The 144179-nt window shown below is 40.3% G+C and overlaps 35 non-coding genes across 35 annotated transcripts; 25 read left to right on the forward strand and 10 right to left on the reverse strand.

Moving 5' to 3' along the window:
- Window positions 1-52952: 52952 nt before the first annotated feature.
- On the reverse strand, window positions 52953-53025 carry trnav-uac (transfer RNA valine (anticodon UAC)). The gene has a single exon. It is a non-coding gene; the product is annotated as a tRNA-Val (tRNA).
- Window positions 53026-53572: 547 nt separating this feature from the next.
- Window positions 53573-53645, reverse strand: trnav-uac (transfer RNA valine (anticodon UAC)). Its single transcript has one exon. It is a non-coding gene; the product is annotated as a tRNA-Val (tRNA).
- Window positions 53646-53993: 348 nt separating this feature from the next.
- trnav-uac (transfer RNA valine (anticodon UAC)) lies at window positions 53994-54066 on the reverse strand. The gene has a single exon. It is a non-coding gene; the product is annotated as a tRNA-Val (tRNA).
- Window positions 54067-54397: 331 nt separating this feature from the next.
- trnav-cac (transfer RNA valine (anticodon CAC)) lies at window positions 54398-54470 on the reverse strand. The gene has a single exon. It is a non-coding gene; the product is annotated as a tRNA-Val (tRNA).
- A 141-nt stretch (window positions 54471-54611) lies between these two features.
- Window positions 54612-54684, reverse strand: trnav-uac (transfer RNA valine (anticodon UAC)). The gene has a single exon. It is a non-coding gene; the product is annotated as a tRNA-Val (tRNA).
- A 134-nt stretch (window positions 54685-54818) lies between these two features.
- trnav-cac (transfer RNA valine (anticodon CAC)) lies at window positions 54819-54891 on the reverse strand. The gene has a single exon. It is a non-coding gene; the product is annotated as a tRNA-Val (tRNA).
- A 134-nt stretch (window positions 54892-55025) lies between these two features.
- Window positions 55026-55098, reverse strand: trnav-cac (transfer RNA valine (anticodon CAC)). The gene has a single exon. It is a non-coding gene; the product is annotated as a tRNA-Val (tRNA).
- Window positions 55099-57139: 2041 nt separating this feature from the next.
- On the reverse strand, window positions 57140-57212 carry trnav-cac (transfer RNA valine (anticodon CAC)). Its single transcript has one exon. It is a non-coding gene; the product is annotated as a tRNA-Val (tRNA).
- A 991-nt stretch (window positions 57213-58203) lies between these two features.
- trnav-aac (transfer RNA valine (anticodon AAC)) lies at window positions 58204-58276 on the reverse strand. Its single transcript has one exon. It is a non-coding gene; the product is annotated as a tRNA-Val (tRNA).
- A 770-nt stretch (window positions 58277-59046) lies between these two features.
- trnav-aac (transfer RNA valine (anticodon AAC)) lies at window positions 59047-59119 on the reverse strand. Its single transcript has one exon. It is a non-coding gene; the product is annotated as a tRNA-Val (tRNA).
- A 10579-nt stretch (window positions 59120-69698) lies between these two features.
- On the forward strand, window positions 69699-69771 carry trnav-aac (transfer RNA valine (anticodon AAC)). The gene has a single exon. It is a non-coding gene; the product is annotated as a tRNA-Val (tRNA).
- A 770-nt stretch (window positions 69772-70541) lies between these two features.
- Window positions 70542-70614, forward strand: trnav-aac (transfer RNA valine (anticodon AAC)). The gene has a single exon. It is a non-coding gene; the product is annotated as a tRNA-Val (tRNA).
- A 349-nt stretch (window positions 70615-70963) lies between these two features.
- On the forward strand, window positions 70964-71036 carry trnav-uac (transfer RNA valine (anticodon UAC)). Its single transcript has one exon. It is a non-coding gene; the product is annotated as a tRNA-Val (tRNA).
- A 978-nt stretch (window positions 71037-72014) lies between these two features.
- trnav-cac (transfer RNA valine (anticodon CAC)) lies at window positions 72015-72087 on the forward strand. The gene has a single exon. It is a non-coding gene; the product is annotated as a tRNA-Val (tRNA).
- Window positions 72088-81514: 9427 nt separating this feature from the next.
- trnav-gac (transfer RNA valine (anticodon GAC)) lies at window positions 81515-81587 on the forward strand. The gene has a single exon. It is a non-coding gene; the product is annotated as a tRNA-Val (tRNA).
- Window positions 81588-81935: 348 nt separating this feature from the next.
- trnav-aac (transfer RNA valine (anticodon AAC)) lies at window positions 81936-82008 on the forward strand. Its single transcript has one exon. It is a non-coding gene; the product is annotated as a tRNA-Val (tRNA).
- A 965-nt stretch (window positions 82009-82973) lies between these two features.
- On the forward strand, window positions 82974-83046 carry trnav-uac (transfer RNA valine (anticodon UAC)). The gene has a single exon. It is a non-coding gene; the product is annotated as a tRNA-Val (tRNA).
- Window positions 83047-84237: 1191 nt separating this feature from the next.
- trnav-uac (transfer RNA valine (anticodon UAC)) lies at window positions 84238-84310 on the forward strand. Its single transcript has one exon. It is a non-coding gene; the product is annotated as a tRNA-Val (tRNA).
- Window positions 84311-88874: 4564 nt separating this feature from the next.
- Window positions 88875-88947, forward strand: trnav-aac (transfer RNA valine (anticodon AAC)). The gene has a single exon. It is a non-coding gene; the product is annotated as a tRNA-Val (tRNA).
- Window positions 88948-89081: 134 nt separating this feature from the next.
- trnav-cac (transfer RNA valine (anticodon CAC)) lies at window positions 89082-89154 on the forward strand. The gene has a single exon. It is a non-coding gene; the product is annotated as a tRNA-Val (tRNA).
- Window positions 89155-97079: 7925 nt separating this feature from the next.
- On the forward strand, window positions 97080-97152 carry trnav-uac (transfer RNA valine (anticodon UAC)). Its single transcript has one exon. It is a non-coding gene; the product is annotated as a tRNA-Val (tRNA).
- A 777-nt stretch (window positions 97153-97929) lies between these two features.
- trnaf-aaa (transfer RNA phenylalanine (anticodon AAA)) lies at window positions 97930-98002 on the forward strand. The gene has a single exon. It is a non-coding gene; the product is annotated as a tRNA-Phe (tRNA).
- Window positions 98003-100042: 2040 nt separating this feature from the next.
- trnav-uac (transfer RNA valine (anticodon UAC)) lies at window positions 100043-100115 on the forward strand. Its single transcript has one exon. It is a non-coding gene; the product is annotated as a tRNA-Val (tRNA).
- Window positions 100116-101099: 984 nt separating this feature from the next.
- trnav-aac (transfer RNA valine (anticodon AAC)) lies at window positions 101100-101172 on the forward strand. Its single transcript has one exon. It is a non-coding gene; the product is annotated as a tRNA-Val (tRNA).
- A 977-nt stretch (window positions 101173-102149) lies between these two features.
- On the forward strand, window positions 102150-102222 carry trnav-aac (transfer RNA valine (anticodon AAC)). The gene has a single exon. It is a non-coding gene; the product is annotated as a tRNA-Val (tRNA).
- Window positions 102223-102999: 777 nt separating this feature from the next.
- Window positions 103000-103072, forward strand: trnav-cac (transfer RNA valine (anticodon CAC)). Its single transcript has one exon. It is a non-coding gene; the product is annotated as a tRNA-Val (tRNA).
- A 556-nt stretch (window positions 103073-103628) lies between these two features.
- Window positions 103629-103701, forward strand: trnav-uac (transfer RNA valine (anticodon UAC)). The gene has a single exon. It is a non-coding gene; the product is annotated as a tRNA-Val (tRNA).
- Window positions 103702-105741: 2040 nt separating this feature from the next.
- trnav-cac (transfer RNA valine (anticodon CAC)) lies at window positions 105742-105814 on the forward strand. Its single transcript has one exon. It is a non-coding gene; the product is annotated as a tRNA-Val (tRNA).
- A 556-nt stretch (window positions 105815-106370) lies between these two features.
- trnav-aac (transfer RNA valine (anticodon AAC)) lies at window positions 106371-106443 on the forward strand. Its single transcript has one exon. It is a non-coding gene; the product is annotated as a tRNA-Val (tRNA).
- Window positions 106444-106792: 349 nt separating this feature from the next.
- On the forward strand, window positions 106793-106865 carry trnav-uac (transfer RNA valine (anticodon UAC)). Its single transcript has one exon. It is a non-coding gene; the product is annotated as a tRNA-Val (tRNA).
- A 1612-nt stretch (window positions 106866-108477) lies between these two features.
- On the forward strand, window positions 108478-108550 carry trnav-uac (transfer RNA valine (anticodon UAC)). Its single transcript has one exon. It is a non-coding gene; the product is annotated as a tRNA-Val (tRNA).
- A 1406-nt stretch (window positions 108551-109956) lies between these two features.
- On the forward strand, window positions 109957-110029 carry trnav-aac (transfer RNA valine (anticodon AAC)). Its single transcript has one exon. It is a non-coding gene; the product is annotated as a tRNA-Val (tRNA).
- Window positions 110030-110800: 771 nt separating this feature from the next.
- Window positions 110801-110873, forward strand: trnav-uac (transfer RNA valine (anticodon UAC)). Its single transcript has one exon. It is a non-coding gene; the product is annotated as a tRNA-Val (tRNA).
- A 340-nt stretch (window positions 110874-111213) lies between these two features.
- On the forward strand, window positions 111214-111286 carry trnav-uac (transfer RNA valine (anticodon UAC)). Its single transcript has one exon. It is a non-coding gene; the product is annotated as a tRNA-Val (tRNA).
- Window positions 111287-111420: 134 nt separating this feature from the next.
- On the forward strand, window positions 111421-111493 carry trnav-uac (transfer RNA valine (anticodon UAC)). The gene has a single exon. It is a non-coding gene; the product is annotated as a tRNA-Val (tRNA).
- The last annotated feature ends 32686 nt before the right edge of the window (window positions 111494-144179 follow it).

Raw genomic sequence — 144179 nt, forward strand, 5'->3', positions numbered from 1 at the left:
TTTACATTTACATTTTAGTTATTTAGCAGAAGCTCTTATCCAGAGCAACTTACAGTAGTGAATGCATACATTTCATGCATTATTTGTTTTTGTACTGGCCCCCCGTGGGAATCTAACCCACAACCCTGGCGTTGCACACACCATGCTCTACCAACTGAGCCACAGGGAAGGCCAACTTAGACAACAGTTAAAATAAAGAAAAAACATTGAATTTGTAGGTGTGTCCAAACAATTGACCGGTACTGAATATGCATTGTGGAGGAGAACTGATCTTAGATCTGTACAAAGGCATAACATCTACAGCAGAAACAACTGTCTGTGTTTAAAAGGCCCAGCTGGATTGAATTGAGCTATTTAAAATGACATATTTGAATGTCAAATGATTTGTTCTGTTTGTCAATACAAGCCAGGGTCTGTGGAGGCTTGGCCTATTAGTGGTAGATTTGGGGGAGAGTTTGAGTTGGAATAGTGATAGATTTTTGGAGGGACCCTTGTCACTACAGCCAATCAGTGAGCAGCGTCCCTTCCCCCACATCTCAGGCAGTTCTGTTACTCACAACACTTCCCCTGCTTTCCTCAACAATAGAAAAGCCCACTGAACTAAAGCCTTGCCATTTCAGATCTTTTTTAAAAGATTGGGGAATTTTTTACAATTAGGAAATAATATTTCATGTTTTACTCGTACCTCAGCCAGCAATGTGAATGGTTAGGAAATAATATGTCATGTTTTACTCGTACCTCAGCCAGCATTGTGAATGGTTAGGAAATAATATTTAATGTTTTACTAGTACCTCAGCCAGCATTGTGACTGGTGTCTGATGCAGTGACATACTAGACCATGGCAGTAAATCTAATACTTAGGTGTTTTTAGTCATGCATGAAAGGTCTGGGGTGGTTCTGTGGTTATAAGTTACTGACCTTGGAATACATTTCTGGCCATGCTGGCAGGGTCTGAATCAAACCCAATGTCCACCTGGTACACTGGCAGGGTCTGAATCAACCCCAATGTCCACCTGGTACACTGACAGGGTCTGAATCAAACCTGATGTCCACCTGGCACACTGGCAGGGTCTGAATCAAACCCAATGTCCACCTGGTACACTGACAGGGTCTGAATCAAACCCAATGTCCACCTGGTACACTGGCAGGCTCTGAATCAAACCCAATGTCCACCTGGTACACTGGCAGGGTCTGAATCAACCCAATGTCCACCTTGCACACTGGCAGGGTCTGAATCAAACCCAATGTCCACCTAGCACACTGACAGGGTCTGAATCAAACCCAATGTCCACCTGGTACACTGGCAGGCTCTGAATCAAACCCAATGACCACCTGGTACACTGGCAGGGTCTGAATCAAACCCAATGTCCACCTGGTACACTGGCAGGGTCTGAATCAAACCCAATGTCCACCTTGCACACTGGCAGGGTCTGAATCAAACCCAATGTCCACCTGGTACACTGGCAGGCTCTGAATCAAACCCAATGACCACCTGGTACACTGGCAGGGTCTGAATCAAACCCAATGACAACCTGGTACACTGACAGGGTCTGAATCAAACCCAATGACCACCTGGTACACTGGCAGGGTCTGAATCAAACCCAATGTCCACCTGGTACACTGGCAGGGTCTGAATCAAACCCAATGTCCACCTTGCACACTGGCAGGGTCTGAATCAAACCCAATGTCCACCTGGTACACTGGCAGGGTCTGAATCAAACCCAATGTCCACCTGGTACACTGGCAGGGTCTGAATCAAACCCAATGTCCACCTGGTACACTGGCAGGGTCTGAATCAAACCCAATGTCCACCTGGTACACTGACAGGGTCTGAATCAACCCAATGTTAAGGGGAGGGAAGATTGGTCAAGAGGGTGATGATTATTGTTGTTCTACTGCCTGATTGTTATGCAACAACACTGTTTACAAAAGCTTTGTTAAATCAGCACAACAGTTTTCAGCTGTGCTAACATAATTGCAAAAGGGTTTTCTAATGATCAATTAGCCTTTTAAAATGATAAACTTGGATTAGCTAACACAACGTGGCATTGGAACACAGGAGTGATGGTTGCTGATAACGGGCCTCTGTACCCCTATGTAGATATTCCATAAACAATCAGCTGTTTCCAGCTACAATAGTCATTTACAACATTAACAATGTCTACACTGTGTTTCAGATCAATTTGATGTTATTTTAATGGACAAAAAAAGTATTTTTCTTTCAAAAACAAGAACATTTCTAAGTGACTCCAACCTTTTGAACGGTAGTGTTAATCATTTTAGAATAAGGTTGTAATGTAACAAAATGTGGAAAAAGTGAAGGGGTCTGAATACTTTCCGAATGCACTGTATTGTTACACCATGTAGGAGCAGGATAGACCTAGTCTGTTCATTATATACATCAACATGATGTATTGTTACACCATGTAGCAGCAGTATAGACCTAGTCTGTTCATTATATACATCTACATGATGTATTGTTACACCATGTAGGAGCAGTATAGACCTAGTCTGTTCATTATATACATCTACATGATGTATTGTTACACCATGTAGGAGCAGTATAGACCTAGTCTGTTCATTATATACATCTACATGATGTATTGTTACACCATGTAGGAGCAGTATAGACCTAGTCTGTTCATTATATACATCTACATGATGTATTGTTACACCATGTAGGAGCAGTATAGACCTAGTCTGTTCATTATATACATCTACATGATGTATTGTTACACCATGTAGGAGCAGTATAGACCTAGTCTGTTCATTATATATATCTACATGATGTATTGTTACACCATGTAGGAGCAGTATAGACCTACAGTAGCTGGCTACTTATTTATATGTTGTTTGACTGAATGAAACTGCCTTAAATGTGCTGTAGTAAAAAAAATGTATTCGCACTAATCAATCAACACATTCAGGTCTTTGTATGTCTAAATATAATAGTAATATTTAATTATTAAATCCATGTAAAATAATCTTTGTCTGAAAATAAAATGTGATCCTCAACTGCGTTTCCCTCCAGTCAGCAGACGGCGATGTGCGTCTTTCAGGCGATGCTGCAGCGTGACGTATAATCTAGTGGACGGTTCTTCATAAACAGCTCGTCAACCACCTCGGTAGCTTGCTAGCCAACATAGCCGAAAGATTCAAGCTATTTATACGCTTTCGGTGTATATTAGCTACTGTGTTTTAGACACACTTCTGTCGTATCTACTTGTTAACCTATTTAATTTAATATTACGTTATTGTTTATTAGTAAGATATAGTAGCTGGCTGGTTAAGTTAGCATTAGCCTAGTCGCTAATGATAGCTAGCTAGCTAACATCCCCGAACATGAGCTCCCTAAACTACTCCCCTCCTGTTAAAGAAGAGGAGGTCTGCTGGACGGAGAAAGAAGCTCTGGGGCTGAACATTGTCGTGAAAGAGGAGAAGGAAGAGGAGGATGTCACAGTAAAACAAGAATTAGAGGGTGAGGCTGTTACAGTGAAAGATGAAGAGAAAGACGTTTCAGTTAAACAAGAGGAAGAAGAGGATGATGCTGTTTTTGGAGTGAAGAAGGAAGGAGAGATTACTGTCACATTGGAAGATGAAGAGGAGGAGACAGGAGATCTGATTAACACCAGTAAGTACCGCCTTCAATTAGTTTTTAACTTTGGATATTCAGAGTTGGCTCGTCAATACCTCTTCAACGGAGGGTCCTGGGATGATGACTGATATGTCTAGAATCAGACGACGTAGAGAACAAGCTACCCCTTGTTTTCTCCGTTCCGTTTCCAAAAAGTGACTTAACATATATATTTGAGGAGGGTCTATCTGCTGACCGCAGACTGGGGGCCACGGCATGTGGTGATTTTAATGTAGTGATGTTTTACTACACACCGTGACCCCCAATAGAGCCATGTGAGAGTTGGGTTGGCTACACCAAACATTATGGATATACTGACAAGATGTCTCTCTGTCCTAACAAGGGGAGTCGTTGTCCACAAAGCTGCACTGTGGGTTGTCTATCTCCCACCTATCCTGTCTTTGGATTGGTGGATTCATCTTATTATTGTAATCTATTGTTTATATTCTATGAGGGTTGTTGTCGTCAACCGCCTGTATTCAATGGAGAGAGATGCTAAGCTACTAGCATGAATATGCATAGCGATCTGGAGACAACTCCTATAGTGTTTTTATCAAAGTTGTCGGTATGTCACGTGTCCACATAACAACTTAATCATTACGAAACTTCTGTTAGATCAAGTAAACCTCACGTAGCAAATAAGCCATTCATTTTGTTGTTGACCAAATTCAACCTTTTCACTTGGATACAACCTACTGTAGTCTACTGGCATGACCTAGAGAGTTACAACCTACTGTAACCTACTGGCATGACCTAGAGAGTTACAACCTACTGTAATCTACTGGCATGACCTAGAGAGATACAACCTACTGTAACCTACTGGCATGACCTAGAGAGTTACAACCTACTGTAACCTACTGGCATGACCTAGAGAGATACAACCTACTGTAGCCTACTGGCATGACCTAGAGAGTTACAACCTACTGTAACCTACTGGCATGACCTAGAGAGTTACAACCTACTGTAACCTACTGGCATGACCTAGAGAGATACAGCCTACTGTAACCTACTGGCATGACCTACAGAGATAAAATCTACTGTAACCTACTGGCATGACCTAGAGAGTTACAACCTACTGTAGCTTACTGGCATGACCTAGAGAGTTACAACCTGCTGTAACTTACTGGCATGACCTACAGCGATAAAACCTACTGTAACCTACTGGCATGACCTAGAGAGATACAACCTACTGTAGCCTACTGGCATGACCTAGAGAGATACAACCTACTCTAGCCTACTGGCATGACCTAGAGAGATACAACCACTGGTATGCATGCATTTCTATGCATGCAACAACAACCAAAGTGCTTCTTCATTCATTACTCTGGTAAAGACAGTTATGCCGTGCTCCATGTTGGATCCATCATCCCAAACAAATCGATGTTTATAATGTGTTATTGTCTACTTGATTTACTGTAGGGTCTTGTTAGTCTGTTTGGACACAGAGATACTTAGCTCATAATGTGTAGAGAATTGTTCCTTGATGGATAGGCTATTGTACAACACACAGAGCTATTTTCCTTTATTCATTACATTTAGAATGACAACTCATTACAGAGTAGCCTAGTGGGATTATTCACAAAATTATCAGGTTATGAAATGTCATGACAAAGACATTTTAGTTTCCTTGTTTCACCTGAAATATTAAATATATAGTCCTAGGTCTATGTTGTTGTTAGGTGAAGCTATGGGCCAATTTGTTAAACACTTAGTGTACAAACCCTCATTGTCAGGCTGATGGCAAAGCTAGCTAAAGAGCATTTTACTGGTTGAAGTGTTTTTTTAAGGATAAAGCAGCTGATTTGAGACAATAACACAAACATATTAAGCAGGTGATTCAAGCGAGCCTTACAATTATAATCCAAAGGTAGTTTTGAAATGCACTCATAAGCAACCTGGAAATGGAGGCTATTTTTGCTGTCAGCCTATGAGAACTCCCCTGAGTTTTCCCCCACGGTGGTGAATTAGTGAATAGACACAGAGCTTAATGTGAGTTTCCTTGAGTAACACTCCTGATCTTGTGCTGTAATATTCAGAATACATTGTGAAAAACTAAAATCTTCGTTCACCAGTTTTTCTCCAGGCAGATATACTACATCCATAACTAGTGGTTTCCTCATTAGCAGATATACTACATCCATAACTAGTGGTTTCCTCATTACCAGATATACTACATCCATAACTAGTGGTTTCCTCATTACCAGATATACTACATCCATAACTAGTGGTTTCCTCATTGCCAGATATACTACATCCATAACTAGTGGTTTCCTCATTACCAGATATACTACATCCATAACTAGTGGTTTACTCATTACCAGATATACTACATCCATAACTACTGGTTTCCTCATTACCAAATATACTACATCCATAACTACTGGTTTCCTCATTACCAGATATACTACATCCATAACTAGTGGTTTCTTTGTTACCAGATATACTACATCCATAACTAGTGGTTTACTCATTACCAGATATACTACATCCATAACTACTGGTTTCCTCATTACCAGATATACTACATCCATAACTACTGGTTTCCTCATTACCAGATATACTACATCCATAACTAGTGGTTTCCTCATTACCAGATATACTACATCCATAACTACTGGTTTCCTCATTACCAGATATACTACATCTATAACTAGTGGTTTCCTCATTACCAGATATACTACATCCATAACTAGTGGTTTCCTCATTACCAGATATACTACATCCATAACTAGTGGTTTACTCATTACCAGATATACTACATCCATAACTAGTGGTTTCCTCATTAGCAGGGAGGTGTTTCTGCAATCAAATTGTGAGTGCATCGCCCTCGCCCCCAAAATTTTAGCAAACACAGAAAGGGGCCTGTATTGGATAGCAAAAATCACAATGCTTAGGATTTCACCAACTTTAATAACTTATCTCTAGCTACCGCTAATGTGAAAACAAGACAAAATATGATTGTTGCTAACTTGACTGTCTTAATTGCCAAATAATTTAACAGTCAATTGTTTACAACTTCATGGGTACACTCTTGGCATCACCTTTCACCTCAAATAAACAGTGGATCTTTGCTGTTGTGGGCCTTTAACCATCTGTTTATAACTTTGTTATTCACACAGGAGAGAGAGGTGACTATCGTGGATCCTCTGGGGAGTCTCAACAACATCATGAAGCTGACAAGGCAGAGAAGAGTCTCTCCAGATCAGAACACCTCAAGAAACAGCAGCAGAGACCCACATGGAAGAAATCTTACTGCAAATCTTCATCGGAACTTAAAATACACCAGCGAGTACACACAGGAGAGAAATCTCACCACTGTTTTGATTGTGGGAAGAGTTACTTAAGATCAAAATCACTAAAAGTACACATGATGATTCACACAGGAGAAAAACCTTATAGCTGTGATCAATGTGGGAAGAGTTTTACTACATCTAGCTATCTGACTATACACCAGAGAACACATACAGGAGAGAAACCATATAGCTGTACTCAATGTGGGAAGAGTTTTACTCATTCAAGCAACCTGTTATCACACCAGAGAAAACACACAGGAGATAAATCTTATAGCTGTGATCAATGTGGGAAGAGTTTTACTCAGTCAAGCAACCTGGTATCACACCAGAGAACACACACAGGAGAGAAACCTTATAGCTGTGATCAATGTGGGAAGAGTTTTACTACATCTAGCCATCTGATTGTACACCAGAGAACACACACAGGAGAGAAATCTTATAGCTGTACTCAATGTGGGAAGAGTTTTACTCACTTAAGCAGCCTGGTATCACACCAGAGAAAACACACTGGAGAGAAACCTTGTAGCTGTGATCAATGTGGGAAGAGTTTTACTACATCTAGCCATCTGATTGTACACCAGAGAACACACACAGGAGAGAAATCTTATAGCTGTACTCAATGTGGAAAGAGTTTTACTCACTTAAGCAGCCAGTTATCACACCAGAGAACACACACAGGAGAGAAACCTCATAGCTGTGATCAATGTGACAAGAGATACTCTGATAAAAGATCTCTGATCAAACATCAGAAAATACATACATGAAGAAGTTGTTTCATGATATCAATGAAATAATGTCACAATGTAGAATGTTTTAACATTGTAGAAGGAGTATTTTAATGATGTCACAATGTAGAACCCTAAATGTTTTCCCCTGTTCTATTGATTTCAACATGATATGGATATTAGCCTCATCTGTGGAAATTGTTTTGTTCTTTGCTCCGTTCATCTTTCCCTCAATCTTGACTAGTCTGCCAGTCCCTGCCACTGAAAAACTTCCCCACTGCATGATGCTGCCATGCTTCACCGTAGGGATGGTGCCTGGTTTCCTCCAGACGTGACACTTGGCATTCAGGCCAAGAGTTCAATCTTGGTTTCATCAGAACATAGAATCTTGTTTCTCATGGTCTGAGAGGCCTTTTGGTGAACTCCAAGTGGGCCGTCATGTGACTTTTATTGAGAAGTGGCTTCTGTCTGGCCACTCTACCATAAAGGCCTGATTTGTGGAGTGCTGTATAGATGGTTGTCCTTCTGGAAGGTTCTCCCATCTCCACAGAGGAACTCTGGAGCTCTGTCATAGTGAACAGCGGGTTCTTGGTCACATCCTTGAACAAGGCCCTTCTCCCCCGATTGCTCTGTTTGAAGAGTCTTGGTGGTTCCAAATGTCTTCCATTTAATAATGATGGAGGCCACTGTGTTCTTGTGGACCTTCAATACTTCAGCCATTTTTTGGTACCCTTCCCCAGATCCTGTCTCGGAGCTCTACGGACAATTCCTTCAACCTCATGGCTTGGTTTTTGTTCTGACATGCACTGTCAACTGTGGGACCTTATATAGACAGGTGTGTGCCCAAATCATGTCCAATGAATTGAATTTACCGCAGGTGGACTCCAATCAAGTTGTAGAAACATCTCAAGGATGATCAATGGAAACAGGATGCACCTGAAAGCAGTTTCGAGTCTCATAGCAATGGGTCTGCATACTTATGTAAATAAGGTATTTCTGTTTTTCTCTTTGTCATTATGGGGTAGATTAATGAGGAAAACAATATTATTTAATCCATTTTAGAATAAGGCTGTAACGTAACAAAATGTGTGAAAAGTCAAGGGGTCTGAATACTTTCTAAATGCTCTGAATATGCTATTGGTTTACTGTTAGAATAAGTTGTATGACTACACCAATACTGTTAAAGCAACGATGCAGAGACCTAGAAAATGCATGGCCAACCTTGCTGCTAGAGATCTAGCTACTGGGTGTGCAGGTTTCTGTTCCAGCCCTGCACTAACACCTGACATTGTGCTGATTATTTGGATTAGACACTATTGAACTATTCAGTCATGTCTTGTTGTGGAGTCAGATGGACGTCTAAATCCACGGCCCATTTCCACAGCTGTTCTTTATGATAGGAAATAAAGTGGATTCACACAATCAACTATAGTGTCTTTTTGGGTCAGTGAACATTCCCTGTTTGTCTGTTTTATTTGGTTGTTTCTCTAATTTAGTCTGATGATATTGATGCACAATCACTGTCTGGCTGACAGTCTGTGAACTGAGTCAATCTAGTTCCCACAGAATGAATGTTGTGGGTATTTAATTCTGCTACATTTAAACATTATTTTAAGCTTTATTTAACTAGGCAAGACAGTTGAGAACAAATTCTTATTTACAATGATGGCCTACCTGGGAACAGTGGGTTAACTGCCTTGTTCAGAGGCAGAACGACAGATTTTTACCTTGTCAGCTCAGGATTTGATCCACCAACCTTTTGGTTTCTGGCCCAATGCTCTAACCACTAGGCTACCTGCCGGCCTATAGGCATGTCCAATGCAGACATGATGGGATTAGTATTGGCTTCATAGGCGTGTCCAATGCAGACATGATGGGATTAGTATTGGCTTCATAGGCGTGTCCAATGCAGACATGATGGGATTAGTATTGGCTTCATAGACGTATCCAATGCAGACATGATGGGATTAGTATTGGCTTCATAGACGTGTCCAATGCAGACATGATGGGATTAGTATTGGCTTCATAGGCGTGTCCAATGCAGACATGATGGGATTAGTATTGGCTTCATAGACGTGTCCAATGCAGACATGATGGGATTAGTATTGGCTTCATAGACGTGTCCAATGCAGACATGATGGGATTAGTATTGGCTTCATAGACGTGTCCAATGCAGACATGATGGGATTAGTATTGGCTTCATAGACGTGTCCAATGCAGACATGATGGGATTAGTATTGGCTTCATAGGCGTGTCCAATGCAGACATGATGGGATTAGTATTGGCTTCATAGACGTGTCCAATGCAGACATGATGGGATTAGTATTGGCTTCATAGGCGTGTCCAATGCAGACATGATGGGATTAGTATTGGCTTCATAGGCGTGTCCAATGCAGACATGATGGGATTAGTATTGGCTTCATAGACGTGTCCAATGCAGACATGATGGGATTAGTATTGGCTTCATAGGCGTGTCCAAGGCAGACATGATGGGATTAGTATTGGCTTCATAGGCGTGTCCAATGCAGACATGATGGGATTAGTATTGGCTTCATAGGCGTATCCAATGCAGACATGATGGGATTAGTATTGGCTTCATAGGCGTGTCCAATGCACTTGTGCATGGGGTTTGTAATTTCGATAGTGAAACAGGATTTGCTAATCCTCCCACACTGTTTCCATTTTGCTGAGATGTTTTCTCCATTTGAAATGATACTGTTAGAAATAGGTAAAGCACTCACACATCTGAGAACTTGTGTGTGTTAATCATTAGTTAATAACTTGAAAGAAAACAAAAGGCTGATTGATACTGATCAGTGTGTGGGTTTCTTTTTCATCAGACAATTAATGAGGCTCGCCATGTCGATGGAGACCAGATCAGACTCATAATGAGGCTCACCGTGTTGAAGGAGACCAGATTAGACTCATAATGAGGCTCACCATGTTGAAGGAGACCAGATCAGACTCATAATGAGGCTCACCGTGTTGAAGGAGACCAGATTAGACTCATAATGAGGCTCACCATGTTGAAGGAGACCAGATTAGACTCATAATGAGGCTCACCATGTTGAGGGAGACCAGATTAGACTCATAATGAGGATCACCATGTTGAAGGAGACCAGATTAGACTCATAATGAGGATCACCATGTTGAAGGAGACCAGATTAGACTCATAAGGAGGCTCACCATGTTGAAGGAGACCAGATTAGACTCATAAAGACCCAGTGAGGGTGGAGCTCAGTCAGAGAGCTGTTGAGGGACTGGTTAGGAAGAACACTTCTACAGCCAGAGAGGTGAGAGGTCACACATGGTTTAGATGGTAAATATTTGTTCCCTTAGCGGTTCATCACGTCAGCTAAAGGGAATATGTTCCATCATCTATGTTTATTTACATTAGTGCAAATTGTCCACTGATATTGGTGTAATTTCTCACCCCTTCTGGCTGTATGAAAGTTAATTTCCCCTCAGACACACACATTTGTTCTTTGATATTATGGTAATTTGTGTGGAATGTACTTGTCCCCACACATTCACCCCATCTCTTTACATTGCTGATGCATATTCAGTGGCCTGACTGTGTCCAGACTTTGTCAAAGGCCCATCCTGGTAGATCTGAACCTAATGCAGCTTGGAGTGATCAGATGACAGAAGTCACATTTAAGTGCCAGGTGTAACTGAGGCCGTAGATGCTCCATATCCATTACTTTGAGTGTTTTATATATGACTAAATGTGTTTCTGTGTTGCAGGGGCAGTCAGAAATGGAACAGCAAGGCCACAGAACATGACATAAGCAGAGCTGTGAGAGACCACCTCAAGCCCCTGGTAGATCCGGGGGTGGTGTTTACCACTCCACCACGCCTTCAGCAGGCTGGAAAAGTGGGATTGATACTGTTTTCATACTAAGATGGACCAGGAGTCTGTTGATTGGTCGGTCATTGGGTTAATTTGTTTTACAATATGTTCAAATCAAATCAAGCTTTATTTATACAGCACATGTCAGACATGGATGCAACACAATGGCATCACAGGAAAAAACAATGAAAATAAAGAAATATTTAGTACACAAACATAAGAGGATAAAAAACAATAACTGAAAGACTAATGAGCATTCTGATGAAATGCCATTGATTAAAATACTAAGAATTGGATGCAACATCCAACCCAAAATATCAGCTTGTTTTACTACATTGTTTCTTGCTAAGATCCACAGCAAATATCACTAAAATAGAAGAGGGGAACAAACAAAGAGTCACTGACAACAACCACAACTAAACATGTGGGGTTTTAGGAGGGGCTCTGAAAGAAACTATGGGGGTGTCCACTGAAAGTTGACTAGTAACAACAACTGGGACCTAAAAGACACCCACCATGAGACCCACTAAATCTGCCCAAGAAGAGGAAAACAAAAGAAAAACCCACACCAAACTTAAAGACAGGAAGCAAACCAAAAAGGTGGAGCAACTAAAGGTGTTGACTCTCCACATGTATCAAGACAACTGGAGCACTGGGCCAGACACTCTTAAGTAGAACCTGGACCAGCTCAGGTGAAACACCTTCCCACTAACGAGATGGACAAGCCAGCACAGGTGTAACACATACTGACTAACGAGGTGACACCAATCAGTGCGTCCTACGTGCTAACGGGCTAGACGCGCTAACGGGCTAGACGCGCTAACGGGCTAGACGCGCTAACGGGCTAGACGCGCTAACGGGCTAGACGCGCTAACGAGCTAGACGTGCTGGCGTCCAACCTCAAAACATAAAATGGAAAAACCAAAGCCTGTAACACCTTTCCCCCTTCAAGACAACAAGTATATCCTATATTTTTGTTGGAAACGTTTGCTCACCAACAGAAAACAACTTCCATTTCACATTATAATCAACTAGAATGATTCACCTTCACCAATATAAACATGGTGTCTACTGGATGTCAACAATTAAAAACACGTATTTTTAAACAATATACAATAGTATATTTTCTTCTTTTTCTTTCTATTGAATCCTAAAACTCACTAGCTTCTAGAACTCTTGTCTTCCTAAAACCCACTAGCTTCTAGAACTCTTGTCTTCCAAAAACTCACTAGCTTCTAGAACTCTCGGCTTCCTAAAACCCACTAGCTTCTAGAACTCTCGTCTTCCTAAAACTCACTAGATTCTAGAACTCTCGTCTTCCTAAAACTAACTAGCTTCTAGAACTCTCGACTTCCTAAAACTCAATAGCTTCTAGAACTCTCGTCTTCCTAAAACTCACTAGCTTCTAGAACTCTCCTCCCCTTGGAACGAGCCCAAACAAAACTCATCTCCAATATGGAAAAACGTGCAGTCAAAATAAATAAAGATCCATAGCAACGCACTAGCTAAACACAAATCTAATATCCATTTGGGGGGAAATCAGGTTGAATCTGCTCCTGAAACTAACACAACAAAAAAAAACACATGGAAATGGAGATATCTTTTACCTCACTGGTTAGAGGACAACCTGCAGAAGAAAGTCAGCTACATTTTGGAGTGATGCATTTCAATTTAGGGGTCACTAAACAAAGGAACACAACACTTATTTGTCATAACTCATCGATATCATGTTGAAATCAATTGTGCCGAGAGGAGGGAGATGAGATTGCACGTCCTGTTAAAACTAACAGCTCAAAAACCACATGGAATCTGGGAATAATGTGTACATCACTGGTTAGAGGACAATTTGTAGAAAACAGTCAGATACATTTGGATTAAAGTGCGTCACCAACGTGGCAAGTGTAACACAACTCTTTTTTGTTAAATCACATAAATAGTAACTTTTCCATTTCAGAGCCTGGATTTTCCCCCTGAGGCTAATATCCATATCATGTTGAAATCAATAGAACAGGGGACAAACGTTTAGGGTTCTACATTGTGACATCATTAAAATACTCCTACTACAATGTTTAAACATTCTACATTGTGACATTAATTCATTGATATCATCAAACAACCCCTTCATGTATTTTCTGATGTTTGATCAGATGTCTTTTATCGGAGTATCTCTTGTTACATTGACCACAGCTATAAGGTTTTTCTCCCGTGTGTGTTCTTTGGTGTGATGTCAGCTGGCCAGAAGTAGTAAAACTCTTCCCACATTGATCACAGCTATAAGATTTCTCTCCTGTGTGTGTTCTCTGGTGTGATACCAGATGGTCAGATCGACCAAAACTCATCCCACATTGAACACAGCTATAAGGTTTCTCTCCTGTGTGTGTTCTCTGGTGTACAGTCAGATCTCTAGATGCATTAAAACTTTTCCCACATTGATCACAGCAATAAGGTTTCTCTCCTGTGTGTGTTCTCTGGTGTGATACCAGATGGTCAGATCGACCAAAACTCATCCCACATTGAACACAGCTATAAGATTTCTCTCCTGTGTGTATTCTCTGGTGTAGAGTCAGAGAGCCAGATGTAGTAAAACTCTTCCCACATTGATCACAGCTATAAGATTTATCTCCTGTGTGTGTTCTCTGGTGTGATATCAGGCTGCCTGACTGAGTGAAACACCTCCCACATTGACCACAGCTATAAGGTTTCTCTCCTGTGTGTGTTCTCTGGTGTAGAGTCAGAGAGCCAGATGTAGTAAAACTCTTCCCACATTGATCACAGCTATAAGATTTCTCTCCTGTCTTGATTCTCTGATGAATTTTAATGCCTGCTGGGGAGGTGAATCTCTTCCCACAGTCAGAGCAGCAGTGAGTTCTCTTCCCTGTGCATCTCTGCAGGTGTTTCTTGAGGTGTTCTGATGTGGAGGGACTCTTCTCTGCCTCTTCAGCTTCACGAGGTTGTTAAGGCTCCCCAGAGGATCCACAATAGTTAAGTATCTCTCCTGTGTGAACAACAAAGTCAGACAGATGATTAAAGGCCCACAACAGCGGTAATCCACTGTAAAAGGTGATGCCAACAGCGTAGCCATGATGTTGTACAACAATTGACGTCTGTAATGAATGTTTAAATTATTTGACAATTGTCTTAAAATGACTTCTTTTCACATTAGTAGTAACATCGATGATTGTAGGCTATAAATAAGATATTCATGTTGTTGAAATCCTAAGCAGTGTGCCAGACAACTTTTGGTCTCCAATATAGGCCCCTTTCTGTGTTTGCTAAAATTGCGGCACGAGGGCAATTTGATTGCAGAAACTCCTCCCTGCTAATGAGGAAACCTCTAGTTATGGATGTAGTGTATCTGCTAATGAGGAAACCTCTAGTTATGGATGTAGTATATCTGCCTGGAGCAAAAATGGTGAGCAAAGATTTTAGTTTTTCACAATGTATTCTGAATGTGAATGGGGGAAACTCAGGGGAGTAACCTCCATTTCCAGGTTGCTTATGAGTGCATTTCACACTACTTTGGATTATAATTGTAAGGCTCGTTTGAATGTCCTGTTTAATATAATGTTTGCGACAGTATTATGAATTATGTGTAATTGTTGAAGAACCGTGTTAATGACAGTATCCATTTGGGTGTTGTCAATAAAGTTAAGATTTCACCTTTATTTAACCAGGTAGGCCAGTTGAGAACAAGTTCTCATTTACAACTGCGACCTGGCCAAGATAAAGCAAAGCAGTTCGACACATATAACAACACAGAGTTACAAGTGGGATAAACAAACGTACAGTCAATAACACAACAGAAAAATCTATATACAGTGTGTGCAAATGGATTAACCTGTTGGGGATAGGGGGCAGTATTTGCACGGCCGGATAGAAAACATACCCGATTTAATCTGGTTACTACTCCTGCCCAGTAACTAGAATATGCCTATAATTGTTTGATTTGGATAGAAAACACCCTAAAGTTTCTAAAACTGTTTGAATGGTGTCTGTGAGTATAACAGAACTCATTTGGCAGGCCAAAACCTGAGAAGATTCCAAACAGGAAGCGCTCTCTCTGACCATTTCATGGCCTTCTTGATCATCTCTAACCAAAACAGGGGATCTCTGGCATGACGTGACATTTTCTAACGCTCCCATAGGCTCTCAGAAGGCGCCAGAATGATGAATGGTGGCTTTGCCGGCCATGGCTGAAAAACATTAGCGCATTTGGATTGTGGTCGATCAGAGAACAATGAGACTGGAGGCACGTGCACGAGCCGACACCATGTTTACTTTCTCTCTCTTTGATCGAAAACAACGACTCCCGGTCGGAATATTATTGCTTTTTTTACGAGAAAAATAGCATAAAAATTGATTTTAAACAGCGGTTGACATGCTTCGAAGTACGGTAATGGAATATTTTGAATTTCTTTGTCACGAAACGCGTCGGGTGCATCACCCTTCTTTACCCATCGGATAGTGTCTTGAACGCACGAACAAAACGCCACTATTTGGATATAACTATGGATTATTTGGAACCAAACCAACATTTGTTATTGAAGTAGAAGTCCTGGGAGTGCATTCTGACGAAGACAGCAAAGGTAATAACATTTTTCTTACAGTAAATCTGACTTTGGTGAGTGCTAAACTTGCTGGGTGTCTAAATAGCTAGCCCTGTGATGCCGGGCGATCTACTTAGAATATTGCAAAATGTGCTTTCACCGAAAAGCTATTTTAAAATCGGACATATCGAGTGCATAGAGGAGTTCTGTATCTATAATTCTTAAAATAATTGTTATGTTTTTTGTGAACGTTTATCGTGAGCAATTTAGTAAATTCACCGGCAGTGTTCGGTCGGAATGCTAGTCACATGCTAATGTAAAAAGCTGGTTTTTGATATAAATATGAACTTTATTGAACAAAACATGCATGTATTGTATAACATAATGTCCTAGGGTTGTCATCTGATGAAGATCATCAAAGGTTAGTGCTGCATTTAGCTGTGGTTTGGGTTTATGTGACATTATATGCTAGCTTGAAAAATGGGTGTCTGATTATTTCTGGCTGGGTACTCTGCTGACATAATCTAATGTTAGCCCATAGAGGTTAACTGACTTGTCTAGTTAAATAAAGGTTACATTTAAATACATTTAAAAATTAGAGTTTCATGACAAACCATTTTTTACAAATCTGTCAAGGCACCAATTTTGAGAAGGGTTTAAAACAAAGGTTTCAAACCAATTCATGAATGTAATTGAATCTAGGTATGTCTTGCCTTTAATGTAATGGCATGAAAAACAATTGGCTGAATATTATACAATGACTTATCAACAGCTCTAATAATTTGCCTCCACAGGAAATCTACACTGGCAGTTATAGAATATACTATATATCCTAGAAACCTGGTTAAACTATCATTATGACATCATGGATGAATTCTAGAATATACTATATATCCTAGAAACCTGGTTAAACTATCAGTATGACATCATGGATGAATTCTGGAATATACTATATATCCTAGAAACCTGGTTAAACTATCATTATGACCTCATGGATGAATTCTAGAATATACTATATATCCTAGAAACCTGGTTAAACTATCATTATGACATCCTGGATGAATACATTTGAGTGGTTACACTCCTCCTTCCCCCATCCCTCAGCTGTTTACCAAACCAAGCCCCTGGGCAGCCATTCTGTTACTGTTGAAAAAACCCACACAACCCAGCAATCTGCAGTTCATACAACAAATCTGTCATTCCACCACTGTTTTGGTAATAAGAGGATGATGAGGCTGGAGAAAAGTCACAATATGGATGTAGCTATTGCAGATTTCCCCTTTAACACCACACATCAGTTCAACAACTGCAGAGTTTGTGCCTCTGTTTTTAAGACAGTACTTACTAGTGTTAATCAGGGAACGGTTTCTCAAAACCATCTTACTGCTAAGTTCACCGTTAGAACCATTGGATGCCTTAAGATGCGTTTGGGAAACCGGGTCCAGATATCCAGTTTCCTCCTCTTCTTCCTCCTCCTTTATCAATGTAACAGTCATCTCCTCCTCCTCCTCTTTCACTCCATAAACTGCATCCTCCTCCTCTTCTTTTACTGTAACATCCTCCTCCTCTTTCACTCTGAACGCGTCTTTTTCTTCTTTCACAGTAACGGCCTCACCCTCTACTTCTTGTTTTACTGTGATGTTCTCTTCTTTAGCAGGAGAGTAGCTCAGTGACCGCATGGTCGGGGATGTTAGCTAGCTAGGCTAAAGCTAACTTAACCAGCCCGCTAGCTGACTAATAACAACACCGTAAATATGAAATTAAATCGGATAACTAACTAGACGACAGTAGTGCGTTTAAAACACAGTGGCTAATATACACTAAAGCATCTAAAGAACTTTATCGGTTCGGCTATTTTGTCTAGCAAGCTACCGAGGAGGCTGACGAACTGTTGCTGCTGTTGAAAGAAGCTTTCCGTCCACTACATTACACGTCACACCAACAGCATTGCGCTAAATTCCCAGACCGCCATCTGCTGACTGGAGTGGGTAACGCAGTTGAGTAAAATGTTAATTTTGTCAGACAAAAAGTTAAAGGGTAGGAATAAGGGACGTCGCTAGGCCTAAAATATTCATTAGCCCCCCTAAATAAATCAATATCAGTCAATATATTTTTTCTGTGATTTCTTTTTTTCGTCAACCGTTCCATCGCATCTTAAACTTCTTACCGGGCCGGTACTAGGACCGGGGAAGGCTGCTGCACTAGTGACTGTTAGACTTTCTTCAGCAAAGATGGAGGACAGAAATACTAGGAGAGAGGGGTACCCCTACACAGAATTGAACTGGATCAAAGATGGAGGACAGAAATACTAGGAGAGAGGGGTACCCCAACACAGAACTGAACTGGATCAAAGATGGAGGACAGAAATACTAGGAGAGAGGGGTACCTCTACACAGAACTGAACTGGATCAAAGATGGTGGACAGAAATACTAGGAGAGAGGGGTACCCCTACACAGAACTGAACTGGATCAAAGATGGTGGACAGAAATACTAGGAGAGAGGGATACCCCTACACAGAACTGAACTGGATCAAAGATGGCAGACAGAAATACTAGGAGAGAGGGGTACCTCTACACAGAACTGAACTGGATCAAAGATGGTGGACAGAAATACTAGGAGAGAGGGGTACCCCTACACAGAACTGAACTGGATCAAAGATGGTGGACAGAAATACTTGGATGGAAGCAAATGTAAGGGATTATAACATCATAACGAATCATGCAGAAACATGTACAGTTGACAGGAATGTTAGTTAATGTAGAGACAAACGATTATGCATTTTTTTATCGTAAAGTTCATTTACGAAAATCGCGATTTAGCAAGCTAGCTGACTAGCTAACATTAGCCAGCTAGCTGACTAGCTAACATTAGCCAGCTAGCTGACTAGCTAACATTAGCCAGCTAGCTGTCTAGCTAACATTAGCCAGCTAGCTGACTAGCTAACATTAACCAGCTAGCTGGCTAGCTTTATGGGTGTTGTGACATGAGTATGAAATTGTCATTCTGGTTGTTTTAGGGACTCCTGAAACAACCAGCAAACCAGGCTGTCGTTTTGTGAAACAGTGGATGTATAGAATCTAGCTAGTTGAAGAATTTACTGCAAATTGAATGTACAATTGTGTAAGCTTGTCTTGCTGATATTTGCCATGCAGATAGATGAAATAACGTAGCTAGCTATGTTCTTGCTTATTGTGCAGTGGATGATTATAATACCTGTATGCCTATGGATGTGTAGCTAGCTATCTAGCCGATCTGTGTATGGACCCAAACGTTTGGTATACATATTAGTTCAGAACCTATGAACCTCAGCTATCATAGCCAGTTGTATCAACTTCAAAACAGCCTGAATGACATTAATGAAGCCTATGGATTGAGTAGAATATAATATCATGTTGTGCCAAGGATGCAGGTCGTATATACATGTAGTTATTACCATGCGTGAGATCCCCACATTGTAGCCTGTACATTTAATATATTCACTGATCATGTACTCTACCTTGGCAAATAAAGGTGCAGTTTAGGTATGAATGTCTTTGAGATAATTTTTCAGTCATATCCAATACCAGGAGTGAAAAATTCCAGTCTTTGAATGACGCTGTGTCTGCATGTATGTATTACAATTATACACTTCAACAGTGTTTACCAATCTTGGTCCTGGGACATCAATGGTTACACATTGTAACTAATAGACTAGAAACAGGATTTAACTTGTTAATTCATATATACAGAAATATAATGTTAAAAAACAGAACACTACACTTCCTATGCATCATGTAAATACTCTAACACTGGTTCATCTCAACATCTAATGTCCTTCATCTGCATTGATCTGATAAACACAGGATAGGTGGAGTATTTCATGAAATTACACTTTATTTCAACCAGTAGAGAATGTGAAACGCTTTATTGAAAAGCTCATTATCCAAGTGTTATAAATACAAGTTCAATCTGTCCTTCAATGCACATCTGTTGTGCATTATAAAAACAGAGGAAGAAAGAGGAGGTGGTGAGAGAGGTGTAAAAGACAGAAAGGGAAAGAGGTAAGCACATAGGAGCAGGGAAGGCAGCACATGATTAATGAATCACAGTGCTACATAAATATTCTCTCAGTTCATCACAATTACATAATAGTGTCTCTCGTTGGCCCAAAGGTTCTTAAAAGCAGGTGAGGTGGCGATGATGGGACTGGGGGTTGGCATCCTCTCACATCAAAACATACAGTCGTATGAAAAAGTTTGGGCACCCCTGACAATTTCCATGATTTCCATTTATAAATAATTGTGTGTTTGGATCAGCAATTTCATTTTGATCTATCAAATAACTGATGGACACAGTAATATTTCAGTAGTGAAATGAGGTTTATTGGATTAACAGAAAATGTGCAATATGCATCAAAACAAAATTAGACGGGTGCATAAATTTGGGCACCCCAATAGAGAAATCACATCAATATTTAGTAGAGCCTCCTTTTGCTAAAATAACAGCCTCTAGACGCTTCCTATAGCCTCTAATGAGTGTGTGGATTCTGGATAAAGGTATTTTGGACCATTCCTCCTTCCAAAACATCTCCAGTTCAGTTAGGTTTGATGGTTTCCGAGCATGGACAGCCCGCTTCAAATCATCCCACAGATTCTCAATGATATTCAGGTCTGGGGACTGGGATGGCCATTCCAGAACATTGTACTTGTTCCTCTGCATAAATTCCCAGGTAGATTTTGAGCAGTGTTTTGGGTCGTTGTCTTGTTGAAATATCCAGCCCCGGCTTAACTTCAACTTTGTGACTGATTCTTCAACATTATTCCCAAGAATCTGCTGATATTGAGTGGAATCCATGCGACCCTCAACTTTAACAAGATTCCCAGTACCGGCACTGGCCACACAGCCCCACAGCATGATGGAACCCCCACCAAATTTTACTGTGGGTAGCAAGTGTTTTTCTTGGAACGCTGTGTTTTTTTGCCGCCATGCATAACATCCCTTGTTATGACCAAATAACTCAATCTTTGTTTCATCAGTCCACAGCACCTTATTCCAAAATGAAGCTGGCTTGTCCAAATGTGCGTTTGCACATCTCAAGCGACTGTTTGTGGCGTGTGTGCAGAAAAGGCTTCTTCCGCATCACTCTCCCATACAGCTTCTCCTTGTGCAAAGTGCGCTGAATTGTTGAACGATGCACAGTGACACCATCTGCAGCAAGATGATGTTTTAGGTCTTTGGAGGTGGGCTGTTTTTGACCGTTCTCACCATCCTTCGCCTTTGCCTCACCGATATTTTACTTGGCCTGCCACTTCTGGCCTTAACAAGAACTGTGCCTGTGGTCTTCCATTTCCTCACTATGTTTCTCACAGTGGACACTGACAGCTTACATCTCTGCGATAGCTTTTTATAGCCTTCCTCTAAACCATAATGTTGATCAATCTTTGTTTTCAGGTCATTTGAGAGTTGTTTTGAGGCCCCCATGTTGCCACTCTTCAGAGGAGAGTCAAAGAGAACAACGACTTGCAATTGGCCACCTTAAATACCTTTTCTCATGATTGGATGCACTTTTCTATGAAGTTCAAGGTTTAATGAGCTCACCAAACCAATTGTGTGTTCCAATTAATCAGTGCTAAGTAGTTACAGGTATTCAAATCAACAGAATGACAAGAGTGCCCACATTTTTGCATAGCCTATTTTTCACATCTGATTTAATTTCATACAACTTAATATTGCTACACTAAAAATCTTTGTCTGGACAATACCCCAGGACTCAGCTTTTATTAGAAAATGAATGTCATGCCACTGTGATCATTTTCTGTGACGACAGAGTAAATGATTATGCAGCCTCAGAGGGGTGCCCAAACTTTTTCATACGACTGTATCTGCAGACGAGAGACAGATGGAGAGAGAGAGCATGTTTAAACCTTGTGTTTTTATTTTTTATTCTAACATTGTTAGTCATCAATCAGGAGGTGAAATGTAAAACTGACCTGGGATCATTAACTCTGGGACTACTGCATCTCTATCTGTATTTCAATGTAAAGCATCTCTTTAATAATACTTCCTGTATAATATAAACTGACCTGGGATCATTAACTCTGGGACTACTGCATTTCAATCTGTATTTCAATGTAAAGCATCTCTTTAATAATACTTCCTGTATAATATAAACTGACCTGGGATCATTAACTCTGGGAGTACTGCATCTCTATCTGTATTTCAATGTAAAGCATCTCTTTAATAATACTTCCTGTACAATATAAACTGACCTGGGATCATTAACTCTGGGACTACTGCATCTCTATCTGTATTTCAATGTAAAGCATCTCTTGAATAATACTTCCTGTTGACCTGACCAAGTGACCTCTCACCTCTGATCATGCTGTGCCCTCTATGTAGCCAGTTCAGATGCAGGAGGAGTTCACCGACACAGCTGATATAACCTAGAGGATTTAGGGAGAAGAGGAGAGAGGGATGAAGTGAAGGAGAGAGACAGTTATTGAGAAAATAAGGTAGTTAAAGCGACAGTGTTCAACAGGAATCTGTGTGTGGCCTCACCTGGTGTCCACACCACACTAAGTGGCTGCAGAGTACTTTATGCTGAAAAACATGAACGGCCCCACAAGGACAAACAATACAGCGTAGTTATAGAAATAATGAAGTGTCTCACTATTCTCCATGGTTGGCCCTCTTGCCTATTCTTTGAAGGTGGAAGGAGCCACAGTTATACACCTGAACCTGCTTACTGCACAACACAATCCATCAATCAGATTGATACATCACTGTGTAGGTGAGGGTTAAAGGGTGTCTAATTGTTCTACATTTTTTCAATATGGGTGATTTAAAATAGCCTGTTTTGTTTTTGCACAGACATCACACCCTTACCTACACAGCACCCTCACCTGAGAAGTAGAAATCAAAGGGAGAGAAACTGTGAATTGAATAACTCCAGTTGACATAGCTCAGTAAATGGAAGAATACTCTTATTGCAATGTGAATGGCTCTTAAAAGAGCCTTTGGTTGTGCATAGTGACGTCTATGGTGTTGCCAGGGAACAGCACCCTCTTTGAAGAAGTAGGAGGTGAAGATCTCCTGCACACGGATTGCCTCTCTTGCTGCGTTGTTGGACCCCATCCTTGAAACATCCTGCAGAGCAGCAGACTCCTCCTCTGGTCCACGGCGGCGAGCTGCAGATCCCCTCCTGGTCCTCGTGTCCATCCTCATGAAGTTACGCAGGACACAGGTAGCCTTCACACACCTGAATTCCTCCAGGAGGCAGTCCCAGATGACCCTGGTCACCCAACCTTGCAGTGCCCTACACGGTAACTGTAGGCAATTGTTATGAAGGAATCTCCAGTTACAAGGTATCTGTAGGAATATGGAAGACAATGTAATTATTAGACTGTTACATCACCAGGTCATTGTGGATTACTAAAGTATAATATCCCTGATAACAAATCATGATAACATTGGATTGATAAATGCATGGGCACACATATGTACATGTGTAGCATGTGACAATAACAGGATCATATCAAGGATCGCATCACAAATGAATACATAAATACCACTTGAAGCTTGATGATGAGTTGATCATTTGAATCAGCTGTGCAGTGTGAAGGCAAAAACAACAATGTGCCCCTCTGAGTCCCCAGGACTGAGAACCACTGCTCTTCATTGGGACCTCTTCATATGTAGACTGGCTTTCATAGAGCTCTTTATCTGAGGACAGAAAACCTCACAAGAAACAGACTTCATTATAGTCAAATTACACCACACTGAATATTATGTTACTATTATCTCCGTCCTCACTTCTAGGGACAGGAACTACACAAAAGTACCTGCCCTATCCTTTCACCCTCCTCCATGGCTGTTCTACATTTGGAGTTTGTTTTTTACAGTGATAAATAGATAGCTGGTCTGATGTGAAGGAGGAGGTTGATCATCAGGAGTCAGATGTGAAGAAGGAGGTTGATCATCAGGAGTCAGATGTGAAGGAGGAGGTTGATCATCAGTGAACCTCTAGGATTGTGGCTGGGCTGGTGTTTACACTTCCAGCTTGGTCATATATTTTGATACATTGAATGTTGATATTGTGAACCTATGTTATATATTTGCACCTCCTGTTTCAGGAAGTGATGTCACTAAGTACTGCCCCAATATATACAGTGCTGTCGGAAAGTATTCAGACCCCTTCACTTTTTACACATTTTGTTACATTATTCAAACATTTATGAGGAAAACATTGATTTAATCCATCTACACACAATACCCCATAATGACTTCACAATACCCCATAATGACATCACAATACCCCATAATGACAAAGCAAAAACCGTTTTTTAGAAATGTTTGCAAATGTAACAAAAACAACAACTGAAATATGACATTTACATACAGTACCAGTCAAAAGTTTATACACATCTACTCATTCAATGGTTTTTCTTTATTTTGACTATTTTCTACATTGTAGAATAACATTGAAGACATCAAAACTATGAAATAACACATGGAATCATGTAGTAACCAAAAAAGGTGTCACGTCCTGACCAGCAGGTGGAGTAGGTGTATAGTTTTGGTCAGGGCGTGGCAGAAGAAGTTGTGTTTTCTATGTTCTGTTTAGGTTGGGTGTTTCTATGTAGAGTTAATTGGGGTGGACTTCCAATTGAAGGCAGCTGTGTGGTGTTGCCTTTGATTGGAAGTCCTATATTAGTTGGGTGTGTTTGTCTGTGTGTTTGTGGGGAATTGTTTTTGCACTGCGTTAGTATAGCCTGCAAAACTGTTGGTGTCGTGAGTATCGTTTATTCTGTGGATGCTTTACTCTTGTTTTTGTGAATTAAAAGAATGAGTATCCACAACTCTGCTGCATTTTGGTCTTCCCTGCAACACCACGACATTATTTGTGACAAAAGGGTTAAACAAATCAAAATACATTTTATATTTGAGATATTTCAAAGCAGTCACTCCTTGCCTTGATGACAGCTTTGCACACTCTTGGCATTCTCTCAACCAGTTTCATGAGGTAGTCACCTGGAATTAATTTCAGTTAACAGGTGTGCCTAGTGAAATGTTAATTTGAGGAATTTCTTTCCTTCTTAATGCGTTTGAGCCAATCAGTTGTGTTGTGACAAGGTATGGGTGGCTCTCATGAGGATTGCCACAGGAAATGAAGACCCAGAGTTACCTCTGCTGCAGAAGATATGTTCCTTAGAGTTAACTGCACCTCAGATTGCAGCCCAAATAAATGCTTCACAGAGTTCAAGTAACAGACACATATCAACATCAACTGTTCAGAGGAGACTGTGTGAATCAGGCCTTCATGGTCGTATTGCTGCAAAGAAACCACTACTAAAGGACACCAATAATAAGAAGAGACTTTCTTGGGCCAAGAAACATAAGAAATAGACATTAGACCAGGGAAATTTGTCCTTTGGTCTGATGAGTCCAAATTCTAACCGCCGTGTCTTTGTGAGATGCAGAGTATGTGAACGGATGATCTCCGCGTGTGCGGTTCCCACCGTGAAACATGGAGGAGATGTGATGGTGTGGGGGTGCTTTGCTGGTGACACTGTCTGTGATTTAGTCAGAGACTGCGTGAATCAGGCCTTCATGGTTGAATTGCTGCATGCAAAAACACTGTTTACAAATAATGTGCTTTAATTTAAAAAAAAGGACATTTCTAAGTGACCCCAAACTTTTGAACGGTAGTGGTGTATTATTACACCATGTAGGAGCAGTATAGACCGAGTCTGTTCATTATATACATCTACATGATGTATTGTTACACCATGTAGGAGCAGTATAGACCTAGTCTGTTTATTATATACATCTACATGATGTATTGTTACACCATGTAGGAGCAGTATAGACCTAGTCTGTTCATTATATACATCTACATGATGTATTGTTACACCATGTAGCAGCAGTATGGAGGTACAGTGGGGGACAAAATTGTTGACACACTTGATAAAGATGAGCAAAAACGACTCTAAAATCAAGAATTAAAATACTGAGCTATATTGTATGTAAAACATTTTTGGGGGGAAGTTATATTATTTTATACTAATACAATTGCTCAGAGAAAGAGATTTAGTTTAACATGTAATTCTCAAAAGGTAGGGGTCTGAATTATTGACACCCTTGTTTTCAATACTCCAGCACCCTCCCCTTGGAAGGATAACGACACTGAAATGTTTTATGAGATTAGAGAACACATTGGGTGGTATCTTAGACCCTTCCTCCATACAGAATCTCTCCAGGTCCTTGTTTTATTTAGTCTGTTTTATGGACTGCCCTGTTCAATTCAAACCACAGGTTTTCAATGGAGTTCAAGTCTGAAGACTGAGATGGCCATTGAAAATGTTAATTTTGTGCCCAATTAACCATTTCTTTGTGGATGTTGATGTGTCTTGCTGGAAGATCCACTTATGGCCAAGTTTCAGCCTCCTAGCAGAGATGTAACCAGGTTTTGGGCTGAAATATCCTGGTAATGGGTAAAGTTTATTTATTTATTTTATACAGTAATTTTTGCTCATCTTTATCAAGGATATCAATAACTAGGTGCTTATTTTGATATATAGTTATTTGACTGAATCAGAAATACAGATGTGAAGTAGAGGTTAAGTTTGTTTTACATTTTCATAAAAAATCTGAACTAATCAAACAACACTTGTTACTCCTTTTATGTGTTGATATAATATTCATATTTAATGGAGAGGAAAAAAACGTTTCCCTAAACTGCTTTATAATATTATAATTCAATGAAGAAGAAAAAAAGTTGTCCCTCCTCAACTGCGTTTCCTCCCTCCAGACAGCAGATCGCGATATGTGTCGTTCAGGCGATGTTTCTAGTGTGACGTATAATCTAGTGGACGGAACTCTTCTTCAACAACTGCAGCCACCTCGGTAGCTCGCTAGCCAACAAAGTCGGAACATTCAAGTTCTTTAGACAATTTCGTGGTTTATTTACCACTTTGCTTTAAACATACTTATGTGGAAACAACTAGCTACCCCATTAAATGTAATATTTACGTTGTAAGTCAACTAGCTGGCTGGTTAAGTTAGCACTAGTCTAGTCGCTAATGCTAACTAGCTATTAACCCCGACCATGAGTTCACTAAGCTACTCTCCTCCTGTTAAAGAAGAGGAGGTCTGCTGGACGGAGAAAGAAGCTCTGGTGAAAGAGGAGGAGGAAGAGAAAGATGTTACAATACAAAAACAAGTAGAGGGTGAAGCTGTTACCGTGAAAGAAGAAGAGAAAGACGCCTTCAGAGAGGAGGAGGATGTTACTGTGAAAGAAGATGAAGAGGTGGAAGATGCAGTTTTTGGGGTGGAGGATGAAGAGGGGGAGATTACTGTCACATTAGAGGAGGACGAAGAAGAGAAGACTGTAGATCTGATTAACACCAGTAAATACAGTGAGTACTATCTAATAAAACAGGGACATTGATCTGATTAACACCAGTAAATACAGTGAGTACTTTCTATAAAACAGGGACATTGATATTTTATTTTAATTTTTTTTCACCTTTTTTAACCAGGTAGGCAAGTTGAGAACAAGTTCTCATTTACAACTGCGACCTGGCCAAGATAAAGCAAAGCAGTTCGACGACATACAACAACACAGAGTTACACATGGAGTAAAACAAACATACAGTCAATAATACAGTAGAAAAACAAGTCTATATACAATGTGAGCAAATGAGGTGAGATAAGGGAGGTAAAGGCAAAAAGGCCATGGTGGCAAAGTAAATACAATATAGCAAGTAAAACACTGGAATGGTAGATTTGCAGTGGAAGAAAGTGCAAAGTAGAAATAGAAATAATGGGGTGCAAAGGAGCAAAATAAATAAATAAATACAGTAGGTGAAGAGGTAGTTGTTTGGGCTAAATTATAGATGGGCTATGTACAGGTGCAGTGATCTGTGAGCTGCTCTAACAGCTGGTGCTTAAAGCTAGTGAGGGAGAAAAGTGTTTACAGTTTCAGAGATTTTTGTAGTTCGTTCCAGTCACTGGCAGCAGAGAACTGGAAGGAGAGGCGGCCGAAGGGGGAATTGGCTTTGGGGGTGACCAGAGATATACCTGCTGGAGCGCGTGCTACAGATGGGTGCTGCTATGGTGACCAGCAAGCTGAGGTAAGGGGGAACTTTACCTAGCAGGGTCTTGTAGATGACCTGGAGCCAGTGGGTTTGGCGACGAGTATGAAGCGAGGGCCAGCCAACGAGAGCGTACAGGTCGCCGTGGTGGGTAGTATATGGGGCTTTGGTGACAAAACGGATGGCACTGTGACAGACTGCATCCAATTTATTGAGTAGGGTAATGGAGGCTATTTTGTAAATGACATCGCCGAAGTCGAGGATCGGTAGGATGGTCAGTTTTATGAAGGTATGTTTGGCAGCATGAGTGAAAGATGCTTTGTTGCGAAATAGGAAGCCAATTCTAGATTTAACTTTGGATTGGAGATGTTTGACAGTCTAACCAGACACCTAGGTATTTGTAGTTGTGGCAGCATGAGTGAAAGATGCTTTGTTGCGAAATAGGAAGCCAATTCTAGATTTAACTTTGGATTGGAGATGTTTGACAGTCTAACCAGACACCTAGGTATTTGTAGTTGTCCACATATTCTAAGTCAGAACCGTCCAGAGTAGTGATGCTGGACGGGCGGGCAGGTGCAGGCAGCGATCGTTTGAAGACCATGCATTTAGTTTTACTTGTATTTAAGAGCAGTTGGTGGCCACGGAAGGAGAGTTGTATGGCATTGAAGCTTGTCTGGAGGGTTGTTAACACAGTGTCCAAAGAAGGGCCAGAAATATACAGAATGGTGTCCTCTGCGTAGAGGTGGATCAGAGACTCACCAGCAGCAAGAGCGACATCATTGATGTATACAGAGAAGAGAGTTGGCCCAAGAATTGAACCCTGTGGCACCCCCATAGAAACTGCCAGAGGTCCGGACAACAGGCCCTCCGATTTCACACACTGAACTCTATCAGAGAAGTAGTTGTTGAACCAGGTGAGGCAATCATTTGAGAAACCAAGGCTATTGAGTCTGCCGATGAGGATGTGGTGATTGACAGTCGAAAGCCTTGGCCAGGTCAATGAATACGGCTGCACAGTATTGTTTGTTATCGATGGCGGTTAAGATATCGTTTAGGACCTTGAGCGTCACTGAGGTGCAGTTGCTGTTTGAGGTGAAGAAACATTTGTTTTCAGAAGCTCCACAACTCATTAGTGGTGGTGCATTAAGACAATCAGAAATACTATCAGACATCCCCAAATGGGCACATTTTATAGGCCTACATTTGTGTGCAGGCCAGGTAGACTAGTCCTACTTCTATATGGGTAACCAGGTAGAATAGTCCTACTTCTATATGTGTAACCAGGTAGACTAGTCCTACTTCTATATGGGTAACCAGGTAGACTAGTCCTACTTCTATATGTGTAACCAGGTAGACTAGTCCTACTTCTATATGGGTAACCAGGTAGACTAGTCCTACTTCTATATGGGTAACCAGGTAGACTAGTCCTACTTCTATATGGGTAACCAGGTAGACTAGTCCTACTTCTATATGGGTAACCAGGTAGACTAGTCCTACTTCTATATGTGTAACCAGGTAGACTAGTCCTACTTCTATATGCGTAACCAGGTAGACTCGTCCTACTTCTATATGTGTAACCAGGTAGACTCGTCCTACTTCTATATGTGTAACCAGGTAGACTAGTCCTACTTCTATATGGGTAACCAGGTAGACTAGTCCTACTTCTATATGGGTAACCAGGTAGACTAGTCCTACTTCTATATGTGTAACCAGGTAGACTAGTCCTACTTCTATATGGGTAACCAGGTAGACTAGTCCTACTTCTATATGGGTAACCAGGTAGACTAGTCCTACTTCTATATGGGTAACCAGGTAGACTAGTCCTACTTCTATATGGGTAACCAGGTAGACTAGTCCTACTTCTATATGGGTAACCAGGTAGACTAGTCCTACTTCTATATGTGTAACCAGGTAGACTAGTCCTACTTCTATATGCGTAACCAGGTAGACTCGTCCTACTTCTATATGTGTAACCAGGTAGACTCGTCCTACTTCTATATGTGTAACCAGGTAGACTAGTCCTACTTCTATATGGGTAACCAGGTAGACTAGTCCTACTTCTATATGGGTAACCAGGTAGACTAGTCCTACTTCTATATGTGTAACCAGGTAGACTAGTCCTACTTCTATATGGGTAACCAGGTAGACTAGTCCTACTTCTATATGGGTAACCTGGTAGACTAGTCCTACTTCTATATGTGTAACCAGGTAGACTAGTCCTACTTCTATATGGGTAACCAGGTAGACTAGTCCTACTTCTATATGTGTAACCAGGTAGACTAGTCCTACTTCTATATGTGTAACCAGGTAGACTAGTCCTACTTCTATATGGGTAATTAGGTAGACTAGTCCTACTTCTATATGCGTAACCAGGTAGACTAGTCCTACTTCTATATGTGTAACCAGGTAGACTAGTCCTACTTCTATATGGGTAACCAGGTAGACTAGTCCTACTTCTATATGTGTAACCAGGTAGACTAGTCCTACTTCTATATGTGTAACCAGGTAGACTAGTCCTACTTCTATATGTGTAACCAGGTAGACTAGTCCTACTTCTATATGGGTAACCAGGTAGACTAGTCCTACTTCTATATGGGTAACCAGGTAGACTAGTCCTACTTCTATATGGGTAACCAGGTAGACTAGTCCTACTTCTATATGGGTAACCAGGTAGACTAGTCCTACTTCTATATGTGTAACCAGGAAGACTAGTCCTACTTCTATATGGGTAATTAGGTGTGCGTCCTTACTCAACATTGACAGGAGTGTTTCAAACAAAAGACAACTAATAAATTGACAAAACTGTTGCATCTTGCGGGGTCAGATCTGGGTGGTCTGCCAGGGGCCGTTTCATTTAGTATCCGTTTGGGTCGGCATGGGGAATGATTGTATTTTCCCAAAGTATGTTGTACCGAAGTTGAAAGGGAGTGTAACTTTATGACTATTGTTGGATTCGGGCTAAACTTTGAACATTGAGATATTAACCTGTTACATCTAGATGTTCCACTAGTGGAACACCGCTCCAATATCCAATGATAGGGCGTGGCGCGAATTACAAATTCCTCGGAAATCCGAAAACTTCCATTTTTCAAACATATGACTATTTTACACCATTTTAAAGACAAGACTCTCCTTTATCTAACCACACTGTCCGATTTCAAAAAGGCTTTACAACGAAAGCAAAACATTAGATTGTCAGGAGAGTACCCAGCCAGAAATAATCAGACACCCATTTTTCACCTGACCCCGCAAGATGCGTCAGTTTTGTCAATTTTAGCAAACATAGAAAGGGGCCTATATTGGAGACCAAAAGTCGTCTGGCACACTGCTTAGAGTTTCAACAACATGAATAACTTATTTCTAGCCTACAATCATCGATGTTACTACTAATGTGAAAACAAGACAAAATATGACTATTCTTGCTCATTTTAAGACAAATGCCAAGTAATCATTACATTCATTACAGACGTCAATTGTTGTACAACATCATGGCTACGCTGTTGGCATCACCTTTTACAGTGGATTTTCGCTGTTGTGGGCCTTTAACCATCTGTCTGACTTTGTTGTTCACACAGGAGAGAGACGTGACTACCGTGGATTCTCTGGGGAGCCTCAACAACCTCATGATGCTGACAGGGCAGAGAAGAGTCTCTCCAGATCAGAACACCTCAAGAAACGCCAGCGGAGAACCACAGGGATAAGATCTCACCGCTGCTTTGACTGTGGGAAAAGATGCACCTCAACAGGCATTAAACTACACCGGAGAATTCACACAAGTGATAATTCTCACTGCTGCTCTGATTGTGGGACATTTTTTAAATCTTCATCAGAACTCAAAATACACCTGAGAAATCACACAAAAGAGAAACCTTACTTCTGCTCTGACTGTGGGAAGAGTTTTCCTCTGTCAACCAGCCTGATATCACACCAGAGAACACACACAGGAGAGAAACCTTATAGCTGTGATCAATGTGGGAGGAGTTTTCCTATTTTAATCGCCCTGATAGCACACCAGAGAATACACACAGGAAAGAAACCGTGTAGCTGTGATAAATGTGGGAAGAGTTTTGCTTCACCTGGCGGCCTGACAGCACACCAGAGAACACACACAGGAGAGAAACCTTTTGGCTGTGCTCAATGTGGGAAGAGTTTTACTTACTTTAGCATGTGTACCAGACACCAAAGAACACACACAGGAGAGAAACCTCATAGCTGTGATCAATGTGGGAAGAGATACTCTGATAAAAGATCTCTGATTAAACATCAGAAAATACATGAAGGAGTTGTTTCATGATATCAATGAATATAATGTCACAATGTAGAATGTTTAAACATTGTAGTAGCAGTATATTAATGATGTCACAATGTAGAATCCTAAACGTTTGTCCCCTGTTCTATTGATTTCAACATGATGTGGATATTATCCTCAGGGGGAAAATCCAGGCTCTGAAATGGAAGAGTACTATTTATGTGATTTAACAAAAAATTACTAACAAAAAAAGAGTTGTTACACTTACCACGTTGGTGACCCACTGGAATCAAAATGCAACACTTCAAAATGTAGCCAGCTGTTTTCTACAAATTGTCCTCTAACCAGTGATGTACACATTATTCCCAGATTCCATGTGGTTTTTGAGCTGTTAGTTTTAACAGGACGTGCAACCTCATGTCCCTCCTCTTGCACAATTGATTTCAACATGATATCGATGAGTGATGACAAATAAGTTTGTTTGTTTAGCGACCCCTACATTTAAATGCATCACTCCAAAATGTAGCTGACTTTCTTCTGCTGGTTGTCCTCTAACCAGTGAGGTAAAATATATCTCCCATTTCCATGTGTGTTTTTTAGTTGTGTTAGTTTCAACAGCATGTACAACCTGATTTTCCCCCTAATCGATATCAGTGATTTATTGCTACTTGTCAAAACTACAGCGTTTCTGGTGCAGTTTATAAGGTGCTTGTTTTTAAAATTACAAGTAATATGATTATTGTGGCAGATGTTAGTGTCTATAGCACATTTTATGTTTAGGTTTTCAATTCATCACAAACTGTTTCTGCATATTGGTTATTGATTTGGACACGTTAAAACTGTGTTTTGACATTAGGGCTATCCCATTTAGCAAAATGTCATTGAAAAGAAGACTATGCCCGACAGCCAATAATAAATTGGTCTATAATAATTTTATTAACAATCTGACATCCCTCCAGTATTTATTTACAACATTCAAGTGCTAATTGTCTTTATTCCACTACTGAAGAATCATGACTCAAATCACCTCATATTTAAAAAAAATTAAAATAAAAAAAATGAAATGTAAACATTTTTTTTAAATGAAATATATGTATTCACTACTGTAAGTCACTCTGGATAAGAGCGTCTGCTAAATGACTAAAATGTAAAATGTAACAAATTTCAAACATTCAGCCTGACAAAATCAGATTTTTTTTATTATTCCTTTGCATTGACAAAACATTACACACAGCTATAAAGGCACTGCATCTCAGTGCTAGAGACGTCACTACAGACATTTTATTATTACATGCCTCACAATTAAGTTAATTATTGCCAACAAATATTAACAAAGGGGTGTACATTTGGTTTTGATATTTCATATTTACAATTCATTTAACATTTAGTAATAATTATTAATTATGCAACCGACTGACAATTTTTGGGTACAATTATATTGACATTGTTGCCCTGCTTTTAGAATATCTGGGTTCATTCTCAGATGTGCCAAACCAAATGTACTAGAGCATGACATTGGGGACTGGGCCCTGATCCAACAACATGCCTATCTAGTGAACCCTGAAAAGAGAGAGAAGCTCTGCAGTGAGGTGGAAAGTTACTACGGATATTGCAGGAGTTTCCTCTTGAAATCAGACATGTCCGTGGTAAGGACAACTTGGTTGCTGATTGTCTCAAGGGTGGGCAGTTAAAAAGATTTGTGTTTTGTCAGTGCATTACAATTTATTTTGACTGCACGTTTTTCCGTATTGGAGATGAGTTTTGTTTGGGTTCCAAGGGGATGAGAGTTCTAGAAGCTAGTGAGTTTTAGGAAGACGAGAGTTCTAGAAGCTAGTGAGTTTTAGGAAGACGAGAGTTCTAGAAGCTAGTGAGTTTTAGGAAGACGAGAGTTCTAGAAGCTAGTGAGTTTTAGGAAGACGAGAGTTCTAGAAGCTAGTGAGTTTTAGGATTCTATAGTAAGAAAAAGGATACAAAAATATTTTGATTGTATATTATTATTTAGAAATGTGTTTTTCTTGTTTTTAATTGTTGACACTTCTCGCTCGTTAGCACGTATAGCCCGTTAGCACGTTTAGCTCGTTAGCCCGTCTAGCTCGTTAGCCCGTCTAGCTCGTTAGCGCGTATAGCTCGTCTAGCTCGTTAGCCCGTCTAGCTCGTTAGCCCGTCTAGCTCGTTAGCACGTATAGCTCGTCTAGCTCGTTAGCACGTCTAGCTCGTTAGCCCGTCTAGCTCGTTAGCCCGTCTAGCTCCGTCAGCACGTCTAGCTCATTAGCCCGTCTAGCTCGTTAGCCCGCGTAGGACGCACTGATTGGTGTCACCTCGTTAGTCAGTATGTGTTACACCTGTGCTGGCTTGTCCATCTCGTTAGTGGGAAGGTGTTTCACCTGAGCTGGTCCAGGTTCTATTTAAGAGTGTCTGGCCCAGTGCTCCAGTTGTCTTGATACATGTGGAGAGTCAACACCTTTAGTTGCTCCACCTTTTTGGTTTGCTTACTGTCTTTGAGTTTGGTGTGGGTTTTTCTTTTGTTTGCCTCTTCTTGGGCAGATTTAGTGGGTCTCATGGTGGGTGTCTTTTAGGTGCCAGTTGTTGTTACTAGTCAACTTCTAGTGGACACCCCCATAGTGTCTTTCAGAGGCCCTCCTAAAAAACAAGTTATATTTTGGGTTGGATATTGCATCATATTGTTAATATTTTAATCAATGGCATTTCCTTACAATGCTCATTAGTCTTTCAGTTGTTATTGTTTTTTATCCTCATATTTGTGTACTAAATATTTCTGATTATTTTCATAGTTTTTTCCTGTGAAGCCATTGTGTTGCATCCATGTCTGACATGTGCTGTATAAATAAAGCTTGATTTGATTTGAACATATTGTAAAACAAATTAACCCAATGACTGACCAATCAAGGTGTAGCGAAATGCTTGTCCTTCTAGTTCCCACAGTGCAGTAATATCTAACAAGTAATATCTAACAATTTCACAACAAATACCTAATACACACAAATCTAAGTAAAGGAATGGAATTAGGAATATATAAATATATGGATAAACAATGTCAGAGCAGCATAGACTGAGATACAGTGGGGGAAAAAGTATTTGATCCCCTGCTGATTTTGTACGTTTGCCCACTTACACTTTCACTGACAAAGAAATGATCAGTCTATCATTTTAATTGTAGGTTTATTTGAACAGTGAGAGACAGAATAACAACAACAAAAAATCCTGAAAAACGCATGTCAAAAATGTTATAAATTGATTTGCATTTTATTGAGTGAAATAAGTATTTGACCCCTTTAACTTGTTGTCTGAAGATAAAATGTACATTTTACTGAACTGCGTCCAGTCAGCAGATGGACTAGATGCCTCTTAGGCCGCCCATTGTGACTCCATCAAGAATTCAGCAGAGCAAGTTTGTATGAAGGTCTGGTTATTAAATGGGTACATAGTTCAATAGTAATATCCTCTAAAACGCTCTGGTGACAAACTTTACTGCGTTGTTTCCAGTTGTCCACATGGCTGGGAGAACCTATTCAAGTAAGTAAATAGATTTTGAAAATGTAAAAAAAACCCGATGTATTATTAGCTAACTAGCTACAGTGCAGGCTAACTCAAATGCGCTGCTAAATGAGCTATCTAGCCAACTTCAAATACTGTATAGATAGATAGGTAGCTAACTCAAATGAGCTGCTAAATGAGTTAGCTATCTAGCCAACTTCACATACTGTATAGATAGATAGATAGCTGGTGATATTTAATTCACTTAGCTAGCTAACGTCATATTAGCTACCTAACTTCATTTTAGCTAGCTATCTTGATGTATTTATCACTGTAAAAAACAAACTCCAAATGCATTTGTAGGTAGCTAGCTAACAGCCATGGAGGAGGGTGAAAGGATAGCAGCCCCAACTGTCAGTGAGAGAGGAGGCTATTCTGGATAGGGCAGGTACTTTTGTGTAGTTCCTGTCCCTAGAAGTGAGGACGGAGATAATAGTAACATAATGTAATGACCTGACTAGATCATGAAGGAACAATTGTCCAGACAGAGGATGGAGTTAACGAATGGACGGTTTATTAACACAACTTAACACAGGCTACTGTTTGGCCGTAGCCCACGCCAAATAAATGAAAGGTACCCTACAAACGAACCGTGACCTTCTCTTGTGAAGGCCAGACGTAAGAGAGAGAACAATGGCTAAAACCCGGTCTTAACTTCCAATGCTCCATCCCCCTGCCCAACCCCCCTTCACGCCACTCCGCCAACCACCAGGCTGCCCGGTATCTGAACATTCCAGGCATTCCCGTGATTGGCAGATAGCAGGTTGATTGGCATGACCCCGCGAACACTGGTAAGTACGACACAACCCACTAATAGCCTAACACATAACCCACACTGTCTGTGCGGGTCGCTACACAGCCCCCCCACCACAAAAAAAAAAAAAGTCCCTCGTCCCCGAGGGAACAAACAAAGTCTCTGAAGCGACCCGGAGGTCTCCTTTGCCTGTGTGGCCGTGATGGTCGCAGAGTGTCCAGATGTGAAACAGGGGGCTCCACCCGTGGCAGGGTGCTGCCCCTCTGGGACCCAGGGGATGAAGGAAGGGATATGGGAGACAAGGAAGCGGGAACGGGGGATACAGTCCGTGGCACCGGGGAACCACGCGGTGACACAGGGAGGGAGACTGGGGGAGTGGGCCGTCTGGAGCCTTGTCGACGGCACCTGGGGGTGGGTGCCTGGAGAATGTCCTTGCCAGAGAGGGGAATTGTGGGGGTCCCTGGGGTTTGGGGAGAAGCGGCCCCTCTGTATGGGGCTAACCTGTCCCGGTGCAGTGCCACCTTTCTCCCCCTGGAAGGAAGCTGCACCCGGTACACAACCTCCCCTACCCTCTCCAGGATGCTGCAGGGCCCCACCCAGTGACTGTCCAACTTGGGGCATCTGCCTTTTTTCCTTAGGGGGCTGTAGACCCAGACCAGCTCCCCAGCCACAAAGTGCCTTCCTCGGGTGTGCACGTCATAGTTCCTCTTCTGCCTCACACCTGCATTCACCAGCTGCTCTCTGGCGAAGTTGTGGGCTGTCTCCAGGCGGTCCTGGAGTCTCCGGGCATACTCCGGCCCCGGGGGAACATGAGGGCTATCCAGGGGACGACCAAACGCCATCTCCGCAGGGGTGCGGATCTCTCTCCCCAGCATGAGGAGGGCAGGCGTGCAGGAGGTGGAGTCTTGGACAGCGGAACGGCATGCCATGAGGACCATAGGCAGGTGCTTGTCCCAGTCACGCTGGTGTTTGGCAGAGACGATGGCCAGCTGCTGTCCAAGCGTTTTGTTGAAGCGCTCCACAAGGCCATCACTTTGAGGATGGAGAGGAGTAGTGCGGGTCTTGTGCATACCCAGCCTCTCACACATGGTGGCGAACACACGGGACTCAAAGTTTCTGCCTTGGTCGCTGTGGATGGACTCCGCAGCTCCAAACCTGCTGAACATCCCCGCTGTCAGGGCGTCGACGATGGTCTCTGCCTCCTGGTCAGGCAGAGCATAGGCCTCAGGCCATTTTGTGAAATAGTCCATAGCCGTGAGCACCCAGCGGTTTCCACTGTCTGTGGTGGGGAACGGCCCAACTACATCCACTCCCACCCTCTCCATGGGAGCCCCCACTGGGAACTGTTGGAGCTGAGCATGAGAGCGGCCTGGGGGGCCCTTTCTCGCTGTGCAGTTGTCACAGCGGCGGCAAAAGTCCTCCACATCCCTCTTGTGCTGCCCCCAGTAAAAGCCCTGACGGAGGCGGCGGAGTGTTTTTGTGACCCCAAAGTGTCCAGTCACCACCCCCCCATGAGTACCTTGGAGCACAGCCTACCGCAATGCTTTTGGGACCACCACCTGCCACCTCTCCTCTCCCGTAGCTGACTCCTTCCATGCCCGCTGTAGCACGCCATCAGCCAGCCGCAGTCTCTCAAACTTTGACCACAACCCTTTGGTCGCGAGTGAGAGCGCTGTCACCTCTTCCCATGGTGGCCTCACCTGTGCCTCTACCCACTGTAGCACTGGCTGTAGGTCTGTGTCCCGTCCCTGCTGCTGCCCCCATTCAGCCACGTCGACAGTCTGCAGCTCACAGCAGACAGGGCCGCTCACCCGACACACTGTGGCACAGACCCCCTCCTCTGCACTCAGCGCTCTCTCCCGTCCCTCTCTCTGTTCACAGTGGCGGCAGCCATCTGCAGTACAGGGCCGACGGGACATGGCGTCGGCGTTGGAGTGGCGTGCCCCTGCCCTGTGCACCACTGTGAAGTCATACGGCTGAAGCTCCTCCAACCAGCGTGCCACCTGCCCCTCTGGTTCCCTGAACGACATGAGCCACTGGAGAGCAGAGTGGTCAGTCCTCACAGTAAATGGCAGGCCACCCAGGTAGTACTTGAAGTGTTTGATGGAAGCCACAACAGCCAAGAGCTCCCGCCGGGTGACACAGTAGCGGCGCTCATGTTTGTTAAATGTTCTGCTGAAGTACGCCACCACTCTCTCCCCCTCTGGCCCCACCTGGGCCAGCACCCCACCCATGCCCACATTGCTCGCGTCTGTGTCCAGGATAAAGGGCAAGGTGAGGTCAGGGGGGGCGAGCACAGGGGCCTCGATGAGTGCACATTTGAGGGTGTTGAAGGCCTCCTCACACTCCCCTGTCCAAGTGAAGGCCTTGTCCTTCGGCAGCAGGCGGTTCAGGGGAGCAGCGACGCTTGAGAAGCCCCGTACAAACCTCCTGTAGTACGAGGCCAGGCCCAGGAAGCTCTTCAGCTGACGCTGGTCGGTGGGGGTGGGCCAGTCTCGGACAGCCCCCACCTTGTCCTCCATGGTGCTGATCCCCTCCTTCCCCACTCGGTGGCCCAGGAAGGACACCTCTCTCCTCATGAAGTGGCACTTCTCGGGGTGGAGCTTCAGACCTGCGGCAGCCACCCGCTCCAGCACACTCCGTAGCGCCACCAGAGCTGACTGGAAGGAGCTGCCATGGGCCAGGATGTCATCGAGGTATACCAGACACTGCTGTCGGGGGATGCCATCCAGCACCCTGTCCATCAAATGCTCAAAAGTAGCTGGAGCGTTGCACAGGCCGAAGCACAGGACCTTGAACTGCCAGTGTCCTCTGTTAGTGGAGAACGCAGTTTTGGCTCTGGCCTCTGGGGAGAGGGGCACCTGCCAGTAGCCACTGCGGAGGTCTAGTGAGGAGAACCAGGAGGACCCCCTAACCAGGTCCAGCGACTCATCGATACGTGGTATGGGGTATGAGTCCTTCCTGGTTACCTCATTCAGCCGCCTGTAGTCCGCACAGAACCTCAGCTTGCCCCCCTTCTTAGGAACCATGACAACCGGCGCCGCCCAGGGGCTGTCTGAGGGCTCGATGAAGTCTGCCCGCTGCATCTCCAACACAGCCTTGTCTGCTGCCTCCTGGCGTGCCAGCGGGATGCGGCGGGGACGCATCTTGATGGGTCGAGCATCACCTGTGTCGATCTCATGCTGCACCAGATGAGTCTGACCCACCTCTTCCTCACTCAGCGCAAAGCTCTCTCTGAATTCAAACAGCAACTGCCATAACCATTCCTGCTGCTCAGGGTCAAGACCAACACAGTTCCTCCCCCATATCTCCCTCACTGCAGACAGTGTCCTCTCCTCTCCCATCTGGGGTAGCTGGGCTGGGGGGGTGCGGCCCGGGCCCAGGGAGGGCTGTGTCGTGGGGGTAGCTGGGGGAATGTAACACACAGCCGTAGGTGACAGGGGGGCTGGGGAAAAGTCACACACAGATGTGGGGGAGGGGGGGCAGCCATGAGTCTCTGCTGCTTTAACTGTTGGAGTAAAGGGTTTGTTGGGTTGAGTGTATGTGATATTAGGGGGAGCCATGATGACTGCAGGCCCTCCCTGGAAGCTCAGTGTGCCCCCATTTAGGTCTAACTGGCAGCCTGTGCTCCTAAGAAAGTCCAACCCCAGGATACAAGGGTCCTGCACAGCCGCCACCCACACGGGATGACGCACAGTCCTGCCCCCTACTGTCAGAGTCATTATTCCCTTCCCTTTCATGGGTGCCAGCTCACCTGTGACTGTGCGGAGCTGCACAGTTGTGGGCTCACACTGAATCCAACCTGGTACAATATCTGGCCTCACCAGGGTTACTGTGGACCCAGTGTCCACCAGGGCAGAGCAGGGCACCCCCTCCACAGTGACAGGGACATGACAAAAGTCCCCAACACAGGTCCGGCCCACCACGACAACAGGCTCCGTCCTCTTGCCCACGTCTGCTTCTGGGGGAAGTGGAGCCTTGCTTCCCCGTCTGGGCCGGTGGGCTCCTCCTGAAGAAGATGGTGGTGGTTGGGATAGAAAGCCAGGGGTCCGCACTACCCGGTCAATGCGGACCCCGAGCCGTTTCCCTGAGCTCCGGGGGACTTGGGGCAATCTCGGCGCAGATGGCCTGTCTGGCCACAACCCCAGCAGACCCGGGGACCACGGCGTGTGTTTCGTTCCACCTGTAGCGACACAGCACGAATGAGTTCTGTCATATCAGCCACGCATGCAGGCTTTTCTGGCTCTGGGCTGCTCTGCCCCCCAGCTCTCCCAGAGGGTCTGCCTCCCTGCGCCCCCACCAAAGACCCAGCTGAAGCCCCAGCCCACACCAGCTCCCTCTCCAAAGCCATCTCCAAGGCTATCTGCAATGACTCAGGATGAGCCAGCTGGGTCTGTATGCGCAGCTCCGTAGGAGAAAGCGCCTGTATGAACTGGTCCCGTGCTAGCTCGCTCTGCACGTAGGGGGGCATGTGAGCATATGCCCGCCGAGAGAGGCTCTCAATGTCATTAGCTAGCACCCGTAGAGGCTCTCCAGGTTGCCTGCGTCTATTACTCAGTTCGGAGCGCAGCAGCCCGGGCTGTACACACTGTCCATAGCGCCTCCTCAGTGCTCCCACTAAGGCACCATAATCGCGTCTGTCCTCGGGGCTAATCAATATCAAACAGGCCAGAGCATCATCCGTCAGGCATAAAGCCAAATGCAGTGCCCTATCTTCATTCGACCACCCCCTAAAATGAGCTAACAGTTCAAACTGAGCATGAAAAGCTTCCCAATCCGCCTTACCGGAATACTTTGGGGTCTTAACGGATACGGACGCAGCCGGGGGCTGGGCGCCGCCATGTTTGTTTACATCCTGAGCCCCAGATTCCTCGTCCCGCCGCGTCGACGTCACCCCTTCGGTCCGCCCACCAGAATCCGCGCGAAACACGTTAGACGAAGCACTCATGCCCGCTTCAGCCGCCATCACTCTAACGTCCTCCCTCAAGCGGCCTCTGGGATCCGACGCCCTGGCGATCTCCTCAGCCAGATCCTCCGACGTCCATGCACACGCACCTCCTTGGCCATAATCGTCCCCTACCTCCACCTTCACTTTTGGATTCCCTTGAAGCATTTTCAACCCCGTTCTCACCAATGTTAGCTAGCCACCGAAGTCAGCTAGCTGGCTAACTTTTATACACGTTTTTACTTCTGACACCAGTGTAATGACCTGACTAGATCATGAAGGAACAATTGTCCAGACAGAGGATGGAGTTAACGAATGGACGGTTTATTAACACAACTTAACACAGGCTACTGTTTGGCCGTAGCCCACGCCAAATAAATGAAAGGTACCCTACAAACGAACCGTGACCTTCTCTTGTGAAGCCCAGACGTAAGAGAGAGAACAATGGCTAAAACCCGGTCTTAACTTCCAATGCTCCATCCCCCTGCCCAACCCCCCTTCACGCCACTCCGCCAACCACCAGGCTGCCCGGTATCTGAACATTCCAGGCATTCCCGTGATTGGCAGATAGCAGGTTGATTGGCATGACCCCGCGAACACTGGTAAGTACGACACAACCCACTAATAGCCTAACACATAACCCACACTGTCTGTGCGGGTCGCTACAATAATATTCAGTGTGGTGTAATTTGACTATAATGAAGTCTGTTTCTTGTGAGGTTTTCTGTCCTCAGATAAAGAGCTCTATGAAAGCCAGTCTACATATGAAGAGGTCCCAATGAAGAGCAGTGGTTCTCAGTCCTGGGGACTCAGAGGGGCACATTTTGGTTTTTGCCTTCACACTGCACAGCTGATTCAAATGATCAACTCATCATCAAGCTTCAAGTGGTATTTATGTATTCATTTGTGATGCCCTCCTTGATATGATTCTGTTATTGTCACATGCTACACATGTACATATGTGTGCCCATGCATCTAACAATCCAATGTTATCATGATTTGTTATCAGGGATATTATACTTTAGTAATCCACAATGACCTGGTGATGTAACAGTCTAATAATTACATTGTCTTCCATATTTCTACAGATACCTTGTAACTGGAGATTCCTTCAAAACGATTGCCTACAGTTACCGTGTAGGGCACTGCAAGGTTGGGTGACCAGGGTCATCTGGGACTGCCTCCTGGAGGAATTCAGGTGTGTGAAGGCTACCTGTGTCCTGTGTAACTTCATGAGGATGGACACGAGGACCAGGAGGGAATCTGCAGTTCACCGCCGTGTGCCAGAGGAGGAGTCTGCTGCTCTGCAGGATGTTTCAAGGATGGGGTCCAACAACGCAGCAAGAGAGGCAATCCGTGTGCAGGAGATCTTCACCTCCTACTTCTTCAAAGAGGGTGTTGTTCCCTGGCAACACCATAGACGTCACTATGCACAACCAAAGGCTCTTTTAAGAGCCATTCACATTGCAATAAGAGTATTCTTCCATTTACTTAGCTATGTCAACTGCAGTTATTCAATTCACAGTTTCTTTCCTTTGATTTTTACTTCTCAGGTGAGGGTGCTGTTTAGGTAAGGGTGTGATGTCTGTGCAAAAACAAAACAGGCTATTTTAAATCACCCATATTGAAAAAATGTAGAACAATTAGACACCCTTATAACCCACACCTACACACTCATGTATCAATCTGATTGATTGATTGTGTTGTGCAGTAAACAGGCTCAGGTGTATAACTGTGGCTCCTTCCACCTTCAAAGAATAGGCAAGAGGGCCAACCATGGAGAATAGTAAGACACTTCATTATTTCTATAACTACGCTATATTGTTTGTCCTTGTGGGTCTGTTCATGTTTTTCAGCATAAAGTCCTCTGCAGCCACTTAGTGTGGTTTGGACACCAGGTTAGGCCACACACAGATTCCTGTTGAACACTGTCGCTTTAACTACCTTATTTTCTCAATAACAGTCTCTCTCCTTCACTTCATCCCTCTCTCCTCTTCTCCCTAAATCCTCTAGGTTAAATCAGCTGTGTCGGTGAACCCCTCCTGCATCTGAACTGGCTACCAAGAGGGCACAGCATGATTAGAGGTGAGAGGTCACTTGGTCAACAGGAAGTATTATTAAAGAGATGCTTTACATTGAAATACAGATAGAGATGCAGTAGTCCCAGAGTTAATGATCCCAGGTCAGTTTATATTATACAGGAAGTATTATTAAAGAGATGCTTTACATTGAAATACAGATAGAGATGCAGTAGTTCCAGAGTTAATGATCCCAGGTCAGTTTATATTATACAGGAAGTATTATTAAAGAGATGCTTTACATTGAAATACAGATAGAGATGCAGTAGTCCCAGAGTTAATGATCCCAGGTCAGTTTATATTATACAGGAAGTATTATTAAAGAGATGCTTTACATTGAAATACAGATAGAGATGCAGTAGTCCCAGAGTTAATGATCCCAGGTCAGTTTATATTATACAGGAAGTATTATTAAAGAGATGCTTTACATTGAAATACAGATAGAGATGCAGTAGTCCCAGAGTTAATGATCCCAGGTCAGTTTATATTATACAGGAAGTATTAGTAAAGAGATGCTTTACATTGAAATACAGATAGAGATGCAGTAGTCCCAGAGTTAATGATCCCAGGTCAGTTTATATTATACAGGAAGTATTATTAAAGAGATGCTTTACATTGAAATACAGATAGAGATGCAGTAGTCCCAGAGTTAATGATCCCAGGTCAGTTTTTTATTTCACCTCCTGATTGATGACTAACAATGTTAGAATAAAAAACACAAGGTTTAAACATGCTCTCTCTCCATCTGTCTCTCGTCTGCAGGTATGTTTTGATGTGAGAGGAGGCCAACCCCCAGTCCCATCATCGCCACCTCACCTGCTTTTAAGAACCTTTGGGCCGACGAGAGACACTATTATGTAATTGTGATGAACTGAGAGAATATTTATGTAGCACTGTGATTCATTAATCATGTGCTGCCTTCTCTGCTCCTATGTGCTTACCTCTTTCCCTTTCTGTCTTTTAGACCCTCCTCTTTCTTCCTCTGTTTTTATAATGCACAACAGATGTGCATTGAAGTACAGATTGAACTTGTATTTATAACACTTGGATAATGAGCTTTTCAATAAAGCGTTTCACATTCTCTACTGGTTGAAATGAAGTGTAATGTGATGAAATACTCCACCTATCCTGTGTTTATCAGATCAATGCAGATGAAGGACATTAGATGTTGAGATGAACCAGTGTTAGAGTATTTACATGATGCATAGGAAGTGTAGTGTTCTGTTTTTTAACATTATATTTCTGTATATATGAATTAACTAGTTAAATCCATTTTCTAGTCTATTAGTTACAATGTGTAACCATTGATGTCCCAGGACCAAGATTGATAAACACTGTTGAAGTGTATAATTGTAATCCATACATGCAGACACAGCGTCATTCAAATACTGGAATTTGATACTCCTGGTATTGGATATGACTGAAAAATAATCTCAAAGACATTCATACCTAAACTGCACCTTTATTTGCCAAGGTTGAGTACATGATCAGTGAATATATTAAATGTACAGGCTACAATGTGGGGATCTCATGCATGGTAATAACTACATGTATATACGACTTGCATCCTTGGTACAACATGATATTATATTCTACTCAATCCATAGGCTTCATTAATGTCATTCAGGCTGTTTTGAAGTTGATACAACTGGCTATGATAGCTGAGGTTCATAGGCTCTGAACTAATATGTATACCAAACGTTTGGGTTCATACACAGATCGGCTAGATAGCTAGCTACACATCCATAGGCATACAGGTATTATAATCATCCACTGCACAATAAGCAAGAACATAGCTAGCTACGTTATTTCATCTATCTGCATGGCAAATATCAGCAAGGCAAGCTAACACAATTGTACATTCAATTTGCAGTAAATTCTTCAGCTAGCTAGATTCTATACATCCACTGTTTCACAAAACGACAGCCTGGTTTGAAGGTTGTTTCAGGAGTCCCTAAAACAACCAGAATTACAGTTTCATACTCATGTCACAACACCCATAAAGCTAGTCAGCTAGCTGGCTAATGTTAGCTAGTCAGCTAGCTGGTTAATGTTAGCTAGTCAGCTAGCTGGTTAATGTTAGCTAGCTGGCTATTGTTAGCTAGTCAGCTAGCTGGTTAATGTTATCTAGTCAGTTAGTTGGTTAATGTTAGCTAGTCAGCTAGCTGGTTAATGTTAGCTAGTCAGCTAGCTGGCTAATGTTAGCTAGTCAGCTAGTTGGTTAATGTTAGCTAGTCAGCTAGCTTGCTAAATCGCGATTTTCGTAAATGAACTTTACGATTAAAAAAAGCATAATCGTTTGTCTCTACATTAACTAACATTCCTGTAAACTGTACATGTTTCTGCATGATTCGTTATGACGTTATAATCCCTTACATTTGCTTCCATCCTAGTATATCTGTCCGCCATCTTTGATCCGGTTCAGTTCTGTGTAGGGGTACCCCTCTCTCCTAGTATTTCTGTCCTCCATCTTTGATCCAGTTCAGTTCTGTGTAGCGGTACCCCTCTCTCCTAGTATATCTGTCCGCCATCTTTGATCCGGTTCAGTTCTGTGTAGGGGTACCCCTCTCTCCTAGTATTTCTGTCCGCTGTAATAAATATATCGCATAAGCTGGTCTATTGCGCAACACTTATCTGCTGATACAAAAGACACATTCTGTGTTGAACGGATACTAGCTATACACGCACACCCAGAAACAGATGGCCGACTTAGACCTTACACAGCACTGATAAAACAGGAAATGCCCTGATCACAGGGGCCAGCGGCCAGTCTCGCAATAACATCTTGTGACTACAGAGACACACAGACAATGACTCAGCACAAAACACACACGTACACACACACACACAAACCCATCCCTGAGGGCTGGGTTAGAGGAACAGAGAACACACTCATGGACCAATGGGGAGTCGACACCGACCCGAGACCGGATCAACCCTCCACTCAACGACCAGTCAGGAGGACGAATCTACAAGACTCAACCTACGTCATAGCATTACAATCATGTTGTATAAAACAGATGCACACTATGTTTTGGGGCTCTCTTCTGCTAGTTCCCTAAGAGCTAAACGAACGAGTCCGTGCACGCTTTGCCAAATATCTTTGTCTCTTAATAAAACTGCCTTACTATAATTGAATCCACCCTGTCCAGCATCTTGACTTGGTCTCCTTCTCAAGTAACTGATCATCAACAAAACTTGGTAGCAGAGGATGGTTTCATACTTCTGAATTCGGTCCATAAATGGTTGATGTGAGAGGAGACAAGTCCAGGACAATCTCGTGAGGACGGGTGACCTGTCCGCAGGAGCCATCGGCGATTCTACTTGCCCCGGGAAACTGATCAACGAGCTCGACTAAAAAAAGGTAAGCAGAGCCTGTTAAAACAAAATCTGCATATTATATTATAGTCTTTATCCAAATTTTGATCAGTAGTACTGGGCGTGAGTATGAATTGTTGTTAAATTGTATGTAAATTGTGTTAACAAATGTTAAGGCTGAATACAAAGATATTTGACTGAATAGAGAGCCTGTGTGGCGATCCTGTGTGGATCTGTGAGCCTGTGTGGCGATCCTGTGTGGGTCAAAGTCTGTGTGACTCCCCGTGTAGACTGTGAGCCTGTGTGGCACGTCATTGATATAATATATCCGTTAACTTGGGAGGGCTACTGGAATGGCAACCAGATGAGACCACCCATGTACATGTGGAGGAATTAAAGTAAATATAACTCATTGTAACTATATAACCCTGATGACTGCATGATTTGGGGGTTCGTTCCATGAGGCCTCCAATACCAAGGTGATATTTAAACAATTTGAGGGCCGCCGTGCTGTTGGGGTTGTGGGGAACAAATAAAATATAACCACATAACACTTTGTTTACGAGGGTGGGACACCAGAGATAAGTCGGTGTCCGCGCCGTGAATACATCGCTGGTCTTTACCAGCGACGGGCTAAGTATACAAAGATAGAGAGACACTTATACAGATAATAAGATGGCAACTACTCCACCAACCAAGCTCAAATTTAGTGAATATTTGGAACAAAAAATACAGGATAGAGCTGGGGGAAAGGAACAGTATAAAGCAATTGGTGGGAGAGATTCGGGATTGTACACAAATTTGGGTCGGTGTGCAGGCCCCAATCTCAGGGCCTCGTGGAATGCGCCAATCAATCCCTTAAGGCTAAAATAGCTAAGGTATGTGCAGGATCGAAGTTGACTTGGGTGGAAGCCCTGCCCCTGGCGTTGATGGCTATGAGAGCCTCTCCAGGTGCAGGCACCCATCTCTCTCCTCATGAGATAATGACTGGTAGAGTCATGCCTGGTCCACCAAGGGAGGGAGGTCATATGCCCGCCCTTGATGTACAACAAATTGCAATGTCTGACTATGTGAGAAAACTGACGGAACTTTCTGCAGCTCTCTCCACACAGATCCGCAAGGTCCAAGAGGGGGAGCTGTCGGGAGATTCGCCACCACTGAAGGTAAAAGTTGGGGACTGGGTGAGGGTCAAAGTCCACAAGAGAAAGTGGCTAGAACCCAGGTGGACTGGACCGTACGAAGTGAAGGAAGTTACTTCACACTCTGTCCAGGTCAAAGGTAAATCAGGCGCGCCTTGGCACCACCTTACACACTGCACTCCGGCCCCAACCCCTTCCAGAACTTTGACTGAAACCAGGGCCGATTTGCGCGCCCTAAAATTCGATTCCAACCACTGAAACCTTAGTTGGGGAAAATGGGACCACAGCTCCCGTTTCCACGACCTAAGGCGCCACGCCCAGGGTTGGGTTATCTCCCTCCCTGGGAGAGGCTGGGGATATCAGCTCCCCTGTTTGTTATTTTCATAATCATTGCCGGAGTATCCTTAGGAACTCTCACTGGTGGGGATTTGAACATTGCATGGAAAAATATTAAGTTAGTAAAGTGAATTGCAGGTGGAGTTAATTGTATTTTTACAGGGACGGTGCACATTAAACACAGTTGTGTATAATGGCAGGGTATTCTTAGCAAACAGAATGGGCCGGTTTGCAGACAAACTGAAGGGGTTTAAGGTTTTAAGCAATCTTGGGTTAAATTAGTCAAGTAGTATGTTAAAGTAGGGGAGTTTAATAGGTTTGAAGTACAGTATTGTATCCAAGGGTAGCGCATGTTCAATTAAGTTTAAAACTAATGATTGGGGGGAGTATAATGGAATTATAAAGTATTTTTAGGTTTGGTTTGTAGTTAACGTTTGGGTTTTTGAATCGGTGTAGTATGAGGAAATGCTGACAAAGTGGTTATTTTATGGAAAAAGGAGCGCTTAACTATCTTTGGGAAAAATACCTAGGGACAGGATATCTTAAAGGGGTATACACACATGGCATTTTGAAGTTTTGGTTTCTGAGTTTTAATAAACACACGAAATTCTTTTGATAAGGGATGTTCTGGGAACTTGAGATACAAAATGTAGATAAAGTTCTTAGCCTTCATTTGTCTAAATGTAGTAAGAAACACGGTTCTGAAAGGGTGGTAGGACTTTCGACCCCTCTGGTGACTTTTCCTTTTGTGGTCTGATCAGCCGCAATGAAAAGCCATTTGGATGGTGAATTTAAGGTCATTTGTGATACTGACTTTAAGGAAATTTGTAGAACTGGTAATTATGATGGAATTAAAGTTCTTACACACAATTGGATAATTTGAACCAATGAGAATGACGATAAGGGTACAATAATTTTTCTTTGTGGAGTAGTTCAGATTAGTCATTTTGATCTGATTATGTTATGTGAATATCGTTTGATAATTAGGGGTACTTTTTACATTATCTAGATAAGTTTATTTTCCCTTAGAAAGTCAGCGGTGGTTGTATTCAGTGTAAGAGATTTAACACAACAAGGCTATGGAATCGACATAATAGTATTATTATATTTTGTTGTGAATAAGTTTAATAATGGTAGACTTCTGTCAAGTATCAGGATATATTCTAAGCCAACGGGACAGGAATATATGACATCAGTAGGTAATCCAGGATCATTGAGGGTATCGAGATAAATTTAAGTAGCTATGGAATAAGACAATGAGACCTCTAGTACTCCCCTGCACTGCTGAGACCTTGATGGGTTGGAAGTAGCAGGAGGAGAGCATAAGAAAGGAAGAGAAGATAAAAGGGACACAGAAGAATTAGATAACGGTTAGTGAGTGGAGACCAGCATAGTTAAATTATAAACAGGTGAGGACAGAAATAACACTGGGAGAGACAGAAAAGACATAAGAATAGAAGATAGAAGGATAATTTAGTTAGGTTAATTTAGTTAGGATATTAATACATGGAGAGACTATCGGCTCCATACGCATGTATTATAGTTTGGATTTTAAGTTATGTTTGGTAAAATTCGCTAGGAAAAGATATGATAATTTAGTTGAAAGTAGTTGTTAAATCTTAAAGAAGATAAGACACTTGATAGAGAAATGCACAGGGTAGCTAAGGATGAATGCCCCAGGGAGAATTGGACATGTGGTAAATGGAAGGGGGCAATCCTAAAAGAGAAGGGCTGACATAAGGATAATTTACTGATCTTACCAAAGACATTGTTAAGAAATGCAGCAGAATTGATACATGGCTTGAGCCATGTATAAAAAGGGGGAGTATAGTAGAGCAGGCGATAGAACAGGATAGGATGCTACTAGAACAAAAACATTTTTTGTAGAATGTCCATTCCAACATTTGGAAATGGACTTATTGAACTATTCCGAATTGAGGGGAAGAAGGGGTGTTTAACAATAACAGATGAGTATAGCAAATGGGTAGAAGCGTTACCAACTTACTTGGTGGACATGATTATGGTAGCTAGAATATTAAGTCAAGATATTATCCCTAGAGTTGGTTTACTAAGAGCCATCTCTTTAAATGATGGATGACAGTTTAGCTAATCAGGTAGAGCCTATAGAATGCCAGAGTTAGGGAGAATAGAAATACCAGAACAGGTAGACATATAAGTTAAAGATATACTAGCAGAGCACATGAGAAGACTGTTAACCAAACCCGTATGTCCAAGATTTTGTGTCCAACAGGTGAATTACAGGAGAAGGTGATTCACTCAATCCAACTAGGAGACTGGGTGTGGATCCAGTCCCTGAGGAGAAAAAACTGGAAGCAGTCCCGTTCGGAAGGCCCATACCAGGTGCTATTAAACCATTGCCTTTGCCAGTAGGAAAGCTGAGAGAGTCACATGGGTCCACGTTACCCACTGCAAGAAGGTATGTACACATATGAGCACTGATGATCACACACAGAGTTAGGAGAAGAACCGAGAACCAATAAGGTCCGGGGGTTACCTCCTTAACGAAGATTTCCTATCCCGACCGTTCATCACTGTGTGTGCTCCTAGAGGTGTGAGTATGGGGTGGTACCTAGCAGATCGACTAAGGGCAGGGGAGGGTTGACGGTTTTTGGGAAGAGTAGAGGCTCTGAGCTGCATCATAATCTAATCTTTCTGATACATTCAGATCCAACACCTTCGGGTACTAATCATACGATACCGTTGTCATTGAGAAGAAGTAGAAGATAAACTATATAATACACTGATGAGTGACGTACAGAATAAGGAATCAAAGAAGATCAAGATGTAGAATTTTAGGTGAGCATTAAACAATTCCTTGGGGAAGCAGACAACTGTACAGGAATTGGGGTTGGCCAGATTGAAGTACTCAGCCAACCCACCTCGGTTCACCTGGATTCCTGATGAGCACCAGTGTTATAGATACAAGAATGGCGCCGAGAATTGAGATGATTTTAACGGCTGGAAAGGTAATCGTTAATGTGACTGACTTAGGTTTGAAAGCACAGGAGAAAATGTGTAACCTCATAGCACCTATGGCTGATGAAGGGTGGGCTAGTACCAGCAAAGGACGCATACGACAAGAATTACCACAAAGGGTGGTTAGGAACTTGCGCCCTGGGGTTATTGGTCCAACCAGTTTGAATTAGTGATAAGAGACCAGTTATAGGAGGCTAAAGTAGGTACAGGAGGAGTTTTGATAAGGATGGGAATGGCTTTGTCTAGATGGATGCTATTGGCATCCTCAGGGAGGTTCCAGATGAATACAAAGTTATGAATCAAATATGTGAAGGCTTTAACACTACATTATGTTGGTTGTTGACAATAAATAATAATGTGGATTGAATTAATGACATCATTTAATCAACAGAGATTCATGAATGAAACAGGGGATGCAGTAAAGAGGTTCTCTGACCAATTATCCGCCACCTCCCTCATGACCTGGTAAAATAGACTGACTCTCGATAGGTTACGGGCAAAGAGGATGGTGTAGGTAGAATGATTAGGTTCATTGCTGTACGTACATTTTTGATAACACAGCTCATGTTTGGGAAATGGAAAAGTGTTGCAAGAACTGTATTATGGGCTGCTTTAACCTGTATGAGTGTGTTTGGGTTGTGTGGTTGTTGTTTGGTCCCGTGTGCAAGAGGTTTAATAACCAGAACTTTAGAGAGATGATAACGGAGCAGATGGTGAGCTACGGACCGAGTGAAAGTTCAGATCAATGAGACGACAAGTACCTACCGCCGAGCAAGCCTGTTCCCCTTTTTCTTTGTCACGTCTTGCAGACGTGAAGAGGGGGATTTGTAATAAAGATAATCTAACGTTTTACCTAATGATCTATAAGGAGGGCATTTGCACAACATGCTTCACAACAGCACACAACAAAATTCCAGAGACATATTGAGCAACCAACTGATACCAATCACGACCACACCCAGAGACAGATGGCTGACTTAAGCACTCACACAAAAATGTCAAGACATGAAAGCGCCCTAGCCACACGAACTGACCACTGGTGTAAAAAACAACATTCCATGAATATCGTAACCAACCAGACACGAATTAGCAGAAAAACACACTTAGGGGTGTTGGACTCCGAGGACAAAGGACACTGCCCAGGGCCAATGGGAAGTCGACACCACCTGGAGAATGGACCGTCCCTCCACTCATCGACCAGTCAGGAGAGCGGACCTACTAGACTCAACCTATGTCAACACACTGTTATTTCATTGTATAAATTGGATGCACACCATGTTTCGGGGCTCTCTTCCGCTAGTTCCCTATGAGCTAAACGAAGGAGTCCGTGCACGCTTTGCCAATTATCTTTGTCTCATAATAAAATGCCTTACTATAATTGAATCCACCCGGTCCAGCGTCCTGACTTGGTCTCCTTCTCAAGTAACTGATCATCAACACGTGTCAAAGAGCACTGTTTCCGCCCGGTTTCGAACCGAGGACCTTTCGCGTGTAAAGCGAACGTGATAACCACTACACTACAGAAACCGCTGCTCGATCTTTCTGCAAGTGGTAAACCGAATTTTACCGATATTCATGGCACGTTTTCGAATTTCCAAAATAAGGCATTAATGAATTTCTCTGTTACCACTATGATACTTCTTGAATGTGTCAATGAGCGTTGTCCCCGCCCGGCTTCGAACCGAGGACCTTTCGCGTGTAAAGCAACCGTGATAACCAATACACTACAGAAACTGCTGCTACATTTAGCTGCAAGGAGTAAACCGAATTTTACAGATATTCATGGCACGTATTCAAATTTCCAAAATAATGATTTTCTCTGTTACCACTATGGTACTTCTTGAATGTGTCAATGAGCGTTGTCCCCGCCCGGCTTCGAACCGTGGACTTTTCGCGTGTGAAGCAAACGTGATAACCACTACACTACAGAAACTGCTGCTACATTTAGCTACAAGGAGTAAACCGAATTTTACAGATATTCATGGCACGTATTCGAATTTCCAAAATACAGAATTTATGAAAATAACTATTCTCTGTTAAAAGTACAGTACCTACTGCACTTGTCAAAGAGCACTGTTTCTGCCCGGTTTCAAACCGAGGACCTTTCGCGTGTAAAGCAAACGTGATAACCACTACACTACAGAAACTGCTATTTAATTTTTCTGCAAGGAGTAAACCGAATTTTACAGATATTCATGGCACGTATTCAAATTTCCAAAATAAAGAATTATTGAAATTCTCTGTTACCACTATGGTACTTCTTGAATGTGTCAATGAGCGTTGTTCCCGCCCGGTTTCGAACCAGGGACTTTTCGCGTGTGAAGCAAACATGATAACCACTACACTACAGAAACTGCTGCTACATTTAGCTACAAGGAGTAAACCGAATTTTACAGATATTCATGGCACGTATTCGAATTTCCAAAATTAGGGATTTATGAAAATAATTATTCTCTGTTAAAAGTACAGTACCTACTGCACATGTCAAAGAGCACTGTTTCCGCCCGGTTTTGAAACGAAGACCTTTCGCGTGTAAAGCGAACGTGATAACCACTACACTACAGAAACCACTGCTCGATAGTTTTGCAAGGAGTAAACCGAATTTTACCGATATTCATGGCACGTATTCGAATTTCCAAAATAAGTCATTGATGAATTTCTCTGTTATCACTATGATACTTCTTGAACGTGTCAATGAGCGTTGTTTCCACTGGTTTCGAACCAGGGACCTTTCGTGTGTGAAGCGAACGTGATAAATACTACACCACAGAAACTACTGCTACAATTAGCTGCAAGGAGTAAACCAAATTTTAAAGATTTTCATGGAACGTATTCGAATTTCCAAAATAAGGGATTAATGAAATTCTCTGTGGTACTAATTGAATGTGTTAATGAGCGTTGTTTCCGCCTGGTTTCAAACCAGGGACCATTCGCGTGTGAAGCGAACGTGATAACCACTACACTACAGAAACTGCTGCTTGATTTTTCTGCAAGGAGTAAACCGAATTTTACAGATATTCATGGCACGTATTCGAATTTCCAAAATTAGGGATTTATGAAAATAATTATTCTCTTTTAAAAGTACAGTACCTACTGCACATGTCAAAGAGCACTGTTTCCGCCCGGTTTTGAAACGAAGACCTTTCGCGTGTAAAGCGAACGTGATAACCACTACACTACAGAAACCGCTGCTCGATCGTTTTGCAAGGAGTAAACCGAATTTTAACGATATTCATGGCACGTATTCGAATTTCCAAAATAAGTCATTGATGAATTTCTCTGTTATCACTATGATACTTCTTGAACGTGTCAATGAGCGTTGTTTCCGCCTGGTTTCAAACCAGGGACCTTTCGCGTGTGAAGCGAACGTGATAACCACTACACTACAGAAACTACTGCTTGACTTTTCAGCAAGGAGTAAACCGAATTTTGCTGATATTCATGGCACGTATTCAAATTTCCAAAATAAGGCATTAATGAAATTATCTGTTAACGCTACAGTACTTCTTGAATGTGTCAATGAGCATTGTTTTCGCCCGGTTTCGAACCAGGGACCTTTCGCGTGTGAAGCGAACGTGATAACCACTACACCACAGAAACTGCTGCTACATTTAGCTACAAGGAGTAAACCGAATTTTAAAGATATTTATGGCACGTATTCGAATTTCCAAAATAAGGGATTAATGAAATTCTCTGTTACCACTATGGTACTTCTTCAATGTGTCAATGAGCGTTGTTTCCGCCTGGTTTCGAACCAGGGACCTTTCGCGTGTGAAGCAAACATGATAACCACTACAATACAGAAACTGCTGCTACATTTAGCTACAAGGAGTAAACCGAATTTTACTGATATTCATGGCGCGTATTCGAACTTCCAAAATACAGAATTTATGAAAATAACTATTCTCCAGTAAACGTACAGTGCCTACTGCACGTGTCAAAGTGCACTGTTTCCGCCCAGTTTCGAACCGAGGACCTTTCGCGTGTTAAGCGAACCTGATAACCACTACACTACAGAAACTGCTGCTACATTCAGCTACAAGGAGTAAACCGAATTTTACTGATATTCATGGCGCGTACTCGAACTTCCAAAATACAGAATTTATAAAAATAACTTTTCTCTGTTACCGTTATAGTACTTCTTGAATGTGTCAATGAGCATTGTTTCCGCCCGGTTTCGAACCAGGGACCTTTCGCGTGTGAAGCAAACGTGATAATTACTACACTACAGAAACTGCTGTTACAGTTTGCTACAAGGAGTAAACGGAATTATACAGATATTCATGGCACGCGTTCAAATTTCCAAAATTAGGTAGTTATGAAAATAACTATTCTCTGTTAAAAGTATAGTACCTACTGCACATGTCAAAGAGAACTGTTTCCACCCAGTTTCGAACCAAGGACCTTTTGCGTCTTCGGTTCGACGTGATAACCACTAGAATACAGAAACTGCTGCTTCAATTAGCTACAAGGAGTAAACCGAATTTTACCGATATTCATGGCACGTATTCGAATTTCCAAAATAAGTCATTAATGAATTTCTCTGTTATCACTGTGATTCTTCTTGAACGTGTCAATTAGAGTTGTTTCCGCCTGGTTTCGAACCAGGGACCTTTGTGTGTTAAGCGAATGTGATAACCACTACACTACAGAAACTGCTGCTACATTTAGCTACAAGGAGTAAACCGAATTTTAAAGATATTCATGGCACGTATTCGAATTTCCAAAATACAGAATTTATGAAAATAACTTTTCTCTGTTAAAAGTACAGTACCTTACTGGACGTGTCAAAGAGCACTGTTTCCACCCGGTTTCGAACCGAAGACCTTTCGCGTGTTAAGCGAATGTGATAACCACTACACTACAGAAACTGCTTCTACAATTAGCTACAAGGAGTAAACCGAATTTTACCGATATTCATGGGACGTATTAAAATTTCCAAAATAAGGCATTAACGAATTTCTCTGTTACCACTATGATACTTCTTGAATGTGTCAATGAGCGTTGTTTCCGCCCGGTTTCGTACCAAGGACTTTTCTGATGTGAAGCAAACGTGATAACAACTACACTACAGAAACTGCTGCTACATTTAGCTACAAGGAGTAAACCGAATTTTACAGATATTCATGGCACGTATTCGAATTTCCAAAATACAGAATTTACGAAATTAACTATTCTCTGTTTAAAGTATAGTACCTACTGCACGTGTTAAAGAGCACTGTTTCCACCCGTTTTTCAAACCGAGGACATTTCGCGTGTAAAGCGAACGTGATAACCACTAGACTACAGAAACTGCTTCTTGATTTTTCTGCAAGAAGTAAACCGAATTTTACAGATATTCATGGCACGTATTCGAATTTCCAAAATAAGGCATTTATGAAAATAACGATTCTTTGTTTAAAGTACGTTACCTACTGCATGTGTCAAAGAGCACTGTTTCTGCCCGGTTTCAAACCGAGGACCTTTCTCGTGTAAAGCAAATATGATAACCACTACAGTACAGAAACTGCTGGTACAATTAGCTGCAAGTAGTAAACCGAATTTTAAAGATATTCATGGCAGGTATTCGAATTTCCAAAATAAGGAATTATTGAAATTCTCTGTAACCACTACGATACTCCTTGAATTTGTCAATGAGCGTTGTTTCCGCCTGGTTTCGAACCAGGGACCTTTCGCGTGTGAAGCAAACGTGATAACCACTACACTACAGAAACTGCTGCTACATTATGCTACAAGGAGTAAACCGAATTTTACAGATATTCATGGCACGCGTTCTAATTTCCAAAATAAGGTATTTATGAAAATAACTATTCCCTGTTAAAAGTACAGTGCCTACTGCACGTGTCAAAGAGCACTGTTTCCGTCCGGTTTCGAACCGAGGACATTTCGCGTGTTAAGCGAAAGTGATAACCACTACACTACAGACACTGCTGCTACAGTTTGCTACAAGGAGTAAACCGAATTTTACTGATATTCATGGCACGTATTCGAATTTCCAAAATACAGAATTTATGAAAAGAACTATTCTCTGTTAAAAGTACAGTACCTACTGCACGTGTCAAAGAGCACTGTTTCTACCCGGTTTTGATCCGAGGACCTTTTGCGTGTTAAGCGAACGTGATAACCACTACACTACAGAAACTGCTGCTACCATTATCTTGCAAGGAGTAAACTGAATTTTACTGATATACATGGCACGTGTTCAAATTTCCAAAATTTGGTATTTATGAAAATAACTATTCTCTGTTAAAAGTAAAGTACCTACTGCACGTGTTAAAGAGCACTGTTTCTGCCTGGTTTCGATCTGAGGACCTTTCGCTTGTTAAGCAAACGTGATAACCACTACACTACAGAAACTGCTTCTACAATTAGCTGCAAGGAGTAAAACAAATTTTACCGATATTCATGGCACGTATTCGAATTTGCAAAATAAGGCATTAACGAATTTCTCTGTTACCACTATGATACTTCTTGAATGTGTCATTGAGCGTTGTTTCCGACCGGTTTTGAACCAAAGACTTTTCGCATGTGAAGCAAACGTGATAACCACTACATTACAGAAACTGCTGCTACATTTATCTACAAGGAGTAAACCGAATTTTATAGATATTCATGGCACGTATTCGAATTTCCAAAATAAAGAATTTATGAAAATAACTATTCTCTGTTAAAAGTATAGTGCCTACTGCACGTGTCAAAGAGCACTGTTTCCGCCCGGTTTCGAACCGAGGACTTTTCGCGTGTTAAGCGAACGTGATAACCACTACACTACAGAAACTGCTGCTACAGTTAGCTACGAGGAGGAAACCGAATTTTACTGATATTCATGGCACGTATTCTTATTTCCAAAATACAGAATTTATCAAAATAACTTTTATCTGTTAAAAGTACAGTACCTTACTGGACGTGTCAAAGAGCACTGTTTCCAACCGGTTTCGAACAGAGGACCTTTCGCGTGTTAAGCAAACGTGATAACCACTACACTACAGAAACTGCTGCTACATTTTGCTACAAGGAGTAAACCGAATTTTAAAGATATTCATGGCACGTATTCGAATTTCCAAAATAAGGCATTAATGAAATTCTCTGTTACCGCTATAGTACTACTTGAATGTGTCAATGAGCATTGTTTCCGCTCGGTTTCGAACCAGGGACCTTTCGCGTGTGATGCAAACGTGATAACCACTACGCTACAGAAACTGCTGCTACAATTATCTGCAAGCAGTAAACCGAATTTTACAGATATTCATGGCACGTATTCGAATTTACAAAATAAGTCATTAATAAATTTCTCTGTTATCACTATGATACTTCTTGAATGTGTCATTGAGCATTGTTTCCGACCGGTTTCGAACCAGGGACCTTTCGCGTGTGAAGCAAACGTGATTCCCACTACACTACAGAAACTGCTGCTACCAATATCTGCAAGGAGTAAACCGAATTTTACAGATATTCATGGCACGTATTCGAATTTCCAAAATACAGAATTTATGAAAATAACTTTTCTCTGTTAAAAGTACAGTACCTACTGCACGTGTCAAATAGCACTGTTTCCACCCGGTTTCGAACCGAGGACCTTTCGCGTGTTAAGCGAACGTGATAACCACTACACTACAGAAACTGCTGCTACAATTATCTTGCAAGGAGTAAACCGAATTTTACTGATATTCATGGCACGTATTCGAATTTCCAAAATAAGGCATTAACGAATTTCTCTGTTACCACTATGATACTTCTTGAACGTGTCATTGAGCGTTGCTTCCGACCGGTTTCGAACCAAAGACATTTTGCATGTGAAGCAAACGTGATAACCACTACACTACAGAAACTGCTGCTACATTTATCTACAAGGAGTAAACCGAATTTTACAGATATTCATGGCACGTATTCGAATTTCCAAAATACAGAATTTATGAAAATAACTATTCTCTGTTAAAAGTATAGTGCCTACTGCACGTGTCAACGAGCACTGTTTCGGCCATGTTTCGAACCGAGGACTTTTCGCGTGTTAAGCGAACGTGATAACCACTACACTACAGAAACTGCTGCTACATTTAGCTACGAGGAGGAAACAGAATTTTACTGATATTCATGGCACGTATTGGAATTTCCAAAATACAAATTAAGCAAACGTGATAATTTTCATAAATTCTGTATTTTGGAAACTAGGTGGAAACAAACGCTCATTGACACAATGAAGAAGAACCATAGTGGTAACAGAGAATTTCATTAATCCCTTAATTCGGAAATTCTAACACGTGCCATGAATATCTTTAAAATTCGGTTTACTCCTTGCAGCTAATTGTAGTACTAGTTTCTGTGGTGTAGTGGTTATCACGGTTACTTCACACGCAAAAGGTCCCTGGTTCGAAACCAATCGAAAACAACGCTCATTGATATATTCAAGAAGTACTTTTGCGGTAAAAGAAAATTTCATTAATGCCTTATTTTTGAAATTCTAATACGTGCCATGAATATCTGTAAAATTCGGTTTACTCTTTGCAGAAAAAGCAAGCAGCAGTTTCTGTAGTGTAGTGTTTATCACGTTCGCTTCACACGCGAAAGGTCCCCGGTTCGAAACCAGGCGGAAACAACGCTCATTGATACATTCAAGAAGTACTATAGCGGTAACAGAGAATTTCATTAATGCCTTATTTTGGAAATTCGAATACGTGCCATGAATATCTGTAAAATTCGGTTTACTCCTTGCGGAAATTGTAGCAGCAGTTTCTATAGTGTAGTGGTTATCACGTTCGCTTAACACGCGAAAAGTCCTCGGTTCGAAACCGGGCGGAAACAGTGCTCTTTGACACGTGCAGTAGGCACTATACTTTTAACAGAGAATAGTTATTTTCATAAATTCTGTATTTTTGGAAATTCGAATACGTGCCATGAATATCAGTAAAATTCGGTTTACTCCTTGTAGCAAACTGTAGCAGCAGTTTCTGTAGTGTAGTGGTCATCACATTCGCTTTACACGTGAAAGGTCCTTGGTTCAAAACCGGCGGAAACAGTGCTCTTTGACACGTGCAGTAGGTACTTTACTTTTAACAGAGAATAGTTATTTTCATAAATTCTGTATTTTGGAAATTTGAATACGTGCCATGAATATCTGTAAAATTCGGTTTACTCCTTGTGGCTAAATGTAGCAGCAATTTCTGTAGTATAGTGGTTATCACATTCGCTTAACACGCGAAAGTTCATCGGTTCGAAACCGGGTGGAAACAATGCTCTTTGAGACGTGCAGTAGGTACTGTACTTTTAACAGAGAATAGTTATTTTCATAATGAAAATTTTGGAAATTCAAACGCGTGCCATGAATATCTTTAAATTTCGGTTTACTCCTCGCAGCAAATTGTAGCAGTAGTTTCTGGTGTAGTGTTTATCACGTTCGCTTCACACACGAAAGGTCCCTGGTTCGAAACCTGTGGAAACAACGTTCATTGACACCTTCAAGAAGTATCATAGTGGTAACAGAGAATTTCATTAATTCTCAATTTTGGAAATTCGAAAGAGTGCCATGAATATCTGTAAAATTCGGTTTACTCCTTGTGGATAAATGTAGCAGCAGTTTCTGTAGTGTAGTGGTTATCACGTTTGCTTCACATGTGAAAAGTCTTTGGTTCAAAACCGGTCAGAAACGATGCTCATTGACACATTCAAGAAGTACTGTAGCGGTAACAGAGAATTTCATTAATGCCTTATTTTGGAAATTTGAATACGTGCCATGAATTTCTGTAAAATTCGGTTTACTCCTTGCAGAAAAATCAAGCAGCAGTTTCTGTATTGTAGTGGTTATCATGTGCGCTTCACAAGCGAAGGTCCCTGGTTCGAAACCAGGCGGAAACAATGCTCATTAACACATTTAATTAGTACCACAGAGAATATCATGAATCCCTTATTTTGGAAATTCGAATACGTTCCATGAATATCTTTAAAATTCGGTTTACTCCTTGCAGCTAATTGTAGCAGTAGTTTCTGTGGTGTAGTGTTTATCACGTTCGCTTCACACGTGAAAAGTCCCTGGTTTGAAACCGGGCGGAAACAAAGCTCATTGACACATTCATGAAGTACTATAGCGGTAACAGAGAATTTCATTAATGCCTTATTTTGGAAATTCGAGTACGTGCCATGTATATCTGTAAAATTCGGTTTACTCCTTGCAGCTAATTGTAGAAGCAGTTTCTGTAGTGTAGTGGTAATCACGTTTGCTTAACACGCAAAAGGTCCTCGGATCGAAACCGGGCGGAAACAGTGCTCTTTGACACGTGCAGTAGGCACTGTACTTTTAACAGAGAATAGTTATTTTCATAAATTCTGTATTTTGGAAATTCGAATACGTGCCATGAATATCTGTAAAATTCGGTTTACTCCTTGTAGCTAAATGTAGCAGCAGTTTCTGTAGTGTAGTTGTTATCACGTTTGCTTCACATCCGAAAAGTCCTTGGTTCGAAACCGGGCGGAAACAACGCTCATTGACACATTCAAGAAGTATCATAGTGGTAACAGAGAAATTCGTTAATGCCTTATTTTGGAAATTTGAATACGTGCCATGAATATCGGTAAAATTCGGTTTACTCCTTGCAGCTAATTGTAGAAGCAGTTTCTGTAGTGTAGTGGTAATCACGTTTGCTTAACACGCAAAAGGTCCTCGGATCGAAACCGGGCGGAAACAGTGCTCTTTAACACGTGCATTAGGTACTTTACTTTTAACAGAGAATAGTTATTTTCATAAATACCTAATTTTGGAAATTTGAACACGTGCCATGAATATCAGTAAAATTCGGTTTACCCCTTGCAAAAATTGTAGCAGCAGTTTCTGTACTGTAGTGGTTATCACGTTTGCTTAACAAGCGAAAGGTCCCTGGTTCGAAACCGGGCGGGAACAATGCTCATTGACACATTCAAGAAGTACTATAGCGGTTACAGAGAATTTCATTAATGCCTTATTTTGGAAATTCGAATACGTGCCATGAATATCTGTAAAATTTGGTTTACTCCTTGTAGCCAAATGTAGTACCAGTTTCTGTAGTGTAGTGGTTATCACATTTGCTTAACACGCGCAAGGTCCTCGGTTCAAAACCGGGTGGAAACAGTGCTCTTTGACACGTGCAGTAGGCACTGTACTTTTAACAGAGAAAAGTTATTTTCATAAATTCTGTATTTTGGAAATTCCAATACGTGCCATGAAAATCAGTAAAATTCGGTTTCCTCCTCGTAGCTAAATGTAGCAGCAGTTTCTGTAGTGTAGTGGTTATCACGTTTGCTTAACACGCGAAAAGTCTTTGGTTCAAAACCGGTCGGAAACAACGCTCATTGACACATTCAAGAAGTACTATAGCGGTAACAGAGAATTTCATTGATGCCTTATTTTGGAAATTCGAATACGTGCCATGAATATCTGTAAAATTCGGTTTACTCCTTGTAGCTAAATGTAGAAGCAGTTTCTGTAGTGTAGTGGTTATCACGTTTGCTTCACACGCCCCTTTTTGGAGTTTCAGAAGTGGAAGAGAAGCAGGTGTCTGAGTGCTTGAGAGAGAATATCGTTGTTTTTGGAGGTCTATTTGCTTTATAAGTTTGAAAGTTTGTGAGTGACTGTAGTGAAGTTTCTGTGAAACTTTTTTGCTATTGTCCCTTATCAGCGTGAGCTGTTTGGGGGATATTGCTTAAAATAACCGGACAGACAACATGGCTTCGACATCAAGAATACAAACGACGACGAGAAAGGACAACAGTGAAATCAGAATGTTAAACGAAGAACTGAAAAAAAGAACATATGAGAAGGAACTGACGGTGAACGTGGAAATAAGTGGAGAAGGGAAAATAACAACGATGGAATTGCTGAGAGGAATAAAGGAAGTTTGCGGAGCAATACTGGGATGTCGAATGAAAGACGGAAATAAGTATGAAATAACAATGTCTCATGTAAATGGAAAAGAAAGACTAATAGACGGGCTAAAGATAAAGAACTGTCAAATCATGGCTAAAGAATTAGGGAACGATGAGCTGGTGGTGTCCTTTTTGAACTTGCCCGCATACATTACGGATGAGGAGATAGAAGAGAAACTAAAAGGCTGGAATGTGAAGGCGACCACGCCAATCAAGAGGAGGATGTGGCCAGGAACGGACATTGTAGATGGGACGAGATTTTGCAAGGTACAGTTTACAGACAATGTGCAATCCTTGTCATATTCTACTAAATTTAACACTGTCGAGGGATTTGAATATTTTCGTGTAATCCACGACAATCAAGTGAAGGTATGTAGATTATGTATTCAGCCGGGGCACATACTAAAGGAATGTCCGGAATTCACATGCCACAAATGTAGTGAACAAGGGCATTATGCCAGAGAATGTCGGAACATAGGAAATGTGTGCAAAATGTGTGACAGACCCAAAGTTAGATGTAGCTGTAATAAGGGAGAAGATCACTTACTTTTGCAAACAATGGACCTCACGTCTGAGGAAGGGGAGGGGAGTGTGCCGATGGAGAGAGAGGATGAGAGTGACATGGAGAGTGTGACTCCAGAGACAATGGCAGATAAGCTTGAAGAGCCTGTAATGTCTTATGGCAAAGCACGAGACGGGGTTTTAGTCTCTGCTGCTGACAAGGTGGAACAGCAGCACATGATGGGTGAAATACATACACAGGTGGAGATGGTGCAAGGTGCTTCTCAGGTGCCTGAGCCAGCTTTAAGCCTGTGTGAGAATTACACCAAAGAGTGGGTTGGGTCCACTGAAGTCACGGGCACTGTTAAAGCGCACTTTTCAAAAGGCTTCACAGCCGCTCCCCCCAAAAAATCCAAATAAAGAGACGGATGATGAAATAGATGGTGAGGATCTTCAGTTGTTTGTAAAAAATAAGAGGTCATTGTCGAAAACCAGGGAGATGATGGGATTTGGAAAAAAGAAAAAGTAGGATTTGAAAGGACTTGTTTGACTCTGATTATACTTCTGCAAACATTAATAATGATTACAGTCACATCCCTAAACGGTAACAGTTTGAGAAACATGAGAAAATTTGAGCAGGTATTAGTGTCTGTTAAGGCAGACATGTTGTGTTTTCAAGAGACCAATTGGACAGAATCCAAAATGCAGGAGATTAAGAGTAAATGGTCTGATTTAATTTTTTGTAGTCATGGAGGAGATAAAACATGTGGTGTGGCTATTTTGATGAAAAATGATGTGGTGCAGAATGTAAAACAAATATATGCTGACAATGATGGTAGACTTATTGTAATTGAATTTGAAGTTCAAAATGTAGTTTTTCGTTTAATTAATGTTTATGCTTCAAATATTGAATCTGAAAGGAGAGAAATGTTTCACAAATTAAAAACACTGTGCTCAGAAAACTGTATACTGATAGGAGATTTTAATGTGAGGTGTAGTAGAATGGATGCCTCTAGTTGTGCTAAATTCAGACATGACTCTTCTAGAAATGCATTATGGAAACTTATGAATGAGGAGAATCTAGTAGATATATGGAGGGCTGAAAATCCAAACAGAAGAGTATTCTCTAGAAGGCAGGTGGTTCTAAAGGAATTAAAACAAAGCAGAATTGATTTATGTCTAGCAAAACAAGAATTGGTGCAGAATGTTAAGAAGGTGTCATATACCTTTACAGCATATAGTGATCATGCAGTAATGTCATTTGAAATGGGTTTTGGTGTGGAGAGGAGAGGGGGAGGTGTATGGTGTTTAAATGCCAGTCTGTTAAAGGAGGAAGGATATAGAAATGAAATTGTTGAATGTATTAATGATGAAATGTCTAATGTACTGTTAAAAGAGAATGTGTGTTTATGGTGGGAGGAAGTGAAAGTAAAAGTAAAAAATAGGAGTATTAGGTACGCAAAAAATCATAACCGGTTAGATAAGCAGAAAGAAATAATGCTTAGGAATAGGATGTTGCATGAACTTGAAAAGGCTGATACGGATCCAGACTATGATGTTGTGAATTATTTGAAAATCCATGCAGAGCTGGGTAGTTATGAAAAAAAGAAATGTTTGGGTGCTATTGTTAGGAGCAGGGCACAGTACGCTTTGGAGGGAGAGAAATGTACATCCTTTTTTTGGGGTCTGGAAAAAAGAAAACAAACTAAGAGTTACATTGTAGAGTTGGAAGATGAAAGAGGTGTAAAGGTAAACGATTTTGTTGGGATCTTAGAGACAGTTGAAAACTTTTACAGAAATCTTTACAAAAAGAATGATGTAGATAAAGTGTGTGTTGTAAAAGTGTTGGATACAATTAGTGCCAAAGTATCGCAGGCAGAGAGAATGATGTGTGATGAAGAGATTTCGATTATGGAAATCAAGGAAGCAATTGTTAGCACGCAAGGTAATAAAAGTCCGGGTTTGGACGGTTTAACAAATGAGTTCTATAAAGTCTTTGTAGATATTTTGGCACCCATTTTAGTGAGGGTGTTTCATTATATGGAAGAGAATAAGGAAATCCCTGAGTCTATGTCAACTGGAATGTTAACGATCTTATTCAAAAATAGGGGCAGTAGATTAAAGTTAGAAAATTATAGGCCTATTAGCCTTCTAAATTCGGACTATAAGATACTGACTAAAGTGTTAGCGAATAGGATGAAAAAGGTGATTGGGAGTATTATTGAATCAACACAAGCCTACGGCATACCTGGAAGAGATATTGCAGATGTAATTTGTACAATTAGGGATGTTGTTAATCAAATGAAAAATGAAGGTGGTATAGTTTTAAGTTTGGATTTTAACAAAGCTTTTGATAGAGTGGAGCACAGCTTTTTATTACAAACTATGGAGAGGTTTGGGTTTGGGCCAAAGTTTGTATCTTGGATCAACCTGTTGTATAGTGGGGCTAAAAGTTGTGTGAAATGTAACGGAGTGTTAACAGATACTTTCCCTGTGGAGAGGTCAGTAAGGCAGGGCTGTCCTTTGTCAGCTCTGCTGTACAGTGTTTCTACAGAACCGTTAGCTACATTGATAAATAGTAATAAAGAAGTAAGGGGTGTTGGAATCCCAGGTGGTGGTGTCAGTGTTGTACATCAGTACGCTGATGACACTACTTGTACTGTGAAGGATATAGAAAGTATTGGAAGCATTATGGAAATCATAGATATATATGGCAAGGCATCGGGTGCTAAAGTTAATATAGAGAAGACTGAAATAATGTTTGTTGGGGATATCAATGTAAAAGGGTGTGAGATTCCATTCAAGAGCGCAAAGGATTTTATTAAAGTGCTGGGAGTAAACATTGGTGTAAAGGAGAAAGAGGCAAAAGATATAACTTGGACTGGGATCCTTAATGAAGTCAAGCTAACGTTGAATTTCTGGAAAAATAGAAAACTTAAGTTACAAGGGAAAGTAATTGTTGCAAATGCTTTGGTATTATCCAAATTTGTGTATGTTTTGGGAGTCCTGGACATGCCGGAGTGGGTCCTAAATGAATTGAATAATGTGGTGTCAAATTTTATATGGGATGGTAAAGGAGTGAGAATAGCTCAGAAAACATTGATTGCTGACTATGTGGATGGAGGTTTAAAACTTGTAGATTTAGATGTCAAAAGAAAAGCTATTAGGATAAAAACAGTAAAGAAATATTTGTATGACAGTGAAGATTATGGCTGGAAACACTTCTTTAAAGTCTACTTAGAGGAGAGTGGTGGTTGTGAGGATAATGGTTTATTGATGGGGCTTAAAAGGGCAATGTTTGAAAAGGTACCAGATTTTTATAAAGAGGTGCTAAATGCATGGGCAGAGTTGTTGCCTAATGTATATTATGAATGTGGACATATTGACCTGATTATGAATCAACCTATATTTCTGAATGAGAAAATCAAGAACAAAGAAAAAGTTTTGTATAATAAAGTATTTATGAGTGCAGGTCTACGGCAAATAAAAGATTATACATATGAGGTAATTCCAGGGTTTTTACCTGGGGAAGCTATTTTTGACATAATCAATGAATGGGATGAAGAGGTGGGAAGGGGAACAGTGAATAATATGTATAACAAGATAAAGAATAGTATACCAAGAGAATGGGTTGATTTAATAAATAGTGAAGTTGAAAGAGAAGATTTATTTGTATTTCCTAATTTGTTCATTGGCAGCAGTAAGAAGAAAGTACATTTATCTAGTATACCAGTGAAAAGATTGTATAGAATAATGGTAGGAAAAGTGTGTAGAAGGCCGGCTGCTGAGAAATTTTGGAAAGTAGTTTTTCCGGAATTAGATGAAAAAAAGATATGGGAAAATTTAAATGTAAAATATAATAGTAAGGAGTGTGAAAATAATGATTTCAAATTAAGACATAATAGAATATTTACAAAGGTGGTGTTAAAGCAAATTAATGGTGAGATAGAAAGGGAATGCGATGTATGTGGACGTTTCCCGGAAACTCTAATGCATTTGTTTATAGAATGTGAGGATTTAAAATATTTTTTTTGTAAAGTTAAGGAAATGTTATGTAGAAACTGGGGGGGAGATTTCGTGAAAAAGTATGCGTGGGAGGAACTTTTGTTATTTGGAGTGTCTGGTAAATGTGAGGGTGTTAATGTGTGTTTGTTGAATATGGTTTTGAGTTTTGTGAGGTATGCTATTTTTTGTAGGAGGAATTATGTTTCTTTTGACAGAAAGAGGGTTCAGGTGTGGAGTATCTTTATAGCACTGTTCAGTAAACACATAGATATGTTGTTTAATTATGGGATGGAACATTTTGATGAATCTTTTTTTGAAGGGAGTGGGTTAATTTCACGAGAGGAGAGTGGAGGTATCACTTATAATTTTTGAAAGCACTGTTTTGATATTTACTTTGTTTTTCATTGGGTCCCTTGAATTTGATAGGGGGTGAATTGTTCACCAGCTTCTGTTAGTCTAGTGTCTTCTGTATTGTTCTCTGTGGATTGTACTGTAAACAGTAGATTGTACTGTAAATATTGTAAAAAAACATTTTTGATAATAAAAAAAAAAAAATAAAAAATCACGTTCGCTTTACACGCGAAAGGTCCTCGGTTCGAAACCGGGTGGAAACAGCGCTATTTGACACGTGCGGTAGGTACTGTACTTTTAACAGAGAAAAGTTATTTTCATAAATTCTGTGTTTTTGAAATTCGAATACGTACCATGAATATCTGTAAAATTCGGTTTACTCCTTGTAGCTAAATGTAGCAGCAGTTTCTGTAGTGTAGTTGTTATCACGTTTGCTTCACATCCGAAAAGTCCTTGGTTCGAAACCGGGCGGAAACAACGCTCATTGACACATTCAAGAAGTATCATAGTGGTAACAGAGAAATTCGTTAATGCCTTATTTTGGAAATTTGAATACGTGCCATGAATATCGGTAAAATTCGGTTTACTCCTTGCAGCTAATTGTAGAAGCAGTTTCTGTAGTGTAGTGGTAATCACGTTTGCTTAACACGCAAAAGGTCCTCGGATCGAAACCGGGCGGAACCTGTCCTCTTTAACACGTGCAGTAGGTACTTTACTTTTAACAGAGAATAGTTATTTTCATAAATACCTAATTTTGGAAATTTGAACACGTGCCATGAATATCAGTAAAATTCGGTTTACTCCTTGCAAGACAATTGTAGCAGCAGTTTTTGTAGTGTAGTGGTTATCACGTTTGCTTCACACGCGAAAGGTCCCTGTTTCGAAACCGGGCGGAAACAACGCTCATTAACACATTCAAGAAGTACTATAGCGGTTCCAGAGAATTTCATTAATGCCTTATTTTGGAAATTCGAATACGTGCCATGAATATCTGTAAAATTCGGTTTACTCCTTGTAGCAAAATGTAGCAGCAGTTTCTGTAGTGTAGTGGTAATCACATTTGCTTAACACGTGAAAGGTCCTCGGTTCGAAACCGGGTGGAAACAGCGCTCTTTGTCACGTGCAGTAGGCACTGTACTTTTAACAGAGAATAGTTATTTTCATAAATTCTGTATTGTGGAAATTCGAATACGTGCCATGAATATCTGTAAAATTCGGTTTACTCCTTGTAGCAAACTGTAGCAGCAGATTCTGTAGTGTAGTGGTTATCATGTTCGCTTAACACGCGAAAGGTCCTCGGTTTGAAACCGGTCGGAATCAACCCTCAATGACACATTCAAGAAGTATAATAGTGGTAACAGAGAAATTCGTTCATGCCTTATTTTGGAAATTCGAATACGTGCCATGAATATCGGTAAAATTCGGTTTACTCCTTGCAGCTAATTGCAGAAGCAGTTTCTGTAGTGTAGTGGTTATCACGTTCGCTTAACATGCGAAAGGTCCTCGGATCGAAACCGGGCGGAAACAGTGCTCTTTAGCACGTGCAGTAGGTACTTTACTTTTAACAGAGAATAGTTATTTTCATAAATACCTAATTTTGGAAATTTGAACACGTGCCATGTATATCAGTAAAATTCGGTTTACTCCTTGCAAGATAATTGTAGCAGCAGTTTCTGTAGTGTAGTGGTTATCTCGTTTGCTTCACACGCGAAAGGTCCCTGGTTCGAAACCGGGCGGAAACAATGCTCATTGACAAATTCAAGAAGTACTATAGCGGTAACAGAGAATTTCATTGATGCCTTATTTTGGAAATTCGAATACGTGCCATAAATATCTGTAAAATTCGGTTTACTCCTTGTAGCAAACTGTAGCAGCAGTTTCTGTAGTGTAGTGGTTATCACGTTTGCTTAACACGCGAAATGGCCTCGGTTCGAATCCGGGTGGAAACAGTGCTCTTTGACACGTGCAGTAGGCACTATACTTTTAACAGAGAACAGTTATTTTCATAAATTCTGTATTTTGGATATTCGAATACGTGCCATGAATATCTGTAAAATTCGGTTTACTCCTTGTAGATAAATGTAGCAGCAGTTTCTGTAGTGTAGTGGTTATCATGTTTGCTTCACAAGCGAAAAGTGTTTGGTTCGAAACCGGTCGGAAACAAAGCTCAATGACACATTCAAGAAGTATCATAGTGGTAACAGAGAAATTCGTTCATGCCTTATTTTGGAAATTCGAATACGTGCCATGAATATCGGTAAAATTCGGTTTACTCCTTGCAGCTAATTGCAGAAGCAGTTTCTGTAGTGTAGTGGTTATCACGTTCGCTTAACACGCGAAAGGTCCTCGGATCGAAACCGGGCGGAAACAGTGCTCTTTAACACGTGCAGTAGGTACTTTACTTTTAACAGAGAATAGTTATTTTCATAAATACCTAATTTTGGAAATTTGATCACGTGCCATGTATATCAGTAAAATTCGGTTTACTCCTTGCAAGATAATTGTAGCAGCAGTTTCTGTAGTGTAGTGGTTATCACATTTGCTTCACACGCGAAAGGTCCCTGGTTTGAAACCGGGTGGAAACAACGCTCATTGACACATTCAAGAAGTACTATAGCGGTAACAGAGAATTTCATTGATGCCTTATTTTGGAAATTCGAATACGTGCCATGAATATCTGTAAAATTCGGTTTACTCCTTGCAGAAAAATCAAGCAGCAGTTTCTGTAGTGTAGTGTTTATCACGTTCGCTTTACACGCGAAAGGTCCTCGGTTCGAAACCGGGTGGAAACAGTGCTATTTGACACGTGCAGTAGGTACTGTACTTTTAACAGAGAAAAGGTATTTTCATAAAATCTGTATTTTGGAAATTTGATCACGTGCCATGTATATCAGTAAAATTCGGTTTACTCCTTGCAAGATAATTGTAGCAGCAGTTTCTGTTATGTAGTGGTTATCACGTTTGATTCACACGCGAAAGGTCCCTGGTTCGAATCCGGGTGGAAACAATGCTCATTGACACATGTATCATAGTGGTAACAGAGAAATTCGTTCATGCCTTATTTTGGAATTTAGAATACGTGCCATGAATTTCAGTAAAATTCGGTTTCCTCCTCGTAGCTAAATGTAGCAGCAGTTTCTGTAGTGTAGTGGTTATCACGTTCGCTTAACACGCGAAAAGTCCTTGGTTCGAAACCGGGTGTAGACAATGCTCTTTGACACGTGCAGTAGGCACTAAACTTTTAACAGAGAATAGTTATTTTCATAAATTCTGTATTTTTGGAAATTCGAATACGTGCCATGAATATCTGTAAAATTCGGTTTACTCCTTGTAGATAAATGTAGCAGCAGTTTCTGTAGTGTAGTGGTTATCACGTTTGCTTCACATGCGAAAAGTCTTTGGTTCGAAACCGGTCGGAAACAACGCTCAATGACACATTCAAGAAGTATCATAGTGGTAACAGAAAAATTCGTTAATGCCTTATTTTGGAAATTCGAATACGTGCCATGAATATCGGTAAAATTCGGTTTACTCCTTGCAGCTAATTGTAGAAGCAGTTTCTGTAGTGTAGGTGTTATCACGTTCGCTTAACACTTGAAAGGTCCTCGGATCGAAACCGGGCGGAAACAGTGCTCTTTAACACGTGCAGTAGGTACTTTACTTTTAACAGAGAATAGTTATTTTCATAAATACCTAATTTTGGAAATTTGAACACCTGCCATGTATATCAGTAAAATTTGGTTTACTCCTTGCAGAAAAATCAAGCAGCAGTTTCTGTAGTGTAGTGGTTATCACGTTTGCTTCACACGCGAAAGGTCCCTGGTTCGAAACCGGGCGGAAACAATGCTCATTGATACATTCAATTAGTACCACAGAGAATTTCATGAATCACTTATTTTGGAAATTCGAATACGTTCCATGAATATCTTTAAAATTCGGTTTACTCCTTGCAGATAATTGTAGCAGCAGTTTCTGTGGTGTAGTGTTTATCACGTTTGCTTCACACACGAAAGGTCCCTGGTTCGAAACCAGCGGAAACAATGCTAATTGACACATTCAAGAAGTATCATATTGATAACAGAGAAATTCATTAATGACTTATTTTGGAAATTCGAATACGTGCCATGAATATCGGTAAAATTCGGTTTACTCCTTGCAGCTAATTGTAGCAGCAGTTTCTGTAGTGTAGTGGTTATCACATTCGCTTAACATGCGAAAAGTCCTCGGTTCGAAACCGGGTGGAAACAGTGCTCTTTGACATGTGCAGTAGGCACTATACTTTCAACAGAGAATAGTTATTTTCATAAATTCTGTATTTTGGAAATTCCAATACGTGCCATGAATATCTGTAAAATTCGGTTTACTCCTTGTAGATAAATGTAGCAGCAGTTTCTGTAGTGTAGTGGTTATCACGTTTGAATCACATGCGAAAAGTCTTTGGTCCGAAACCGGTCGGAAACCACGCTCAATGACACATTCAAGAAGTATCATAGTGGTAACAGAGTAATTCGTTAATGCCTTATTTTGGAAATTCGAAAACGTGCCTTGAATATCTGTAAAATCCAGTTTACTCCTTGCAGAAAAATCAAGCAGCAGTTTCGGTAGTGTTGTGGTTATCACATTAGCTTTACACGCGAAAGGTCCTCGGTTCGAAACTGGGTGGAAACAGTGCTATTTGACACATGCAGTCGGTACTGTACTTTTAACAGAGAAAAGTTATTTTCATAAATTCTGTATTTTGGAAATTCAAATACGTGCCATGAATATCTGTAAAATTCGGTTTACTCCTTGTAGCAAAATGTAGCAGCAGTTTCTGTAGTGTGGTGGTAATCACGTTTGCTTAACACAAGAAAGGTCCTCGGTTCGAAACCGGGTGGAAACAGTGCTCTTTGACACGTCCAATAAGGTACTGTACTCTTAACAGAGAAAAGTTATTTTCATAAATTCTGTATTTTCGAAATTCGAACACATGCCATGAATATCGGTAAAATTCGGTTTACTACTTGCAGCTAATTGTAGCAGCAGTTTCTGTAGTGTAGTGGTTATCAAGTTAGCTAAACACACGAAAGGTGCTTGGTTCGAAACCGGGCAGAAACAGTGCTCTTTGACACGTGCAGTAGGCACTGTACTTTTAACTTAGAATAGTTATTTTCATAAATACCTTATTTTGGAAATTCGAACGCGTGCCATGAATATCTGTAAAATTCGGTTTACTCCTTGTAGCAAAATGTAGAAGCAGTTTCTGTAGTGTAGTGGTTATCACGTGTGCTTCACACGCGAAAGGTCCCTGGTTCGAAACCAGTCGGAAACAACGCTAATTGACAAATTCATGAAATACCGTAGAGGTAACAGAGAATTTCATTAGTGCCTTATTTTTGAAATTCGAATACCTGCCATGAATATCATTAAAATTCGGATTACTCCTTGCAGCTAATTGTACCAGCAGTTTCTGTACTGTAGTGGTTATCACATTCGCTTTACACGCGAAAGGTCCTCGGATTGAAACCGGGCAGAAACAGTGCTCTTTGACACATGCAGTAGGTACTGTACTTTAAACAGAGAATAATTATTTTCATAAATGCCTTATTTTGGAAATTTGAATACGTGCCATGAATATCTGTAAAATTCGGTTTACTCCTTGCAGGTAATTGTAGCAGCAGTTTCTGTAGTGTAGTGGTTATCATGTGTGCTTCACACGTGAAAAGTCCCTGGTTCGAAACCCGGCGGAAACAACGCTAATAGACACATTCAAGAAGTATCATTGTGATAACAGAGAAATTCATAAATGACTTATTTTGGAAATTCGAATACGTGCCATGAATATCGGTAAAATTCGGTTTACTCCTTGTAGCTAATTGTAGCAGCAGTTTCTGTAGTCTAGTGGTTATCACGTCGAACCGAGGACGCGAAAGGTCCTCTGTTCGAAACCGGGTGGAAACAGTGCTCTTTGACACGTGCAGTAGGTACTGTACTTTTAACAGAGAATAGTTATTTTCATAAATTCTGTATTTTGGAAATTCGAATACGTGCCATGAATATCTGTAAAATTCGGTTTACCCCTTGCAGGTAATTGTAGCAGCAGTTTCTGTAGTGTAGTGGTTATCATGTGTGCTTCACACGTGAAAAGTCCCTGGTTCGAAACCCGACGGAAACAACGCTAATAGACACATTCAAGAAGTATCATAGTGATAATAGAGAAATTCATAAATGACTTATTTTGGAAATTCGAATACGTGCCATGAATATCGGTAAAATTCGGTTTACTCCTTGTAGCTAATTGTAGCAGCAGTTTCTGTAGTCTAGTGGTTATCACGTCGAACCGAGGATGCGAAAGGTCCTCGGTTCGAAACCGGGTGGAAACAGTGCTCTTTGACAAGTGCAGTAGGTACTGTACTTTTAACAGAGAATAGTTATTTTCATAAATTCTGTATTTTGGAAATTCGAATACGTGCCATGTATATCAGTAAAATTCGGTTTACTCCTTGTAGCTAAATGTAGCAGCAGTTTCTGTAGTGTAGTGGTTATCACGTTCGCTTCACACGCCCCTTTTTGGAGTTTCAGAAGTGGAAGAGAAGCAGGTGTCTGAGTGCTTGAGAGAGAATATCGTTGTTTTTGGAGGTCTATTTGCTTTATAAGTTTGAAAGTTTGTGAGTGACTGTAGTGAAGTTTCTGTGAAACTTTTTTGCTATTGTCCCCCATCAGCGTGAGCTGTTTGTGGGATATTGCTTAAAATAACCGGACAGACAACATGTCTTCGACATCAAGAATACAAACGACGACGAGAAAGGACAACAGTGAAATCAGAATGTTAAACGAAGAACTGAAAAAAAGAACATATGAGAAGGAACTGACGGTGAACGTGGAAATAAGTGGAGAAGGGAAAATAACAACGATGGAATTGCTGAGAGGAATAAAGGAAGTTTGCGGAGCAATACTGGGATGTCGAATGAAAGACGGAAATAAGTATGAAATAACAATGTCTCATGTAAATGGAAAAGAAAGACTAATAGACGGGCTAAAGATAAAGAACTGTCAAATAATGGCTAAAGAATTAGGGAACGATGAGCTGGTGGTGTCCTTTTTGAACTTGCCCGCATACATTACGGATGAGGAGATAGAAGAGAAACTAAAAGGCTGGAATGTGAAGGCGACCACGCCAATCAAGAGGAGGATGTGGCCAGGAACGGACATTGTAGATGGGACGAGATTTTGCAAGGTAAAGTTTACAGACAATGTGCAATCCTTGCCATATTCTACTAAATTTAACACTGTCGAGGGATTTGAATATTTTCGTGTAATCCACGACAATCAAGTGAAGGTATGTAGATTATGTATTCAGCCGGGGCACATACTAAAGGAATGTCCGGAATTCACATGCCACAAATGTAGTGAACAAGGGCATTATGCCAGAGAATGTCGGAACATAGGAAATGTGTGCAAAATGTGTGACAGACCCAAAGTTAGATGTAGCTGTAATAAGGGAGAAGATCACTTACTTTTGCAAACAATGGACCTCACGTCTGAGGAAGGGGAGGGGAGTGTGCCGATGGAGAGAGAGGATGAGAGTGACATGGAGAGTGTGACTCCAGAGACAATGGCAGATAAGCTTGAAGAGCCTGTAATGTCTTATGGCAAAGCACGAGACGGGGTTTTAGTCTCTGCTGCTGACAAGGTGGAACAGCAGCACATGATGGGTGAAATACATACACAGGTGGAGATGGTGCAAGGTGCTTCTCAGGTGCCTGAGCCAGCTTTAAGCCTGTGTGAGAATTACACCAAAGAGTGGGTTGGGTCCACTGAAGTCACGGGCACTGTTAAAGCGCACTTTTCAAAAGGCTTCACAGCCGCTCCCCCCAAAAATCCAAATAAAGAGACGGATGATGAAATAGATGGTGAGGATCTTCAGTTGTTTGTAAAAAATAAGAGGTCATTGTCGAAAACCAGGGAGATGATGGGATTTGGAAAAAAGAAAAAGTAGGATTTGAAAGGACTTGTTTGACTCTGATTATACTTCTGCAAACATTAATAATGATTACAGTCGCATCCCTAAACGGTAACAGTTTGAGAAACATGAGAAAATTTGAGCAGGTATTAGTGTCTGTTAAGGCAGACATGTTGTGTTTTCAAGAGACCAATTGGACAGAATCCAAAATGCAGGAGATTAAGAGTAAATGGTCTGATTTAATTTTTTGTAGTCATGGAGGAGATAAAACATGTGGTGTGGCTATTTTGATAAAAAATGATGTGGTGCAGAATGTAAAACAAATATATGCTGACAATGATGGTAGACTTATTGTGATTGAATTTGAAGTTCAAAATGTAGTTTTTCGTTTAATTAATGTTTATGCTTCAAATATTGAATCTGAAAGGAGAGAAATGTTTCACAAATTAAAAACACTGTGCTCAGAAAACTGTATACTGATAGGAGATTTTAATGTGAGGTGTAGTAGAATGGATGCCTCTAGTTGTGCTAAATTCAGATATGACTCTTCTAGAAATGCATTATGGAAACTTATGAATGAGGAGAATCTAGTAGATATATGGAGGGCTGAAAATCCAAACAGAAGAGTATTCTCTAGAAGGCAGGTGGTTCTAAAGGAATTAAAACAAAGCAGAATTGATTTATGTCTAGCAAAACAAGAATTGGTGCAGAATGTTAAGAAGGTGTCATATACCTTTACAGCATATAGTGATCATGCAGTAATGTCATTTGAAATGGGTTTTGGTGTGGAGAGGAGAGGGGGAGGTGTATGGTGTTTAAATGCCAGTCTGTTAAAGGAAGAAGAATATAGAAATGAAATTGTTGAATGTATTAATGATGAAATGTCTAATGTACTGTTAAAAGAGAATGTGTGTTTATGGTGGGAGGAAGTGAAAGCAAAAGTAAAAAATAGGAGTATTAGGTACGCAAAAAATCATAACCGGTTAGATAAGCAGAAAGAAATAATGCTTAGGAATAGGATGTTGCATGAACTTGAAAAGGCTGATACGGATCCAGACTATGATGTTGTGAATTATTTGAAAATCCATGCAGAGCTGGGTAGTTATGAAAAAAAGAAATGTTTGGGTGCTATTGTTAGGAGCAGGGCACAGTACGCTTTGGAGGGAGAGAAATGTACATCCTTTTTTTTGGGTCTGGAAAAAAGAAAACAAACTAAGAGTTACATTGTAGAGTTGGAAGATGAAAGAGGTGTAAAGGTAAACGATTTTGTTGGGATCTTAGAGACAGTTGAAAACTTTTACAGAAATCTTTACAAAAAGAATGATGTAGAGAAAGTGTGTGTTGTAAAAGTGTTGGATACAATTAGTGCCAAAGTATCGCAGGCAGAGAGAATGATGTGTGATGAAGAGATTTCGATTATGGAAATCAAGGAAGCAATTGTTAGCACGCAAGGTAATAAAAGTCCGGGTTTGGACGGTTTAACAAATGAGTTCTATAAAGTCTTTGTAGATATTTTGGCACCCATTTTAGTGAGGGTGTTTCATTATATGGAAGAGAATAAGGAAATCCCTGAGTCTATGTCAACTGGAATGTTAACGATCTTATTCAAAAATAGGGGCAGTAGATTAAAGTTAGAAAATTATAGGCCTATTAGCCTTCTAAATTCGGACTATAAGATACTGACTAAAGTGTTAGCGAATAGGATGAAAAAGGTGATTGGGAGTATTATTGAATCAACACAAGCCTACGGCATACCTGGAAGAGATATTGCAGATGTAATTTGTACAATTAGGGATGTTGTTAATCAAATGAAAAATGAAGGTGGTATAGTTTTAAGTTTGGATTTTAACAAAGCTTTTGATAGAGTGGAGCACAGCTTTTTATTACAAACTATGGAGAGGTTTGGGTTTGGGCCAAAGTTTGTATCTTGGATCAACCTGTTGTATAGTGGGGCTAAAAGTTGTGTGAAATGTAACGGAGTGTTAACAGATACTTTCCCTGTGGAGAGGTCAGTAAGGCAGGGCTGTCCTTTGTCAGCTCTGCTGTACAGTGTTTCTACAGAACCGTTAGCTACATTGATAAATAGTAATAAAGAAGTAAGGGGTGTTGGAATCCCAGGTGGTGGTGTCAGTGTTGTACATCAGTACGCTGATGACACTACTTGTACTGTGAAGGATATAGAAAGTATTGGAAGCATTATGGAAATCATAGATATATATGGCAAGGCATCGGGTGCTAAAGTTAATATAGAGAAGACTGAAATAATGTTTGTTGGGGATATCAATGTAAAAGGGTGTGAGATTCCATTCAAGAGCGCAAAGGATTTTATTAAAGTGCTGGGAGTAAACATTGGTGTAAAGGAGAAAGAGGCAAAAGATATAACTTGGACTGGGATCCTTAATAAAGTCAAGCTAACGTTGAATTTCTGGAAAAATAGAAAACTTAAGTTACAAGGGAAAGTAATTGTTGCAAATGCTTTGGTATTATCCAAATTTGTGTATGTTTTGGGAGTCCTGGACATGCCGGAGTGGGTCCTAAATGAATTGAATAATGTGGTGTCAAATTTTATATGGGATGGTAAAGGAGTGAGAATAGCTCAGAAAACATTGATTGCTGACTATGTGGATGGAGGTTTAAAACTTGTAGATTTAGATGTCAAAAGAAAAGCTATTAGGATAAAAACAGTAAAGAAATATTTGTATGACAGTGAAGATTATGGCTGGAAACACTTCTTTAAAGTCTACTTAGAGGAGAGTGGTGGTTGTGAGGATAATGGTTTATTGATGGGGCTTAAAAGGGCAATGTTTGAAAAGGTACCAGATTTTTATAAAGAGGTGCTAAATGCATGGGCAGAGTTGTTGCCAAATGTATATTATGAATGTGGACATATTGACCTGATTATGAATCAACCTATATTTCTGAATGAGAAAATCAAGAACAAAGAAAAAGTTTTGTATAATAAAGTATTTATGAGTGCAGGTCTACGGCAAATAAAAGATTATACATATGAGGTAATTCCAGGGTTTTTACCTGGGGAAGCTATTTTTGACATAATCAATGAATGGGATGAAGAGGTGGGAAGGGGAACAGTGAATAATATGTATAACAAGATAAAGAATAGTATACCAAGAGAATGGGTTGATTTAATAAATAGTGAAGTTGAAAGAGAAGATTTATTTGTATTTCCTAATTTGTTCATTGGTAGCAGTAAGAAGAAAGTACATTTATCTAGTATACCAGTGAAAAGATTGTATAGAATAATGGTAGGAAAAGTGTGTAGAAGGCCGGCTGCTGAGAAATTTTGGAAAGTAGTTTTTCCGGAATTAGATGAAAAAAAGATATGGGAAAATTTAAATGTAAAATATAATAGTAAGGAGTGTGAAAATAATGATTTCAAATTAAGACATAATAGAATATTTACAAAGGTGGTGTTAAAGCAAATTAATGGTGAGATAGAAAGAGAATGCGATGTATGTGGACGTTTCCCGGAAACTCTAATGCATTTGTTTATAGAATGTGAGGATTTAAAATATTTTTTTTGTAAAGTTAAGGAAATGTTATGTAGAAACTGGGGGGGAGATTTCGTGAAAAAGTATGCGTGGGAGGAACTTTTGTTATTTGGAGTGTCTGGTAAATGTGAGGGTGTAAATGTGTGTTTGTTGAATATGGTTTTGAGTTTTGTGAGGTATGCTATTTTTTGTAGGAGGAATTATGTTTCTTTTGACAGAAAGAGGGTTCAGGTATGGAGTATCTTTATAGCACTGTTCAGTAAACACATAGATATGTTGTTTAATTATGGGATGGAACATTTTGATGAATCTTTTGTTGAAGGGAGTGGGTTAATTTCACGAGAGGAGAGTGGAGGTATCACTTATAATTTTTGAAAGCACTGTTTTGATATTTACTTTGTTTTTCATTGGGTCCCTTGAATTTGATAGGGGGTGAATTGTTCACCAGCTTCTGTTAGTCTAGTGTCTTCTGTATTGTTCTCTGTTGATTGTAATGTAAACAGTAGATTGTACTGTAAATATTGTAAACAAACATTTTTGATAATAAAAAAAAAAAAAAAAAAAAAAAAAAAAAATCACGTTGGCGTCACACGCGAAAGGTCCCTGGTTCGAAACCGGGTGGAAACAACGCTCATTGACACATTCAAGAAGTACTATAGCGGTAACAGAGAATTTCATTACTGCCTTATTTTGGAAATTCGAATACGTGCCATGAATATCTGTAAAATTTGTTTTACTCCTTGTAGCAAACTGTAGCAGCAGTTTCTGTAGTGTAGTGGTTATCATGTTAGCTTTACACGCGAAAGGTCCTCGGTTCGAAACCCGGGTGGAAACAGTGCTATTTGACACGTGCAGTAGGTACTGCACTTTTAACAGAGAAAAGTTATTTTCATAAATTCTGTATTTTGGAAATTCGAATACGTGCCATGAATATCTGTAAAATTCGGTTTACTCCTTGCAGATAATTGTAGCAGCAGTTTCTGTAGTGTAGTGGTGATCACGTTTGATTCACACGCGAAAGGTCCCTGGTTTGAAACCGGGCGGAAACAATGCTCATTGACATATTCAAGAAGTACTATAGCGGTAAAAGAGAATTTCATTAATTCCTTATTTTGGAAATTCGAATACGTGCCATGAATATCTGTAAAATTCGGTTTACTCCTTGTAGCAAACTGTTGCAGCAGTTTCTGTAGTGTAGTGGTCATGATGTTTGCTTAACATGCGAAAGGTCCTCGGTTCGAAACCGGTCGGAAACAACGCTCAATGACACATTCAAGAAGTATCATAGTGGTAACAGAGAAATTCGTTAATGCCTTATTTTGGAAATTAGAATACGTGTCATGAATATCGGTAAAATTCGGTTTACTCCTTGCAGCTAATTGTACCAGCAGTTTCTGTACTGTAGTGGCTATCACATTCGCTTTACACGCGAAAGGTCCTTGGTTTGAAACTGGGCAGAAACAGTGCTCTTTGACACATGCAGTAGGTACTGTACTTTAAACAGAGAATAATTATTTTCATAAATGCCTTATTTTGGAAATTCGAATACGTGCCATGAATATCTGTAAAATTCGGTTTACTTCTTGCAGAAAAATCAAGCAGCAGTTACTGTAGTCTAGTGGTTATCACGTTCGCTTTACACGCGAAATGTTCTCGGTTCGAAAATCGGGTGGAAACAGTGCCCTTTAACACGTGCAGTAGGTACTATACTTTTAACAGAGAATAATTATTTTCATAAATACCTAATTTTGGAAATTTGAACACATGCCATGAATATCTGTAAAATTCGGTTTACTGCTTGTAGAAAAATCAAGCAGCTGTTTCAATAGTGTAGTGGTTATCACGTTTGCTTGACACGCGAAAGGTCCCTGGTTCGAAACCGGGTGGAAACAACGCTCATTGACAAATTCAAGAAGTACTATAGCGGTTACAGAGAATTTCATTGATGCCTTATTTTGGAAATTCAAATACGTGCCATGAATATCTGTAAAATTCGGTTTACTCCTTGTAGCAAACTGTAGCAGCAGTTTCTGTAGTGTAGTGGTTATCACGTTTGCTTAACACGCGAAAGGTCCTCGGTTCGAAACCGGGTGGAAACATTGCTCTTTGACACGTGCAGTAGGTACTGTACTTTTAACAGAGAAAAGTTATTTTCATAAATTCTGTATTTTGGAAATTCCAATACGTGCCATGAATATCTGTAAAATTCGGTTTCCTCCTCGTAGCTAAATGTAGCAGCAGTTTCTGTAGTGTAGTGGTTATCACGTTCGCTTAACACGCGAAAAGTCCTCGGTTCGAAACCGGGCGGAAACAGTGCTCTTTGACACGTGCAGTAGGCACTATACTTTTAACAGAGAATAGTTATTTTCATAAATTCTGTATTTTGGAAATTCGAATACGTGCCATGAATATCTGTAAAATTCGGTTTACTCCTTGCAGCTAATTGTAGCAGTAGTTTCTTTGGTGTAGTGTTTATCACGTTCGCTTCACACACGAAAGGTCCCTGGTTCGAAACCAGCAGAAACAATGCTCATTGACACATTCAAGAAGTATCATAGTGGTAACAGAGAAATTCATTAATGCCTTATTTTGGAAATTCGAATACGTGCCATGAATATCTGTAAAATTTGGTTTACTCCTTGCAGAAAAATCAAGCAGCAGTTTCTGTACTGTAGTGGTTATCACGTTCGCTTAACATGCGAAAGTTCCTCGGTTCGAAACCGGCGGAAACAGTGCTCTTTGACACGTGCAGTAGGTACTGTTCTTTTAATAGAGAATAGTTATTTTCATAAATGCCTAATTTTGGAAATTCGAATACGTGCCATGAATATCTGTAAAATTCGGTTTACTCCTTGCAGCTAATTCTAGCAGCAGTTTCTGTAGTGTAGTTGTTATCACGTTAGCTTCACACACGAAAGGTCCCTGGTTCGAAACCGGGTGGAAACAACTCTCATTGACACATTCAATTAGTACCACAGAGAATTTCATGAATCCCTTATTTTGGAAATTCGAATACGTTCCGTGAATATCTTTAAAATTCGATTTACTCCTTGCAGCTAATTGTAGCAGTAGTTTCTGTGATGTAGTGGTTATCACGTTGGCGTCACACGCGAAAGGTCCCTGGTTCGAAACCGGGTGGAAACAACGCTCATTGACACATTCAAGAAGTACTATAGCGGTAACAGAGAATTTCATTACTGACTTATTTTGGAAATTCGAATACGTGCCATGAATATCTGTAAAATTCGGTTTACTCCTTGCAGCTAATTCTAGCAGCAGTTTCTGTAGTGTAGTGGTTATCACGTTCGCTTTACACGCGAAAGGTCATCGGTTCGAAACCGGGTGGAAACAGTGCTCTTTGACACGTGCAGTAGGTACTGCACTTTTAACAGAGAAAAGTTATTTTCATAAATTCTGTATTTAGGAAATTCGAATACGTGCCATGAATATCTGTAAAATTCGGTTTACTCCTTGTAGCAAACTGTAGCAGCAGTTTCTGTAGTGTAGTGGTTATCATGTTTGCTTAACACGCGAAAGGTCCTCGGTTCGAAACCGGTCGGAAACAACGCTCAATGACACATTCAAGAAGTATCATAGTGTTAACAGAGAAATTCGTTAATGCCTTATTTTGGAAATTCGAATACGTGCCATGAATATCTGTAAAATTCAGTTTACTCCTTGCAGCTAATTGTAGAAGCAGTTTCTGTAGTGTAGTGGTTTTCACATTTGCTTAACACGCGAAAGGTCCTCGGATCGAAACCGGGAGGAAACAGTGCTTTTTAACACGTGCAGTAGGTACTTTACTTTTAACAGAGAATAGTTATTTTCATAAATACCTAATTTTGGACATTTGAACACGTGCCATGTATATCAGTAAAATTCGGTTTACTCCTTGAAAGATAATTGTAGCAGCAGTTTCTGTACTGTAGTGGTTATCACGTTCGCTTAACACGCAAAAGGTCCTCGGATCAAAACCGGTTAGAAACAGTGCTCTTTGACACGTGCAGTAGGTACTGTACTTTTAACAGAGAATAGTTATTTTCATAAATTCTGTATTTTGGAAATTCGAATACGTGCCATGAATATCTGTAAAATTCGGTTTACTCCTTGTAGCAAACTGTAGCAGCAGTTTCTGTAGTGTAGTGGTTATCATGTTTGCTTAACACGCGAAAGGTCCTCGGTTCGAAACCGGTCGGAAACAACGCTCAATGACACATTCAAGAAGTATCATAGTGTTAACAGAGAAATTCGTTAATGCCTTATTTTGGAAATTCGAATACGTGCCATGAATATCTGTAAAATTCAGTTTACTCCTTGCAGCTAATTGTAGCAGTAGTTTCTGTGATGTAGTGGTTATCACGTTGGCGTCACACGCGAAAGGTCCCTGGTTCGAAACCGGGTGGAAACAACGCTCATTGACACATTCAAGAAGTACTATAGCGGTAACAGAGAATTTCATTACTGACTTATTTTGGAAATTCGAATACGTGCCATGAATATCTGTAAAATTCGGTTTACTCCTTGCAGCTAATTCTAGCAGCAGTTTCTGTAGTGTAGTGGTTATCACGTTCGCTTTACACGCGAAAGGTCATCGGTTCGAAACCGGGTGGAAACAGTGCTCTTTGACACGTGCAGTAGGTACTGCACTTTTAACAGAGAAAAGTTATTTTCATAAATTCTGTATTTAGGAAATTCGAATACGTGCCATGAATATCTGTAAAATTCGGTTTACTCCTTGTAGCAAACTGTAGCAGCAGTTTCTGTAGTGTAGTGGTTATCATGTTTGCTTAACACGCGAAAGGTCCTCGGTTCGAAACCGGTCGGAAACAACGCTCAATGACACATTCAAGAAGTATCATAGTGTTAACAGAGAAATTCGTTAATGCCTTATTTTGGAAATTCGAATACGTGCCATGAATATCTGTAAAATTCAGTTTACTCCTTGCAGCTAATTGTAGAAGCAGTTTCTGTAGTGTAGTGGTTTTCACATTTGCTTAACACGCGAAAGGTCCTCGGATCGAAACCGGGAGGAAACAGTGCTTTTTAACACGTGCAGTAGGTACTTTACTTTTAACAGAGAATATTTATTTTCATAAATACCTAATTTTGGACATTTGAACACGTGCCATGTATATCAGTAAAATTCGGTTTACTCCTTGAAAGATAATTGTAGCAGCAGTTTCTGTACTGTAGTGGTTATCACGTTCGCTTAACACGCAAAAGGTCCTCGGATCAAAACCGGGTAGAAACAGTGCTCTTTGACACGTGCAGTAGGTACTGTACTTTTAACAGAGAATAGTTATTTTCATAAATTCTGTATTTTGGAAATTCGAATACGTGCCATGAATATCTGTAAAATTCGGTTTACTCCTTGTAGCAAACTGTAGCAGCAGTTTCTGTAGTGTAGTGGTTATCATGTTTGCTTAACACGCGAAAGGTCCTCGGTTCGAAACCGGTCGGAAACAACGCTCAATGACACATTCAAGAAGTATCATAGTGTTAACAGAGAAATTCGTTAATGCCTTATTTTGGAAATTCGAATACGTGCCATGAATATCTGTAAAATTCAGTTTACTCCTTGCAGCTAATTGTAGAAGCAGTTTCTGTAGTGTAGTGGTTTTCACGTTTGCTTAACACGCGAAAGGTCCTCGGATCGAAACCGGGAGGAAACAGTGCTTTTTAAAACGTGCAGTAGGTACTTTACTTTTAACAGAGAATAGTTATTTTCATAAATACCTAATTTTGGAAATTTGAACACGTGCCATGTATATCAGTAAAATTCGGTTTACTCCTTGAAAGATAATTGTAGCAGCAGTTTCTGTACTGTAGTAGTTATCACGTTCGCTTAACACGCAAAAGGTCCTCGGATCAAAACCGGGTAGAAACAGTGCTCTTTGACACGTGCAGTAGGTACTGTACTTTTAACAGAGAATAGTTATTTTCATAAATTTTGTATTTTGGAAATTCGTATACGTGCCATGAATATCAGTAAAATTCGGTTTACTCCTTGTAGCTAAATGTAGCAGCAGTTTCTGTACTGTAGTGGTTATCACGTTCGCTTAACACGCAAAAGGTCCTCGGATCAAAACCGGGTAGAAACAGTGCTCTTTGACATGTGCAGTAGGTACTGTACTTTTAACAGAGAATAGTTATTTTCATAAATTCTGTATTTTGGAAATTCGAATACGTGCCATGAATATCTGTAAAATTCGGTTTACTCCTTGTAGCAAACTGTAGCAGCAGTTTCTGTAGTGTAGTGGTTATCATGTTTGCTTAACACGCGAAAGGTCCTCGGTTCGAAACCGGTCGGAAACAACGCTCAATGACACATTCAAGAAGTATCATAGTGTTAACAGAGAAATTCGTTAATGCCTTATTTTGGAAATTCGAATACGTGCCATGAATATCTGTAAAATTCAGTTTACTCCTTGCAGCTAATTGTAGAAGCAGTTTCTGTAGTGTAGTGGTTTTCACGTTTGCTTAACACGCGAAAGGTCCTCGGATCGAAACCGGGAGGAAACAGTGCTTTTTAACACGTGCAGTAGGTAATGTACTTTAAACAGAGAATCGTTATTTTCATAAATGCCTTATTTTGGAAATTCGAATACGTGCCATGAATATCTGTAAAATTCGGTTTACTTCTTGCAGAAAAATCAAGAAGCAGTTTCTGTAGTCTAGTGGTTATCACGTTCGCTTTACATGCGAAATGTCCTCGGTTTGAAAAACGGGTGGAAACAGTGCTCTTTAACACGTGCAGTAGGTACTATACTTTAAACAGAGAATAGTTAATTTCGTAAATTCTGTATTTTGGAAATTCGAATACGTGCCATGAATATCTGTAAAATTCGGTTTACTCCTTGTAGCTAAATGTAGCAGCAGTTTCTGTAGTGTAGTTGTTTTCACGTTTGCTTCACATCCGAAAAGTCCTTGGTTCGAAACCGGGCGGAAACAACGCTCATTGACACATTCAAGAAGTATCATAGTGGTAACAGAGAAATTCGTTAATGCCTTATTTTGGAAATTTGAATAAGTGCCATGAATATCTTTAAAATTCGGTTTACTCCTTGAAGCTAATTGTAGCAGCAGTTTCTGTAGTCTAGTGGTTATCACGTTTGCTTCACATGCGAAAAGTCTTTGGTTCGAAACCGGTCGGAAACCACGCTCAATGACACATTCAAGAAGTATCATAGTGGTAACAGAGTAATTTGTTAATGCCTTATTTTGGAAATTCGAATACGTGCCATGAATATCTGTAAAATTCGGTTTACTCCTTGTAGCTAAATGTAGCAGCAGTTTCTGTAGTGTAGTTGTTATCACGTTTGCTTCACATCCGAAAAGTCCTTGGTTCGAAACCGGGCGGAAACAACGCTCATTGACACATTCAAGAAGTATCATAGTGGTAACAGAGAAATTCGTTAATGCCTTATTTTGGAAATTTGAATAAGTGCCATGAATATCTTTAAAATTCGGTTTACTCCTTGAAGCTAATTGTAGCAGCAGTTTCTGTAGTCTAGTGGTTATCACGTCGGACCGAGGACGCGAAAAGTCCTCGGTTCGCAACCGGGTGGAAACAGTGCTCTTTGACACGTGCAGTAGGTACTGTACTTTTAACAGAGAAAAGTTATTTTCATAAATTCTGTATTTTGGAAATTTGAACGCATGCCATGAATATCGGTAAAATTCGGTTTACTCCTTGAAGATAATTGTAGAAGCGGTTTCTGTAGTCTAGTGGTTATCACGTTCGCTTTACATGCGAAATGTCCTCGGTTTGAAAAACGGGTGGAAACAGTGCTCTTTAACACGTGCAGTAGGTACTATACTTTAAACAGAGAATAGTTAATTTCGTAAATTCTGTATTTTGGAAATTCGAATACGTGCCATGAATATCTGTAAAATTCGGTTTACTCCTTGTAGCTAAATGTAGCAGCAGTTTCTGTAGTGTAGTTGTTATCACGTTTGCTTCACATCCGAAAAGTCCTTGGTTTGAAACCGGGCGGAAACAACGCTCATTGACACATTCAAGAAGTATCATAGTGGTAACAGAGAAATTCGTTAATGCCTTATTTTGGAAATTTGAATAAGTGCCATGAATATCTTTAAAATTCGGTTTACACCTTGAAGCTAATTGTAGCAGCAGTTTCTGTAGTCTAGTGGTTATCACGTTTGCTTCACATGCGAAAAGTCTTTGGTTCGAAACCGGTCGGAAACCACGCTCAATGACACATTCAAGAAGTATCATAGTGGTAACAGAGAAATTAGTTAATGCCCCATTTTGGAAATTCGAATACGTGCCATGAATATCTGTAAAATTTGGTTTACTCCTTGTAGCAAAATGTAACAGCAGTTTCTGTAGTGTAGTAATTATCACGTTTGCTTCACACGCGAAAGGTCCTTGGTTCGAAACCAGGCGGAAACAACGCTCATTGACAAATTCAAGAAGTACCGTAGTGGTAACAGAGAATTTCATTAGTGCCTTATTTTGGAAATTCGAATACCTGCCATGAATATCTTTAAAATTCGGTTTACTCCTTGTAGCTAATTGTAGCAGCAGTTTCTGTAGTCTAGTGGTTATCACGTTTGCTTCACATGCGAAAAGTCTTTGGTTCGAAACCGGTCGGAAACCACGCTCAATGACACATTCAAGAAGTATCATAGTGGTAACAGAGTAATTTGTTAATGCCTTATTTTGGAAATTCGAATACGTGCCATGAATATCTGTAAAATTCGGTTTACTCCTTGTAGCTAAATGTAGCAGCAGTTTCTGTAGTGTAGTTGTTATCACGTTTGCTTCACATCCTAAAAGTCCTTGGTTCGAAACCGGGCGGAAACAACGCTCATTGACACATTCAAGAAGTATCATAGTGGTAACAGAGAAATTCGTTAATGCCTTATTTTGGAAATTTGAATAAGTGCCATGAATATCTTTAAAATTCGGTTTACTCCTTGAAGCTAATTGTAGCAGCAGTTTCTGTAGTCTAGTGGTTATCACGTCGGACCGAGGACGCGAAAAGTCCTCGGTTCGCAACCGGGTGGAAACAGTGCTCTTTGACACGTGCAGTAGGTACTGTACTTTTAACAGAGAAAAGTTATTTTCATAAATTCTGTATTTTGGAAATTTGAACGCATGCCATGAATATCGGTAAAATTCGGTTTACTCCTTGCAGATGATTGTAGAAGCGGTTTCTGTAGTCTAGTGGTTATCACGTTCGCTTAACACGCGAAAGGTCCCAGGTTCGAAACCGGGCGGAAACAATGCTCATTGACACATTCAAGAAGTACTATAACGGTAACAGAGAATTTCATTAATGCCTAATTTTGGAAATTCGAATACGTGCCATGAATATCTGTAAAATTCGGTTTACTCCTTGCAGATAATTGTAGCAGCAGTTTCTGTAGTGTAGTGGTTATCACGTTCGCTTCACACGCGAAAGGTCCCTGGTTCGAAACCAGGCGGAAACAACGCTAATTGACACATTCAAGAAGTATCATAGTGATAACAGAGAAATTCATTAATGACTTAATTTGGAAATTCGAATACGTGCCATGAATATCTGTAAAATTCGGTTTACTCATTGCAGATAATTGTAGCAGCAGTTTCTGTAGTGTAGTGGTTATCATGTTTGCTTCACACGCGAAAGGTCCCTGGTTCGAAACCGTGTGGAAACAATGGTCATTGACACATTCAAGAAGTATCATAGTGATAACAGAGAATTTCATTAATACCTTATTTTGGAAATTCGAACACTTGCCATGAATATCTGTAAAATTCGGTTTACTCCTTGTAGCAAAATGTAAAAGCAGTTTCTGTAGTGTAGTAATTATCACGTTTGCTTCACATGCGAAAGGTCCCTGGTTCGAAACCAGGCGGAAAAATCGCTCATTGACAAATTCAAGAAGTACCGTAGTGGTAACAGAGAATTTCATTAGTGCCTTATTTTGGAAATTTGAATACCTGCCATGAATATCTTTAAAATTCGGTTTACTCCTTGTAGCTAATTGTAGCAGCAGTTTCTGTAGTCTAGTGGTTATCACGTTCGCTTTACATGCGAAATGTCCTCGGTTCGAAACCGGGTGGAAACAGTGCTCTTTGACATGTGCAGTCGGTACTATACTTTTAACAGAGAATAGTTATTTTCATAAATACCTAATTTTGGAAATTTGAACGCGCGCCATGAATATCTGTAAAATTCGGTTTACTCCTTGTAGCAAAATGTAACAGCAGTTTCTGTAGTGTAGAAATTATCACGTTTGCTTCACACGCGAAAGGTCCCTGGTTCGAAACCAGGCGGAAACAACGCTCATTGACAAATTCAAGAAGTACCGTAGTGGTAACAGAGAATTTCATTAGTGCCTTATTTTGGAAATTTGAATACCTGCCATGAATATCTTTAAAATTCGGTTTACTCCTTGTAGCTAATTGTAGCAGCAGTTTCTGTAGTCTAGTGGTTATCACGTTCGCTTTACATGCGAAATGTCCTCGGTTCGAAACTGGGTGGAAACAGTGCTCTTTAACACGTGCAGTAGGTACTATACTTTTAACAGAGAATAGTTATTTTCATAAATACCTAATTTTGGAAATTTGAACACGTGCCATGAATATCAGTAAAATTCGGTTTACTCCTTGCAGATAAGTGTTGCAGCAGTTTCTGTAGTGTAGTGGTCATCACGTTAGCTTCACATGCGAAAGGTCCCTGGTTCGAATCCGGGTGGAAACAACGCACATTGAAGAAGTACTATTGCGGTAACAGAGAATTTCATTAATGCTGTATTTTGGAAATTCGAATTCGTGTCATGAATATCTGTAAAATTCGGTTTACTCCTTGCAGAAAAATCATGCATCAGTTTCTGTAGTGTAGTGGTTATCACGTTCGCTTCACACGCCCCTTTTTGGAGTTTCAGAAGTGGAAGAGAAGCAGGTGTCTGAGTGCTTGAGAGAGAATATCGTTGTTTTTGGAGGTCTATTTGCTTTATAAGTTTGAAAGTTTGTGAGTGACTGTAGTGAAGTTTCTGTGAAACTTTTTTGCTATTGTCCCCCATCAGCGTGAGCTGTTTGGGGGATATTGCTTAAAATAACCGGACAGACAACATGGCTTCGACATCAAGAATACAAACGACGACGAGAAAGGACAACAGTGAAATCAGAATGTTAAACGAAGAACTGAAAAAAAGAACATATGAGAAGGAACTGACGGTGAACGTGGAAATAAGTGGAGAAGGGAAAATAACAACGATGGAATTGCTGAGAGGAATAAAGGAAGTTTGCGGAGCAATACTGGGATGTCGAATGAAAGACGGAAATAAGTATGAAATAACAATGTCTCATGTAAATGGAAAAGAAAGACTAATAGACGGGCTAAAGATAAAGAACTGTCAAATCATGGCTAAAGAATTAGGGAACGATGAGCTGGTGGTGTCCTTTTTGAACTTGCCCGCATACATTACGGATGAGGAGATAGAAGAGAAACTAAAAGGCTGGAATGTGAAGGCGACCACGCCAATCAAGAGGAGGATGTGGCCAGGAACGGACATTGTAGATGGGACGAGATTTTGCAAGGTAAAGTTTACAGACAATGTGCAATCCTTGCCATATTCTACCAAATTTAACACTGTCGAGGGATTTGAATATTTTCGTGTAATCCACGACAATCAAGTGAAGGTATGTAGATTATGTATTCAGCCGGGGCACATACTAAAGGAATGTCCGGAATTCACATGCCACAAATGTAGTGAACAAGGGCATTATGCCAGAGAATGTCGGAACATAGGAAATGTGTGCAAAATGTGTGACAGACCCAAAGTTAGATGTAGCTGTAATAAGGGAGAAGATCACTTACTTTTGCAAACAATGGACCTCACGTCTGAGGAAGGGGAGGGGAGTGTGCCGATGGAGAGAGAGGATGAGAGTGACATGGAGAGTGTGACTCCAGAGACAATGGCAGATAAGCTTGAAGAGCCTGTAATGTCTTATGGCAAAGCACGAGACGGGGTTTTAGTCTCTGCTGCTGACAAGGTGGAACAGCAGCACATGATGGGTGAAATACATACACAGGTGGAGATGGTGCAAGGTGCTTCTCAGGTGCCTGAGCCAGCTTTAAGCCTGTGTGAGAATTACACCAAAGAGTGGGTTGGGTCCACTGAAGTCACGGGCACTGTTAAAGCGCACTTTTCAAAAGGCTTCACAGCCGCTCCCCCCAAAAAATCCAAATAAAGAGACGGATGATGAAATAGATGGTGAGGATCTTCAGTTGTTTGTAAAAAATAAGAGGTCATTGTCGAAAACCAGGGAGATGATGGGATTTGGAAAAAAGAAAAAGTAGGATTTGAAAGGACTTGTTTGACTCTGATTATACTTCTGCAAACATTAATAATGATTTTAGTCGCATCCCTAAACGGTAACAGTTTGAGAAACATGAGAAAATTTGAGCAGGTATTAGTGTCTGTTAAGGCAGACATGTTGTGTTTTCAAGAGACCAATTGGACAGAATCCAAAATGCAGGAGATTAAGAGTAAATGGTCTGATTTAATTTTTTGTAGTCATGGAGGAGATAAAACATGTGGTGTGGCTATTTTGATAAAAAATGATGTGGTGCAGAATGTAAAACAAATATATGCTGACAATGATGGTAGACTTATTGTAATTGAATTTGAAGTTCAAAATGTAGTTTTTCGTTTAATTAATGTTTATGCTTCAAATATTGAATCTGAAAGGAGAGAAATGTTTCACAAATTAAAAACACTGTGCTCAGAAAACTGTATACTGATAGGAGATTTTAATGTGAGGTGTAGTAGAATGGATGCCTCTAGTTGTGCTAAATTCAGATATGACTCTTCTAGAAATGCATTATGGAAACTTATGAATGAGGAGAATCTAGTAGATATATGGAGGGCTGAAAATCCAAACAGAAGAGTATTCTCTAGAAGGCAGGTGGTTCTAAAGGAATTAAAACAAAGCAGAATTGATTTATGTCTAGCAAAACAAGAATTGGTGCAGACTGTTAAGAAGGTGTCATATACCTTCACAGCATATAGTGATCATGCAGTAATGTCATTTGAAATGGGTTTTGGTGTGGAGAGGAGAGGGGGAGGTGTATGGTGTTTAAATGCCAGTCTGTTAAAGGAGGAAGGATATAGAAATGAAATTGTTGAATGTATTAATGATGAAATGTCTAATGTACTGTTAAAAGAGAATGTGTGTTTATGGTGGGAGGAAGTGAAAGTAAAAGTAAAAAATAGGAGTATTAGGTACGCAAAAAATCATAACCGGTTAGATAAGCAGAAAGAAATAATGCTTAGGAATAGGATGTTGCATGAACTTGAAAAGGCTGATACGGATCCAGACTATGATGTTGTGAATTATTTGAAAATCCATGCAGAGCTGGGTAGTTATGAAAAAAAGAAATGTTTGGGTGCTATTGTTAGGAGCAGGGCACAGTACGCTTTGGAGGGAGAGAAATGTACATCCTTTTTTTGGGGTCTGGAAAAAAGAAAACAAACTAAGAGTTACATTGTAGAGTTGGAAGATGAAAGAGGTGTAAAGGTAAACGATTTTGTTGGGATCTTAGAGACAGTTGAAAACTTTTACAGAAATCTTTACAAAAAGAATGATGTAGATAAAGTGTGTGTTGTAAAAGTGTTGGATACAATTAGTGCCAAAGTATCGCAGGCAGAGAGAATGATGTGTGATGAAGAGATTTCGATTATGGAAATCAAGGAAGCAATTGTTAGCACGCAAGGTAATAAAAGTCCGGGTTTGGACGGTTTAACAAATGAGTTCTATAAAGTCTTTGTAGATATTTTGGCACCCATTTTAGTGAGGGTGTTTCATTATATGGAAGAGAATAAGGAAATCCCTGAGTCTATGTCAACTGGAATGTTAACGATCTTATTCAAAAATAGGGGCAGTAGATTAAAGTTAGAAAATTATAGGCCTATTAGCCTTCTAAATTCGGACTATAAGATACTGACTAAAGTGTTAGCGAATAGGATGAAAAAGGTGATTGGGAGTATTATTGAATCAACACAAGCCTACGGCATACCTGGAAGAGATATTGCAGATGTAATTTGTACAATTAGGGATGTTGTTAATCAAATGAAAAATGAAGGTGGTATAGTTTTAAGTTTGGATTTTAACAAAGCTTTTGATAGAGTGGAGCACAGCTTTTTATTACAAACTATGGAGAGGTTTGGGTTTGGGCGAAAGTTTGTATCTTGGATCAACCTGTTGTATAGTGGGGCTAAAAGTTGTGTGAAATGTAACGGAGTGTTAACAGATACTTTCCCTGTGGAGAGGTCAGTAAGGCAGGGTTGTCCTTTGTCAGCTCTGCTGTACAGTGTTTCTACAGAACCGTTAGCTACATTGATAAATAGTAATAAAGAAGTAAGGGGTGTTGGAATCCCAGGTGGCGGTGTCAGTGTTGTACATCAGTATGCTGATGACACTACTTGTACTGTGAAGGACATAGAAAGTATTGGAAGCATTATGGAAATCATAGATATATATGGCAAGGCATCGGGTGCTAAAGTTAATATAGAGAAGACTGAAATAATGTTTGTTGGGGATATCAATGTAAAAGGGTGTGAGATTCCATTCAAGAGCGCAAAGGATTTTATTAAAGTGCTGGGAGTAAACATTGGTGTAAAGGAGAAAGAGGCAAAAGATATAACTTGGACTGGGATCCTTAATAAAGTCAAGCTAACGTTGAATTTCTGGAAAAATAGAAAACTTAAGTTACAAGGGAAAGTAATTGTTGCAAATGCTTTGGTATTATCCAAATTTGTGTATGTTTTGGGAGTCCTGGACATGCCGGAGTGGGTCCTAAATGAATTGAATAATGTGGTGTCAAATTTTATATGGGATGGTAAAGGAGTGAGAATAGCTCAGAAAACATTGATTGCTGACTATGTGGATGGAGGTTTAAAACTTGTAGATTTAGATGTCAAAAGAAAAGCTATTAGGATAAAAACAGTAAAGAAATATTTGTATGACAGTGAAGATTATGGCTGGAAACACTTCTTTAAAGTCTACTTAGAGGAGAGTGGTGGTTGTGAGGATAATGGTTTATTGATGGGGCTTAAAAGGGCAATGTTTGAAAAGGTACCAGATTTTTATAAAGAGGTGCTAAATGCATGGGCAGAGTTGTTGCCTAATGTATATTATGAATGTGGACATATTGACCTGATTATGAATCAACCTATATTTCTGAATGAGAAAATCAAGAACAAAGAAAAAGTTTTGTATAATAAAGTATTTATGAGTGCAGGTCTACGGCAAATAAAAGATTATACATATGAGGTAATTCCAGGGTTTTTACCTGGGGAAGCTATTTTTGACATAATCAATGAATGGGATGAAGAGGTGGGAAGGGGAACAGTGAATAATATGTATAACAAGATACAGAATAGTATACCAAGAGAATGGGTTGATTTAATAAATAGTGAAGTTGAAAGAGAAGATTTATTTGTATTTCCTAATTTGTTCATTGGTAGCAGTAAGAAGAAAGTACATTTATCTAGTATACCAGTGAAAAGATTGTATAGAATAATGGTAGGAAAAGTGTGTAGAAGGCCGGCTGCTGAGAAATTATGGAAAGTAGTTTTTCCGGAATTAGATGAAAAAAAGATATGGGAAAATTTAAATGTAAAATATAATAGTAAGGAGTGTGAAAATAATGATTTCAAATTAAGACATAATAGAATATTTACAAAGGTGGTGTTAAAGCAAATTAATGGTGAGATAGAAAGGGAATGCGATGTATGTGGACGTTTCCCGGAAACTCTAATGCATTTGTTTATAGAATGTGAGGATTTAAAATATTTTTTTTGTAAAGTTAAGGAAATGTTATGTAGAAACTGGGGGGGGAGATTTCGTGAAAAAGTATGCGTGGGAGGAACTTTTGTTATTTGGAGTGTCTGGTAAATGTGAGGGTGTTAATGTGTGTTTGTTGAATATGGTTTTGAGTTTTGTGAGGTATGCTATTTTTTGTAGGAGGAATTATGTTTCTTTTGACAGAAAGAGGGTTCAGGTGTGGAGTATCTTTATAGCACTGTTCAGTAAACACATAGATATGTTGTTTAATTATGGGATGGAACATTTTGATTAATCTTTTGTTGAAGGGAGTGGGTTAATTTCACGAGAGGAGAGTGGAGGTATCACTTATAATTTTTGAAAGCACTGTTTTGATATTTACTTTGTTTTTCATTGGGTCCCTTGAATTTGATAGGGGGTGAATTGTTCACCAGCTTCTGTTAGTCTAGTGTCTTCTGTATTGTTCTCTGTGGATTGTACTGTAAACAGTAGATTGTACTGTAAATATTGTAAACAAACATTTTTGATAATAAAAAAAAATAAAAAAAATAAAAAACACGCGAAAGGTCCCTGGTTCAAAACCAGGCGGAAACAACGCTCATTGACAAATTCAAGAAGTACCGTAATGGTAACAGAGAATTTCATTAGTGCCTTATTTTGGAAATTCGAATACGTGCCATGAATATCTTTAAAATTCGGTTTACTCCTTGCAGCTAATTGTACCAGCAGTTTCTGTACTGTAGTGGTTATCACATTCGCTTTACACGCGAAAGGTCCTCGGATTGAAACCGGGCAGAAACAGTGCTCTTTGACATATACAGTAGGTACTGTACTTTAAACAGAGAATAATTATTTTCATAAATGCCTTATTTTGGAAATTCGAATACGTGCCATGAATATCTGTAAAATTTGGTTTACATTTTGCAGAAAAATCAAGCAGCAGTTTCTGTAGTCTAGTGGTTATCACGTTCGCTTTACACGCGAAATGTCCTCGGTTCGAAAAACGGGTGGAAACAGTGCTCTTTAACACGTGCAGTAGGTACTATACTTTTAACAGAGAATAATTATTTTCATAAATACCTAATTTTGGAAATTTGAACACATGCCATGAATATCAGTAAAATTCGGTTTACTCCTTGCAGACAATTGTAGCAGCAGTTTCTGTAGTGTAGTGTTATCACGTTTGCTTCACACGCGAAAGGTCCCTGGTTTGAAACCGGGTGGAAACAACGCTCATTGACAAATTCAAGAAGTACAAAAGCGGTAACAGAGAATTTCATTGATGCCTTATTTTGGAAATTCGAATACGTGCCATGAATATCTGTAAAATTCGGTATCCTCCTCGTAGCTAACTGTAGCAGCAGTTTCTGTAGTGTAGTGGTTATCACGTTCGCTTAACACGCAAAAAGTCCTCGGTTCGAAACCGGGCGGAAACAGTGATCTTTGACACGTGCAGTAGGTACTGTACTTTTAACAGAGAATAGTTATTTTCATAAATACCTAATTTTTGGAAATTTGAACACGTGCCATGTATATCAGTAAAATTCGGTTTACTCCTTGCAAGATAATTGTAGCAGCAGTTTCTGTAGTGTAGTGGTTATCACGTTTGCTTTACAAGCGAAAGGTCCTCGGTTCGAATCCGGGTGGAAACAGTGCTATTTGACACGTGCAGTAGGTACTGTGCTTTTAACAGAGAAAAGTTATTTTCATAAATTCTGTATTTTGGAAATTCGAATACGTGCCATGAATATCTGTAAAATTTGGTTTACTCCTTGCAGCTAATTGTAGCAGCAGTTTCTGTACTGTAGTGGTTATCACGTTCGCTTAACACGCAAAAGGTCCTGGGATCAAAACCGGGTAGAAACTGTGCTCTTTGACACGTGCAGTAGGTACTGTACTTTTAACAGAGAATAGTTATTTTCATAAATTATGTATTTTGGAAATTCAAATACGTGCCATGAATATCTGTAAAATTCGGTTTACTCCTTGTAGATAAATGTAGCAGCAGTTTCTGTAGTGTAGTGGTTATCACGTTTGCTTCACATGCGAAAAGTCCTTGGTTCGAAACCGGTCGGAAACAACGCTCAATGACACATTCAAGAAGTATCATAGTGGTAACAGAGAAATTCGTTAATGCCTTATTTTGGAAATTCGAATACGTGCCATGAATATCGGTAAAATTCGGTTTACTCCTTGCAGGTAATTGTAGAAGCAGTTTCTGTAGTGTAGTGGTTATCACGTCGAACCGAGGATGCGAAAGGTCCTCGGTTCAAAACCGGGTGGAAACAGTTCTCTTTGACACGTGCAGTAGGCACTGTAGTTTTAACAGAGAAAAGTTATTTTCATAAATTCTGTATTTTGGAAATTCTAATACGTGCCATGAATATCTGTAAAATTCGGTTTACTCCTTGTAGCAAAATGTAGCAGCAGTCTCTGTAGTGTAGTGGTTATCACGTTTGCTTAAAACGCGAAAGGTCCTCGGTTCGAAACCGGGTGGAAACAGTGCTCTTTGACACGTCCAGTAAGGTACTGTACTTTTAACAGAGAAAAGTTATTTTCATAAATGCCTAATTTTGGTAGTTTAATGCGTGCCATGAATATCTGTAAAATTCGGTTCACTCCTTGCAGATAATTGTAGCAGCAGTTTCTGTAGTGTAGTGGTTATCATGTGTGCTTCACACGTGAAAAGTCCCTGGTTCAAAACCCGGCGGAAACAACGCTAATAGACACATTCAAGAAGTATCATAGTGATAACAGAGAAATTCATTAATGACTTATTTTGGAAATTCGAATACGTGCCATGAATATCGGTAAAATTCGGTTTACTCCTTGCAGCTAATTGCACCAGCAGTTTCTGTAGTGTAGTGGTTATCACGTTCACTTAACACGCGAAAAGTCCTCGGATCGAAACCGGGTGGAAACAGTGCTCTTTGACACGTGCAGTAGGTACTATACTTTTAACAGAGAATAGTTATTTTCATAAATTCTGTATTTTGGAAATTCCAATACGTGCCATGAATATCAGTAAAATTCGGTTTCCTCCTCGTAGCTAAATGTAGCAGCAGTTTCTGTAGTGTAGTGGTTATCACGTTCGCTTAACACGCGAAAAGTCCTCGGATCAAAACCGGGTGGAAACAGTGCTCTTTGACACGTGCAGTAGGCACTATACTTTTAACAGAGAATAGTTATTTTCATAAATTCTGTATTTTGGAAATTCGAATACGTGCCATGAATATCTGTAAAATTCGGTTTAATCCTTGTAGATAAATGTAGCAGCAGGTTCTGTAGTGTAGTGGTTATCACGTTTGCTTCACATGCGAAAAGTCTTTGGTTAGAAACCGGTCGGAAACAACGCTCAATGACATATTCAAGAAGTATCATAGTGGTAACAGAGAAATTCGTTAATGCCTTATTTTGGAAATTCGAATACGTGCCATGAATATCGGTAAAATTCGGTTTACTCCTTGTAGCAAATTGTAGCAGTAGTTTCTGCAGTGTAGTGGTAATCACGTTTGCTTAACACGCGAAAGGTCCTCGGTTCGAATCCGGGCGGAAACAGTGCTCTTTGACACGTGCAGTAGGTACTGTACTTTTAACAGAGAATAGTTATTTTCATCAATTCTGTATTTTGGAAATTCGAATACGTGCCATGAATATCTGTAAAATTCGGTTTACTCCTTGTAGCTAAATGTAGCAGCAGTTTCTGTAGTGTAGTTGTTATCACGTTTGCTTCACATCCGAAAAGTCCTTTGTTCGAAACCGGGCGGAAACAGTGCTCTTTTACACGTGCAGTAGGTACTTTACTTTTAACAGAGAATAGTTATTTTCATAAATGCCTTATTTTGGAAATTTGAACGCGTGCCATGAATATCTGTAAAATTCGGTTTACTCCTTGCAGATAATTGTAGCAGCAGTTTCTGTAGTGTAGTGGTTATCTCGTTTGCTTCACACGCGAAAGGTCCCTGGTTCGAAACCGGGCGGAAACAATGCTCATTGACAAATCCAAGAAGTACTATAGCGGTAACAGAGAATTTCATTGATGCCTTATTTTGGAAATTCGAATACGTGCCATAAATATCTGTAAAATTCGGTTTACTCCTTGTAGCAAACTGTAGCAGCAGTTTCTGTAGTGTAGTGATTATCACGTTTGCTTAACACGCGAAATGTCCTCGGTTCGAATCCGGATGGAAACAGTGCTCTTTGACACGTGCAGTAGGCACTATACTTTTAACAGAGAATAGTTATTTTCATAAATTCTGTATTTTGGAAATTCGAATACGTGCCATGAATATCAGTAAAATTCGGTTTACTCCTTGCAAGATAATTGTAGCAGCAGTTTCTGTAGTGTAGTGGTTATCAAATTTGCTTCACACGCGAAAGGTCCCTGGTTTGAAACCGGGTGGAAACAACGCTCATTGACACATTCAAGAAGTACTATAGCGGTAACAGAGAATTTCATTGATGCCTTATTTTGGAAATTCGAATACGTGCCATGAATATCTGTAAAATTCGGTTTACTCCTTGCAGAAAAATCAAGCAGCAGTTTCTGTAGTGTAGTGGTTATCACGTTCGCTTTACACGCGAAAGGTCCTCGGTTCGAAACCGGGTGGAAACAGTGCCATTTGACACGTGCAGTAGGTACTGTACTTTTAACAGAGAAAAGGTATTTTCATAAAATCTGTATTTTGGAAATTCGAATACGTGCCATGAATATCTGTAAAATTCGGTTTACTCCTTGCAGATAATTGTAGCAGCAGTTACTGTAGTGTAGTGGTTATCACGTTTGATTCACACGCGAAAGGTCCCTGGTTCGAAAACGGGCGGAAACAATGCTCATTGACCCATTCAAGAAGTATCATAGTGGTAACAGAGAAATTTGTTCATGCCTTATTTTGGAAATTAGAATACGTGCCATGAATATCGGTAAAATTCGGTTTACTCCTTGCAGCTAATTGTAGAAGCAGTTTCTGTAGTGTAGTGGTTATCACGTTCGCTTAACACGCGAAAGGTCATCGGACCGAAACCGTGCGGAAACAGTGCTCTTTAACACGTGCAGTAGGTACTTTACTTTTAACAGAGAATAGTTATTTTCATAAATACCTAATTTTGGAAATTTGAACACGTGCCATGTATATCAGTAAAATTCGGTTTACTCCTTGCAAGATAATTGTAGCAGCAGTTTCTGTAGTGTAGTGGTTATCTCGTTTGCTTCACACGCGAAAGGTCCCTGGTTCGAAACCGGGCGGAAACAACGCTCATTGACAAATTCAAGAAGTACTATAGCGGTAACAGAGAATTTCATTGATGCCTTACTTTGGAAATTCGAATACGTGCCATAAATATCTGTAAAATTCGGTTTACTCCTTGTAGCAAACTGTAGCAGCAGTTTCTGTAGTGTAGTGATTATCACGTTTGCTTAACACGCGAAATGTCCTCGGTTCGAATCCGGGTGGAAACAGTGCTCTTTGACACGTGCAGTAGGCACTATACTTTTAACAGAGAATAGTTATTTTCATAAATTCTGTATTTTGGAAATTCGAATACGTGCCATGAATATCTGTAAAATTCGGTTTACTCCTTGTAGCAAAATGTAGCAGCAGTTTCTGTAGTGTAGTGGTTATCACGTTCGCTTAACACGCGAAAGGTCTTTGGTTCGAAACCGGTCGGAAACAACGCTCAATGACATATTTAAGAAGTATCATAGTGGTAACAGAGGAATTCGTTAATGCCTTATTTTGGAAATTCGAATACGTGCCATGAATATCGGTAAAATTCGGTTTACTCCTTGCAGCTAATTGTAGAAGCAGTTTCTGTAGTGTAGTGGTTATCACGTTCGCTTAACACGCGAAAGGTCATCGGACCGAAACCGTGCGGAAACAGTGCTCTTTAACACGTGCAGTAGGTACTTTACTTTTAACAGAGAATAGTTATTTTCATAAATACCTAATTTTGGAAATTTGAACACGTGCCATGTATATCAGTAAAATTCGGTTTACTCCTTGCAAGATAATTGTAGCAGCAGTTTCTGTAGTGTAGTGGTTATCTCATTTGCTTCACACGCGAAAGGTCCCTGGTTCGAAACCGGGCGGAAACAACGCTCATTGACAAATTCAAGAAGTACTATAGCGGTAACAGAGAATTTCATTGATGCCTTACTTTGGAAATTTGAATACGTGCCATAAATATCTGTAAAATTCGGTTTACTCCTTGTAGCAAACTGTAGCAGCAGTTTCTGTAGTGTAGTGATTATCACGTTTGCTTAACACGCGAAATGTCCTCGGTTCGAATCCGGGTGGAAACAGTGCTCTTTGACACGTGCAGTAGGCACTATACTTTTAACAGAGAATAGTTATTTTCATAAATTCTGTATTTTGGAAATTCGAATACGTGCCATGAATATCTGTAAAATTCGGTTTACTCCTTGTAGATAAATGTAGCAGCAGTTTCTGTAGTGTAGTGGTTATCACGTTTGCTTCACAAGCGAAAAGTCTTTGGTTCGAAACCGGTCGGAAACAACGCTCAATGACACATTCAAGAAGTATCATAGTGGTAACAGAGAAATTCGTTCATGCCTTATTTTGGAAATTCGAATACGTGCCATGAATATCGGTAAAATTCGGTTTACTCCTTGCAGCTAATTGCAGAAGCAGTTTCTGTAGTGTAGTGGTTATCACGTTCGCTTAACGCGCGAAAGGTCCTTGGATCGAAACCGGGCGGAAACAGTGCTCTTTAACACGTGCAGTAGGTACTTTACTTTTAACAGAGAATAGTTATTTTCATAAATACCTAATTTTGGAAATTTGATCAGGTGCCATGTATATCAGTAAAATTCGGTTTACTCCTTGCAAGATAATTGTAGCAGCAGTTTCTGTAGTGTAGTGGTTATCACGTTTGCTTCACATGCGAAAAGTCTTTGGTTAGAAACCGGTCGGAAACAACGCTCAATGACATATTCAAGAAGTATCATAGTGGTAACAGAGAAATTCGTTAATGCCTTATTTTGGAAATTCGAATACGTGCCATGAATATCGGTAAAATTCGGTTTACTCCTTGTAGCAAATTGTAGCAGTAGTTTCTGCAGTGTAGTGGTAATCACGTTTGCTTAACACGCGAAAGGTCCTCGGTTCGAATCCGGGCGGAAACAGTGCTCTTTGACACGTGCAGTAGGTACTGTACTTTTAACAGAGAATAGTTATTTTCATCAATTCTGTATTTTGGAAATTCGAATACGTGCCATGAATATCTGTAAAATTAGGTTTACTCCTTGTAGCTAAATGTAGCAGCAGTTTCTGTAGTGTAGTTGTTATCACGTTTGCTTCACATCCGAAAAGTCCTTTGTTCGAAACCGGGCGGAAACAGTGCTCTTTTACACGTGCAGTAGGTACTTTACTTTTAACAGAGAATAGTTATTTTCATAAATGCCTTATTTTGGAAATTTGAACGCGTGCCATGAATATCTGTAAAATTCGGTTTACTCCTTGCAGATAATTGTAGCAGCAGTTTCTGTAGTGTAGTGGTTATCTCGTTTGCTTCACACGCAAAAGGTCCCTGGTTCGAAACCGGGCGGAAACAACGCTCATTGACAAATTCAAGAAGTACTATAGCGGTAACAGAGAATTTCATTGATGCCTTATATTGGAAATTCGAATACGTGCCATAAATATCTGTAAAATTCGGTTTACTCCTTGTAGCAAACTGTAGCAGCAGTTTCTGTAGTGTAGTGATTATCACGTTTGCTTAACACGCGAAATGTCCTCGGTTCGAATCTGGGTGGAAACAGTGCTCTTTGACACGTGCAGTAGGCACTATACTTTTAACAGAGAATAGTTATTTTCATAAATTCTGTATTTTGGAAATTCGAATACGTGCCATGAATATCAGTAAAATTCGGTTTACTCCTTGCAAGATAATTGTAGCAGCAGTTTCTGTAGTGTAGTGGTTATCAAATTTGCTTCACACGCGAAAGGTCCCTGGTTTGAAACCGGGTGGAAACAACGCTCATTGACACATTCAAGAAGTACTATAGCGGTAACAGAGAATTTCATTGATGCCTTATTTTGGAAATTCGAATACGTGCCATGAATATCTGTAAAATTCGGTTTACTCCTTGCAGAAAAATCAAGCAGCAGTTTCTGTAGTGTAATGGTTATCACGTTCGCTTTACACGCGAAAGGTCCTCGGTTCGAAACCGGGTGGAAACAGTGCTATTTGACACGTGCAGTAGGTACTGTACTTTTAACAGAGAAAAGGTATTTTCATAAAATCTGTATTTTGGAAATTCGAATACGTGCCATGAATATCTGTAAAATTCGGTTTACTCCTTGCAGATAATTGTAGCAGCAGTTACTGTAGTGTAGTGGTTATCACGTTTGATTCACACGCGAAAGGTCCCTGGTTCGAAAATGGGAGGAAACAATGCTCATTGACCCATTCAAGAAGTATCATAGTGGTAACAGAGAAATTTGTTCATGCCTTATTTTGGAAATTAGAATACGTGCCATGAATATCGGTAAAATTCGGTTTACTCCTTGCAGCTAATTGTAGAAGCAGTTTCTGTAGTGTAGTGGTTATCACGTTCGCTTAACACGCGAAAGGTCATCGGACCGAAACCGTGCGGAAACAGTGCTCTTTAACACGTGCAGTAGGTACTTTACTTTTAACAGAGAATAGTTATTTTCATAAATACCTAATTTTGGAAATTTGAACACGTGCCATGTATATCAGTAAAATTCGGTTTACTCCTTGCAAGATAATTGTAGCAGCAGTTTCTGTAGTGTAGTGGTTATCTCGTTTGCTTCACACGCGAAAGGTCCCTGGTTCGAAACCGGGCGGAAACAACGCTCATTGACAAATTCAAGAAGTACTATAGCGGTAACAGAGAATTTCATTGATGCCTTACTTTGGAAATTCGAATACGTGCCATAAATATCTGTAAAATTCGGTTTACTCCTTGTAGCAAACTGTAGCAGCAGTTTCTGTAGTGTAGTGATTATCACGTTTGCTTAACACGCGAAATGTCCTCGGTTCGAATCCGGGTGGAAACAGTGCTCTTTGACACGTGCAGTAGGCACTATACTTTTAACAGAGAATAGTTATTTTCATAAATTCTGTATTTTGGAAATTCGAATACGTGCCATGAATATCTGTAAAATTCGGTTTACTCCTTGTAGATAAATGTAGCAGCAGTTTCTGTAGTGTAGTGGTTATCACGTTTGCTTCACAAGCGAAAAGTCTTTGGTTCGAAACCGGTCGGAAACAACGCTCAATGACACATTCAAGAAGTATCATAGTGGTAACAGAGAAATTCGTTCATGCCTTATTTTGGAAATTCGAATACGTGCCATGAATATCGGTAAAATTCGGTTTACTCCTTGCAGCTAATTGCAGAAGCATTTCTGTAGTGTAGTGGTTATCACGTTCGCTTAACGCGCGAAAGGTCCTTGGATCGAAACCGGGCGGAAACAGTGCTCTTTAACACGTGCAGTAGGTACTTTACTTTTAACAGAGAATAGTTATTTTCATAAATACCTAATTTTGGAAATTTGATCAGGTGCCATGTATATCAGTAAAATTCGGTTTACTCCTTGCAAGATAATTGTAGCAGCAGTTTCTGTAGTGTAGTGGTTATCACGTTTGCTTCACATGCGAAAAGTCTTTGGTTAGAAACCGGTCGGAAACAACGCTCAATGACATATTCAAGAAGTATCATAGTGGTAACAGAGAAATTCGTTAATGCCTTATTTTGGAAATTCGAATAGGTGCCATGAATATCGGTAAAATTCGGTTTACTCCTTGTAGCAAATTGTAGCAGTAGTTTCTGCAGTGTAGTGGTAATCACGTTTGCTTAACACGCGAAAGGTCCTCGGTTCGAATCCGGGCGGAAACAGTGCTCTTTGACACGTGCAGTAGGTACTGTACTTTTAACAGAGAATAGTTATTTTCATCAATTCTGTATTTTGGAAATTCGAATACGTGCCATGAATATCTGTAAAATTAGGTTTACTCCTTGTAGCTAAATGTAGCAGCAGTTTCTGTAGTGTAGTTGTTATCACGTTTGCTTCACATCCGAAAAGTCCTTTGTTCGAAACCGGGCGGAAACAGTGCTCTTTTACACGTGCAGTAGGTACTTTACTTTTAACAGAGAATAGTTATTTTCATAAATGCCTTATTTTGGAAATTTGAACGCGTGCCATGAATATCTGTAAAATTCGGTTTACTCCTTGCAGATAATTGTAGCAGCAGTTTCTGTAGTGTAGTGGTTATCTCGTTTGCTTCACACGCAAAAGGTCCCTGGTTCGAAACCGGGCGGAAACAACGCTCATTGACAAATTCAAGAAGTACTATAGCGGTAACAGAGAATTTCATTGATGCCTTATTTTGGAAATTCGAATACGTGCCATAAATATCTGTAAAATTCGGTTTACTCCTTGTAGCAAACTGTAGCAGCAGTTTCTGTAGTGTGGTGATTATCACGTTTGCTTAACACGCGAAATGTCCTCGGTTCGAATCCGGGTGGAAACAGTGCTCTTTGACACGTGCAGTAGGCACTATACTTTTAACAGAAAATAGTTATTTTCATAAATTCTGTATTTTGGAAATTCGAATACGTGCCATGAATATCAGTAAAATTCGGTTTACTCCTTGCAAGATAATTGTAGCAGCAGTTTCTGTAGTGTAGTGGTTATCAAATTTGCTTCACACGCGAAAGGTCCCTGGTTTGAAACCGGGTGGAAACAATGCTCATTGACACATTCAAGAAGTACTATAGCGGTAACAGAGAATTTCATTGATGCCTTATTTTGGAAATTCGAATACGTGCCATGAATATCGGTAAAATTCGGTTTACTCCTTGCAGCTAATTGCAGAAGCAGTTTCTGTAGTGTAGTGGTTATCACGTTCGCTTAACGCGCGAAAGGTCCTTGGATCGAAACCGGGCGGAAACAGTGCTCTTTAACACGTGCAGTAGGTACTTTACTTTTAACAGAGAATAGTTATTTTCATAAATACCTAATTTTGGAAATTTGATCAGGTGCCATGTATATCAGTAAAATTCGGTTTACTCCTTGCAAGATAATTGTAGCAGCAGTTTCTGTAGTGTAGTGGTTATCACATTTGCTTCACACGCGAAAGGTCCCTGGTTTGAAACCGGGTGGAAACAACGCTCATTGACACATTCAAGAAGTACTATAGCGGTAACAGAGAATTTCATTGATGCCTTATTTTGGAAATTCGAATACGTGCCATGAATATCTGTAAAATTCGGTTTACTCCTTGCAGAAAAATCAAGCAGCAGTTTCTGTAGTGTAGTGGTTATCACGTTCGCTTTACATGCTAAAGGTCCTCGGTTCGAAACCGGGTGGAAACAGTGCTATTTGACACGTGCAGTAGGTACTGTACTTTTAACAGAGAAAAGGTGTTTTCATAAAATCTGTATTTTGAAAATTGGAGTACGTGCCATGAATATCTGTAAAATTCGGTTTACTCCTTGCAGATAATTGTAGCAGCAGTTACTGTAGTGTAGTGGTTATCACGTTTGATTCACACGCGAAAGGTCCCTGGTTCGAAAACGGGCGGAAACAATGCTCATTGACCCATTCAAGAAGTATCATAGTGGTAACAGAGAAATTTGTTCATGCCTTATTTTGGAAATTAGAATACGTGCCATGAATATCGGTAAAATTCGGTTTACTCCTTGCAGCTAATTGTAGAAGCAGTTTCTGTAGTGTAGTGGTTATCACGTTCGCTTAACACGCGAAAGGTCATCGGACCGAAACCGTGCGGAAACAGTGCTCTTTAACACGTGCAGTAGGTACTTTACTTTTAACAGAGAATAGTTATTTTCATAAATACCTAATTTTGGAAATTTGAACACGTGCCATGTATATCAGTAAAATTCGGTTTACTCCTTGCAAGATAATTGTAGCAGCAGTTTCTGTAGTGTAGTGGTTATCTCGTTTGCTTCACACGCGAAAGGTCCCTGGTTCGAAACCGGGCGGAAACAACGCTCATTGACAAATTCAAGAAGTACTATAGCGGTAACAGAGAATTTCATTGATGCCTTATTTTGGAAATTCGAATACGTGCCATAAATATCTGTAAAATTCGGTTTACTCCTTGTAGCAAACTGTAGCAGCAGTTTCTGTAGTGTAGTGATTATCACGTTTGCTTAACACGCGAAATGTCCTCGGTTCGAATCCGGGTGGAAACAGTGCTCTTTGACACGTGCAGTAGGCACTATACTTTTAACAGAGAATAGTTATTTTCATAAATTCTGTATTTTGGAAATTCGAATACGTGCCATGAATATCTGTAAAATTCGGTTTACTCCTTGTAGATAAATGTAGCAGCAGTTTCTGTAGTGTAGTGGTTATCACGTTTGCTTCACAAGCGAAAAGTCTTTGGTTCGAAACCGGTCGGAAACAACGCTCAATGACACATTCAAGAAGTATCATAGTGGTAACAGAGAAATTCGTTCATGCCTTATTTTGGAAATTCGAATACGTGCCATGAATATCGGTAAAATTCGGTTTACTCCTTGCAGCTAATTGCAGAAGCATTTCTGTAGTGTAGTGGTTATCACGTTCGCTTAACGCGCGAAAGGTCCTTGGATTGAAACCGGGCGGAAACAGTGCTCTTTAACACGTGCAGTAGGTACTTTACTTTTAACAGAGAATATTTATTTTCATAAATACCTAATTTTGGAAATTTGATCAGGTGCCATGTATATCAGTAAAATTCGGTTTACTCCTTGCAAGATAATTGTAGCAGCAGTTTCTGTAGTGTAGTGGTTATCACATTTGCTTCACACGCGAAAGGTCCCTGGTTTGAAACCGGGTGGAAACAACGCTCATTGACATATTCAAGAAGTACTATAGCGGTAACAGAGAATTTCATTGATGCCTTATTTTGGAAATTCGAATACGTGCCATGAATATCTGTAAAATTCGGTTTTCTCCTTGCAGAAAAATCAAGCAGCAGTTTCTGTAGTGTAGTGGTTATCACGTTCGCTTTACACGCGAAAGGTCCTCGGTTCGAAACCGGGTGGAAACAGTGCTATTTGACACGTGCAGTAGGTACTGTACTTTTAACAGAGAAAAGGTATTTTCATAAAATCTGTATTTTGAAAATTGGAGTACGTGCCATGAATATCTGTAAAATTCGGTTTACTCCTTGCAGATAATTGTAGCAGCAGTTACTGTAGTGTAGTGGTTATCACGTTTGATTCACACGCGAAAGGTCCCTGGTTCGAAACCGGTCGGAAACAACGCTCAATGACATATTCAAGAAGTATCATAGTGGTAACAGAGGAATTCGTTAATGCCTTATTTTGGAAATTCGAATACGTGCCATGAATATCGGTAAAATTCAGTTTACTCCTTGCAGCTAATTGTAGAAGCAGTTTCTGTAGTGTAGTGGTTTTCACGTTTGCTTAACACGCGAAAGGTCCTCGGATCAAAACCGGGCGGAAACAGTGCTCTTTAACACGTGCAATAGGTACTTTACTTTTAACAGAGAATAGTTATTTTCATAAATACCTAATTTTTGGAAATTTGAACACGTGCCATGTATATCAGTAAAATTCGGTTTACTCCTTGCAAGATAATTGTAGCAACAGTTTCTGTAGTGTAGTGGTTATCTCGTTTGCTTCACACGCGAAAGGTCCCTGGTTCGAAACCGGGCGGAAACAACGCTCATTGACAAATTCAAGAAGTACTATAGCGGTAACAGAGAATTTCATTGATGCCTTATTTTGGAAATTCGAATACGTGCCATGAATATCTGTAATATTCGGTTTACTCCTTGTAGCAAAATGTAGCAGCAGTTTCTGTAGTGTAGTGGTAATCACGTTTGCTTAACACGCGAAAGGTCCTTGGTTTGAAACCGGGCAGAAACAGTGCTCTTTGACACATGCATTAGGTACTGTACTTTAAACAGAGAATAATTATTTTCATAAATGCCTTATTTTGGAAATTCGAATACGTGCCATGAATATCTGTAAAATTCGGTTTACTCCTTGCAGCTAATTGTAGCAGTAGTTTCTGTAGTGTAGTGGTTATCACATTTGCTTTACACGCGAAAGGTCCTTGGTTTGAAACCGGGCAGAAACAGTGGTCTTTGACACCTGCAGTAAGTACTGTACTTTAAACAGAGAATAATTATTTTCATAAATACCTAATTTTGGAAATTTGAATACGTGCCATGAATATCAGTAAAATTCGGTTTAGTCCTTGCAGCTAATTGTAGCAGCAGTTTCTGTAGTGTAGTAGTTATCACGTTTGCTTCACACGCGAAAGGTCCCTGGTTCGAAACCGGGCGGAAACAACGCTCATTGACAAATTCAAGAAGTACTATAGCGGTAACAGAAATTTTAATTGATGCCTTATTTTGGAAATTCGAATACGTGCCATGAATATCTGTAAAATTCGGTTTACTCCTTGTAGCAAAATGTAGCAGCAGTTTCTGTAGTGTAGTGGTTATCACGTTCGCTTAACACGCGAAAGGTCTTTGGTTCGAAACCGGTCGGAAACAACGCTCAATGACATATTTAAGAAGTATCATAGTGGTAACAGAGGAATTCGTTAATGCCTTATTTTGGAAATTCGAATACGTGCCATGAATATCGGTAAAATTCGGTTTACTCCTTGCAGCTAATTGTAGAAGCAGTTTCTGTAGTGTAGTGGTTTTCACGTTTGCTTAACACGCGAAAGGTCCTCGGATCGAAACCGGGCGGAAACAGTGCTCTTTAACACGTGCAATAGGTACTTTACTTTTAACAGAGAATAGTTATTTTCATAAATACCTAATTTTTGGAAATTTGAACACGTGCCATGTATATCAGTAAAATTCGGTTTACTCCTTGCAAGATAACTGTAGCAGCAGTTTCTGTAGTGTAGTGGTTATCAAGTTTGCTTTACAAGCTAAAGGTCCTTGGTTCGAAACCGGGTGGAAACAGTGCTATTTGACACGTGCAGTAGATACTGTACTTTTAACAGAGAAAAGTTATTTTCATAAATTCTGTATTTTGGAAATTCGAATACGTGCCATGAATATCTGTAAAATTCAGTTTACTCCTTGCAGATAATTGTAGCAGCAGTTTCTGTAGTGTAGTGGTTATCATGTTTGCTTCACATGTGAAAGGTCCCTGGTTCGAAACCGGGCGGAAACGATGCTCATTGACACATTCAAGAAGTTCTATAGCGATAGCAGAGAAATTCATTAATGCCTTCTTTTGGAAATTCGAATACGTGCCATGAATATCTGTAAAATTCGGTTTACTCCTTGCAGAAAAATTAAATAGCAGTTTCTGTAGTGTAGTGGTTATCACGTTTGCTTTACACGCGAAAGGTCCTCGGTTTGAAACCGGGCAGAAACAGTGCTCTTTGACAAGTGCAGTAGGTACTGTACTTTTAACAGAGAAAAGTTATTTTCATAAATTCTGTATTTTGGAAATTCGAATACGTGCCATGAATATCTGTAAAATTCGGTTTACTCCTTGTAGCTAAATTTAGCAGCAGTTTCTGTAGTGTAGTGGTTTTCACGTTTGCTTCACACGCGAAAAGTCCACGGTTCGAAGCCGGGCGGGGACATTGCTCATTTACACATTCAAGAAGTACCATAGTGGTAACAGAGAAATTCATTATTTTGGAAATTTGAATACGTGCCATGAATATCTGTAAAATTCGGTTTACTCCTTGCTGGAAAATTAAGTAGCAGTTTCTGTAGTGTAGTGGTTATCACGTTTGCTTTACACGCGAAAGGTCCTCGGTTCGAAACCGGGCGGGGACAACGCTCATTGACACATTCAAGAAGTATCATAGTGGTAACAGAGAAATTCATTAATGCCTTATTTTGGAAATTCGAATACGTGCCATGAATATCGGTAAAATTAGGTTTACCACTTGCAGAAAGATCGAGCAGCGGTTTCTGTAGTGTAGTGGTTATCACGTTCGCTTTACACGCGAAAGGTCCTCGGTTCGAAACCGGGCGGAAACAGTGCTCTTTGATACGTGTTGATGATCAGTTACTTGAGAAGGAGACCAAGTCAGGACGCTGGACCGGGTGGATTCAATTATAGGAAGGTATTTTATTATGAGACAAAGATATTTGGCAAAGCGTGCACGGACTCCTTCGTTTAGCTCATAGGGAACTAGCGGAAGAGAGCGCCGAAACATGGTGTGCATCCAATTTATACAATGAAATAACAGTGTGTTGACGTAGGTTGAGTCTAGTAGGTCCGCTCTCCTGACTGGTTGATGAGTGGAGGGACGGTCCATTCTCCAGGTGGTGTCGACTTCCCATTGGCCCTGGGCAGTGTCCTTTGTCCTCGGAGTCCAACACCCCTAAGTGTGTTTTTCTGCTAATTCGTGTCTGGTTGGTTACGATATTCATGGAATGTTGTTTTTTACACCAGTGGTCAGTTCGTGTGGCTAGGGCGCTTTCATGTCTTGACATTTTTGTGTGAGTGCTTAAGTCAGCCATCTGTCTCTGGGTGTGGTCGTGATTGGTATCAGTTGGTTGCTCAATATGTCTCTGGAATTTTGTTGTGTGCTGTTGTGAAGCATGTTGTGCAAATGCCCTCCTTATATATCATTAGCTAAAACGTTAGATTATCTTTATTACAAATCCCCCTCTTCACGTCTGCAAGACGTGACAAAGAAAAGGGGAACAGGCTTGCTCGGCGGTAGGTACTTGTCGTCTCATTGATCTGAACTTTCACTCGGTCCGTAGCTCACCATCCGCTCCGTTATCATCTCTCTAAAGTTCTGGTTATTAAACCTCTTGCACACGGGACCAAACAACAACCACACAACGCAAATACACTCATACAGGTTAAAGCAGCCCATAATACAGTTCTTGCAACACTTTTCCATTTCCCAAACATGAGCTGTGTTATCAGAAATGTACGTACAGCAATGAACCTAATCATTCTACCTACACCATCCTCTTTGCCCGTAACATATCGAGAGTCAGTCTATTTTACCAGGTCATGAGGGAGGTGGCGGAAAATTGGTCAGAGAACCTCTTTACTGCATCCCCTGTTTCATTCATGAATCTCTGTTGATTAAATTATGTCATTAATTCAATCCACATTATTATTTATTGTCAACTACCAACATAATGTAGTGTTAAAGCCTTCACATATTTGATTCATAACTTTGTATTCATCTGGAACCTCCCTGAGGATGCCAATAGCATCCATCTAGACAAAGCCATTCCCATCCTTATCAAAACTCCTCCTGTACCTACTTTAGCCTCCTATAACTGGTCTCTTATCACTAATTCAAACTGGTTGGACCAATAACCCCAGGGCGCAAGTTCCTAACCACCCTTTGTGGTAATTCTTGTCGTATGCGTCCTTTGCTGGTACTAGCCCACCCTTCATCAGCCATAGGTGCTATGAGGTTACACATTTTCTCCTGTGCTCTCAAACCTAAGTCAGTCACATTAACGATTACCTTTCCAGCCGTTAAAATCATCTCAATTCTCGGTGCCATTCTTGTATCTATAACACTGGTGCTCATCAGGAATCCAGGTGAACCGAGGTGGGTTGGCTGAGTACTTCAATCTGGCCAACCCCAATTCCTGTACAGTTGTCTGCTTCCCCAAGGAATTGTTTAATGCTCACCTAAAATTCTACATCTTGATCTTCTTTGATTCCTTATTCTGTACGTCACTCATCAGTGTATTATATAGTTTATCTTCTACTTCTTCTCAATGACAACGGTATCGTATGATTAGTACCCGAAGGTGGTGGATCTGAATGTATCAGAAAGATTAGATTATGATGCAGCTCAGAGCCTCTACTCTTCCCAAAAACCGCCAACCCTCTCCTGCCCTTAGTCTCTCTGCTAGGTACCACCCCATACTCATACCTCTAGGAGCACACACAGTGATGAACGGTCGGGATAGGAAATCTTCGTTAAGGAGGTAACCCCCGGACCTTATTGGTTCTCGGTTCTTCTCCTAACTCTGTGTGTGATCATCAGTGCTCATATGTGTACATACCTTCTTGCAGTGGGTAACGTGGACCCATGTGACTCTCTCAGCTTTCCTACTGGCAAAGGCAATGGTTTAATAGCACCTGGTATGGGCCTTCCCAATGGGACTGCTTCCAGTTTTTTCTCCTCAGGGACTGGATCCACACCCAGTCTCCTAGTTGGATTGAGTGAATCACCTTCTCCTGCAATTCACCTGTTGGACACAAAATCTTGGACATACGGGTTTGGTTAACAGTCTTCTCATGTGCTCTGCTAGTATATCTTTAACTTATATGTCTACCTGTTCTGGTCTCTCTAACTCTGGCATTCTATAGGCTCTACCTGATTAGCTAAACTGTCATCCATCATTTAAAGAGATATAATCCCTAGTGTTGATACTGGGATCTCTTGTCCTAATATTCTAGCTACCATAATCATGTCCACCAAGTAAGTTGGGAACGCTTCTACCCATTTGCTATACTTATCTGTTATTGTTAAACACCCCTTCTTCCTCTCAATTCGGAATAGTTCAATAAGTCCATTTCCAAATGTTGGAATGGACATTCTACAAACAATGTTTTTGTTCTAGTAGCATCCTATCCTGTTCTATCGCCTGCTCTACTATACTCCCCCTTTTTATACATGGCTCAAGCCATATATCAATTCTGCTGCATTTCTTAACAATGTCTTTGGTAAGGTTAGTAAATTATCCTTATGTCAGCCCTTCTCTTGTAGGATTGCCCCCTTTTACTTTCCACATGTCCAATTCTCCCTGGGGTATTCCTCCTTAGCTACCCTGTAACAATTCTCTATCAAGTGTCTTAAGATTTATCTGTGCTGCTTTGTGTGGTTTTAAATGCCTATGTGCTTGTGTGTGTAAATAGTAATATCTCTTCTTAGAGAATTTACCAAACATAACCTTAAAATCAAAACTATAATACATGCCTATGGAGCCGATAGTCTCTCCATGTATTAATATCCTAACTAAATGAACCTAACTAAATTATCCTTCTATCTTCTATTCTTATGTCTTTTCTGTCTCTCCCAGTGTTATTTCTGTCCTCACCTGTTTATAATTTAACTATGCTGGTCTCCACTCACTAACCGTTATCTAATTCTTCTGTGTCACTTTTATCTTCTCTTCCTTGCTTATGCTCTCCTCCTACTTCCAACCCATCAAGGTCTCAGCAGTGCAGGGGAGTACTAAATGTCTCATTGTCTTATTCCATAGCTACTTAAATTTATCTCGATACCCTCAATGATCCTGGATCACCTACAGATGTCATATATTCCTGTCCTGTTGACAAAAGTCTACCCTTATTAAACTTATTCACAACAAAATATAATAATACTATTATGTCGATTCCATAGCCTTGTTGTGTTAAATCTCTTACACTGAATACAACCACCGCTGACTTTCTAAGGGAAAATAAACTTATCTAGATAATGTAAAAAGTACCCCTAATTATCAAACGATATTCACATAACATAATCAGATCAAAATGACTAATCTGAACTACTCCACAAAGAAAAATTATTGTACCCTTATCGTCATTCTCATTGGTTCAAATTATCCACTTGTGTGTAAGAACTTTAATTCCATCATAATTACCAGTTCTACAAATTTCCTTAAAGTCAGTATCACAAATGACCTTAAATTCACCATCCAAATGGCTTTTCATTGCGGCTGATCAGACCACAAAAGGAAAAGTCACCAGAGGGGTCGAAAGTCCTACCACCCTTTCAGAACCGTGTTTCTTACTACATTTAGACAAATGAAGGCTAAGAACTTTATCTACATTTTGTGTCTCAATTTCCCAGAACAATCCCTATGAGAGGAATTTCACGTGCTTAATTAAAACTCAGAAACCAAAACTTCAAAATGCCATGTGTGTATACCCCTTTAAGATATCCTGTCCCTAGGTATTTTTCCCAAAGATAGTTAAGCGCTCCCTTTTCCATAAAATACCCACTTGGTCAGCATTTCCTCATACTACACCGATTCAAAAACCCAAACGTTAACTACAAACAAAACCTAAAAATACTTTATAATTCCATTATACTCCCCCCAATCATTAGTTTTAAACTTAATTGAACATGCGCTACCCTTGGATACAATACTGTACTTCAAACCTATTAAACTCCCCTACTTTAACATACTACTTGACTAATTTAACCCAAGATTGCTTAAAACCTTAAACCCCTTCAGTTTGTCTGCAAACCGGCCCATTCTGTTTGCTAAGAATACCCTGCCATTATACACAACTGTGTTTAATGTGCACCGTCCCTGTAAAAATAAAATTAACTCCACCTGCAATTCACTTTACTAACTTAATATTTTTCCATGCAATGTTCAAATCCCCACCAGTGAGAGTTCCTAAGGATACTCCGGCAATGATTATGAAAATAACAAACAGGGGAGCTGATATCCCCAGCCTCTCCCAGGGAGGGAGATAACCCGACCCTGGGCGTGGCGCCTTAGGTTGTGGAAACGGGAGCTGTGGTCCCATTTTCCCCAACTAAGGTTTCAGTGGTTGGAATCGAATTTTAGGGCGCGCAAATCGGCCCTGGTTTCAGTCAAAGTTCTGGAAGGGGTTGGGGCCGGAGTGCAGTGTGTAAGGTGGTGCCAAGGCGCGCCTGATTTACCTTTGACCTGGACAGAGTGTGAAGTAACTTCCTTCACTTCGTACGGTCCAGTCCACCTGGGTTCCAGCCACTTTCTCTTGTGGACTTTGACCCTCACCCAGTCCCCAACTTTTACCTTCAGTGGTGGCGAATCTCCCGACAGCTCCCCCTCTTGGACCTTGCGGATCTGTGTGGAGAGAGCTGCAGAAAGTTCCGTCAGTTTTCTCACATAGTCAAACATTGCAATTTGTTGTACATCAAGGGCGGGCATATGACCTCCCTCCCTTGGTGGACCAGGCATGACTCTACCAGTCATTATCTCATGAGGAGAGAGATGGGTGCCTGCACCTGGAGAGGCTCTCATAGCCATCAACGCCAGGGGCAGGGCTTCCACCCAAGTCAACTTCGATCCTGCACATACCTTAGCTATTTTAGCCTTAAGGGATTGATTGCCGCGTTCCACGAGGCCCTGAGATTGGGGCCTGCACACCGACCCAAATTTGTGTACAATCCCGAATCTCTCCCACCAATTGCTTTATACTGTTCCTTTCCCCCAGCTCTATCCTGTATTTTTTGTTCCAAATATTCACTAAATTTGAGCTTGGTTGGTGGAGTAGTTGCCATCTTATTATCTGTATAAGTGTCTCTCTATCTTTGTATACTTAGCCCGTCGCTGGTAAAGACCAGCGATGTATTCACAGCGCGGACACCGACTTATCTGTGGTGTCCCACCCTCGTAAACAAAGTGTTATGTGGTTATATTTTATTTGTTCCCCACAACCCCAACAGCACGGCGGCCCTCAAATTGTTTAAATATCACCTTGGTATTGGAGGTCTCATGGAACGAACCCCCAAATCATGCAGTCATCAGGGTTATATAGTTACAATGAGTTATATTTACTTTAATTCCTCCACATGTACATGGGTGGTCTCATCTGGTTGCCATTCCAGTAGCCCTCCCAAGTTAACGGATATATTCTATCAATGACGTGCCACACAGGCTCACAGTCTACACGGGGAGTCACACAGACTTTGACCCACACAGGATCGCCACACAGGCTCACAGATCCACACAGGATCGCCACACAGGCTCTCTATTCAGTCAAATATCTTTGTATTCAGCCTTAACATTTGTTAACACAATTTACATACAATTTAACAACAATTCATACTCACGCCCAGTACTACTGATCAAAATTTGGATAAAGACTATAATATAATATGCAGATTTTGTTTTAACAGGCTCTGCTTACCTTTTTTTAGTCGAGCTCGTTGATCAGTTTCCCGGTGCAAGTAGAATCGCCGATGGCTTCTGCGGACAGGTCACCCGTCCTCACGAGATTGTCCTGGACTTGTCTCCTCTCACATCAACCATTTATGGACCGAATTCAGAAGTATGAAACCATCCTCTGCTACCAAGTTTTGTTGATGATCAGTTACTTGAGAAGGAGACCAAGTCAAGACGCTGGACAGGGTGGATTCAATTATAGTAAGGCAGTTTTATTAAGAGACAAAGATATTTGGCAAAGCGTGCACGGACTCGTTCGTTTAGCTCTTAGGGAACTAGCAGAAGAGAGCCCCAAAACATAGTGTGCATCTGTTTTATACAACATGATTGTAATGCTATGACGTAGGTTGAGTCTTGTAGATTCGTCCTCCTGACTGGTCGTTGAGTGGAGGGTTGATCCGGTCTCGGGTCGGTGTCGACTCCCCATTGGTCCATGAGTGTGTTCTCTGTTCCTCTAACCCAGCCCTCAGGGATGGGTTTGTGTGTGTGTGTACGTGTGTGTTTTGTGCTGAGTCATTGTCTGTGTGTCTCTGTAGTCACAAGATATTATTGCGAGATTGGCCGCTGGCCCCTGTGATCAGGGCATTTCCTGTTTTATCAGTGCTGTGTAAGGTCTAAGTCGGCCATCTGTTTCTGGGTGTGCGTGTATAGCTAGTATCCGTTCAACACAGAATGTGTCTTTTGTATCAGCAGATAAGTGTTGCGCAATAGACCAGCTTATGCGATATATTTATTACAGCGGACAGAAATACTAGGAGAGAGGGGTACCCCTACACAGAACTGAACTGGATCAAAGATGGAGGACAGAAATACTAGGAGAGAGGGGTACCCCTACACAGAACTGAACTGGAACAAAGATGGAGGACAGAAATACTAGGAGAGAGGGGTACCCCTACACAGAACTGATCTGGATCAAAGATGGCGGACAGAAATACTAGGAGAGAGGGGTACCCCTACACAGAACTGAACTGGATCAAAGATGGTGGACAGAAATACTAGGAGAGAGGGGTACCCCTACACAGAACTGATCTGGATCAAAGATGGAGGACAGAAATACTAGGAGAGAGGGGTACCCCTACACAGAACTGAACTGGATCAAAGATGGCGGACAGATATACTAGGATGGAAGCAAATGTAAGGGATTATAACGTCATAACGAATCATGCAGAAACATGTACAGTTTACAGAAATGTTAGTTAATGTAGAGACAAACGATTATGCTTTTTTTAATCGTAAAGTTCATTTACGAAAATCGCGATTTAGCAAGCTAGCTGACTAGCTAACATTAACCAACTAGCTGACTAGCTAACATTAGCCAGCTAGCTGACTAGCTAACATTAACCAGCTAGCTGATTAGCTAACATTAACCAGCTAGCTGACTAGCTAACATTAATCAACTAGCTAACATTAACCAGCTAGCTGACTAGCTAACATTAACCAGCTAGCTGACTAGCTAACATTAATCAACTAGCTAACATTAACCAGCTAGCTGACTAGCTAACATTAACCAGCTAGCTGAGTAGCTAACATTAGCCAGCTAGCTGACTAGCTAACATTAACCAACTAGCTGACTAGCTAACATTATCCAGCTAGCTGACTAGCTAACAATAGCCAGCTAGCTAACATTAGCCAGCTAGCTGACTAGCTAACATTAACCAGCTAGCTGACCAGCTTTATGGGTGTTGTGACATGAGTATGAAATTGTCATTCTGGTTGTTTTAGGGACTCCTGAAACAACCAGCAAACCAGGCTGTCGTTTTGTGAAACAGTGGATGTATAGAATCTAGCTAGCTGAAGAATTTACTGCAAGTTGAATGTACAATTGTGTAAGCTTGCCTTGCTGATATTTGCCATGCAGATAGATGAAATAACGTAGCTAGCTATGTTCTTGCTTATTGTGCAGTGGATGATTAAAATACCTGTATGCCTATGGATGTGTAGCTAGCTATCTAGCCGATCTGTGTATGGACCCAAACGTTTGGTATACATATTAGTTCAGAACCTATGAACCTCAGCTATCATAGCCAGTTGTATCAACTTCAAAACAGCCTGAATGACATTAATGAAGCCTATGGACTGAGTAGAATATAATATCATGTTGTACCAAGGATGCAAGTCGTATATACATGTAGTTATTACCATGCATGAGATCCCCACATTGTAGCCTGTACATTTAATATATTCACTGATCATGTACTCTACCTTGGCAAATAAAGGTGCAGTTTAGGTATGAATGTCTTCGAGATTATTTTTCAGTCATATCCAATACCAGGAGTATCAAATTCCAGTCTTTGAATGACGCTGTGTCTGCATGTATGTATTACAATTATACACTTCAACAGTTTTACCAATCTTGGTCCTGGGACATCAATGGTTACATATTGTAACTAATATACTAGAAACAGGATTTAACTAGTTAATTCATATATACAGAAATATAATTTAAAAAAACAGAACACTACACTTCCTATGCATCATGTAAATACTCTAACACTGGTTCATCTCAACATCTAATGTCCTTCATCTGCATTGATCTGATTAACACAGGATAGGTGGAGTATTTCATCACATTACACTTCATTTCAACCAGTAGAGAATGTGAAACGCTTTATTGAAAAGCTCATTATCCAAGTGTTATAAATACAAGTTCAATCTGTCCTTCAATGCACATCTGTTGTGCATTATAAAAACAGAGGAAGAAAGAGGAGGTGGTGAGAGAGGTGTAAAAGACAGAAAGGGAAAGAGGTAAGCACATAGGAGCAGGGAAGGCAGCACACGATTAATGAATCACAGTGCTACATAAATATTCTCTCAGTTCATCACAATTACATAATAGTGTCTCTCGTCGGCCCAAAGGTTCTTAAAAGCAGGTGAGGTGGTGATGATGGGACTGGGGGTTGGCATCCTCTCACATCAAAACATACCTGCAGACAAGAGACAGATGAAGAGAGAGAGCATGTTTAAGCCTTGTGTTTTTATTTTAACATTGTTAGTCATCAATCAGGAGGTGAAATGCAAAACTGACCTTGGATCATTAACTCTGGGACTACTGCATCTCTATCTGTATTTCAATGTAATGCATCTCTTTAATAACACTTCCTGTATAATATAAACTGACTTGGGATCATTAACTCTGGGACTACTGCATCTCTGTCTGTATTTCAATGTAAAGCATCTCTTTAATAATACTTCCTGTATAATATAAACTGACCTGGGATCATTAACTCTGGGACTACTGCATCTCTGTCTGTATTTCAATGTAAAGCATCTCTTTAATAATACTTCCTGTATAATATAAACTGACCTGGGATCATTAACTCTGGGACTACTGCATCTCTGTCTGTATTTCAATGTAAAGCATCTCTTTAATAATACTTCCTGTTGACCTGACCAAGTGACCTCTCACCTCTGATCATGCTGTGCCCTCTATGTAGCCAGTTCAGATGCAGGAGGGGTTCACCGACACAGCTGATATAACCTAGAGGATTTAGGGAGAAGGGGAGAGAGGGATGAAGTAAAGGAGAGAGACTGTTATTGAGAAATTAAGGTAGTTAAAGCGACAGTGTTCAACAGGAATCTGTGTGTGGCCTCACCTGGTGTCCACACCACACTAAGTGGCTGCAGAGTACTTTATGCTGAAAAACATGAACGGACACACGAGGACAAACAATATAGCGTAGTTATAGAAATAATGAAGTGTCTTACTATTCTCCATGGTTGGCCCTCTTGCCTATTCTTTGAAGGTGGAAGGAGCCACAGTTATACACCTGAACCTGTTTACTGCACAACACAATCCATCAATCAGATTGATACATGAGTGTGTAGGTGTGGGTTATAGGGTGTCTAATTGTTCTAAATTTTTTCAATATGGGTGATTTAAAATAGCCTGTTTTGTTTTTGCACAGACATCACACCCTTACCTAAACAGCACCCTCACCTAAGAAGTAGAAATCAAAGAGAGAGAAACTGTGAATTGAATAACTGCAGTTGACATAGCTCAGTAAATGGAAAAATACTCTTATTGCAATGTGAATGGCTCTTAAAAGAGCCTTTGGTTGTGCATAGTGACGTCTATGGTGTTGCCAGGGAACAGCACCCTCTTTAACGAAGTAGGAGGTGAAGATCTCCTGCACACGGATAGCCTCTCTTGCTGCGTTGTTGGACCCCATCCTTGAAACATCCTGCAGAGCAGCAGACTCTTCCTCTGGCACACGGCGGCGAGCTGCAGATCCCCTCCTGGTCCTCGTGTCCATCCTCATGAAGTTACGCAGGACACAGGTAGCCTTCACACACCTGAATTCCTCCAGGAGCCAGTCCTAGATGACCCTGGTCACCCAACCTTGCAGTGCCCTACACGGTAACTGTAGGCAATCGTTTTGAAGGAATCTCCAGTTACAAGGTATCTGTAGGAATATGGAAGACAATGTAATTATTAGACTGTTACATCACCAGGTCATTGTGGATTACTAAAGTATAATATCCCTGATAACAAATCATGATAACATTGGATTGATAAATGTATGAGCACACATATGTACATGTGTAGCATGTGACAATAACAGGATCATATCAAGGACGGCATCACAAATGAATACATAAATACCACTTGAAGCTTGATGATGAGTTGATCATTTGAATCAGCTGTGCAGTGTGAAGGCAAAAACAACAATTTGCCCCTCTGAGTCCCCAGGACTGAGAACCACTGCTCTTCATTGGGACCTCTTCATATGTAGACTGGCTTTCATAGAGCTCTTTATCTGAGGACAGACAACCTCACAAGAAACAGACTTCATTATAGTCAAATACACCACACTGAATATTATGTTACTATTATCTCCGTCCTCACTTCTAGGGACAGGAACTACACAAAAGTACCTGCCCTATCCAGAATAGCCTCCTCTCTCACTGACAGTTGTGGCTGCTAACCTTTCACCCTCCTCCATGGCTGTTAGCTAGCTACCTACAAATGCATTTGGAGTTTGTTTTTTACAGTGACAAATAGATAGTTAGCTAATATGAAGTTAGCTAGCTAAGTGAATTAAATATCACCAGCTACCTATCTACCTATACAGTATTTAAAGTTGGCTAGCTAGCTCATTTAGCAGCTCATTTGAGGTAGCCTGCACTGTAGCTAGTTAGCTAATAATATGTCTTTTTTTTTACATTTTCAAAATCTATTTACTTACTTACTTGAATTGGTTCTCCCAGCCATGTGGACAACTGGAAACAGGGCAGAAAAGTTTGTCACCAGAGCGTTTTAGAGGATATTACTTTTGAACTATGTACCCATTTAATAACCAGACCTTCATACAAACTTGCTCTGCTGAGTTCTTGATGGAGTCACAATGGGCGGCCTAAGCGGCATCTAGTCCATCTGCTGACTGGACGCAGTTCAGTAAAATGTATATTTTATTTCAGACAACAAGTTAAAGTGTAGGAAGCATGAGTTTTTACTCACCAGTGTAACAACACAGTGTGGTTAAAGACTTAGTAACTTAGTTGTAGTCAAGATCTGGTTACCTGTAAGTACAAACAGTTATGTTTTTGCGTTTTACATATTTCTTAATTTATTTCTGGATATCTTCTAAACTACCCACAATGCACTTTTTCTCTACGTCATATGGAGGATCTACTCTGTGCTACAGAGTTTGTATGCTAGCTCGGTAGCTAGCTCCAGCTTGTCAACATTAGCCACACCTCATGCGTTTCATATACTTTGTGGTTGTGTTATCTAGTGGGAACCCATGAGTGCAAACGATTGGTTTAATATGAAGTTATACATTTGAAGGTATTTCTGTTGTAGTTTACATCATAGGGAATAGGCTGGTCCTCCATATTACATCACACCTGACTTTGGCATTCTTCTGAATTCTGATTGGTTTTATGTAATAACTCCAAAAATAGAGCAGTGAGGTGTAACTTTACATTGGGACTTAAAAATATTTTATTTGATATTTTATAAACAATAGAAAACATACACATACAAATGACAACATCATATAAACATTAACTACATCACACCTGCCCAGACCCACAAGAACACACCTCCATCTCCATTAACTACATCACACCTGCCCAGACTCACTAGAACACACCCCCATCTCCAGCGCCCGCATCAGCACCATTTAATTTCTCTCACTTCCAACTTTTAGATAATAAAGCATTTTACCTTTCTTTTGAATTAACAACAGAGGATTGGTTGATTTCAAGGTTTTAATTAAGTATAATTTTTAAGATGATTGATGAGAAAAGTATTGTCCAACCATCGAGTATCTCACTGCACCCTCATATGCCATGTCTTGAAATATACAGACAGATGGATTAAAATACATTTTACATTGTATAACTGTACTTCTGAGAACCAACTTTCTAACTCCTCCCATAACTTTATGACATCATAACATTCCCAGAAGGATTATTGAGTCATTGTTAGTTTTACACTGAAGATGTGACTCTGCTGTTGTGCTGTAGAATTAGGGGATTTTGTCTCTTGTATAATAAGGGACTATCATCTGTCCCAACATCACAGGCCACAGACTTTGATAAAGACTTCCAAAAGTTTTTCCGCCGTTTGAGATCGACTGAGGTTTTTTCTTACACCTGCCAATGTTATTCCATTGAACTAGACAAGTTACTTGACAGGACATATTGCTAATGCTCTTCCTATTGATAACCTGAATGACAATTAACTTGTGGGCGGTGGTCGTGATGACGGCCTATTCGATGTCCATCGGGATTCCCCCAAAAAAGAAGACGCTCTGGATTGATCACTGGAGTCAGATGTGAAGGAGGAGGTTGATCACCAGGAGTCAGATGTGAAGGAGGAGGTTGATCGTCAGGAGTCAGATGTGAAGGAGGAGGTTGATCGTCAGGAGTCAGATGTGAAGGAGGAGGTTGATCATCAGGAGTCAGATGTGAAGGAGGAGGTTGATCATCAGGAGTCAGATGTGAAGGAGGAGGTTGATCATCAGTGAACCTCTAGGATTGTGGCTGGGCTGGCGTTTACACTTCCAGCTTGGTCATATATTTTGATACATTGAATGTTGATATTGTGAAACTATGTTATATATTTGTACCTCCTGTTTCAGGAAGTGATGTCACTAAGTACTGCCCCTATATATACAGTGCATTTGGAAAGTTTTCAGACCCCTTCACTTTTTCCACATTTTGCTACGTTACAGCCTTATTCTGAAATGGATTAAATCAATATTTTACCCTCAATCTACACACAATACCCCATAATGACATCACAATAGTTCATAATGACATCACAATACCCCAGAATGACATCACAATACCCCATAACAACAAAGCAAAAACAGGTTTTTATAAATGTTTCAAATGTAACAAAAACAACTGAAATATCACATTTACATAGAGTACCATTCAAGGGTTTGGACACACCTACTCATTCAAGTGTTTTTATTTGTACTATTTTCTACAATGTAGAATAATAATGAAGACATCAAAACTATGAAATAACACATATGGAATCATGTAGTAAGCAAAAAAGGGTTAAAAAAATCAAAATATATTTTATATTTGAGATATTTTAAAGAAGTCACCCTTTGCCTTGATAACAGCTTTGCACACTCGTGGCATTCTCTCAAAAAGCTTCATGAGGCAGTCACCTGGAATTAATTTCAATTAAATGTTAATTTGTAGAATTTCTTTCCTTCTTAATGCATTTGAGCCAATCAGTTGTGTTGGGACAAGGTATGGGTGGCTCTCATGAGGATTGCCACAGGAAAGGAAGACCCAGAGTTACCTCTGCTGCAGAAGATACGTTCATTAGAGTTAACTGCACCTCAGATTGCAGTCCAAATAAATGCTTCACAGAGTTCAAGTAACAGAAACATCTCAACATCAACTGTTCAGAGACTGCGTGAATCAGCCCTTCATGGTTGAATTGCTGCATGCAAAAACACTATTTAGAAAAGCTTTGTTATTAAAGAACAAGAAAGACGGCACACTGTTTACAAAAAATGTGTTTTTCTTTCAAAAACAAGGACATTTCTAAGTGACCCCAAACGTTTGAACGGTAGTATACATCTACATGATGTATTGTTACACCATGTAGGAGCAGTATAGACCTAGTCTGTTCATTATATACATCTACATGATGTATTGTTACATCATGTAGGAGCAGTATAGACCTAGTCTGTTCATTATATACATCTACATGATGTATTGTTACACCATGTAGGAGCAGTATAGACCTAGTCTGTTCATTATATACATCTACATGATGTATTGTTACACCATGTAGGAGCAGTATAGACCTAGTCTGTTCATTATATACATCTACATGATGTATTGTTACACCATGTAGCAGCAGTATAGACCTAGTCTGTTCATTATATACATCTACATGATGTATTGTTACACCATGTAGGAGCAGTATAGACCTAGTCTGTTAATTATATACATCTACATGATGTATTGTTACACCATGTAGGAGCAGTATAGACCTAGTCTGTTCATTATATACATCTACATGATGTATTGTTACACCATGTAGGAGCAGTATAGACCTAGTCTGTTCATTATATACATCTACATGATGTATTGTTACACCATGTAGGAGCAGTATAGACCTAGTCTGTTCATTATATACATCTACATGATGTATTGTTACATCATGTAGGAGCAGTATAGACCTAGTCTGTTCATTATATACATCTACATGATGTATTGTTACACCATGTAGGAGCAGTATAGACCTAGTCTGTTCATTATATACATCTACATGATGTATTGTTACACCATGTAGGAGCAGTATAGACCTAGTCTGTTCATTATATACATCTACATGATGTATTGTTACACCATGTAGGAGCAGTATAGACCTAGTCTGTTCATTATATACATCTACATGATGTATTGTTACACCATGTAGGAGCAGTATAGACCTACAGTAGCTGGCTACTTATTTAGATTTGGTTTGACTTAATAAAACTGTCTTAACTTGCTGTAGTAAACATTTTAAATTCGCACTTATCAATCAACACATTCAGGTCTTTGTATGTCTCAATATAATAGTATTATTTAATTAAATCCATGTAAAATAATCTTTGTCTGAAAATAAAATGTGATCCTCAACTGCGTTTCCCTCCAGTCAGCAGACGGCGATGTGCGTCTTTCAGGCGATGCTGCAGCGTGACGTATAATCTAGTGGACGGTTCTTCATAAACAGCTCGTCAACCACCTCGGTAGCTTGCTAGCCAACATAGCCGAAAGATTCAAGCTATTTATACGCTTTCGGTCTATATTACCTACTGTGTTTTAGACACACTTCTGTCGTATCTACTTGTTAACCTATTTAATATTACGTTATTGTTTATTAGTCAGCTATAGTAGCTGGCTGGTTAAGTTAGCATTAGCCTGGTCGCTAATGATAGCTAGCTAGCTAACATCCCCGATCATGAGCTCCCTAAACTACTCTCCTCCTGTTAAAGAAGAGGAGGTCTGCTGGACGGAGAAAGAAGCTCTGGGACTGAACATTGTCGTGAAAGAGGAGAAGGAAGAGGAGGATGTTACAGTAAAACAAGAAGTAGAGGGTGAGTCTGTTACAGTGAAAGAAGAAGAGAAAGACGTTTCAGTTAAACAAGAGGAAGAAGAGGATGATGCTGTTTTTGGAGTGAAGAAGGAAGGAGAGATTACTGTCACATTGAAAGATGAAGAGGAGGAGACAGGAGATCTGATTAACACCAGTAAGTACCACCTTCAATTAGTTTTTAACTTTGGATATTCGGAGTTGGCTCGTCAATACCTCTTCAACGGAGGGTCCTGGGATGATGACTGATATGTCTAGAATCAGACGACGTAGAGAACAAGCTACCCCTTGTTTTCTCCATTCCGTTTCCAAAAAGTGACTTAACATATATATTTGAGAAGGGTCTATCTGCTGACCGCAGACTGGGGGGCCACGGCATGTAGTGATGAATATGCATAGCGATCTGGAGACAACTCCTATAGTGTTTTTATCAAAGTTGTCGGTATGTCACGTGTCCACATAACAACTTAATCATTACGAAACTTCTGTTGGATCAAGTAAACCTCACGTAGCAAATAAGCCATTCATTTTGTTGTTGACCAAATTCAACACTTTCCACATTGGGTTGATAATTGTTTCCACTTGGATACAACCTACTGTAACCTACTGGCATGACCTAGAGAGTTACAACCTACTGTAACCTACTGGCATGACCTAGAGAGTTACAACCTACTGTAGCCTACTGGCATGACCTAGAGAGATACAACCTGCTGTAACCTACTGGCATGACCTAGAGCGTTACAACCTACTGTAACCTACTGGCATGACCTAGAGCGTTACAACCTACTGTAACCTACTGGCATGACCTAGAGAGTTACAACCTACTTTAACCTACTGGCATGACCTAGAGAGTTACAACCTACTTTAACCTACTGGCATGACCTAGAGAGTTCCAACCTACTTTAACCTACTGGCATGACCTAGAGAGTTACAACCTACTGTAACCTACTGGCATGACCTAGAGAGATACAAACTACTGTAACCTACTGACATGACCTAGAGAGTTACAACCTACTGAAACCTACTGGCATGACCTAGAGAGTTACAACCTACTGTAGTCTACTGGCATGACCTAGAGATTTACAACCTACTGTAGCCTACTGACATGACCTAGAGAGTTACAACCTACTGTAACCTACTGGCATGACCTAGAGAGATACAACCTACTGTAACCTACTGACATGACCTACAGAGTTACAACCTACTGTAACCTACTGGCATGACCTAGAGAGATACAACCTACTGTAGTCTACTGGCATGACCTAGAGAGTTACAACCTACTGTAAACTACTGGCATGACCTAGAGAGATACAACCTACTGTAGTCTACTGGCATGACCTAGAGAGTTACAACCTGCTGTAACCTACTGGTATGACCTAGAGAGTTACAACCTACTGTAACCTACTGACATGACCTAGAGAGATACAACCTACTGTAACCTACTGGCATGACCTAGAGAGTTACAACCTACTGTAGCCTACTGGCATGATCTAGAGAGTTACAACCTACTGTAGCTTACTGGCATGACCTAGAGAGTTACAACCTACTGTAGCCCACTGGCATGACCTAGAGAGATACAACCTACTGTAACCTACTGGCATGACCTAGAGAGATACAACCTACTGTAACCTACTGGCATGACCTAGAGAGATACAACCTACTGTAGCCTACTGACATGACCTAGAGAGATACAACCTACTGTAGCCTACTGGCTGGCATGACCTAGAGAGATACAACCTACTGTAGCCTACTGGCATGACCTAGAGAGATACAACCTACTGGCATGACCTAGAGAGTTACAACCTACTGTAACCTACTGGCATGACCTAGAGAGTTACAACCTACTGTAACCTACTGGCATGACCTAGAGAGATACAACCACTGGTAAACTTTTTTTCACACTTTTATGGGGTATTGTGATGTCTTTGTGAGGTATTGTCTGAAATGCAGGGTGTGAATGCATGTTGTTGTATGTTCTAGGGCTGTCCCAGATATTTAAAAAAAATTGTATTTTCTTTCAACCAATTGATTGGTTGAAATGTTATGACGTGTATTTTTCATAGACACACCCCATGTGTTTAATAAAATCAACTGTATGTGTGGAACTTGAACTGATGCTTCAAGCGTTTGATTAAATAATTAACACACACAAATGACTTGAGGAAGCCAGAGGTCAATATAACCAGAAGAAAATAACCAATTCCCGACCTGCTGCTGGCCTTTGTAAATTCTGACGTTATGCTCCTGAAGTTTCCGGTAAAATAGGCAAACTTTTTCCATTTCCGTTTGAAGTACCAATTTATCTGACCATTTCTACCGATCTGCGTGCCAGATATGAACGAGTTACAACACCTGTTTGGCCCCTCCCCTTCCTGGGTCAGTGAAGTGAGGTATTACATTTAAGGAACAAATCCAAGCCTCACGCTCATCACCTGTGGAACGCGGGGCTTCCAGCGAGGCGTGGATTTAATAGTATGTTGTACCTAGTTTCCCTCCTTCAGGGAACAGTAGTTATAGTCATAACATGTGGATTTAATAGTATGTTGTACCTAGTTTCCCTCCTTCAGGGAACAGTAGTTATAGTCATAACGTTAAGCTTGTCATATGATAAACTTAAATACTGGATCTTGCTGTCAGACAGATTTTTGTATTCAGGTCTCTGAAATGCTCTCTAACTACGTAACATTTAGTGTCTCCTTATGTTACGCTGGGAAAACAGTTTTCATGGGCACAGAAATCCTAAATCATTTCAGAGTTTGCTAAATCCAATGGTTCTAACCAAGAGTCACCTTAACTTTATTGACAACACCCAAATGGATACTGTCATTAATGTGGATCTTCAATAATTACACATAATACTTAATACTGTAGCTGTTTAGTTACAGTCACATGTTCAACTATCATCAGCTGATCCAGGAAATCATTTCCGCATGCCAGTCAAATGTGCTTCTTCATTCATTACACCGGTAAAGACAGTTATGCCATGCTCCATGTTGGATCCAACATCTCAAACAAATTTATGTTTATAATGTGTTATTGTCTACTTGATTTACAGTAGGGTCTCATTAGTCTGTCTGGACACAGAGATACTTAGCTCATAATATGTAGAGAACTGTTCCTTGATGGATAGTCTATTGCACAACACACAGAGATATTTTCCTTTATTCAGGACATTTAGAATGACAACACATTACAGAGTAGCCTAGTGGGATTATTCACAAAATTATCTGGTGATCAGGTTATGAAATGTCATAACAAAGCCAGTTTAGTTCCCATGTTTTACCTGAAATATTAAATGATTTATAGTCCTAGGTCTATGTTGTTGTTAGGTGAAGTTATGGGTCCTACAGTAGGTCTATGTTATTGTTAGGTGATGTTATGGGTCCTACAGTAGGTCTATGTTTTTGTTAGGTGATGTTATGGGTCCTACAGTAGGTCTATGTTGTTGTTAGGTAAAGTTATGGGCCAATTTGTTAAACACTTAGTGTTCAAACCCTCATTGTCAGGCTGATGGCAAAGCTAACCAAAGCATTTTTCTAGTTGAAGTGTTTTTTTAAGTATAAAGCATTTGATTTGGGACAATAACACAAACATTATATTAATCAGGTGATTCAAGCGAGCCTTACAATTATAATCCAAAAGTAATGTGAAATGCACTCATAAGCAACCTGTAAATGGAGGCTATTTTTGCTGTCAGCCTATGAGAACTCCCCTGAGTTTTCCCCCACGGTGGTGAATTAGTGAATAGACACAGAGCTTAATGTGAGTTTCCTTGAGGAGCACTCCTGATCTTGCGATGTAATTCTGTAATATTCAGAATACATTGTGAGAAACTAAAATCTTTGCTCATCATTTTTTGCTCCAGGCAGATATACTACATCCATATCTAGCGGTTTCCTCATTTGCAGGGAGGTGTTTCTGCAATCAAATTGTGTATGCTTTGCCCTCGTGCTGCAATTTTAGCAAACACAGAAAGGAGCCTATATTGGAGACCAAAAGTCGTCTGGCACACTGCTTAGGATTTCAACAACTTTAATAACTTATTTCTAGTTACTACTAATGTGAAAACAAGACAAAATATGATTGTTGGTAAGTTGACTGTCTTAATGGTCAAATATTTTAACAGAAGTCAATCGTTGTACAAGTTCATGGGTATGATCTGGGCATCACCTTTTACCTCAAATAAACAATGGATTTCTGCTGTTGTGGGCCTTTAACCTCTTGCTTCTAGGCGTTCCGCTGGTGGAACCCCTAGCCAACAGCCAATGGGATAGCAGGGCGCGAAATACAAAACATCAAAAATCTAATAATTAAAATTTCTCAAACATACGACTATTTTACACCATTTGAAAGATACACACACTTCTCCTTAATCACACCACATTGTCCGATTTCAAAAAGGCTTTACGGTGAAAGCAAAACATTAGATTATGTTAGGCTACCACCCCAGCAAATAAACAACAACACAGCCATTTTCCAAGCAAGGGTAGCCATCCAAAAGCAGAAAACCAGCAAAAATTATGCACTAACCTTTGACGATCTTCATCAGATGACACTCCTAGGACATTATGTTAGACAATACATTCATTTGTTGTTCTATCAGGTTCATATTTATATAAAAAAAAAATTTTTACATTGGCGCATGACGTTCAGAAAATGGGCACATCAATTTACAGAAATACTCATCATAAACGTTGACAAAATATATAACAATTAATTAACCTCTCTAGGGTAGGTGGCAGTATTTTCACATCCGGATAAAAAACGTACCCGATTTAATCTGGTTATTACTTCTGCCCAGAAACTAGAATATGCATATAATTGTTTGATTTGGATAGAAAACACCCTAAAGTTTCTAAAACTGTTTGAATGGTGTCTGTGAGTATAACAGAACTCATATGGCAGGCAAAAACCTGAGAAGATTCTATACAGGAAGTGCCCTCTCTGACCATTTCTTGGCCTTCTATACCCTCTTTATCGAAAACAGAGGATCTCTGCTGTAACGTGACATTTTCTAAGGCTCCCATAGGCTCTCAGAAGGCGCCAGAATGTTGAATGATCCCTCTACAGTCCCTGGCTGAAAAACAGTAGCACATTTGGATAGTGGTCGATCAGAGAACAATGAGACGGGTGTGCACGTGAAGAGTCCATTTTACATTTTCAGTCTTTGAACGAAAAAGACGTCTCCCGGTCGGAATATTATCGCTATTTTACGAGAAAAATTGCATAAAAATTGATTTTAAACAGCGTTTGACATGCTTCGAAGTACGGTAATGGAATATTTTGAATTTTTTTGTCACGACATGCTTCCGCGCGTCACCGTTCGGATAGTGTCTTAAACGCAAGAACAAAACAGAGGATATTTTAACATAACTATGGATTATTTTGAACCAAAACAACATTTGTGGATGAAGTAGAAGTCCTGGGAGTGCATTCTGACGAAGAACAGCAAAGGTAATCCAATTTTTCTTATAGTAATTCTGAGTTTAGTGAACGCCAAACTTGGTGGGTGTCAAAATAGCTAGCCCGTGATGGCGAGCTATCTACTCAGAATATTGCAAAATGTGCTTTTGTCGAAAAGCTATTTTAAAATCTGACACCGCGATTGCATAAAGGAGTTCTGTATCTATAATTCTTAAAATAATTGTTATGTTTTTGGTGAACATTTATCGTGAGTAATTTAGTAAATTCACCAGAAGTTTTCGGTATGTTTGCTAGTTCTGAACGTCACATGCTAATGTAAAAAGCTGGTTTTTGATATAAATATGAACTTGATTGAACAAAACATGCATGTATTGTATAACATAATGTCCTAGGAGTGTGACATTATATGCTAGCTTGAAAAATGGGTGTCTGATTATTTCTGGCTGGTTACTCTCCTGACATAATCTAATGTTTTGCTTTCGTTGTAAAGCCTTTTTGAAATCGGACAATGTGGTTAGATAAAGGAGCGTCTTGTCTTTAAAATGGTGTAAAATAGTCATATGTTTGAGAAATTGAAGTAATAGCATTTTTAAGGTATTTGAATATCGCGCCACTCGATTCCACTGGCTGTTGACTAGGTGGGACGATTTCGTCCCACATACCCTAGAGAGGTTAAAGAATTATAGATAAACTACTCCTTTACGCAGCCGCTTTGTCAGATTTCAAAATAACTTTACGGAGAAAGCACATTGTTCAATATTCTGAGTACTGAGCCACATCATCAATCCAAGCTATACAGTTAGCCGTCCAGCCACGGCATCCACAAAACTCTGAAATATGTTTAAAATATTTTCTTACCTTTGCTGATCTTTGGCTGAATGCACTCGGAAGGACTCCCACTTCCACAGAAATGTTAATTTGTTCGATAAAGTCCATCATTTATGTCGAAATAAATCTGTTTTGATGGCGCGTCCAGATCACCATTCCAAAATGCATGAAGCGCGTCTATCCACCGTCGACGAAAAGTTATAATGTTCACTCAGCGTTTGTAGAAACCTGTCAAACCATGTTCACAATCAATCTTTAGGGTGTTTTTAACGTAGAATTTCGATAATATTTCAGCCGGACAATAGCAGTTTCATTTCAGAAGAAAAAGAAAAATGGCTAACACTTCGTGAAAACGCGCGAGGTAAGTCAGTGACCCCAGCGAGACCACTTACTGTTCCGGGTATTATTCAATCAAATTGCATTGTAGAAGCCTCAAACAAGGTTCTAATGACTGTTGACATCTAGTGGAAGCCTTAGGAAGTGCAAGTTGTAGTTTGGATAGAACATAATTTGAAATGACTACAACCCTGAGTGCCCACTTCCTGGCTGGATACCTCTCAGGTTTTTGCCTGCCATATGAGTTCTGTTATACTCATAGACATCATTCAAACAGTTTTATAAACTTTAGAGTGTTTTCTATCCAAATCTACTAATAATATGTAAATATTTGACTCTGGACCCGAATAGTAGGCTGTTTCATTTGGGTACGTTTTTCATCCGGCCGTGAAAATACTACCCCCTATAGCGAACAGGTTAACCGTCTGTCTGACTTTGTCATTCACACAGGAGAGAGGCGGGACAGTCGTGGATCCTCTGGGGAGCCTCAACAACATCATGATGCTGACGAGGCAGAGAAGAGTCTCTCCAGATCAGAACACCTCAGGAAACACCAGCAGAGACCCACAAGGAAGATATCTCACTGCTGCTCTGACTGTGGGAAGAGATTTACCTCATCAGGCATTAAAATTCATCAGAGAATCCACACAGGAGAGAAATCTTTTAGCTGTACTCAATGTGGGATGAGTTTTACTGACTCTAGCAGTCTGACTAAACACCAGAGAATACACACAGTAGATAAACCTTATAGCTGTGGTCAATGTGGGAAGAGTTTTGTAAAATCTAGAGATCTGACAGTGCACCAGAGAATACACACAGGAGAGAAATCTTATAGCTGTGGTCAATGTGAGAAAAGTTTTGGTCAATCTAGCCATCTGACAGTGCACCAGAGAAGACACACAGGAGAGAAACCTTATAGCTGTACTCAATGTGGGAAGAGTTTTGTTCAATCTAGCCAGCTCTCATTACACAAGAGAACACACACAGGAGAGAAACCTTATAGCTGTGATCAATGTGGGAAAAGTTTTACTAACTCTAGCAGTCTGACTCTACACCAGAGAATACACACAGGAGAAAAACCTTATAGCTGTGGTCAATGTGGGAAGAGTTTTGTTCAATTTGGCCAGCTGACTCGACACCAGAGAATACACACAGGAGAGAAATTGTATAGCTGTGATAAATGTGGGAAGAGTTTTACTAACTCTAGCAGTCTTACTAAACACCAGAGAATACACACAGGAGAAAAATCTTATAGCTGTGGTCAATGTGGGAAGAGTTATGTTAAGTCTACAGATCTGACAGTGCACCAGAGAATACACACAGGAGAGAAATCTTATAGCTGTGATCAATGTAGACCTTTCTAAGGTCTTTGAAAGCCAAGTCAACAAACAGATTACCGACTATTTTGAATCCCACCGCACCCTCTCCGCTATGCAATCTGGTTTCAGAGCTGGTCATGGGTGCACCTCAGCCACGCTCAAGGTCCTAAACGACATCGTAACCGCCATCGATAAGAAACATTACTGTGCTGCCGTATTCATTGACCTGGCCAAAGCTTTTGACTCTGTTAATCACCACATCCTCATCGGCAGACTTAGTAGCCTTGGTTTCTCAAACGATTGCGTCGCCTGGTTCACCAACTACTTCTCTGACAGAGTTCAGTGTGTCAAATCGGAGGGCCTACTGTCTGGACCTCTGGCAGTCTCTATGGGGGTACCACAGGGTTCAATTCTTGGGCCAACTCTTTTCTCTGTATACATAAATGATGTCGCTCTTGCTGCTGGTGAATCTCTGATCCACCTCTACGCAGACGACACCATTCTGTATACTTCTGGCCCTTCTTTGGACACTGTGTTAACAACCCTCCAGACGAGCTTCAATGCCATTCAACTCTCCTTCCGTGGTCTCCAACTGCTCCTAAACACAAGTAAAACTAAATGTATGCTCTTCAACCGATCGCTGCCTGCACCTGCCCGCCCATCCAGCATCACTTCTCTGGACGGTTCTAACTTAGAATTTGTGGACAACTACAAATACCTAGGTGTCTGGTTAGACTGTAAACTCTCCTTCCAGACTCACATCAATCATCTCCAATCCAAAGTGAAATCTAGAATTGGCTTCCTATTTCGCAACAAAGCATCCTTCACTCATGCTGCCAAACATACCCTCGTAAAACTGACCATCCTACCAATCCTCGACTTCGGCGATGTCATTTACAAAATAGCCTCCAATACCCTACTCAACAAGCTGGATGCAGTCTATCACAGTGCCATCCGTTTTGTCACCAAAGCCCCATATACAACCCACCACTGCGACCTGTATGCTCTCGTTGGCTGGCCTTCACTTCATCATCGTCGCCAAACACATTGGCTCCAGGTCATCTACAAGACCCTGCTAGGTAAAGTCCCCCCTTATCTCCGCTCACTGGTCACCATAGCAGCACCCACCTGTAGCACGCGCTCCAGCAGGTATATCTCTCTGGTCACCCCTAAAGCCAACTCCTCCTTTGGTCGTCTCTCCTTCCAGTTCTCAGCTGCCAATGATTGGAACGAACTACAAAAATCTCTAAAACTGGAAACACTTATCTCCCTCACTAGCTTTAAGCACCTGCTATCAGAGCAGCTCACAGATCTCTGCACCTGTACATAGCCCATCTTTAATTGAGCCCAAACTACTACCTTTTCCCCTACTGTATTTATTTATTTTATTTATTTTGCTCCTTTGCACCATATTATTTATATTTATATTTTAACTTTTAACTTTCTTCAAACTACAAATCTACCATTCCAGTGTTTTTTTCTTGCCATACTTTATTTACTTTGCCACCATGGCATTTTTTTGCCTTTACCTCCATTATCTCACATCATTTGCTCACATTGTATATAGTCTTATTTTTTTTCTACTGCATCATTGATTGTATGTTGTTTTACTCCATGTGTAACTCTGTGTTTTTGTATGTTGTCGAACTGCTTTGCTTTATCTTGGCCAGGTCGCAATTGTAAATGAGAACTTGTTCTCAACTTGCCTACCTGGTTAAATAAAGGTGAAATAAATAAATAAATAAAAAAAATGTGGAAAGAGTTTTCCTGCATCTGGCAATCTGACTAGACACCAGCGAGTACACACAGGAGAGAAACCATTCCACTGTTCAGATTGTGGAAAAAGATTCTCAACTTCACAGAACTTGAAGATGCACCAGAAAACACACACAGGAGATAAACCTTATAGCTGTGGTCAATGTGGGAAGAGCTTTATTACATCTAGCCATCTAACACGACACCGGAGAACACACACAGGAGATAAACCTTATAGTTGTGGTCAATGTTGGAAGAGCTTTATTAAATCTGGCCATCTGACAGTACACCAGAGAACACACACAGGAGAGAAATCTTTTAGCTGTGATCAATGTGGAAAGAGTTTTACTGACTTTAGCAGTCTGACTAAACACCAGAGAATACACACAGGAGATAAACCTTATAGCTGTGGTCAATGTGGGAAGAGTTTTGTAAAATCTAGAGATCTGACAGTACACCGGAGAACACACACAGGAGAGAAACCTTATAGCTGTGATCAATGTGGGAAGAGTTATGTTTCATCGAGCGGTCTGACAGTACACCAGAGAACACACAGAGGAGAGAAATCTCTTAGCTGTGACCAGAGATAATCTGATAAAAGATCTCTGATCAAATATCAGAAAATAGATGGAGTTGTTTCATGATATCAATTAATTAATGTCACAATGTAGAATGTTTTAACATTGTAGGAGTATTTTAATGATGTCACAATGTACAATAAACGTTTGTCGCCTGTTCTATTGATTTCAACATGATATGGATATTAGCCTCAGGGGGAAAATCCAGGCTCTGAATTGAAAGAGTTACTATTTATGTGATTTAACAAAAAGTGACTAACAAAAAAAGAGCTGTGTTACACTTACCACGTTGGTGACCCTCTTGAATCAAAATGCAACACTTCAAAATGTAGCTAGCTGTTTTCTACAAATTGTCTTCTAACCAGGGATGTACACATTATTCCCAGATTCCGTGTGGTTTTTGAGCTGTTAGTTTTAACAGGACGTGCAACCTCATCTCCCTCCTCTCGGCACAATTGATTTTAGCATGATATTGATGAGTTATGACAAATAAGTGTTCCTTTGTTTAGCGACCCCTACATTTAAATGCATCACTCCAAAATGTAGCTGACTGTCTTCTGCAGGTTGTCCTCTAATCAGTGAGGTAAAATATATCTCCCATTTCCATGTGTTTTGTTTAGTTGTGTTAGTTTCAACAGCACGTACAACCTGATTTCCCCCCTAATCGATATCAGTGATTTATTGCTACTTGTCAAAACAACAGTGTTGTTAAATATTTCTGTTAATTTTGTTAATTTTCATTGTCTTTTATTTGTTTTTTCCTGTGAAGCATCCATGTCTGATATGTGCTGTGTAAATAAAGCTTGATTTAATTTGAACATATTGCAAAATAAATTAACCCAATGACTGATAATCAACAGACTTCATTTTTTATTTTATTTAACCTTTATTTAACTAGGCAAGTCAGTTAAGAACAATTCTTATTTACAATGATTGCCTACCAGGGAACAGTGGGTTAACTGCCTTGTTCAGGGGCAGAACAACATATTTTTACCTTGTCAGCTCTAACCACTAGGCTACCTGCTGCCCTCTTGCATAACCAATGAACACGTATTTTAGAATGAAAAACAGTATCAATTCAGTGTATCTTCCACTATGTCAAAACAGTATCACTTTTCAACCAACCCAGTGCATTTGTTGAAACTGAAAGGTTTTGAAATCAACAATACGTCAAAATCAGACGTTTCATTCAGACCCTGCAGGGCTTAGATTAAGCCAGGACTTGATAAACTAGGACAATTAAGTAGCTTTCCTGAACTTGGCTTAGTTAGTCGGAGACTGGAGTCAGGTAAGTAAGCCTAAATGAGAAAACCTGGGTTAAGCCTGATTAGGTTCAGTATGAACACCTGGGTTAATCCTGATTAGGTTCAATATGAACACCTGGGTTAATCCTGACTAGGTTCAGTATGAACACCTGGGTTAATCCTGATTAGGTTCAGTATGAACACCTGGGTTAAGCCTGATTTAGGTTCAGTATGAACACCTGGGTTAATCCTGATTAGGTTCAGTATGAACACCTGGGTTAAGCCTGATTAGTTTCAGTATGAACACCTGGGTTAATCCTGATTAGTTTCAGTATGAACACCTGGGTTAATCCTGATTAGTTTCAGTATGAACACCTGGGTTAATCCTGATTAGGTTCAGTATGAACAACTGGGTTAATCCTGACTAGGTTCAGTATGAAAACCTGGGTTAATCCTGATTAGGTTCAGTATGAACACCTGGGTTAATGCTGATTAGGTTCAGTATGAACACCTGGGTTAATCCTGATTAGGTTCAGTATGTACAACTGGGTTAATCCTGACTAGGTTCAGTATGAAAACCTGGGTTAATCCTGATTAGGTTCAGTATGAACACCTGGGTTAATGCTGATTAGGTTCAGTATGAACACCTGGGTTAATCCTGATTAGGTTCAGTATGAACACATGCTGTTGGTCTAGTGGTGCTCATTAAAACCCGGAATAGAAAACACCAATACTGGTGTGAATCTTGAGACGAAACAATGGCAGAGGCAAAAATAATTTGTTCCAAAAAACTTTTGTGTGCATGAAAAAAATGCTCCAAAACAAATGTTGTCAAACCATCCAGTTATTCAAGGTAAAAACCATACTGCTGCTACTGAGCAGTAGAACAAGAGGGTTGGGCTGCAATTTGCAGTGAATTCAATGGAAATGTAACCACAAGAAGAGTACAACAACTAGAGGTGAGATATCTGCATTATTATCAGGATTACAAGAAGAAACAACAACTAGAGGTGAGATATCTGCATTATTATCAGGATTACAAGAAGAAACAACAACTAGAGGTGAGATATCTGCATTATTATCAGGATTACAAGAAGAAACAACAACTAGAGGTGAGATATCTGCATTATTATCAGGATTACAAGATGAAACAACAACTAGAGGTGAGATATCTGCATTATTATCAGGATTACAAGAAGAAACAACAACTAGAGGTGAGATATCTGCATTATTATCAGGATTACAAGAAGAAACAACAACTAGAGGTGAGATATCTGCATTATTATCAGGATTACAGGAAGAAACAACAACTAGAGGTGAGATATCTGCATATTATCAGGATTACAAGAAGAAACAACAACTAGAGGTGAGATATCTGCATTATTATCAGGATTACAAGAAGAAACAACAACTAGAGGTGAGATTTCTGCATTATCAGGATTACAAGAAGAAACAACAACTAGAGGTGAGATATCTGCATTATTATCAGGATTACAAGAAGAAACAACAACTAGAGGTGAGATATCTGCATTATTATCAGGATTACAAGAAGAAACAACAACTAGAGGTGAGATATCTGCATTATTATCAGGATTACAAGAAGAAACAACAACTAGAGGTGAGATATCTGCATTATTATCAGGATTACAAGAAGAAACAACAACTAGAGGTGAGATATCTGCATTATTATCAGGATTACAGGAAGAAACAACAACTAGAGGTGAGATATCTGCATTATTATCAGGATTACAAGAAGAAACAACAACTAGAGGTGAGATATCTGCATTATTATCAGGATTACAAGAAGAAACAACAACTAGAGGTGAGATATCTGCATTATTATCAGGATTACAAGAAGAAACAACAACTAGAGGTGAGATATCTGCATTATTATCAGGATTACAAGAAGAAACAACAACTAGAGGTGAGATATCTGCATTATTATCAGGATTACAAGAAGAAACAACAACTAGAGGTGAGATATCTGCATTATTATCAGTATTACAGGAAGAAACAACAACTAGAGGTGAGATATCTGCATTATTATCAGGATTACAAGAAGAAACAACAACTAGAGGTGAGATATCTGCATTATTATCAGGATTACAAGAAGAAACAACAACTAGAGGTGAGATATCTGCATTATCAGGATTACAAGAAGAAACAACAACTAGAGGTGAGATATCTGCATTATTATCAGGATTACAAGAAGAAACAACAACTAGAGGTGAGATATCTGCATTATTATCAGGATTACAAGAAGAAACAACAACTAGAGGTGAGATATCTGCATTATTATCAAGATTACAAGAAGAAACAACAACTAGAGGTGAGATATCTGCCTTATTATCAGGATTACAAGAAGAAACAACAACTAGAGGTGAGATATCTGCATTATTATCAGGATTACAAGAAGAAACAACAATTAGAGGTGAGATATCTGCATTATTATCAGGATTACAAGAAGAAACAACAACTAGAGGTGAGATATCTGCATTATTATCAGGATTACAAGAAACAACAACTAGAGGTGAGATATCTGCATTATTATCAGGATTACAAGAAGAAACAACAACTAGAGGTGAGATATCTGCATTATTATCAGGATTACAAGAAGAAACAACAACTAGAGGTGAGATATCTGCATTATTATCAGGATTACAAGAAGAAACAACAACTAGAGGTGAGATATCTGCATTATTATCAGGATTACAGGAAGAAACAACAACTAGAGGTGAGATATCTGCATTATTATCAGGATTACAAGAAGAAACAACAACTAGAGGTGAGATATCTGCATTATTATCAGGATTACAAGAAGAAACAACAACTAGAGGTGAGATATCTGCATTATTATCAGGATTACAGGAAGAAACAACTTCAGGTGAGATATCTGCATTATTATCAGGATTTCTCATATTCATATTTTTTTTACATCACTTTTATCATTAAATGATATCTGCCTTTTATAGACTCTGTGGAAGAACCTTAAACTGGGTTTAAAAAGAGAGAAAGCAGAGATCAGAAGAGAGAGATTTTCTACTGGTGATGTACCACCAAAACAACACAACACTGATGAATTGAGTGACTTCCTGTCTGGAATAATAGAGCAGCAGCAACCTCTGGATGGTATACCAGACAATGACCAACCTCTGGATGGTATACCAGATGATGACCAACCTCTGGATGGTATACCAGACGATGACCAACCTCTGGATGGTATACCAGACGATGACCAACCTCTGGATGGTATACCAGATGATGACCAACCTCTGGATGGTATACCAGACAATGACCAACCTCTGGATGGTATACCAGACGATGACCAACCTCTGGATGGTATACCAGATGATGACCAACCTCTGGATGGTATACCAGATGATGACCAACCTCTGGATGATATACCAGACGATGACAAACCTCTGGATGGTATACCAGATGATGACCAACCTCTGGATTGTATACCAGACGATGACCAACCTCTGGATGGTATACCAGACGATGACCAACCTCTGGATGGTATACCAGACGATGACCAACCTCTGGATGGTATACCAGATGATCACCAACAGGTTGGAAGAGACAGTACACAGTGAGGGTGTAATGTGAACAGGTTGGAAGAGCCAGTATACAGTGAGGGTGTGATGTGAACAGGTTGGAAGAGCCAGTACACAGTGAGGGTGTAATGTGAACAGGTTGGAAGAGCCAGTACACAGTGAGGGTGTAATGTGAACAGGTTGGAAGAGCCAGTACATAGTGAGGGTGTAATGTGAACAGGTTGGAAGAGCCAGTACACAGTGAGTGTGTTCCCTCCACATCTGCTATAACATCCCTGAGAGAAGATGCTGCCACCACCTTTCAGCAGAGAACAAAGTAGATGACCATGCATGAAACGTTAACCAGAGAATTCCATGAGCATAAAATGAAATATCTGAAGGAAGAACATGAGATGAGAATTGTCCAGGTTGAATTGGATATGAAGTTGGAAGAGAGAGGTATGATCCAACAAAGAGACAGTAATGAGACAATAGTGATGACCAGTCATGGTGTAACGTGGGTCGTACAAAGGGGACCAAGGCGCAGCGTGTAGAGTGCTCATCTTCTTTTATTAAAATAACATGAACACTTAAACAAAAATAACAAAACGACTCACGACAGTTCCGTAAGGCAAACACAGGCTATACAAGAAACAACCACCCACAAAACACAAGTGAAACAACATCAACTAAATATGGCCTCCAATTAGAGACAATGACAACCAGCTACCTCTAATTGGAGGTCATGCCAAAAAAAACATAGAAATAGAAAAACTAGATTAAACCATAGATATAGAAAACATAGATCCTAAACCAAAAACACAAAACAAACACCCCCTGCCACGCCCTGACCATACTATAATGTCAAATAACCCCTTTTACTGGTCAGGACGTGACACATTGTGAACAATATGATATGTAAAAAATATAAATGTTTTGTCATTTGGATATTCATGAGAGAGACTATTTTAATCACCACAAACTACATTTTAAACCAGCCTTGGTTAAGTCACTCATTTCATTTTGCTGCACACCATTTGAATTGTGTACAGAACAAACATTATCAAAGCAAAAATAATCCATAATGAATACATTCCATATTTAAATGCATCTCATCTAGTCGAAGTGCTGCAATGTGAAGCATCTCCCTGTGCAAGTCCTCGTTGGTCATTGACTGCCTCAGTCATGAGCACATCTGCCTCAGCCACGGATACATCTGTTTCAGTCATGGGTGGGTTCAGTCATGTCATGGGTACAGCATCTGCTTGATGCTGATCATGATAAGATCAGGACAGTCATGGGAACATCTGCTTGATGCTGATCATGGGAGGATCAGGACAGTCATGCTGCTTCAGGTAGTTGTGCATCACAGCTGTAGCAATGATCACCTTGCAGCATCTTCTTGGCTTGAAACCAAGTGTATTGTGAAAACACTGGAATCGATTTTTCCATACTCCAAATATACTCTGGACCATCCCTCTCGTGTGGATATGAGGTCTGTTGTATCTTTGCTGCTCAGCTGTTGTGGGATTTATGTCTGGAGTGAATAAAAAGTTACTCTGACCAGATTACTATGTAGTAACTATTAGTAGACCATATTACTATGTAGTAACTATTAGTAGACCATGTTACTATGTAGTAACTATTAGTAGACCATATTACTATGTAGTAACTATTAGTAGACCATGTTACTATGTAGTAACTATTAGTAGACCATATTACTATGTAGTAACTATTAGTAGACCATGTTACTATGTAGTAACTATTAGTAGACCATGTTACTATGTAGTAACTATTAGTAGACCATATTACTATGTAGTAACTATTAGTAGACCACATTACTATGTAGTAACTATTAGTAGACCATGTTACTATGTAGTAACTATTAGTAGACCATGTTACTATGTAGTAACTATTAGTAGACCATGTTTTCACCCTAATATCCACTGTCACCAGGTAGTTGTCCACTATGTTGTCCTCTCTGAAACTGAGACCAATGAAGAGTTGAGGGAAATCCTTCCATCCTGAGTTGCACCTTTCCAACAGGCAACAATGTTTGAGAACTCTAAATTAGGATTAGCATCCACCCTGAACATTGATGGAGAACCAGTTGTTATGGTTACGGTACTCCTCAGCATCAGGAGTTGATGGTAAACCAGTTGTTATGGTTACGGTACTCCTCAGCATCAGGAGTTGATGGTAAACCAGTTGT

Source organism: Salmo trutta, chromosome 15 (genome assembly GCF_901001165.1).
Source record: "Salmo trutta chromosome 15, fSalTru1.1, whole genome shotgun sequence".
In the NCBI taxonomy this organism is placed as follows: Eukaryota; Metazoa; Chordata; class Actinopteri; order Salmoniformes; family Salmonidae; genus Salmo; species Salmo trutta.